The sequence below is a fragment of the Coregonus clupeaformis genome, chromosome 35 (assembly GCF_020615455.1).
Source record: "Coregonus clupeaformis isolate EN_2021a chromosome 35, ASM2061545v1, whole genome shotgun sequence".
In the NCBI taxonomy this organism is placed as follows: Eukaryota; Metazoa; Chordata; class Actinopteri; order Salmoniformes; family Salmonidae; genus Coregonus; species Coregonus clupeaformis.
The window spans coordinates 23663918-23785813 of record NC_059226.1 but is presented as its reverse complement, the minus strand read 5'-3'; the positions used below and the strand labels follow the sequence as shown (position 1 = coordinate 23785813).

General features: G+C 46.1%; 2 protein-coding genes across 4 annotated transcripts; one reads left to right on the top strand and one right to left on the bottom strand.

The window, feature by feature from the left end:
• Window positions 1–3161: 3161 nt before the first annotated feature.
• On the top strand, window positions 3162–15100 carry LOC121551182 (transmembrane ascorbate-dependent reductase CYB561). Its single transcript, XM_041863730.2, has 6 exons — window positions 3162–3730; window positions 4761–4974; window positions 11112–11210; window positions 12192–12295; window positions 12495–12652; window positions 13133–15100. The coding sequence occupies exons 2-6, from the start codon at window positions 4764–4766 to the stop codon at window positions 13326–13328; spliced, it is 768 nt and encodes a 255-aa protein (XP_041719664.1). The 5' UTR covers window positions 3162–3730; window positions 4761–4763; the 3' UTR covers window positions 13329–15100.
• A 146-nt stretch (window positions 15101–15246) lies between these two features.
• Window positions 15247–101906, bottom strand: LOC121550885 (protein TANC2-like). 3 transcript variants are annotated; one of them, XM_045210949.1, is made up of 27 exons: window positions 101815–101906; window positions 77740–77922; window positions 49241–49389; window positions 47223–47418; window positions 46611–46859; window positions 37047–37172; window positions 35615–35650; window positions 34874–35155; window positions 34433–34554; window positions 30815–31046; window positions 30366–30616; window positions 29976–30173; window positions 29482–29813; window positions 29162–29270; window positions 28922–29044; window positions 28582–28818; window positions 28175–28360; window positions 28001–28094; window positions 25422–25555; window positions 23634–23757; window positions 23217–23392; window positions 22888–23020; window positions 22230–22259; window positions 21279–21370; window positions 21013–21159; window positions 19917–20017; window positions 15247–19387 (listed from the first exon to the last, which is right to left on the bottom strand). In XM_045210949.1, exons 1-27 carry the CDS (start codon window positions 101876–101878, stop codon window positions 17416–17418), a joined length of 6078 nt encoding a protein of 2025 aa, XP_045066884.1. In that variant the 5' UTR covers window positions 101879–101906; the 3' UTR covers window positions 15247–17415. The 3 variants fall into 3 exon arrangements, with proteins under 3 accessions (XP_045066884.1, XP_045066885.1, XP_045066886.1); XM_045210950.1 differs by lacking the exon at window positions 22230–22259; XM_045210951.1 differs by lacking the exons at window positions 22230–22259; window positions 35615–35650.
• Window positions 101907–121896: the final 19990 nt, after the last annotated feature.

Genomic DNA, 121896 nt, shown 5'->3' with positions numbered 1-121896 from the left:
AGAGAGAGAGCCATCTTCAATTGAAATATGAAATGTGCCCCACTTACAACATAATGTAAAATGATGTCATAAGTCAAACATTGGCCTATACATGTCAACTGAGTTTCAGTAAAGCAAAAGTAGGCTATTTTTGTACCTTCCCATTTATGACTATCTATGCTACCTGATATGGTCAGCAAATATAGTTTTTTAGAACAATCAACAGTGGTGTGTGGGAATGATCAGTCTGTCTGTCTGCACACTAGCCTACTAAAGAGGGAGTTCAACCATAGAGTGCAACCTGGTTAGTCCCCTGCAACTGAATATCACTTTTCTGATACCTGGCCCAATAGGTCTAATGAACCCAACGTGCTACTCAAATTTTGGGGACTTGAACCGTGGCTCCTGCGGTAGCATACAGAGGCAAGTTTCTAACAGACGATGCCACAATAACCAGGACCTCTGGACAGGGGCAGCAGGGCCGGCTCCGGGAATAAGCGACATAAGCAGTTGCTTACCAGAAAAAACCCTTACTACGTAGGGGTCTCAACTTACAGTTGGAATAGTAGAATACACAAGGTGCAATTTCGAAATTTGGTTGTGCATCAGCTGTTTTTCTTGTTATGTCAGTCACTCAATTAGCCATGTCAGCTAACAATTTTTAAATATATAAAATAGTCTAGCCAGCTATCTAAACTTGTAGTAACCATGACTGAATACTGATCGGGCAGGCAGGGCATGTGCCTAGGGGCCCTGACCTCTAGGGGCCCCCAATGATTTTGTTATTTACTCTCTCTCAGATATCATTAACTTGGCATATGTCTTGGCAAAATGTGTAGAATTGCAGGAAATTAGCTTTAAAACTGCCATCAATTCTCTTCACCCCATGGCAAAATGTGTAAAACTGCAAAAAAAGATATCTCTGCCCCATGGCAAAATGAGTACACATTTAATTCCCAGTGTTAAATCAACAGTAACAGTGCCTGTATGGGTCCACATTTTTCAGTGTTAAATTAGTTACAGTGTTAAGCCTTATTTGCATATTTCCCGGAGTGCCTTGCCTTTCGAGTGACTTGTAGAGTTACCACCCATGACTGTATTTGTTAGTGACAGAAACATGTTTGTTGCATTTATCCATTTTCAGTCCTGTGGCCTTCACCAAGTGAGATCCTAAGTGAATATGCAATCATTAAAATTAAAATGATTTAACACAATACAACAATTATTTAATAAGACCTTATTTTGAGGGCATAGTTTTACCCTAATACAATGGACGGAAACTCATGGTTTTCAGGCCTGCAAATCACATTATGATGATTTGCAAAGTGATGTGTTACTCCTATCGTAATCCAGCCAGAGTGGGGATAGCCAACGTTGGGAATTTTTATTCACCCGCAACCAGCACTCAGAATGACTGCTGGGTTAGGAAGACTGAGATAGACTACCTAAACCATCTAAACTGGAACAACCATTTCATTAACGGTTGCAATAAGTCCATGTAACAAATTGGATTAGTTTAAAAAATGTATGTTATTTATATTTCAGTAACATAAAATTAATTAATCAACGTACTACAAAACTTTGAAAGTGTTTGCGTATATATTAGCCTATTCGGGCATCATCTTGTGCACGACAAGCCGAAATCACATTAGGGCTACGGCAAATTGCCTTACGTGAACTATCAAGCGTGTAGCGCAGCCTTTGGTCACGAAGTCCTGAAGTCTTTGTCTCCCTCTTATGGATAATAAAGCGGAGCTTCCAAATTCTGCCATCAAGAGTTTTGGTGTGGTGGTTTGCTGAGATGTGAGATTTAAAGGTAGACTCAGCTATATGACGTAGATGTAGAATGTAAACAGTGTAGTGGGTCAATTTCCGCAGAGAGTAAACCGCATAGTGGGTCAATAGCCACAACAACTAAGAGCGTGAGGCTCAACTTCTCCACTGTTTTGGTACCCTGGCTATCACGCTGTGAAGTGCTTGAAGCAAACGCGTGCACATGAAGTCTTGCATCTCGCTCATCTCAATATCTGCTGTGCTGCTCGTGGCAACGTCATTTCGCTGAGCCTACCTTAATTAACAAAATGTCAAAATTCATATTATGCATTTGTGGGCTAAACATATATTTTCAACATTAAGCCTAGCAGATTAAGTTGCCTATCTATTCAGATAAAGTAATGTCCATAATTATTGGCACCCTTGATAAAGATGAGCAAAAAATACTGAGCTAGGCTGTATTGTATGCTCAAAAAAATAGGGAAATCATATTAATTTATAATATAATAAAATTGCTCAGAGAAAGACATTTTGTTTAACAAGTAGCCTAATCTAAAAAAGATAAGGGTCATAATTATTGGCACCTCTGTTTTCAATACTCTAGCACCCTCCCCTTTGGAGGATAATGACACTGAGCCTTTTTCTCAAATGTTTTATGAGATTGGAGAACATGTTGGGAGGGATCTTAGACCATTCATCCATACAGAATCTTTCCAGATCATTGATATCCTTCATCTGCTCTTATGGACAGCCCTCTTCAATTCAAACCACAGGTTGTGGTCAATTAACAATTTCTTTGTGGATTTTGATTAGTGCTTGAGGTTATTGTCTTGCTGGAAGGTCCACTTGGCCTCTACCTAGCAGAGGCAACCTGGGTTTTGGCTAAAATGTCCTGGTACTTGGTAAAGTTCATGATGCCGTTGACCTTAACAAGGGCCCCAGGACCAGTGGACATAGCTCCATAACATCAAAGATCCACCACCATATTTTACCATAGGTACATAGCCGAGGGAAGTAGGGATGCTGAGGGTGCTGCAGCACCCCCTTAAAAATATAGAATAAAAAAAAATATATATATATATATTGGAGAAGAAAAACAATTCTCACAAAAGTAGGCCTTTAATAGTCCTGTATTAGCGGACTGATATAGCCACCTGCAGCATGGGCAAAAACGTACTTAAATATTAGTAATTACTTTGAAATATTAGCCTACTTGAATTATTTCCTGCATCTTTATTGTTCAACAACGTAAACATCTCAGGCAGCCCAATTCTGATATTTTCTTCCACTAATTGATCTTTTGACCAATCACATCCAATCTTTACACGTGAGCTCTTTTTCGAAGCTGATCTGATTCGTCAAAAGACCAATTCGTATAAAAAGTTCAGAATTGGGCTGTCTGTCTAAATGAGCAGACAAGATCGCACAGCCCATCTTTATCCAATATTCATCGCATCGGTATCAATTAAACCAGTCAAGTAATTGGTCATTATGCCTTTTTAATGAATTGCTTTGATTCAATGCCGGGTCTGCATCTGCAAGAATGCCCTGGGTAGCCAAGGTAACAGACCTTATAGACATTTTTGGCAGTGCGGTGCCAGACGTCATCCTCTCTGAAGGCTGTTTGTGCTCCTCCCTCCTCTGCATTTGACGCTAATTGAAGGGAGAAGAGGAGTGTATTACGTATTTCTCTGTCAACTCAACTTTTAGCTGCGCCACTGTTTCTGTCACGACCAGTCAACAGATCCACCCACCGGCGACGTTTTTGTGGAGCGCGCGTCGTGTGAGGAGTATACAGCTTATTGTGAAATATTTAGTGGCAGGCTAGAGATACTTATTGCGTTTCTTTAGTAATGTGGCTACTACGAAAATTGTAGGCGTATCTAGGAACCACTCCAAAACAAACAGAAGGAGCCGAACAAGGATCTCCACTCCCTCTCAGACTTGCTGGAAAAGCAGGTTATTTGAAGACTAAACGGTAAGTGGAACATGTCTTGCCATACGGATGTTTGCGCTTGAAGTTGCTATTTACCTGTCATGAAGTATGCAGGTGTTTGAGGATAGCATAGAGCTCCTAAACGTGTGGTATCCACCATTATAGTCTAGGATAGCCTATAAAGTGTTTTGTTTGTCCATATAGTTTGCGTTCATTTAATCACATTTCTCCCAACATGCGCGAGATGTGGTTCTTGTTTCCGACATACATCCATATCCAATCAGTAGCCTAAAATAACGGTTGTGACGTTTCGTAGCAGGTTAGGAGAGCATTTTAGGTAACACTAACTCTTTTCCTAACCTTAACCTAATTCTCCTAACCTACTACGTTAATTCTCCTAACCTGCTGCATAAGTTCAACTTACCTATGAAATTAACTTCCGTCCGTAGCTGTATGCCATCTTGTAAAACAAACAAGTGGTGTAGGCTAAACTACACAACTTTAACAACTGAATACACACTTTGAATAAAAACGCTGTCATACTCATCTAACAAATATTCAACTGAATACACAATCGCATTGAAACTTTGCATAAACCGTCATACTCATAGCCTATAACAAACTGTTATTCAACTGAAGGGCAAACACCTAGTCATGGACGTGTTTTTCACATGGATGTGATAAAAGTTTCTCCAGTGTAGCGCGCTGCGCTCTCTCACACGCACATCATCACATGAGCCCAGAAGCAGCGCAGGAAAGGACGCTTCTGTTTATCTCAATCCCGCAGACATGAATGGACCGATACACTATTTGGTTATTTCTCTGACTCCTTTAGGGTGGTGGCTGGTAAGAGACTAGGGCAAGATTCAGATCACAGGTTTGTTCATTCATAGGTCAAAGGTAATTTCAGAAAGCTATAGGTGGGTCCTAACATGGGCCTGGAGGTTTTCCTGGTTTGTTCACATAGTCAGAAACATTCAGGAAACTAGTCATAACACATACACTTGTGAACCACTGGACTAAACCATCATTCTCCCTCTGTCTCTCTTTCTATCCCTCCTCTCCCTCCAAGACCATGGAAGATAGCCCTCAGCGGGCCGTGCAAGGCCTGGGCTCCTTCCCGTGGTACGTGGGGGGGACTCAGGTTCTGGGCCTGGCCTGTGTGGTGATCACGGGCGTGTGGATGGGCAGCTATCACGGAGGCTACGCCTGGGACGGTTCGGGACAGGAGTTCAACGTACATCCCCTCTGCATGGTCCTGGGCCTGGTCTTTCTCTATGGAGACGGTAGGGCAGAATTAGAATTAAACCAACTAAAATTAGAATTAAAACCATTCCTCCAGGAATTTAGTTAAACACCTTTTTATAAATCGCCTCAATTAATGGCTCATTGTCCCAGTGATCGAATTGGTAATGTAGAGCAATAAAGTAGCTCTCCATTACTGCTGCCCTATGTACATAGACATGGAACACTGGTCACTTTAATAATGGAACACTGGTCGCTTTAATAATGTTTACGTACTGTTTTACTCATTTCATATGTATATACTGTATTCTAGTCAAGGTCTATCCTATTTAACTATTGCTGTACATATACTATTCTATCAACGTATTCTTCAGATATACTACATATTCTATCCACATACTGTCCATGTCACCTATACACCCCATCACATACATACATGCATATACATGTACACACACACTCCGACATTGCTTGTCCTAATATTTCTATATTTCTTAATTATATTATTTTACTTTTAGATGTGTGTATTGTTGGATGTTATTGCACTGTTGGGGCTAGGAACACAAGCATTTCGCTACACCTGCTATAACATCTGCTAAATATGCGTATGAGACCAATACAATTTGATTTGATTTACTGGTAAGATGGAGGAGGTAGATGAACAACACTGTCGAGAACAGAGGGAAGCTGAGGCCAGTGTCTTCTTGGAGCCACAATGGCAGTTGTCTTCTCTGTCTGCTCTGTTAGCCTAGGGGTCTTCTGACCTATTGCATTAGTGTGATACTAAGCTAACGCTACACAGGGCTCAGGAACAGGCCTAAGGGCACGCTCTGCAACAGGCATAAATCCCTAATGCTATTAGGGTGGGAGGAGCAGAGATTTTATTATTTTTTGTTTGTTTCCAGGCCATTGTGTTTCTCCCCCTCTCTGTGTGAGAGAGAAATTAGTAATGCAGGGATTTGTTCCCACAAATAATAAATGATAAACACTTACTGGAAAGCAAAGGGGAAAGGTCAGATTCAGTGTACAAAGGCTTTTCCATTGGTCCCTGAACCGTGATTGTAATGAGAGAAAAATAAGTTATTCAGCCATTGACAATGTAAATAAAATCTCCTTTGTGGTGTCAAATAAAACTGCCAACAAAACAGATGCTTGTTATTAAGTTAAGTCAGCTGTAGCCTTTTGATTCCTAACCTTGCTACAGCAATTGAATTAGGATATTAAACCTTAAAGGTCACTTAGCCATTAGTGTGAGCGGTCAGTCCAAATGGAGCTGGGATGAAAACACCCTCCAGGGAAACCAGCTGTCCTTAGTGGGATCGGTAGACACACAGCATAGACAATTGCCTGGAATGTTGTTTCAGTGTTTCTGCAATTTTAATAATACAAGAACACAGTTGCCATCGGTACTATTGGCCAATGTACAATCACTAGATAATAGTGAACGAACTACAAGCACGAATATCCTACCAACGGGACATTAAACTGTAATATCTTATGTTTCACAGAGTCGTGGCTGAACGACGACATGAATAACATACAGCTGGCAGGTTAAACACTGTATCGTTAGGATAGAATGGTACTTCCGAGTGGCGCAGTGGTCTAAGGCACTGCATCGCAGTGCTAGCTGTGCCACTAGAGATCCTGGTTCGTATCCAGGCTCTGTCGTAGCCGGCCGTGACCGGGAGACCCATGGGGTGGCGCGCAATTGGCCCAGCGTCGTCCAGGGTAGGGGAGGGAATGGCCGGCAGGGATGTTGGTAGAGCATGGCGTTTGCAACGCCAGGGTTTGTGGGTTCGTTTCCCACGGGGGGCCAGTATGAAAATAATTATGTATGCACTCACTAACTGTAAGTCGCTCTGGATAAGAGCGTCTGCTAAATGACTAAAATGTAATAGAACAGCAGCCTCTGGGAAGACAAGGGGTGGCGGTCTATATATACACTACCGGTCAAAAGTTTTAGAATACCTACTCATTCAAGGGGTTTTCTTTATTTTTACTTTTTTATACATTGTAGAATAATAGTGAAGACATCAAGTATGGAATAACACATGGAGTAACCAAAAAAGTGTTAAACAAATCAAAATATATTTTATATTTGAGATTCTTCAAATAGCCACCCTTTGCCTTGATGACAGCTTTGCACACTCTTGGCATTCTCTCAACCAGCTTCACCTGGAATGCTTTTCCAACAGTCTTGAAGGAGTTCCCACATATGCTGAGCACTTGTTGGCTACTTTTCCTTCACTCTGCGGTCCGACTCATCCCAAACCATCTCAATTTAGTTGAGGTCGGGATTGTGGAGGCCAGGTCATCTGATGCAGCACTCATCACTCTCCTTCTTGGTAAAATAGCCCTTACACAGCCTGGAGGTGTGTTGGGTCATTGTCCTGTTGAAAAACAAATGATAGTCCCACTAAGCCCAAACCAGATGGGATGGTTGCAGAATGCTGTGGTAGCCATGCTGGTTAAGTGTGCCTTGAATTCTTCTAAGTAAATCACAGACAGTGTCACCAGCAAAGCACCCCCACACCATAACACCACCTCCTCCATGCATTACAGTGGGAACTACACATGCAGAGAGAATCCGTTCACCCATACCGCGTCTCACAAAGACACAGCGGTTGGAACCAAAAATCTCAAATTTGGACTCCAGACCAAAGGACACATTTCCAACGGTCTAATGTCCATTGCTCGTGTTTTTTTGGCCAAAGCAAGTCTCTTCTTCTTATTGGTGTCCTTTTAGTAGTGGTTTCTTTGCAGCAATTAGATCATGAAGGCCTGATTCACACAGTCTCCTCTGAACATGTCTGTTACTTGAACTCTGAAGCATTTATTTGGGCTGCAATTTCTGAGGCTGGTAACTCTAATGAACTTATCCTCTGCAGCAAAGGTAACTCTAGGTCTTCCATTCCTGTGGCGGTCCTCATGAGAGCCAGTTTCATCATAGCGCTTGATGGTTTTTGCGACTGCACTTGAAGAAACGTTCAAAGTTCTTAATGTTCCGTATTGACTGACCTTAATGTCTTAAAGTAATGATGGACTGTCGTTTCTCTTTGCTTATTTGAGCTGTTCTTGCCATAATATGGACTTGGTCATTTACCAAATAGGGCTATCTTCTGTATACCCCCCTACTTTGTCACAACACAACTGATTTGCTCAAATGCATTAAGAAGGAAAGATATTCCACAAATTAACTTTTAAGAAGGCACACCTGTTAATTCAAATGCATTCCAGGTGATTACCTCATTAAGCTGGTTGAGAGAATACCAAGCGTGTGCAAATCTGTCATCTAGGCAAAGGGTGGCTATTTGAAGAATCTCAAACAAATCCAAATATATTTAATATTAAACTTTTTTGGGGGGTTACTACATGATTCCATGTGTTATTTCATAGTTTTGATGTCATCACTATTATTCTACAATGTAGAGAATTGTAAAAATAAAGAAAAACCCTTGAATGTGTAGGTGTTTTAACTTTTGACCGGTAGTGTATTTGGAAACAATAGCTGGTACATGATATCTAAGGAAGTCTCAAGGTTTTGCTCGCCTGAGGTAGAGTATCTCATGATAAGCTGTAGACCACACTACCAAGAGTTTATCTATATTCTTCGTAGCTGTCTATTTACCACCACAAACCGATGCTGGCACTAAGATCGCACTCAATGAGCTGTATTCGGCCATAAGAAAACAGGAAAACGCTCATCCAGAGGCGGCCGGGGACTTAGGAAAAAACGGATTTAAGTTCTACCAGCATGTTAAATGTGCAACCAGAGGGGGGGAAAAACTCTAGACCACCTTTACTCCACACACAGAGACGTGTACAAAGCTCTCCCTCGCCCTCCATTTGGCAAATCTGACCATAATTCTATCCTCCTAATTCCTGCTTACAAGCAAAAACTAAAGCAGGAAGTACCAGTGACTCGGTTAATAAAAAAGTGGTCAGATGAAGCAGGACTGTTTTGCTAGCACAGACTGGAATATGTTCCGGGATTCTTCCGATGGCATTGAGGAGTACACCACATCAGTCACTGGCTTCAATAAGTGCATTGATGACGTCGTCCCCACAGTGACTGTACGTACATACCCCAACCAGAAGCCATGGATTACAGGCAACATCCGCACTGAACTAAAGGGTAGAGCTGCCGCTTTCAAGGAGCGGGACTCTAACCCGGACGCTTATAAGAAATCCCGCTATGCCCTCCGACGAACCATCAAACAGGCAAAGCATCAATATAGGACTAAGATCGAATCTTACTACACCGGCTCCGACGCTCGTCGGATGTGGCAGGCCTTGCAAACTATTACAGACTACAAAGGGAAGCAGAGCCGCGAGCTGCCCAGTGACAAACCTACCAGACGAGCTAAATTACTTCTATGCTCGCTTCGAGGCAACTAACACTGAAACATGCATATGAGAGCATCAGCTGTTTCGGAAGACTGTGCGATCAGGCTCTCCGTAGCCGATGTGAGTAAGACTTTTAAACAGGTCAACATTCACAAGGCCGCAGGGTCAGACGGATTACCAGGACGTGTACTCCGAGCATGCGCTGACCAACTGGCAAGTGTCTTCACTGACATTTTCAACCTCTCCTTGTCTGAGTCTGTAATACCAACATGTTTCAAGCAGACCACCATAGTCCCTGTGCCCAAGAACACTAAGATAACCTGCCTAAATGACTACCGACCCGTAACACTCACGTCTGTAGCCATGAAGTGCTTAGAAAGGCTGGTAATGGCTCACATAAACACCATTATCCCAGAAACCCTAGACCCACTCCAATTTGCATACCGCCCCAACAGATCCACAGATGATGCAATCTCTATTGCACTCCACACTGCCCTTTCACACCTGGACAAAAGGAACACCTATGTGAGAATGCTATTCATTGACTACAGCTCAGTGTTCAACACCATAGTGCCCTCAAAGCTCATCACTAAGCTAAGGACCCTGGGACTAAGCACCTCCCTCTGCAACTGGATCCTGGACTTCCTGATGGACCGCCCCCAGGTGGTAAGGGTAGGTAACAACACATCCGCCACGCTGATCCTTAACACGGGGGCTGCTCGGGTGCGTGCTCAGTCCCCTCCTGTACTCTCTGTTCACTCATGACTGCATGGCCAGGCACGACTCCAACACCACCATTTAAGTTTGCCGATGACACAACAGTGGTAGGCCTGATCACCGACAACGACGAGACAGCCTATAGGGAGGAGGTCAGAGACCTGGCCGTGTGGTGCCAGGACAACAACCTCTCCCTCAACGTGATCAAGACAAAGGAGATGATTGTGGACTACAGGAAAAGGAGGACTGAGCACGCCCCCATTCTCATCGACGGGACTGTAGTGGAGCAGGTTGAGAGCTTCAAGTTCCTTCGTGTCCACATCACCAACAAACTAACATGGTCCAAGCACACCAAGACATGTGAAGAGGGCACGACAAAGCCTATTCCCCCTCAGGAGACTGAAAAGATTTGGCATGGGTCCTCAGATCCTCAAAAGGTTCTACAGCTGCACCATCGAGAGCATCCTGACTGGTTGCATCACTGCCTGGTATGACAACTGCTCGGCCTCCGACCGCAAGACACTACAGAGGGTAGTGCGTACGGCACAGTACATCACTGGGGCCAAGCTTCCTGCCATCCAGGACCTCTATACCAAGTGGTGTCAGGGGAAGGCCCTAAAAATTGTCAGACTCCAGCCACCCTAGTCATAGACTGTTCTCTCTGCTACCGCACGGGAAGCGGTACTGGAGTGCCAAGTCTATAGGTCCAAGAGGCTTCTACCCCCCCAAGCCATAAGACTCCTGAACATCAATCAAATGGATACCCTGACTATTTGCATTGTAGTATCCTACCTGTTATTGCCCTTGGTGCCATGTAGGGTTTATTATGGTACTATGACAAAAGTAATGACTAACCTTTTAAATGGTTACAGCAGATTAAGGTGTAAAAGCAATGTTTGAAGTTAAACTATTTGTTTTATTTCAAATTAGTGTATAAGCACGTTATTACAACAATTAATTTACACATGCCATGTACTACGTGTGAACGTTATGTAAAGTCTGACCACTGTATATTTAGCCAGGATTGACTTTACTATTATCTTCTTGTGGAAATGATTATATTTGAATAGAGACTTATGTAAATGCTAACCAGACATGTTTGTCTCTCTCACAGCGATCCTGGTGTACAGAGTATTTAGGAATGAAAGCAAACGCAATGTCAAGATTCTCCATGCAGTGCTCCACCTTCTCGCCCTCATTATCAGCATAGTGGGTAAGGCCTGTGTGTGTGTGGGGGGGGGGGTGTCTGTGTCTAAGGGCAAGACTTGTTGTTTTGGCCCTTTCCCCTTGAACCCAAACGTTCTAAACTAATCTAAATTCGTAGCTATTGTATATAAAAGGAAAATGCCTAACCTAGCTAGTTAGTTGAATATATAAATGTCTTACGTGGTAGGACAAACAAGTGGACTTATCTATCGCAGGGTCATAAATTGGTTCTCTAGGGCCAGATCAGTCATTCAGGTCCACAGCTAGGGCAGACACAAATCATCATTCTTTTGAGGAGAAAAATTAATAAAAACACTGATGGCATGGCTCCTCAAAATAAGGGAACTGGCAAGGTTCAAAAACGTACAAACGTAGTAGGCTACGAACATGGGTAACATGAGATGAGACTGCGCATACTAACCACGAATCAGTGGTGCGCCATGGGAGTGTAAATCTGTGAATCACCGTAGCCTACATCATGTACTGAGGTCTGGAGTAGTCATGGAAACAGGCAGGTGTATCCAAACTGGTCATCAGTCTAAACCAGGGCTGCCCAACCCTCTTCCTGGAGATCTACGGTCCTGTAGGTTTTCAGTCCAACCCTAATTTAGCATATCTGATTCAGCTAGTTAAGGTCTTGTTGAGCAGCTAATAAGTAGAATCAGGTGTGTTTAAATTAGGGTTGGACTGAAAACCCACAGGACGGTAGATCTCCAGGAAGAGGGTTGGGCAGCCCTGGTCTAAACGCTGCAATCTGGCTTCAGGCAATCCTTATTGACTCAAACATTTGGTTTGCAAGGAGGGTGATCATATAAATAATACCCACAAATCCATACATGGAGGCAGGTAAAAAACATTGTACAGAGTAACATTCATTGATATGTACGAAGTCATAATTTATCAAGATTGTTCTATACAAAATTAATGGGAAAGATTGACACTTACATCATCAGCACTAGCTAGCATGAGTATCATTGTATCTCCTCAGGTATCGTGGCTGTGTTTGACTTCCATAATCATAACAAGATCCCCAACATGTACTCCCTCCACAGCTGGTGTGGCATGCTCACCTTTGTTCTCTTCTGTGTACAGGTCAGCCCTCGGCTCTCTTTCTCCTTCACGCAGTGACATGCACACACAAAAACCAAACAAATAATTTCTTCCTTGTATCAGAATTTCAATTAATGTACTGTTTGCACTGAGAACCTAGCTGTATACAGGCAGTACCTCTTATATTACATTCTAATAGGCATAATAGTTTAATAACATTAGTTCTCTACTCCCTCCTCAGTGGCTGATGGGGCTGGGTTTCTTCCTCTTCCCTGGGACGTTAATGGCGCTGCGGAGCTGGTACCTGCCGCTACATGTCTTCTTTGGCCTGGCCATGCTCGCCATGTCCCTAGCCACCTGCCTACTGGGCATTTCAGAGAAACTGTTCTTCAGTATCCAGTGAGTATTACTATGCAGGGGCTCAGTTCCAATATCCATACCACCACTTACAATGAAGACATTTATACAAATGGCATGGATTTTAAGTGGTATGCTAAAATACAGAAATGCACATAATTATTGGGTTAAAAGTGAAAAGTAAGGTAAGAGAAGTGCCAGATGTTCAAGTCAGTGCTATGTTTGTCACTTTGGATAATGAAGTGCTACTACTTTGCCCAGCTCTACCCTGCTAAATCATAGGAGAGTTAATTATTGTACAGGGTATGTTTGGTGAAAGCTGGGGTTTTGCTGTCTGGGCTATCTTTATGACAACATGGTCAGACATGGAGTCTTTGCACATTATGAATCATTCTCCTGTTGTTTGGTGCCATATGTTGTTATGCTTAAGGTCATCTTGAGTCACACAGAACATTTTATAACTAACGATTCATTACAAATGTTGCCATTATGATATAATACAGAAATCCTTTTTCTTCCCAGGCACACATATTCACAGTTTGTGCCAGAGGGGATCCTGGGTAACATGCTGGGACTGGTGTTAGTAGCTTTTGGGATTCTGGTAGGCTACGTGGTGACACGGGAGGACTTCAGAAGACCCCCGCACCCAGAGGAGGAGGCCTTATCTGTGCACTTTAAGACCCTGACTGAGGAAGGAGGGAGCCCCAACTCGCCTTAACATCCCCTTTTCGCTTAAACCAGGAAACACTCTGGTCTGAAAAGCTACTGTGTGTGCAGACTTTTAGTAAAAAAATCTGGTGTATGAGAGCTGGGTTAGAACAAAAGCCTGCACACTCGGTATCTCTCCAGGACCAGTTGGAGATCTGTCTGATATGCTGTCTCTCCATTTCATGTCACATCTCAAGAGCCATTCTACACCCCCTTGTGGCGAAACTGAGGTATGAGGACTGATTTGACCAATGTATTTAATTGCTGCCACAGATGAACCATCACAAAAGTGCCATATTAGGTCTCTCAAAACAAAATAGCCTTTGATATGTATTTAGTGAGGACAAAGCCTTGTGTCCAAGCCAGTTAGTTAGTTGTGCCTTCATCTAGGGCAGTAGGGTTATACTTTGTAATACTGCCCAAACTGGTAACACTGGAAGTTACTCCTCGTTAAACAAACTCTTAACTTCCATGACTTTCAAGCTTGTGATAAATGAAGAAGTTGCAGTTCATTCAGGGATATGTTGTTCGTTGTGACAAATATTGAATTAACCATCTGTTGGCAGTGCTGAATTTATGATAAACTGAAAGGACCAAAAGAATGCACCAAGTTATGACTGAACGATGCCTGGATGTTTTGGGTTGAATTCTAAATGACCCCTAGGCACTCCTGTAGATCTGAAAGGATTGGATATCTTAAAGCAGTTTCTTCACCATTCCTTATGTTCGGCTGGGTTGAATTTTTACTATTGATTCAGGGTTTCCCAACCCTCTCCTCAGGCCCCCCCCAGACATTTCATATTTTTGTTTTAACCCTAAACTGGCACACCTGATTCAATTAGTCAAAGGTATGTGACAAATACGATTTGATTTTGACACCGAAAATCAGGATAATCTTTTCAGACTTGAAGGGTGGATTTAGAAAGGTGAAAGGCACTACAACCAAGACATTTCAATGTAACTAACTTTTAAATGTTCTTACATCTTAAAGGTTAATTTGACTGTAGTATCGGTATGTGGTCAGTTATATTGAGAAGTGTCAAATAAATGCATGTTCTTAAGTGATATGCAGACTTTTTTCATCTTAGTTACTTTAATTAATCTGTTTCACTATGACTGTGTAGAAGTAGTGATGACCTGTCCAGTAGATGGCAAGGGGTAGGCCTACTTAAAGCACTGAAAATCCAGATTCTGTGATCATAATATTGTAGAATCTGGATCAGAATCTGAACCTTTTTGAAAGAACGGCTCAATTGATCGGATCCAGAATTGCAAAATAGGGGTTTACAGAATCAAGATAATTTTTATCCAGATTAAACGTTTTGAAAAACTGGGCTAAGGGGTCAATTTGGTATTCAGAAAATATCTTTATGCTTCTGTAGTGTTTAAGTGTAAAATGCTCAGAGAAGGGAGTTATAGTATGTGTCAAACTGTATGTAATTGTACATTAAATAAGCTGCTTATATCGGTTGTATCCATGTTTGCTGTATATGATTGTATTTAAGAGAATAGATATTATGTAACAGTCAATGCTTTTGGCAGATTAATGTGTCATGTATTCTGTAATTTGCTTTGTTTAAAGCATCTACTTGTCCTCATATTTAATCAGTTTAAAGCATAATGTAACTAAGATTACTTGAGATATAATATCACTGCTTATATATTTTCACTTGTGAACTTGTTCTGTACAGTAGACACTGCTGACTGACCAAATGATTACAACCTATATTGCCGTCATCACTGTTATTAAAGATGCATGACTCAATCATGACCTTGATACTGGATAGGTGGGTTTTTGGGTGTGCTTTGTTTGATATAGTCAAACATTATCTGTGTCAACATGTGTTTAAGTGGCGTCTGAGTTTAGGAGGCCCTTCGCCGATGATGGTGTGAACAAGCTAAAAGAAAAGTCAAGGAGCTGACACACATTGTTTTCTTTCTTTTCTTTGAAGTGGTAACTATTTTTAAATAAGTACATTTCCTCATACATACAGTTGATTGTACATTTTACAATCGCTTAACTGGGTTAAAAACGCATTCATGTTTCTTATTACCTTCTCGTTTCAAAATGCCACAACTCACATACAGACAATTTACAGAACTCTGCTCAGCAAGCCCAAAAAAAAACAGTAGAAAAAGGGGAAAATATTTGCCTTCTCCTTCCAAGATAAAAAAAAAAAAATGGCTGTTCCCCCGCTTCCCCCTCCAAATATTGATAAACTGCTATACAAACATGTTACAAATACATATTACCTGTTTATATCAGCATGGGAGTAAGCAGAGAACAAACATGCACTTCTATGCAGCTCAGCATGGACAGTTATTTACACTGGAACTATCAAAAAAAAAGTTCAAAATAAATGTTATATTATGCCTTAAGTCTTCCTTATCTTGGGAGTTAATCCGGACAGGAGAGGATATTGACTATAGGGATAAATCAGATGTAGGGTTAAACTTTGATAGACAAGAGATGCATCCAATCAACTGGTTCATTCATTTCCTTCAACGTCCTGGTTGGAGTGTTTATGAACCGATCGGAGAGGCTCCACTTATTACCAAACAAACCCCTCCAAACATAATCAAGCACACCAATACACAGTAAATAATTATACAAAAATAAATAAAAAAAAACTGTTTACCCTGGCATTAGCCCAAATGTTTGAAATTTTTAAGCAACAAATGACTGAGTAAAAAATACAAGAATGAAGACTACAGTAAATAAAAATGTAAACTTCACATAAGTGGTTCATTTGTTCTTGTAAGACAAGTATCCGTTTTCAGCTGATTGTTGTTCATACAAAGTGCCAGTAGGGGGTAAAGGGTATCACCAAACTGGTGGGTAAACTGCACTGTAATTGTGTTGCATTGACTTGCATCAAATCAAAGGTATGAAATCCATCACAATTGACAACCTTGTATAGATAGATCATAATCTAGTTCAACCATGTCATGTAGCCTAGCCTTGACACCACTTTCCTCAGTGTATTTTTTTAAACATCTAGTTTCATGAAAATGCACTGTAATAGAAAGTGTAACCAAAATGTAGACATTGGATGGTTCTGTACGTTTCTAAATATACAGGCTGACTACACAACAATTGATAATGCAGTTTACATCCTTAACCTAAATATTAGCTTTGGACCCATTTCTGTTCTATATTGAAGACACTACGTTTGACCACCTAAATTCCATTGTTTTATGGAAAGCATTTGGTGGATGGATAAAAATAGTCCTTCAATGACCACTTGGGTCATGTGTGCATGCTGCCAACATCTTTGACCCTTTAGTGGCCAAAACGGTGTATTACAGTGTTATGTTTGAATAACTGCAGCTTTGATTGGTAGAGATAATTCAACTGTAAAGGGAAACATTCAAGTTATTGGAAAATAAGAAATGCCCGTTTCCCAAAAGCTTCACAAAGCCTGCTGCATGTCACTTCTTGAGCAAAAAAACAACACAAAAGCAAAAAAAGTTAAAATACAATCCAAAATAATATATATAATGTATTTTACAAACATAACTTAAATGATAAATATTACTTTTTTTTTGCTTTTCCTATGTACAAGTATATTGACTCTTTTCAGTCATATTTACAGCAGAGGACCTGGTCATCTCGGTTAAGGGCGGCATTCTATTGAGTCGTTCTAAAGAAGGCATTGAGAGTTTGGATTCTCAACAGAGAAGTGCCCATGGCTTGGCTCTGACCATCCCAGGACAGGCATTCAGGGGCAGGGAGAAAACGGCAGGCAGCAGTCTCCCCTGCTTGAGATCTGGTCAGGGTGGGCGTGTGTGTGTGGCATTAGTCCTCCTACTGACTCTTCCAACAGACTCAAGTTCCTAAAGTTGTGGATCATCCCTGCCCCCTCCACTTTGACTATACAAACTCCAAAATATTCTGGAGTACTGGAGGTGTTGGATTCACCTGGCAAACTGCAGTTTAGTAAATGGCTGTGTAGGATAGAGGCAAAGAAGATGCATGGGAGGAGAGTTTATATGTGTGTTTGTCTGCAGTAGTGTTTCCTTCCCAGTCTCATCACATACCCTTGGGGTTGTCTCTAAGTCATTCCTTATCAGTCCTCCTCTCCCTCAGTCCCTCCCTACACGTTTGACTCCACGAAAGGTCTCTTTGGTTTGATAGGGGACGTGGGGCCCTGCCTGTCCCTGGAGTGCTGCATGTACTCGCTGTCCTGGTAGGCCTGGGCCACAGGCAGCGTCCGGGCCACCTTGACGTCTGGGTAGGTGGGTGCCTGGCTCACGCGGCCCATACCGTCCCGCGAGCCGTTAGCTGGCGGCTGGTAGTAGTCATTGTCCAGGAGGTGTCCATTGTGGGCATTGTTGGTGCGGTTGTAGTAGGCGATGTGTCCCAGGCTGGGCTGTTGGCTGTAGCCATGCTGAGGGCCCATGTTCCCTGGAGACGTGGCGGGGCTGGTCACCACCGTGTCCAGGGAAGAGATGGCCCAGGAGCGCCCTATTGTCTGCGGTTGCGGTGGCTGTGGCAGGTACTGGTGAGTTCGCGCTGTCTTGTCGACAACGCCCATGAAAGGTGTGTTTCTGGAGCGGAGTGCCTTGTCTGGGTACGTCCCTCCCACCACCCTCATGTCGCTGCCCTGCGGTGGGGAGACAGGCGAGAGGTCGTCGCAGTAAACACTACCATCCTCATATGACAGTTGTAAAGGGATTTCCATCTGCTGGGCCGAGGTGGAGCCCCGGAAGCCTGGGGCTAGATTAGCTGCGGAGACCCCACCCAGGCTGGTGTTGGAGGGGGAGAAGCGGAGGCCTACACTCTGGGAGTGCATGAGAGGCCGGGGAGTGGGTGCGTGTTGCTTTGGCTCTGCGCTGGTGGCACTGACAGGTCGGCGCAGGCCGTGGGGGTTCTCTGGTGATCCCAGTGCTGCCTGGTGCTCCATCTCTATCTCCATCTCCATCTGAGGTGAGACAGGGTAGTACGCTGCCGACTGGCTGCGGCTGATCTGGGGGGCCTGGCCGTAGCGCGGACCTCCAGGCCGGTAAGCTGAGGAAGGCCGCTGGGGAAGCTCGTCCTCCATGGGGACCATCTGGATCCCACCGATGCCACCATGTTGGTACAGTGCTCCTGCACCGAGGCTGGCCTGCACCTGCAGCGTGGGCCTCCCCTCCAGGGCACTGGGGTATATATTCACCCCGTCCCCCAGCTCGACCAGGTCGGGGGGGAGGCGGGTGCTCATGGAGTGGGCCATCTGGCTGTAGGCACTGGTGCCCAGCACAGCACTGGAGTGCACGGCGGAGCTGGGCTGGTTGGTGCGTACTATCTGGGCCTTGGCAGGCTGCAGCCACTGTCCCTGCTGGGGAGGCTGCTGCTGAGAGGGCAGCTGGAAGGAGCGCTGGCTGCTCATCTTGGATAGCGGAGACTTGGGCCGGCCAGGTATCTGCTCTGACTGGTAGCGGGCTGAGGCCGACTGCGGCCGGTACAGACCTCCTCCGCTCTCTGAGGTGGGGCTGGCGCGGTACTGGGGCCCCCGGCGGAGAGGCGAAGGTGGTGGGCTGAAGTTGTACGACGTAGAGGAAGCCTGGTGGGCTGGGGAGGTGTGCGGGGGGCTGGGCCGGTAGTGGGAGCTCTGGTGCGTCGGGGAAAGTGACGGGGAGGTGGACTGGTAGCCTTGGCGCGTGGGGGAGGACATGGAATGGGGGCTGGGGTGCAGCTCGAAAGCCTGGCCCATGGAGGGGCCTCCGGAGAGGTAGGGCGAGTTGCGGTGGCCGGGGGAGGGGGGCAGGCTCTGGATGAGGGGCAGGCCAGAGGGGCTGGAGCGGGGCTCAGGAGCCATGCCCATGGGGAGGCTCTCCAGGTCCTGCTCCAGGTAGTCCTCTTCAAACAGGTCCTGCACTGGCTCCATGTCCTCCAGGCGGGGCATCAGGGACTGGGGAGGGGGCGGGGCCTGCTCTCTAGGAGGGGACGGGAGAGGGTCCAGCTCCTGTTGCTCCTCGAACTGAAGACACTCCTCCTCCACCCTCTGCAGCAGGCGCTGGATCTCCCGGTTGTTGGGGCAAAGGAGGGTGGCCTCATTCAGGTCCTCCAGGGCTGCATGGAACTGCCTGTGAGGTGGATACACAAGGAGGTGAAGAGAGGAATATCAAGAGAGAAAAGAGGGGGATTGAGAAAGAAGAGAACGCATTATGAGGGAGGAGCAGGAGAGGTGGAGTGGGCACAGATGAGCATGACAAAGCATGAAACCAAAGACAGTGAGGGAGTAGCATGTGGTCAAAATGACAACACCACAACTGCTCAAACTACTTGCCCTCACATAGTAGTCAGACAAAGTAGTCTTACGCTAAAACATCAAAAAATGAGCCATGACTATGAGCAGGAGAATGAACAAGTCATAGGACTAAGGGGATACATGATGTGTAAGCAGACATAAAAACCAATGAACATGACATAGGGTGAAAAACATGGCCAAAATGCTCATGAACCTTGCTCTATTACGTCCCCCTGTAGTCATCGGTCTACAGCGCATTGGAAACCTGGTGATCATGTGACATGAGCGGGCCCAATTGGATCCTAAGGCTGAGCGCACTCTGTGTTAGGCCTCCGCCTCCCTGTACTCCCCGTCGCTACGGTTACCTGCTGCTGCGCTTGGCACGGGCTCTGGCGTAAAAGGCCTCGTACGATTTGGATTTCAACTCTAGCGCCTTGGTAGCAAACTCCTCAGCCATCCCAAAGTCCTGCAAGCAACAACAGCAACAGGGCCGACAGTCATTCACAGAGCCACGCGTGGATCGGTACATGAGTCAGAAATGAGTCAGAGGTGAGTCATACATGAGTCAAAAATTAGTCAAGAGATGAATGGATAAAAGCTTAAAGATGAGTTGTACAAATAACCATGTACAGAGTCAAACATGAGTCATATGAGAGTCATTCAGGAGTCTTGTCTCAGTCATACATAGAACCATACAGAGTAATACAGAAGTGAATAACTGAGTCGATGAGATCGATGGAAACTTGGGTTCAGACAGAGAAAAAAACTGAAAGACAAATGGGTGACACAATACATGAGACCATACACGACTCCATGACGAAACCATGTACATTTAGCAATTAAAAACATTGATATGAACACACAAAGGACACAGACTTTCAGAGACACACAAACACAAAAGACAAACACACATTCACACACACAGAAACCGCTGTTGCACTGCTCTGTCATTAGAACCTTGCCTGGACACTATAGCCCTGACCCAGACCAACCTCCCCTTGCACCCTCTCTAAAGTTACCAGAGGTACAAACCAAAACAAAGCAAACTATAAGCGGGAATGGAAGATGCAGGGATATGGGCCTAGGTTAGATGAGCTGAGGGAGATTTACCTTCAGCTAGAAATGAAGTCTGATCTACTGTACATTGTTGCACAATGATATTGCTGTCATCAATTTTTGAAACCAATATTTTTATACTGCTTAAATCCATGTTTTCATTTTATCATGATCAGAGGTGCTAAATATTTTTGTATGGGTCGTTGTTTGTAAGCACAATGAACAAGCATACATCCCAATGAGGGATAATAACGTGATTTTGTATTGTAATGTCTTGGTAAACCTTGCAGATGGTAATGCTGTGAGTGTAAGCAAAAAAAAGCAGCTCCAGTCACAGCCAGGTGGGGTGAGGGGATAGAGGAGGACACGGAGGTTATTTAGGTGGTGCAGTGGGGTGTCACTCACGTTCATTTTCCTCCGGCAGCGGGACAGGTTGAGGAGGAGGGACACCTTGAGCTCTCTGAAGGTCTTGAGGTCCTCGCTGAAGCCCTCGCGGGGGAACTTCTTTAAGGCGTACTGGTACCGCTGGGCAGCCTCCTTCACTTTACCTTTCTACAGGATGGGTAGAAGAAAAAACCCTCAGAAAGGAGAGAGACTTGCATGGTTTGGCACCACAACAGTGACCCTCAATGACCACTGTGCTATTTTGCTATATTCTAGGAAGGGCTGACCTTGTAGAAGCCATCTCCTTCCTCTATGAGCTTGCTGAGCAGGACGATCATGATGTCGGGTTTGGAGGTGGCCATGGCCCAGGTGGCCGGACCTGGTGGAAGACAGCAGGGGGCATGATGTGTAACGGGGAGTGGCCGGAGGAGGGTGGCGTTGACAGGAAGAGGTGGCGTGTCTCAGAGTAAAAGGGCCGACAATGAGAAGGACAGACAAAGGAGTAGGCTGAAGTTGCCTCTAGATGCTGATCTAAGGTCTGTTTTGTTTTTCCCTCCAGTAATGGTTTAAGTTAGCATTTGGAGAGAGTAAACTGATCCTAGATCTGTAGGTAGGGGCAACTTCACCTCGGAGTGGAGCGAAACCAGTTGAGAGGTCGAGATGACGATGAAGCTGTACCCGAGATAAATATGGCGTGACTTACTGAGACAGACAGGTTTGGGGTTTCTTTGCCTCTGCATGGGCCATTTAAGCACTCAGCTAACAGATGGATACATAGATATTGACCTCATACCTGGTGCAGGAAGGATCTGACTCAAGTACAGAATCAGTAATTTAATCTCTAGTAAAGAAAACTATCAACTTATTTATGTGCCAATGCCAATCTCACCCAACATGAATACACAATAATGCCTCATTATTAGCCAGAGTTATTCTGTGTTATTCTGCATGCTATGTGTAGGGGGGACAGGCAAGCACAAGCCATGCCAGAGCAGAGGGGGTTCACATATGCATTTATGGCTTCCCACCAGCAGGGGGAATGCATGGACTGTGGGCCTTGTTGTGGTGTTTGTGTCACAATCTCTTTTATCGGGCAGTGGATGACTTGGATGGTTAGCTTACTTCACAAAACCACAAAGGCCACATATAAAGAGAAAGGAGGGTTAAAAAAGAGGACGAGCGAGTGAGAGAGTGAGAGCAGAGATATATATATAGAGAGAGGGCAAACTGTGTGTTACCTCGGGGTCGACTGGGAAGAGTCTGATATCCTGATTACGGAGAGGGGGCGGAGCCAGGGTTATGAGTGACAGGTTAGAGAAGGGAGTTAGGTGTGTGAAATGAGAGGAAATGTAATGGAACCAACCCAATAAGAGGAAACAAAAGAGAGAGTGTGTGTGTGAAGGTGAGCGAGAACAAGTGAAAAGTGAGTTAGTAGGGAGGAGGGAGTGAGTGAGATGAAGAAAATAACAGAAAGAGGCAAAAGTGAGAAGCTGTGGCCAAAAAGGTGTGTCAGCAAAAGAAAAAAAGTGCAACAGCAATGCCAGCAGCAGTAGGAGCAGAGGGAGGGGCCTCACATCCACCATTATAAGCATGGTGGAAACAGAGGAGGGGGTTAGTGGGGACTGGGGAGGAAGACATGGACTAGCCTTGGGGAGCACCAAACCACTTAGGGAAGAGATTCAGGCAGTAGTTGACAACATTCTAGGAGTCAATGGCCACTATAGTCCAACCAATGGGAAACACCACTATACTTAAAATAACTATCACTGACTAAGGTTGTAGCTAAACCACTGAAGCTAATGTAGAACAATATTGCAAAATTAGAACAGACAGTCCTATATACCAGTGTTTTTAAATCTCTGTGTGTGTGACCAGTGATCTCTAGTCAATTCGTACCCATCTTGGCTCCCTTCTTCAGCAGAGCCACCACCACAGAGGTGTTCCTGCAGCCCACGGCCCGGTCCAGAGGTCGCATCCCACTGTAGTCCACATGCTCTATCATCGCCCCGTGGTCCACCAGATACTGCACCTGGAGACAGACGGGGGAATAAGAGAGGGAAGATGGGAGTTAAAGGATGAGGAAAATTTGATGGAAAAAGGAAGGAGAGAAAGGGCAGAAGAGCATTCTACCTTTTGGTACTTATTCCAATCAACAAAAGTGAAACCCATCTCTGTGCTGCACTGCCATGGGGAGGTCATCAACGTGGTGACCAGCGACCACTTACCACTTCTGAGTCTCCGTAGAAGGCGGCCAGGTCCAGGGGGGTGCGTCCACTCTTATCGGCGTGGGCGGTGGCCGCGCCCCTCTCCACCAGGCAACGCACCAATGGCAGGTGGCCCTTCAGACACGCCCAGCTCAGAGCAGTCAGGCCCTCCTTGTCCATCAGGGCCAGAGACGCACCTGCAAGAGGGGGTTAGAGGTCATGTTTTCATGGCAACCAGGGTCATAACATGGCCACTTAGCAGCTGTTTTTGTCCATTACTAAATACTAAACATACTTTATGCCTTTGCTACATGTTGCCCATGTGGAAGTCAAACCAACACTTTTGCAGTTGCCTTTGCACTTTTACACTAGGTACTCTGAACCAATGAGAGTAGTAGAGTGGGTGGTGGTGATGTTGAGGGTGAACTGAACTCTGACCTTGTGCCAGTAGGAACTCTGCTGTGCTGAGGTGGCCCTCTGAGGAGGCCATCATGAGGGGCGTGCGGCCCTGCTTGTCTGCCATGTTGACGTCAGCTCCGTGGTTCAACAGCAGGTCGACTATCTGAGGAGGAAGAAACAAAATCGTATGTAAACTCAGCTAAAAAATAAACTGCCCTTTTTCAACACCCTGTCTTTGAAAAAGATAATTCGTAAAAATCCAAATAACTTCACAGATCTTAATTGTAAAGGGTTTAAACACTGTTTCCCATGCTTGTTCAATGAACCATAAACAATTAATGAACATGCACCTGTGGAACGGTCGTTAAGACACTAACAGCTTACAGACGGTAGGCAATTAAGGTCACAGTTATGAAAACTTAGGACACTAAAGAGGCCTTTCTACTGACTCTGAAAAACACCAAAAGAAAGATGCCCATGATCCCTGCTCATCTGCGTGAACGTGCCTTAGGCATGCTGCAAGGAGGCATGAGGACTGCAGATGTGGCCAGGGCAATAAATTGCAATGTCCGTACTGTGAGACGCCTAAGACAGCGCTACAGGAAGACAGGACGGACAGCTGATCATCCTCGCAGTGGCAGACCACGTGTAACAACACCTGCACAGGATCGGCACATCCGAACATCACACCTGCGTGACAGGTACAGGATGGCAACAACAACTGCCCGAGTTACACCAGGAACGCACAATCCCTCCATCAGTGCTCAGACTGTCCGCAATAGGCTGAAAGAGGCTGGACTGAGGGCTTGTAGGCCTGTTGTAAGGCAGGTCCTCACCAGACATCACCGGCAACAACGTCGCCTATGGGCATAAACCCACCGTCGCTGGACCAGACAGGACTGGCAAAAAGTGCTCTTCACTGACGAGTCACAGTTTTGTCTCACCAGGGGTGATGGTCGGATTCGCGTTTATCGTCGAAGGAATGAGTGTTACATCGAGGCCTGTACTCTGGAGCGGGATCGATTTGGAGGTGGAGGGTCCGTCATGGTCTGGGGCGGTGTGTCACAGCATCATCAGACTGAGCTTGTTGTCATTGCAGGCAATCTCAACGCTGTGCGTTACAGGGAAGACATCCTCCTCCCTCATGTGGTACCCTTCCTGCAGGCTCATCCTGACATGACCCTCCAGCATGACAATGCCACCAGCCATACTGCTCGTTCTGTGCGTGATTTCCTGCAAGACAGGAATGTCAGTGTTCCGCCATGGCCAGTGAAGAGCCCGGATCTCAATCCCATTGAGCACGTCTGGGACCTGTTGGATCGGAGGGTGAGGGCTAAGGCCATTCCCCCCAGAAATGTCTGGGAACTTGCAGGTGCCGTGGTGGAAGAGTGGGGTAACATCTCACAGCAAGAACTGGCAAATCTGGTGCAGTCCATGAGGAGGAGATGCACTGCAGTACTTAATGCAGCTGGTGGCCACACCAGATACTGACTGTTACTTTAGATTTTGACCCCCCCCCCCCCTTTGTTAAGGGACACATTATTAAATTTATGTTAGTCACGTCTGTGGAACTTGTTCAGTTTATGTCTCAGTTGTTGAATCTTGTTATGTTCATACAAATATTTACATATGTTATGTTTGCTGAAAATAAACGCAGTTGACAGTGAGAGGACGTTTCTTTTTTTGCTGAGTTTAGCTACGTTAGTATTTTTAGTCACCATTGTTCTCTATCATTGCCAGTACTGTATTTTAATGTTTGAAATTCAAGTTGTATGGCTTTGTGACTTCAAATAATAACGTGTGAGAAATTCAAAAGTTCCCACCCACCTGCCAATGTCCCTGGCGCACAGCGCTGAAGAGAGGCACGATGCCCCGGCGGTTAGGCTGTCCCACCGCTGCCCCCTGTTCCAACAGCAGCCTGCACACATCCAGCTTCCCCCTGCTTGCTGCTGCCGTCAGAGCTACAGGGAGAGTGGGGGAAGCGAGGGTCAGTGAGGGTAAAAGCATTCGACAGACTTTGACACAGCCATACATAGGGCTGTGGCGGTCACAAAATTTCGTCAGCCGGTGATTGTCAAGCAAATAACTGTCGGTCTCACGGTAATTGACTGTTAATTAACATAAACACATTTAGCATCTCCTGGCTTCCACACATAGCCTACAAGCCACTGATGCAGACCTTTGGAACATCTAAATTTTAAAAAGTCTAATAAATCCATGTAATATAGCCTACACCTTCACAATAAATCCATTATTTATTTTAGACAGGTCTAAAGAAACATGATATGAAGAAAATGTAGTCTATTTCAGAAGAACAGAATAGCATACTCTTGTGTTGTCCTTATGTTAGGTCCTGATCTGGCTATGCCATATGGCTGTGGGCTACACTAGTTCATTTAGCAGACAAGATTTGCTTAGAATTCCGTGGCATTATTTTAGAAAATGTTATAGTTTGAAGAATACAATTGAACAAAGCTGGATAAAATATAAATTATATTTTCTCCAAACGATTTGAGGGAGTGCGCACATGCGGCTATTCTGTGTTGAGAGGTTAACAAAGAAATAGGCACTCCTATATGCTTAATTTAGAGTTACTAATGTAACTTTAGTTGTTATACAAAAGTTGGGCTATATGTTTTCATTTTTAATACATTGTAAGGCTGCATGATGCGACTCTAATGATGATTTGAAAAAAGTCGCTTGAAAGGCAAGAGCTCTGCTTAGTTTTTTGCGCAGGCTGTACACACTTCATCAGTCTCTCAGTCACAATTTGACAAGCACTTGATAATGCCTCGAATTTACCGGCGGCATCCCCTTTGTGTGGCCATAATGCACCCTACATTTTTTTTGCAGCCCTTCTCCCCGGAGTAATGCCTGCTCCGAAGCACCTATCATCTCACTCACACGGCTCTCCATCACGTGATCGGGTCTTTCTCACAGGCTACAAGTGAAGACAGACACATTGCGAGCGTCCTTATCCAATTCCCAGGAGCATATTGAAGATATTGGAAGAACTGTCCACATTTACTTTTCGTCAGCCAACAAGATGAGTAGGCCTAACGAACAGCAAAAGCACTAGCCTATGTCAATCTACTATCCCCCATAGTACAAAAGTCAACCTATTCTATTCTGTGCAAGAAATAAATATTCCAAACATAGTCTGGGACAGTTGTGGGATGCGATAGATCTCAAATTAATACAACCACTAGCATCAAAAAAACTTTTTTACGCAATGAGGCTGACGCAACAGATCAGAACGTTTAGCTTAAAATGTTGATAAACTATTAGGCTATTTCTTCACATTATAAGCGCAGCAATGCGCACACGGCAGTAGGCTCTAAGCGCAAATTTTCCATTAGCGGGAAAACACCATTATCAAAAGTGACCGATTATGCATGTAATGCGATTATGCATGTCATGTTTTATTATAAAGGTGCATTTTTATGGTGGAAATTATCTTCCCCAAACTTGAAACTCACATGCCAGTTAGGCTCTACACCTGTTGTAAAGCGGATTTATGTGCTTCATTTTAAGAAGTTATTTGGCCAATTTAGTTGTGACACAAACCTTATCAAAACACATAGGCCTATGGGCTAGGCTACATGAGGTATGCGACTATGATTCAGAAAAGCCACAAAAAAAGGCATTGTTTCTTGCCTTAAGCTGGGCATCATTCACAAGTGATAATATATCATTCACAAGTGATAGGGTAATATTGTCACCCATCAGATTATTCTTGATTTAATATTGTCTTTACATATACTAAATAATGTATATGTATGAAATTTGTTTTGATTTAGAATGGACCATTATCATGCACCTGTCTCGAAACAGGGGCAGGGGAAAAAATACATGTCATCTCTGCACTTAAATAGCGAATGGAGGACGCTTTTCCTGTGGTTCATTTTCATGCCAGCCAGGTAGACTATACTCCTGTTGTAAAGATAAGCAATGTGCTTTATATTTGCTTAATATTAAGGAAGTTGAGAAATAAATATAGTAGGCCTGGCCTATAGAAAGCTGATGGGTTCCTCCTCTTTTTAATAGAGGCCATCACTCTGTTTTCTCACGCAATTGCATAGCCTATAGAAATGTTGCGCAACATGAGCTCATGGGCTCTCATGAAGTGTTTGATTAGATTTTCGATTAGATTTTAATTGATGTCAGAGTGATTAGAGGGACAATCGAGTGCTGAGTACCAGGCAGTTAGCATGTTTGGTAGACTACTAATGACCATCAGCTACTACTGACCATCAGCAGCATCAGAGCTTGGAGAAGCCTAATTACCGTGACTAAACGGTCACGTGGAATTTGACTGCTTTCATGACTTGTGACCGCTAGTGTCGCGGTAATACGGTCACCGCAACAGCCCTAGCCATACACAAACACACCAAAATAACACGTACCAGTCTCTCCCCAGAGTGTGTCAAAGTTGTTGATCTGTGCTCGCTCCTCCTCCTCCTCGTCCTTCTCTGGCAGGTCCAATAGGTAAGAGGCGATCTGTACAGGAGGCAACATTCAGACTTAGTGTGTGTACGGTATGTGTGTTTGTGTGTGTGTGTGTGTGCACGTGCGTGTACCTCTGTGTATCCCATGCTGGCCCCTGCTATAAGGGCCTGCTGGACAGCGTGACTCTTGGTGAAGGCTCCTTGGGGCTGTCCATCAGGATTCCAGTCACTCTGCACCAGGAACTTGACCACCTGCAGGTGTCCTCGCAGTGCAGCGTGCACCAGCGCACACTGACCCTTCTTGTCGAGGTGGTCCACCTACACACAGGAAGAGAGAGAGGGTCACTATACACATGCATACACACAGACATCACACGCAGACACTGTTCAAAAATACCTATTGGTAAGTTTTGCCCAGTAGGTGACACCATGGCTGGCAGAGAGTTCTATTGTGTTGTGTAAATGCATCATAATGCTGTTGTAATAAACCTCAATGGCCAAAGTGACAGTATGCACAGTTGTGGTGGTTGGTTCCTGACCTTGGCCTTGCAGGCGCAGAGCGCGGTGACAATGGGCAGGTGTCCAGCGGCGGCGGCGTAGCCCAGCGGGGTGAGGCCGCTGTCCGACTCCCCGTCTACGTGCGCTCCGTTCTCCAGCAGCAGGCCGGCTGTCTCAGCGTAACCCAGGTGGGCGTGGACACACAGCACTGGGGCGTTGTGCAGAACCTCCGAACGGTAGTTAACATTGGCTCCGCCCAGGACCAACAAACGGCTCACCTAGAGGGAGGAGACTAGTGTCAAACATATCACCAATACACCAAACATCTAATGCAATAGTGCTTTGGTTAGGCCACTGCTGGTGTGAGTGTGTGTCCAGTACCTTGATGTTGGGTGTGTAGAGGTTCCTCAGTGAGGCCAGAGCAGTGGAGAGCCCCTCTGTGCTGTAAGAGACCCACAGCCCCTGCAGGACAGACGAGGAGACCCCAACCTTCTTACTCAGGCCCTGTGGAGAAGATAACAGTAATATCAACAACAATGTTACTGCACAGTGGGTAGAAGCTGTAGACCCAGATGTTGGAGGTGTGCTTGTGTGCTGAGTTGTGTGGTGGTGTGTCGTTACCTTGAAGATGTGTGCTTTGAGGATGTGGTGGCCCAGCTCGATGGTCTGCTGCCGGTTCAGTTTGCCCTCCTGACGTGAGAACCAGAAGGCCAGGAGCGTGTGGCCACTCCTACAGTCACAGAGAGATAGAGGAGGAGAAGAAGGGATGAAGAAAAGAGTGAGAGTGGAGAAAGACAGATGTAGAGAGAGGGAGAGAAATTTAATGAGAAAGAAGAACAGAAAGCTCCACAAATTCAAGCTGTAAACATTGATGTTCCAGGTACACACTGGCTTTGCAGAGGGTCTCGTTTGTTCCTCTCAGTGGATCAGTGTTTCCCTACCTTGGGTCACAGAGGAACTTGGTCTTCTCCCCATCCTCCCTCCAGATGAGCCACTCCCTGAAGGAGGGGTGTGTGAACATACGCGTTCCGTCCCTCCTCCGCACCAGGAAGGGTGACAGCAGCTCCAGTCTCCCCTGGAAGTCCTCCCAGTCCAGGGCGGGGCCTCGCACGGCACCAGCGTTCACCGCCCCGTACGCCTGCTCGTCCGTGAGGGGGTGGAGGGAGGCCACGGCCACGTTGAGCAGGGGGAGGGCACGCTCAAAGGACGACTGGGTGGGGAAACGCATGTTGAGCTGCAGAAGGTACACCTCAGCCAGGCTCACCGGCACCACCTGTGGGGGAGACATGGAGAAACACCTCGGGTCAGTTTTGTAACGAAACATCATATGAACGTTCAAAGAGAGAGATAAACACACAAACAGGCAGAGTATGGAACACAAGCAGAAACCTTGAGACATACAGTATACAGCTCCATGACCTGGACACCGACTCACCTTGAAGCTGGAGCTCTTGAGCACCAGGTAGCCCTTCTCGATGAGGTCCAGCGTGAGCTTCAGGTAGAGGTAGGAGCCGCGGCTCAGGGCCTTGAGGTGGGTGCTCAGCTTGGCGAAGGCTGCGTTGTCCAAACGCCCGTTGAGAGACACGTTGCTCTGGATCTCAGCACTACCCTGGATCCGCTGCAGCAGGTAGCCCTGCAGGCCAGGTCGGGAAGAGAATGGAGTTCAGCATCATGATAACTTGTGGGGGGCTTTTATCACAATAGTTGATGATAATCGTTTTAAATCGTGATTGCCTACTTTTACTACAATGATTGAGGTTGAAGTGAGAGATGATCTGACAGTAAAGATGTCAGACAGATCGTTTGGTGTGAACCTGAACCCTACCTGCAGGTCCTGGTCTATGGCATCATTCTCCTCAAGGCGGTCAAGAGAGATACGGTGGAACGGGAGGGGATGTGTGATCTCCTGTAGGGAGGTCCTGACGGTGACCACCAGTTTGAGCCAGGGAGGGAAGCGTTCCATGGTCTTACACAGGAAGGAGGTGATGGTGTCGCCGTAGTCCGGCTTGTGGAACTCTGCCTCATTCAGCCCGTCTACCAGGATGATCAGGTCCTCCTCACATGCTATCTTCCTCTCTGATGAACACAAAGACAACAAGGTTGTTTATCAGGACAAGGAGTGGAGAGAATAAACTATTAGCTACTGAGATGGGACATTTTATGTAGTTTTTTTAGGAATACATGAATGGAGTTGGCCCAAACCCTGAGAGAAAATAACAAGTTATCAAATGTACAGCTCCTATGCAGTTCCATAAAACCTTGAACCCCCCTGACCTCTGTGCAGGATGTCGAGGGGCTCCAGCACGCCCCTCCTGAAGGCATTGAGGGGATCCTGGACACAGGAGCGCAGACTGAGGGTGGTCTGCAGGTGGGGCTCCCGCAGCAGCTGCTCCCTGTAGGCCATGAGCTGGGGCGCCCGGCACAGCAGAGCCGCCACGTTGTGGACAAACTCTGGCACCAGGCACGTGTAGGCGTTGTCCGCCTGGCAGTAGTGGTACGCCACCACCTGGGGGCGATAGAGAGTGGAGGTGAATGGGGTAGGGGGAGAAAAAAAAAATCATTTTATATAGGTGATCCCATTGAAATTGAAAATATATTTTAGATTTTATCTACAGTGAGAGAAAAAAGTATTTGATCCCCTGCTGATTTTGTACGTTTGCCCACTGACAAAGACATGATCAGTCTATAATTTTAATGGTAGGTTTATTTGAACAGTGAGAGACAGAATAACAACAAAAAAATCCAGAAAAACGCATGTCAAAAATGTTATAAATTGATTTGCATTTTAATGAGGGAAATAAGTATTTGACCCCTCTGCAAAACATGACTTAGTACTTGGTGGCAAAACCCTTGTTGGCAATCACAGAGGTCAGACGTTTCTTGTAGTTGGCCACCACGTTTGCACACATCTCAGGAGGGATTTTGTCCCACTCCTCTTTGCAGATCTTCTCCAAGTCATTAAGGTTTCGAGGCTGACGTTTGGCAACTCGAACCTTCAGCTCCCTCCACAGATTTTCTATGGAATTAAGTTCTGGAGACTGGCTAGGCCACTCCAGGACCTTAATGTGCTTCTTCTTGAGCCACTCCTTTGTTGCCTTGGCCGTGTGTTTTGGGTCATTGTCATGCTGGAATACCTATCCACGACCCATTTTCAATGCCCTGGCTGAGGGAAGGAGGTTCTCACCCAAGATTTGACGGTACATGGCCCCGTCCATCGTTCCTTTGATGCAGTGAAGTTGTCCTGTCCCTTTAGCAAAAAAACACCCCCAAAGCATAATGTTTCCACCTCCATGTTTGATGGTGGGGATGGTGTTCTTGGGGTCATAGGCAGCATTCCTCCTCCTCCAAACACGGCGAGTTGAGTTGATGCCAAAGAGCTTGATTTTGGTCTCATCTGACCACAACACTTTCACCCAGTTCTCCTCTGAATCATTCAGATGTTCATTGGCAAACTTCAGATGGGCCTGTATATGTGCTTTCTTGAGCAGGGGGACCTTGCGGGCACTGCAGGATTTCAGTCCTTCATGGCGTAGTGTGTTACCAATTGTTTTCTTGGTGACTATGGTCCCAGCTGCCTTGAGATCATTGACAAGATCCTCCCGTGTAGTTCTGGGCTGATTCCTCACCGTTCTCATGATCATTGCAACTCCACGAGGTGAGATCTTGCATGGAGCCCCAGGCCGAGGGTGATTGACAGTTATTTTGTGTTTCTTCCATTTGCGAATAATCGCACCAACTCTTGTCACCTTCTCACCAAGCTGCTTGGCGATGGTCTCGTAGCCCATTCCAGCCTTGTGTAGGTCTACAATCTTGTCCCTGACATCCTTGGAGAGCTCTTTGGTCTTGGCCATGGTGGAGAGTTTGGAATCTGATTGATTGATTGATTGCTTCTGTGGACAGGTGTCTTTTATACAGGTAACAAACTGAGATTAGGAGCACTCCCTTTAAGAGTGTGCTCCTAATCTCAGCTCGTTACCTGTATAAAAAGACACCTGGGAGCCAGAAATCTTTCTGATTGAGAGGAGGTCAAATACTTATGTCCCTCATTAAAATGCAAATCAATTTATAACATTTTTGACATGCGTTTTTCTGGAATTTTTGTTGTTGTTATTCTGTCTCTCACTGTTCAAATAAACCTACCATTAAAATTATAGACTGATCATGTCTTTGTCAGTGGGCAAACGTACAAAATCAGCAGGGGATCAAATACTTTTTTCCCCTCACTGTAGATATCTCTGATTATCACACATTCTTTTTCCAAAGAGAGTGGTCAATTTAACTGAATCCACAAGAGGGCGCAAATCAACCCACAAAAATATATTTTGTCTTGAATCTTCAGCACGTAACAATCAAATAAAACACAAACCAAACAGGCCTAGGTGACAGTCTGTGCCAACTAACCACTATCATCTTTATGACACAAGAGTTAGAGCGGACTGAAGCCCAGCGACAGATTGAGGCTTCATTAAAAAAAACACTGTTGAAAAACAATACCATGTTACATTATTCATTGAAGAGTGATGCCTGCTGTGTAGCTTGTTGTGACTGTCGGGTCTTTGTTTGTCTGTAGTGTGTCAGATGAGCTGACTGGCACTGAGACCCTGGGGGTGGTGATATGGCAGACAGATAAGGTAGAAGTTGCCTCTTACCGCTGGTACATTTTTAACCCCCCTGTTGGATAAGGTTAGGCAGTCTGATCCTAGATCTGTAGTTTAATGTATGGTTTAATACAGCACCGCCTTGGATAGAGTGGACTTGGGAGTGCTGAGAAAAGCTAGTAGGCTTCACAGACTGGCTCCAACGTAAAGCTTCCCTCAGGAATATTTCAGACTAGATTAGAGAGCTTCACTCCAAAAGTCATACACAGATTCATAGCCGTATGCTTCTGGCCACTGACATCCACAGGGATCTGAAGCTAAAAGTGGTCTGTGTGTAGTATTTGTGATGCTTGTGTGTGCTTGTGTAGTGTGTAGAAAGTGTGTGTGTGTGGGTCAACCACTGGAGCAGGCTGTCATTAAGAATGCATGTGGACGCTAAGGGGATCTAATGGCTCGGCTGGAACACTGCTCCCTGGGCCTATGCATATTTCATTAGGTCATAGCACAGAGAGACGGAGGGAACGAGAGAGAGAGAGACGGAGGGAACGAGAGAGAGAGAGAGAGAGAGAGAGAGAGAGAGAGAGAGAGAGAGAGAGAGAGAGAGACAAGGAAGAGAGTGACAGCTTCCCTTTGTTTTTCTGCTGCCTCTGCACAACACCGGCAGTCATGAAAATGGAATGGAGAGAGAGATAGAGAGAGAGAAAGAGAGATGGAGTGAAGAGCCAGATTAGATAGCAGGAGTTGACAGTGGACGGAGGAAGAGGGAGAGTGCTAAGTGAATTAAGGAAGACATTAGCATCAGTGTTGCTAGAGCGGATGGGTTAAGGACATAGAGAGAGAGCATGGAGAGAGAAAAGGAGAGATAAAAGGATGTAGATAGAACAGAATGCCGATAATGGAGAGAATGAGAGAAGAGCGGCAGCGGAGAGAGAGAATGAATAATAGAGTGAGCAGGGAGAGGACAAGGCCACAAGGAGGTGAGAGGGCAGAGACAGCTAGCAAACCAGGAAATAGGAAAGAGCTGCTGACACTGAAGAACAAAGGAGCAGGTGTGCAGGCATTGATTTCAGACCAGCATCAACACACCTTCCCCCTTAGCAATGTCTCAATGATCAGTTTATTTGTTGAATCCGGGCCATGTTCAGTAGGGCACACCGTTGTAGAACGTTCAAATAGAAATAGAATACAGTGTAAACCAGACATGTACCTCTGAGCAACGATTCACCCATCTGGTCAGGGTGGTTTTGAATGGTACTTAAGACTACTGAGATGCAGTCGTGATGTAGTGTTGTACCTGTGAGGCGAGCCTCCGTAAAGCCTCCTCCTGGCGTCGCCTCATCTCGGGGGTGCCAGGGCAGCTGCCACCCAGGGTGCCATGGGAGTGCTGGGGCTGGGTGAGGGGCAGGGTCTCCCCATCTGAGAGAGAGAGAGAGAGAGAGAGAGAGAGAGAGAGAGAGAGAGAGAGAGAGAGAGAGAGAGAGAGAGAGAGAGAGAGAGAGAGAGAGAGAGAGAGAGAGAGAGAGAGAGAGAGAGAGAGAGAAGGGAGGGAGCGAGTGAGGGGGCAGAAAGAGTGCATCTACTGTGTGCATTATTTACACACACACACACACACACAAGGATGCTTTTTATACGCATCTTAAGACACATACCCAGTACAACAGGCCCTTCTAGCAGCAGCCAGCATGGATCATAGTTACAAACACACACACACTCCTGTAGGACAGTATAAGCATACGTTTGGGCGAGGCGTGGGGGCTGTCCGAGGCAATCTGTCTCATGCGGTTGCCGTGGCAGCTGAGTGCCACCAGGCGGGAGATGATAGCGGTCTTGCCGAAGCCCACGTTGCCCACGACAACCACACCTCGATTGGCTGCCGAGTCATCGCCGCGAAGACGGGCGTCCACTTCCTGGAAGAGCCACTCTCTCCCGGTGAAGAGCGAGTCAGCTGTCAGGCTGGGCACCTCGAAGAGGAGGGGCTTGAGGGCGATATCGGGGGGGCGGTAGGGGGCAAAGTGTACTGGAGAGAGAGAGGAAGGGTACAGATTATAGGTGAGGGAAAAGACACAGGACTTGATGTGTAGAGTCCACTGCACTGTCATTCTGATTTCCTCAGTGCAACGTCAGCTCGTCACCCATAGAGGGGGATGTTCATCAAAATAAGACACACCATGGGTGAACTCCACCATTGGGCTTCATATTAAGAACTACATAATGAAACAGAATTACTAAGTGTATGGTAGATACTGTCTGTATATAACAAGTACATATGGTTAGCAGAGTGGGGGATATGGGATTAGATAACATATTGTAGTAGAGGGATACTGTACTGTACTCCTACTAATACAGTAACACTACTGTGAATGCACCACTAGTTTAACAAGCACATCATTATAATGTGGCATTAACTGACGTAGAACAGTATAATGCCTTATAATGGGAGGGAGGGGGAGAAGAGAAAGAGAGGTGTATCACTTACGTGAGTTAGATTGCCAGGCATGGCTGTAAGCGGAAGCTGAGGCAGAGGACAGAGGAGAGAGACCGCATGAGAGAGAGCGCAAGAGAGAGCAAGAGAGAGAGAAAGCAAGAGAGAGAGAGAGCGAGGGAGAGAGAGAGCAAGAGAGAGAGAGCAAGAGAGAGAGAGAGAGAGCGAGAGAGAGAGAGAGAGAGAGAGAGCTGGAAGGGGAGGGGGAGGAGAAAGGGGAAGATGGATGGGAGGGTTGGTGCAGCTGGCTAGCAGGAGAGGGGATGGTGAGAGGGAGGGAGGTGGGGAGCAGAACCACACCCAAAGTTTCATCCCTGATCCTAGGATGAAGCCTCAGACACATACAAATATCGTGTGAGCATATTTGAATGTATCTGAGCTCGTTCTTGGACCCATTTTTTCTGTCCATGCCTCAGAGCCGTGGTTGTGAGTGTGTGCGTGTCCAGTAGTTCTGTACTCTTGAGTAAGAAAGGCAAAGGTAACGCGATATCTCTGTATGAGTTTTCATTCCCGGTGTGGTCTGATCTTAGGGAGAAAGTGCTGTGGTAAGCATTGTAGTGTGGCAGGCAGGGGGCTAAAAATACAGTCAGAGAGAGGGGAAATAGAGAGAGAGGAATACAGAGAGGGAGAAGTATGGAGAATTGGAGGTAGAAAGATAGGGTGTGTGCGTTTGTGTTTATACATCTGCGTATCTGTGTGTGTGTGCATGTGCAAGTCTGTTTGTGTGTGTTTGTGCGTGTTCAATGTGTGTGTTCAGTGTGTGTGTGTGTGTCTTCGCTAGTGTGTGTGTGATTTAAGCCTTTTAAAGCCTTGGCCATGAGTGATGGGGCCTCAGACAGGACCCCTGCAGTGACAGATGAGCCAGGGAGTGGTGAGGAGGAAAGTCAATAACATTGATCTGGGAGGGGAGACGGATTAAGGTGTACCAGGGGTGTGTGTGTGTGTGTGTGTGTGTGTGTGTGTGTGTGTGTGTGTGTGTGTGTGTGTGTGGTGTACCAGGCCCAAAGGGAGGGTTGCATCACCCAATACCAGGCAGGGAGAGGGGTTTAGAGGGACAGACTGCACCAAGTATGTCTACACAGATATACACTCACCTCACAAATCATACTTACTAACACACTGACTTACATGTATACTCAAACACACACACACACCTAGACAGATTTTGGGCGTGGTCAATGTAGAATGGGAGTAAATGGGAAGATGAAGCAGATTTAGCACACCCAACAAAATTACCCCTGACAACCCCAGTCCCTAAATCACCCCACCTCCACTCCCTGACCCACACCCAAAAATGCCCCCACACCCATTTCCTCATCCATCTACTCCCCCCACCAGTATCCCACACTACTCAGACCCTCACCAGCCCACTTATCCAACCCCACCAATCCACCCACACCCCCACCCAGAGTGATATGAGGCCTACCTCTGAGGTCGTGTCCGGAGCGCCCGGCCCCAGAGTTCTGCCGGGGCATCCTGAGGGAGGTCCTCAGGGGAGTGTGTCTCTGCTCATCCAGGTAGGCCAGGTCCTCTAGGTGGGCCGAACTCGTGGCTAATGTGTGTGCGTGCGTGTGTGTGTGTGTGTGAAGTAAATGGGTGCAACAGATGAGAGAGAAGAAAAACAGAGTTAGTCAAACAAAGCAAGGAATCACTGAACCGCCTAAACCTGAATGCTAAATTGCTAATGCTAACAACAGACACCCTTGGAAATAGATAAACATATCAGTTCCATACCTCACCATTGAGATCCACTACAAACCAGCACCATTTAAAATCCAACTCCAAGCAAACAGAAGTGTTTTAAACGGTCAGAGTCCAAGACTAATGTGAACTAATGTGTGTAACTATAGCGTGGTAGAGTGTATGTGTGTGTGAGCCTGTGTGAAAGTGTGTGACCTCATACACACCAAACACACTTCCTTCCTCGGACGACCCATTTTCCAGATATTTTGTTTAGTTTTTCCCTCTCTGTTAACAATATTCCCAAGTCCGGAGCTCTTCCAGTTGTCCCAAAAAACACTGTCTCTCAAAAAAAGAGTAGGAAGATAAATGCAGTAAAGAGTTTTTAGCATTAGGATAAGAGCTTTATGGAGAATGACAGAGATAACCTCGTGCTACAGGGAGGGACACAATGCACCTCCTTCCTTCCTGTCAGGAAAAGAGTGTAATCCTGTTTTTTAATGGGCTTCAATAAAACCCTGCATACCCACATACCACAAAGTTCTGAACCACTGGGCTAGCTGGCGCTAACAACAATTATATCAAAGAAAATAAGTTCTATCCACCACTCACCTAAACTGCAACCCCTGATCTGTTTTACCTATGGCAGGGATCCCTCCCAGACTAGTACCTTTCCACTGCAATACAGCTAAAACTGTAGCAGGCGTGTGGCTTGTGGGATCTCAGATTTACGGTGGTTTGCGGGGACCTTGGTGTGGGCGAGCAGCTGTATTAGACTTAGATTTTAGATGTGTTTATTAGTCACATGCACAGGGTCGCAGATCTAATTGCAGGGTACATTGAAATTCTTAAGCTCAGAGCTCCAACAGTACAGGTCAAAAAGAGAAGTGAATGAAACAATAATAAAAATAATAATATATACATATTTAAAACATAATCAATGATAAATGTCCATGGGGGGTAGCCACTGCCATAGCTCATAGGGCTTGACGTGGCGCTATGGGGACATTTTGCTTAGGTGGAGTTGGGTTTGTGTTTTATGTGTTTTTAATAGTCATTGCTATGTGAGAAAAGTGCTGGTGTGAGAGAGAGAGAGAGAGAGAAGGAAAGTGGGAGGGAGGTGTGCGTTTCTGCAGAACAGAATGTCAAGGCTCATAAGGTAGCCTCTCTGTCAGTTGGAGTAATCTAGTGCATTTGAACCAGGAGATCAGAGCCATTTTGAAAGTGAGCTTGACTACATAGGATGAAAGCGAGCAGACGGAGACGCAAGAGGCAGGAGGAAGAGATGGAGGAGGAGGTAGTTGGAAGAGGAAGGCAAGAGAGAGGAGAGGTGAGGAGAGAAATAGATGAGCTAGAGGGAAAGGGGGGGGAGCGAGGTAGAGGTAAAGAAAGAGATAAAGAGAAAGAGAGGATATATGGAGTGAGAGCAGAGAGCCTCTCGTTCAGAGCCCAGTGTGGGTGGCTGCCCCTGCTCTGCTCCTGAGGCGTGTAGCAGGACAGCAGACCAGAACATCTCTACCTAGTGCTCCCCTGCTCCCTCTGAGCAATGACCCTCACTGAATCACTCTTCTCCTCTCCTGTCAGTAGCTTGTGTGTGATGATCAAAGCTCTCTATACAGTCTTTCAATCCACCATTTCACAATGTCCCCAGTTTACAGGATGCCACAGGCTAGGGCTGTGTTTATAAGCTGACATATTGTCATATTTGACATGACAGTTGTCCCATTATCACTTCCAGGCTTGCAATTCGACTGAGACCGAGTTATGTTGGGCAGAACATATAATCACAACAATCATCTATCCCTACATGAATTTTGGTGACGTCCAACAGAACACTGTCTCCAATTGGATGAGGAACTGTGGTGGCCTATTCCCCAGCTACCACCACAAAGTCCCCAAGGCCAAAGGATTGTGGGTCATATTATTTCCTATACTCCCACAGTAAACAGAGAGAATGCTGCAGTGGGGGGCTTGGGGCGCTGCACTCGTTCTCTCCAACATTCACCCTTTTTTATCTTGCTCCGCTGACAAGTTTCTCATTACCAGGCATTACCAGGGTGCCTCCCTCTTTCTATCTCTCTTTCTCTCTCTGTGTGATTCACTCCCTCCCCCAGTCACCAGAGGGACTATGCCCATGGCTTTGATGTTTCAGTGCTGCCTGGGCCAAGCCTCTCCATGCCCTGTTCATCCTCCCTCCTTTTCTTCTCTCTCCCCTTCTCTCTATCCATCTTGCTTACTCAGACTCCCCTCTCCCTCTCTCTCTACTAAACTTGCTCATTCCTTCCATCTTACCGTCCTGATGACTGGAATCTATGCCACACATTCTCCTATATCCGTTTCTCTTTTTTCTCTTTCTCCTTTTATCAGTGTCCCCACTATATCCGTCTGTTGGTAGCCCTTTCTCTCTTTATTCCTCTATCAGTTTGTCTCTCTCTCTTTATTCCTCTATCAGTTTGTCTATCTCTCTGTCTATCTCTCTTTATTCCTCTATCAGTTTGTCTATCTCTCTTTATGCCTATCAGTTTGTCTATCTCTCTGTCTATCTCTCTTTATTCCTCTATCAGTTTGTCTATCTCTCTTTATTCCTCTATCAGTTTGTCTATCTCTTGTGATGTCACGAGAGGCTGTGTCCTGGAGGGACGTTACATCCCCCTGAGGTGGCTGCAAACCCAGACAGCTATGGCTCCATCTGCTGGTATGGTCGGGAACTCCACCCCTCTATGGCCAATCTTCCCACGCAGCTGAAACAAATGAGGAGCTGATGAGCTGAAGGTTTGGGAAGGGAAGAGACACAGTCTCCAAGCTGGGCTCTCTGGAGGACAAGAGTGCTGCACGTCCACTTCCATGAGGAATATAAGGATTTGGAGATACTTACCTTTGGGAAATACTCACCTTTGGATATATGCACCTGTGGAAATACGTGAGAGACATTTGGAAGGACTTTTTGCTGGGTTGGCCACTAGCTGCAACGTGGACTACAGTAAGGCTGGGGAAAAGTTATCTGAGCGAGTGAGAATTATGACTTTGGATGTGGAAGAGACATCCCTGAACTGTTAACCCTTAAAGAGCCACAAGAGAACAGAATTTTGTTATATTTTCGTTAATTTCCCAAGACCTATAATAAAATCCTTGTTTTGTTTGAACCTTGTCTCCTTGCACTACTTGAGCAATCCCGCTGAAAGCTGTGTAGCCTCTCGTGACGTCACAGATGGTGGAGAATACGGGCACGCTCAAGCGTTAATAGTGCATGTCAGAGGAGGATACCGAAGGTTTGATCACCCAGTTTTCCAAGTTGGCCGTAGGCTCCCCGCCGACTGAAATGGAGGACATATTGAAAGCCCTTGTTGCTGGCCAGCAAGCCCAGATGCAAGCAAACGTGGCTCTCTTGGAGGAGCAAAGAAAGCCAACCTTCTGAAGGCAGAGGAATTGCAGTTGCAGAGACAGAGGGTGGTCCAAAATACCCGCCCAATAAAGGCAAGTGACTTTATATCTAAGATGGGAGCTACCGATGACATTGAGGCATACCTGCATGCATTTGAGGCCACGGCCACTAGGGAAGCCTGGCCCAAGCAACAGTGGGTTGGTCTGTTAGCCCCCTTTCTAACCGGGGAATCGCTGAATGCTGTCCGGGACCTGGGCCCTGACCAGGTTACTGACTATGATGCCCTGAAGTCTGAGATCCTCAGCAGATATGGACTCACAAAGTTTGGTTGGCCCAGCGCTTTCACAGCTGGACCTTCCAACCAGACCAACCTCCTCGGGCGCAGATGCATGAACTTGTCCGAATCGCAAGGAAATGGCTGGATCCGCAGAGGAATACAGCAGCGGCGGTGGTGGAGGCCGTTGTGGTGGATCGTTACCTACGCGCCCTGCCTTATGAGGCAAAACGGTTCATCAGTCAACAGGCCTTGACCACAGCTGATCTGACCGTGGAAGCTGTGGAAAAGTACCAGGCCACAGCGGAGATGCTGAATGCTTCCCGAAAAGACCCCCAGGAGTGCGGCCCCACCACAAATGGGAAGAACCCGTCCAAAGGACCCCAAGGTCTCGAACCCAGCCACGTCAGGACTTATCCCGGCTCCAGGGGGAGCCAGAAACCAGGCGGGTCCAAGAAGAGTACACCAGGAGGGGGGAAACTCGACAGTGTTACCGGTGTGGGGAGATGGGACATATCTCCTGGCAGTGTGGGAAACCAGCCGATGAACCTATGCCCACTGCGAGTCCTCCAGCTCAGCACCCACACACCGTTTTGCCTCGCTCTTGGGAGTCGTAGATGGCGGCCCAGATCGACCCCACCTGCCCGGTAACTGTGAATCACCATGATGTGGAGGCCTTACTGGATTCTGGTAGCCGGGCCACCCTGGTGCGTAAGGGATTTGGTGGGCCCAACGTGTCTGACCCCGGGGAAAGTCCTCCCAGTTTCCTGTGTCCATGGGGACACCAGAGAATACCCCATTACTGAACTTACAATGACCAGCACACGGGGAACCATACACACGACGGCGGGGGTGGTTGATTCCCTCCCCGTCCCTGTCCTAATTGGACGAGACTGCCCAGCCTTTTACCCACTCTGAGAGAGTCTCAGGAGAGGATAACCCGAGTACCTCGGAAACGGAGAGGCAAGACTCATCCTGGGAAGGCTCCGGTGCAATCCTCCGAGTTACTCACTCCCGCCCGGGCTCTGATAGGGATGGCAGGTGCCCAGACCGACACAGAGACGGAGCTACAGAATCTGGACAAAGAACTGTCTGGTCTGAAAGGGGACCGCTGAGAGGTATCGTTTGTTAAAGCAACAGTTAGACATGAAGACAGAAGAGTTAGATATCCTCCAGGCTAAACTCCAACAGAGCTCCTTCCCTAAGCAACAGGAGGAGCTGGAGAGGCTGCGCAGGACCATCGAGGAGTGTGAGGAGACCCTGCGCAGTAGTAAGGAGGTCCAGAAGAAGGCAGAGGAGAAGTACAAGGTGTTGGAGAACAAGATGAAGAATGCGGAGGCAGAGAGAGAGAAGGAACTGAAAGCTGCTCAACAGAAGCTAAACTCTGCTAAAACCAAGGCTGATGCGTTCAGTAAGAAACTCAAGGAGAGACAACAGGAGGCTGAGTCCCTGGTCCTAGAGTTGGAGGAGTTGAAGAGAGAGCAGTCTGGCAAGCACCACGGCAATGTGGACGCCCTCTCCCGGCGTGATGCCTTCTTCGCTGCCTTTACCCCGCGAGGACGTCGGTCCCGAGGAGGGGGGATGTGTGATGTCACGAGAGGCTGTGTCCTGGAGGGACGTTACATCCCCTGAGGTGGCTGCAAACCCAGACAGCTATGGCTCCATCTGCTGGTATGGTCGGGAACTCCACCCCTCTATGGCCAATCTTCCCACGCAGCTGAAACAAATGAGGAGCTGATGAGCTGAAGGTTTGGGAAGGGAAGAGACACAGTCTCCAAGCTGGGCTCTCTGGAGGACAAGAGTGCTGCACGTCCACTTCCATGAGGAATATAAGGATTTGGAGATACTTACCTTTGGGAAATACTCACCTTTGGATATATGCACCTGTGGAAATACGTGAGAGACATTTGGAAGGACTTTTTTGCTGGGTTGGCCACTAGCTGCAACGTGGACTACAGTAAGGCTGGGGAAAAGTTATCTGAGCGAGTGAGAATTATGACTTTGGATGTGGAAGAGACATCCCTGAACTGTTAACCCTTAAAGAGCCACAAGAGAACAGAATTTTGTTATATTTTCGTTAATTTCCCAAGACCTATAATAAAATCCTTGTTTTGTTTGAACCTTGTCTCCTTGCACTACTTGAGCAATCCCGCTGAAAGCTGTGTAGCCTCTCGTGACGTCACACTCTCTTTATTCCTCTATCAGTTTGTCTATCTCTCTTTATTCCTCTATCAGTTTGTCTCTCTCTTTATTCCTCTATCAGTTTGTCTCTCTCTTTATTCCTCTATCAGTTTGTCTATCTCTCTGTCTATCTCTCTTTATTCCTCTATCAGTTTGTCTATCTCTTTATTCCTCTATCAGTTTGTCTATCTCTCTTTATTTCTCTATCAGTGTGTCTATCTCTCTGTCTATCTCTCTTTATTCCTCTATCAGTTTGTCTATCTCTCTTTATTCCTCTATCTCTCTGTCTATCTCTCTTTATTCCTCTATCAGTTTGTCTATCTCTCTTTATTCCTCTATCAGTTTGTCTATCTCTCTTTATTCCTCTATCAGTTTGTCTCTCTCTTTATTCCTCTATCAGTTTGTCTCTCTCTTTATTCCTCTATCAGTTTGTCTATCTCTCTTTATTTCTCTATCAGTTTGTCTCTCTGTCTATCTCTCTTTATTCCTCTATCAGTTTGTCTATCTCTCTGTCTCTCTCTTTATTCCTCTATCAGTTTGTCTATCTCTCTTTATTCCTCTATCAGTTTGTCTATCTCTTTATTCCTCTATCAGTTTGTCTATCTCTCTGTCTATCTCTCTTTATTCCTCTATCAGTTTGTCTATCTCTTTATTCCTCTATCAGTTTGTCTATCTCTCTTTATTCCTCTATCAGTTTGTCTCTCTCTTTATTCCTCTATCAGTTTGTCTATCTCTCTTTATTCCTCTATCAGTTTGCCTATCTCTCTTTATTCCTCTATCAGTTTGTCTCTCTCTTTATTCCTCTATCAGTTTGTCTATCTCTCTTTATTCCTCTATCAGTTTGTCTATCTCTCTTTATTCTTCTATCAGTTTGTCTATCTCTCTGTCTATCTCTCTTTATTCCTCTATCAGTTTGTCTATCTCTCTTTATTCCTCTATCAGTTTGTCTATCTCTTTATTCCTCTATCAGTTTGTCTATCTCTCTGTCTATCTCTCTTTATTCCTCTATCAGTTTGTCTCTCTCTTTATTCCTCTATCAGTTTGTCTATCTCTCTTTATTCCTCTATCAGTTTGTCTATCTCTCTGTCTATCTCTCTTTATTCCTCTATCAGTTTGTCTCTCTCTCTTTATTCCTCTATCAGTTTGTCTATCTCTCTGTCTATCTCTCTTTATTCCTCTATCAGTTTGTCTATCTCTCTTTATTCCTCTATCAGTTTGTCTCTCTCTTTATTCCTCTATCAGTTTGTCTCTCTCTTTATTCCTCTATCAGTTTGTCTATCTCTCTGTCTATCTCTCTTTATTCCTCTATCAGTTTGTCTATCTCTTTATTCCTCTATCAGTTTGTCTATCTCTCTTTATTTCTCTATCAGTGTGTCTATCTCTCTGTCTATCTCTCTTTATTCCTCTATCAGTTTGTCTATCTCTCTTTATTCCTCTATCTCTCTGTCTATCTCTCTTTATTCCTCTATCAGTTTGTCTATCTCTCTTTATTCCTCTATCAGTTTGTCTATCTCTCTTTATTCCTCTATCAGTTTGTCTATCTCTCTTTATTCCTCTATCAGTTTGTCTCTCTCTTTATTCCTCTATCAGTTTGTCTATCTCTCTTTATTTCTCTATCAGTTTGTCTCTCTGTCTATCTCTCTTTATTCCTCTATCAGTTTGTCTATCTCTCTGTCTCTCTCTTTATTCCTCTATCAGTTTGTCTATCTCTCTTTATTCCTCTATCAGTTTGTCTATCTCTCTTTATTCCTCTATCAGTTTGTCTATCTCTCTGTCTATCTCTCTTTATTCCTCTATCAGTTTGTCTATCTCTTTATTCCTCTATCAGTTTGTCTATCTCTCTTTATTCCTCTATCAGTTTGTCTATCTCTCTTTATTCCTCTATCAGTTTGTCTATCTCTCTTTATTCCTCTATCAGTTTGTCTATCTCTCTTTATTCCTCTATCAGTTTGTCTCTCTCTTTATTCCTCTATCAGTTTGTCTATCTCTCTTTATTCCTCTATCAGTTTGTCTATCTCTCTTTATTCTTCTATCAGTTTGTCTATCTCTCTTTATTCTTCTATCAGTTTGTCTATCTCTCTGTCTATCTCTCTTTATTCCTCTATCAGTTTGTCTATCTCTCTTTATTCCTCTATCAGTTTGTCTCTCTCTCTTTATTCCTCTATCAGTTTGTCTATCTCTCTGTCTATCTCTCTTTATTCCTCTATCAGTTTGTCTATCTCTCTTTATTCCTCTATCAGTTTGTCTATCTCTCTTTATTTCTCTATCAGTTTGTCTATCTCTCTTTATTCCTCTATCAGTTTGTCTATCTCTCTTTATTCCTCTATCAGTTTGTCTATCTCTCTTTATTCCTCTATCCGTTTGTCTATCTCTCTGTCTATCTCTCTTTATTCCTCTATCAGTTTGTCAATCTCTTTATTCCTCTATCAGTTTATCTATCTCTCTTTATTCCTCTTTCCATGTGTCTATATCTCTGTCTCTCTCTTTATTCCTCTATCAGTTTGTCAATCTCTTTATTCCTCTATCAGTTTGTCTATCTCTCTTTATTCCTCTATCTCTCTTTATTCCTCTATCAGTTTGTCTATCTCTCTTTATTCCTCTATCAGTTGTATATCTCTCTGTCTCTCTCTTTATTCCTCTATCAGTTTGTCTATCTCTCTATCAGTTTGTCTCTCTCTTTATTCCTCTATCAGTTTGTCTTTCTCTCTTTATTCCTCTATCAGTTTGTCTAGCTTTCTTTGCATCTCTATTCCTTTCCCTTTCTCTCTCCTATATCAATCTCCTCCCCCATTCTCCCACCATGCCTTAGCTTTCTTCCCTGACTCTTCAATAAGCTTTGTTTGCACTTCACTCCTCTCAGTGGCCTCTTAGAGGGCAGGTGTCAGAAGTCAAAAGAAAAGACCAAACAACGTAAACCCCGTTACGAGCACCGCAATCCCTTAAACACTGCTAGCCCAGCTCCATTCATCCCACTGGATAGGCCAAGTCAGAGGTGAGGAGCTACAGGCTTTTTTATAACTGGCTTGCTATGCTGCTTTTATATGCCCTGACATAGAGAGGACATTGGAAACACATGTTTGAACACTGTGGGGCTTTCCTCACCCTGAAGGAATGTTTTACCCTATTCCCATTAAAGTTAATGTCTGAGGGGCACAGGGGGTAAATAAGAGCACCAAAATGAGGTGGGAACATTCAGTCAGTGTCGGATGCTGAGTTGGGGGTCAATTCCAACTTGATAACTAGATATCACACATGGAAGTAATATAGCCAAACCCTATAAGGATTTTCTATTAATTATGAGTTTCAGGTCATTGTCTGAATGGAAATTGATATAGAACGGACCCGAACCTCCAAAGGGTAATGAATCTCCTACCTTTAGCGGCGCATTCATTTGAATGCCACTTTGGGCTAAAAGTGTGAAATGAAATGTGGTAAACAAATAAACAAGAGGCATGGCTGGCACAGTGACTCACCTGCCACAGAGTTGGGCCGGGGCATGAGGTAGAGGGGAATGGAGTGGGCAGAGTGGGCCGTCTCCATGCTCCTCTCTGGGATCTTGTTCAGGCTGTAGGTGGAGGCAGCCATGTTCTCATCCACGCGGTACAGGAACGAGTCTGTGCCCGAACACTTCTGGGTCTGCCACAGCTTCAGGCTACCCCGCGAGCCCTCCCCGTGCTTCCCCCCACCCCGGTCAGCATTCTCAGAGTAGCTGGTCAGCGTGGCTGTCAGATAAAAAGGTAGTTTAGACAAATATATGCAGTGTTACAGTTCTTTAGAGACTCTGCTTAGTTTAAAACTGATTAAGGCCCATGGAGCGAGTTTACTCTTCATTCAATTACAGACCTCAAAGTAAATGTTATAACAATAAGGACATCTCCCAACAGTAGAGCCAATAAGGATATAAAACAGACATATTTAAAGGCAGCTAACCCCATCACCTGGCTTTTCCAAAAATGTAAAGAATTAAAACATCAGAGTACATCAAATTGCTACAGAAAACATGGCTTTAAGTGTAAACATTTGGCATGCCAGGAAATACATTGGAAACATAACTTCCACAAAATAAGTAAGCGTCTGTCCCTCACCGATGATACCGCTGTCCCTGCTCTCCAGGGTGGAGGTGGGGCTGGTGATGGAGCCATAGGCACAGTCTCTGGAGGCGTGGTTCCCGGGGGCCCCTCCGGGGGGCAGCGTGGAGCAGGGGCTGCCTGCAGGGGGGGAGGCTGTGCTGCTGGCCAGGCTGGAGCAGGGGCTGATCCGCTGCGTCACTGACATCATGCCCTGGTAGATAGGGAGGAAGGAAGGAAGGGTCAGGTCTATACTGAAGTACAGTGATACACCAGACTGCATCAGCCAATGAGAAATTATCAGGTAAATTAGCCATGATTAAATTATGATCAGGCACAGCCAGTTGACACATGTACAAAGTAGCCTACACACACCCTAGACCGACAAGATGATTGCTGATCCTAGCATTCTTTCTCATTGATACAGTCCTTGCCTGTCACATTATTCCAGTGCATGTGTAACCGTAGAGTCATCTGTTTTTTATGTATTTTGATGACTCCTGAATTTTTTTTCATGAGTGAACAATTTTTTGCAACATAATGAATTATAATTCAGTAGAATATCAATAAATGAATGTGAGCCACGGAAGTAGATTAGATCCAGTTGTGCTTTGATCTACTGAGCAGGGGCAGGGAGAGAGAGAGGCAAGCCCACCTCCGGGCATGCTGGATTCTTATTCCAGCCAATCTGTTCATCAATTATGCATGGCCCTTGCTCTAATTGAAAAATGAATTGACTTGGACATTAGTCATTTGCAAATAAATCGGGAGATTAGTCAGAATAGCATAGAAATACACAGAAGTGGCCGGAAGACCAGGATATGAGCAGAGGTGTGAGTGACTTCTTAGGGAAGGTTTGGTGCAAGACAGATGGCATCCAAGTGTGGAATGCTCCTTGGCCATGATAACAACTCTGTTGTGATTCTAGGCTGGATGTCTTTAGGGAGGCTCCATAGACATGATTATAGAACGGGAGGTTCCCTCCCACCTAACCTACCCAGACTGCATCTGCGTGCGTGGGAGTGGCAGGCCTCTAAATTGGGACTTGAGAAAACCAGGGCTGGGTTTTTGTTACCACTGCAGTTTGGCACGAAGGGCCGAACCAAAAGCATACTGCAATTCTGAGCTGTGTAGAACAAGGGGTGCATCTCAATAGTCTAAACAATCTCTCCTTTCCTCTACTCTCCTCGTCTCCTTCCACTCATCTCAACAGATCAGAAAGTCAGATAAAAGCTAAATGAGCCAGAGCAGATGAAGGACAGGACACCAGAGGAAGGCACTAGTTAAGATGCACCCAAAGTGTGAAGTTTGGAGAAGTGGGTCAGGCTTTAAGGGGGAGTCGCTCCAGCACCGTTGGCGCTGCCATTGGATAGGCCTCTGTGGAGGCACACTGCTTAGACAAGAGGATGTGGCATGCGGCGGGCAGTTTTCATGACCGAGGTAGTGGGTCACCTTCCCCTGGCCCTCACCTGCCCTGTGTCACGGTCCGTTGGTTCTGCTCTGCAGGAGTGAAGGAGAGCCTAGTGTCACTGACTTCAAGCTAGGTTATCCATAACTCACAGGATTGATGTTCACAAACAGACCACATCTTCACAAACATCTTCTGAGCCAGCTCATTGTGGTGTCAGTGGCCATTGAGTTTGCCATAAACAAATTTAAAAAATCTACGAAATGGTCCCCTTGGTTCCGATGCTTAAGAGGCCTTGGGAAGTGATCCGCAAACCCCACTGTTTGGGGGTGTGCTTCTATGGATGTGGGGCCCCTATAAGCTGGACCACAGACATTGTGTGTTGGCCACCTGGCGACTATTGGAGTACCACTGATCTAGGAGAAACCCTTTACTTTTTATCCTGATGTCATGCTGGGTCTTTAAAGACTCAAAAGTATTGACAAACTAATACTATCATATTGTAACAGTGCATGACAGAAGGGTGCGTAACCTACCTGACCGTCGTCGTGTTCGTGCATGCTCTTACTGTACTGTGGTGTGTGTAGTGTGTGTGTGTATGTAGTGTGCATGCGTGTGTGTAACCTACCTGGTTGTCGTCGTGGTCGTCCATGTCGTACTGTGAGCCCGGCTGTCCCTCGTTCATCTTGTCTCCCAGTAGGAAGCCCAGGCGCGTCATCAGGGTGTTGGCTGCCTCGTCCACAGAGGGAGGGGGGCCCAGCTCCTGACTCTCCTCACCTGGAGGGAGGGAGGGAGGGAGGGAGGGAAAGGAGTCAGGTCAACACCGCAGTACAGCGATACAGATACCAGGAGAAATATGTATTGATCTGCAGCAGATTAAGCCTGAGGGGATCAATTCTCAATTCTGAAGCATAATGGGGCAACTCCTTAATCTAGTCAAAGAGCCGTTGGCTTGCTCTCAGTTTAGTTGAATTGAAAGAACCATGTGCACTGTTCATCCACCAAAGACAACCACCAAATCTCTCACCACAACACACAAATAACTTAGAGACTAATCTACTGTGCTCGTAACAATTCCCCCAAACACAACAATACTACAGTTCCTACAACAAATCCCCTTAGAGGAAGTTCCTGTCCCTTACACACCCTGGCTATCAATCTGTCCTTCACAAAAAATGTAAGCTATCCCACAATCCCCTGCGGCAGGACGTCGGGTGGACTGTACATCAATCCTGTGTGAGAAGCAGATGGATGGAGCGAGTGCGGCACACCGTTGGGGAGAGCAAACGGGCTCTAGGACACTGAGGAATACCGGAGGGCTTGGAAGGATTTAGAACCCATTTCTCTCATTCAGACCAGGACCCCTCCACAAAAATAAGTCTGGGAGAGGAGACTGATGAAAAATGACTTATTTTCGCCTCACTGTTGTCTGTGATGAGCTTTTCCAAGCACAACTTCTGCCACGTATTAGTAGCTTGTGTTCAAGTAGGAGCTGTCCCTGCTTAGATATCCCCCTCTTTCACAAGGACGTCTCTTAATACTAAGGACAATCTGGCTGATCTTCTTGATTAAACAGCATGTTCATATTACATTCAGGCAATCAAGTTAATCAAGCTACTGGAATGCTCCGAGCATGTGCTTAATCCTCTGTGATGTTATTTAACCAGCTGACCGTTTTATTAGCATAAACAAGCGTCAGTGTAGTCTGCGCTCCGAGCCAATAGAAGACCCTTGAACGGCTCTCATCATCACTACGTGTTTAGCATCCAAATGAGGTGGCAGTCAGTCCAACGCAAAGACGGCAGATGGGAGAGGACCAACGCCCCGTCTCGATGAAAGTGTGGAGCGGAGAGAAAGAAGGAAGAGAAGACAGGAGTAGGCTAGGTGACACTTTTCTGCTCCTCTGAGAGACAGGTTGATGGGCAGGTCAAAGGAAGTTACAGGCACCAATAAAAACAAGAGACGGCCATCTGGAAGCCTGGTCTGTTTGGCCACCAGCCACCACACCACCACAGACCATAAATCTGTTCAAAGGAGACAACCCTGTGTGTCGACTACTCCGCTGTGTCAAAGCGACAAAATAAGACACACATTGCAATTGACTACACACACACACACACACACACACACACACAGCTAGAAACAAATGCAGGCACTTGTTTATGCTAATGGAAAAAAAAGAAATACACCACCAGTGCACATTCAGGAGTGGTGGTGGTAGCGTTATTGGCGTAACACATCATTGTCCTGTCACTGTTAGAACACCTACACACACACTGGTTATAAAATGGCTGATTAGTCACCTATGCCTAAGAGAGAGGGAGATGGCACCACAGCTGAGGAAAGAGACTGCATAGAATCATTGATCTTCATTTTAATGTATTCTCTCGACCTAAATATGCCAACTATATAACTACAAGCACATCAAAAAATAGAACAGCTCTTTAGAGATCATCTTTTATTTCAGATCGTGTGAGCCAAAAAATGGCACAGAATTTAAATAATAAACCCATACAAATCCTGACACTACTGTATGATCACAGGTATCGTTCACCAGGATGAAGCATATGGACCTGACAAAGAAGCAGGTACATTACAGTGCTCTGGTGGTTCTCCTTTCTCTCCCTATCTCCACAGAATCTCACCCTGCTGAAGGAGTACAATAATGCAGATGGTCGTCATGGCAACTATCAGGGCACTACGGAATGTGCTCCTGGTTGCGTCTCTCTCTTTCTTTCCATCTCTCTCACCAGCTCTAGCCCTTTCGCACAGGCTCTCAAGACCTCTTTCTTTGTCTTTCTTCCACTGGTGGACTTAATGTCACGTTTCGAAAGCCTATAATTACTGCTGGATCCCACTGCTGACACCATTATGAGAGTCAATCTCTACAAGGCACATGGCTGGAAAATGTTGCTCATCAAACATGTCTGTTCAGAGGTTTCTCAAGCAGTATCAGCCGCTAACGATGACATTCTTTATTACTGAATAGCGTTGGATCCTTACTAGGACGGAAAAGAGCACAACCATAACAGTTGACACTTATTATCCCCCCCAGAAGAGACACACACGAACACACATCTATACTAGAGTGAGCTGTTAACCCCTCCTGGAGAGAGATGTAGACAGTGGCCATTAAATAGGTCAGACTGACTGCAGGGGGCTGGAGACTGACGGGGGTAATTTCAGCAACAGGAATTTTAACAGGAGAGCAGGGGAGGTGGACGGATTTATGACCAACAGGTTATCCCTGTTTGAATGACCCCTGTTGTAGTCATCTGCCAAGGAAAACACTGTTACAGTGGTTCATGTGCCGAGAACACACTGCAGACTGGAACTAGCTTGTTCTGGGCAGTTCAGGCCAAGCTTGGGTCACTGCAAGAAACCTCAGAAATGGCAATATAGTGCATAGTCAGACAGAACCCATCCTCGTGAGCTGCCCAACATTGTGCTAACTAGTGACTGGCCATGTCTGTAGTAGGTGGAGTTGGACAGCGTAGGGTCACAACAGCAACATTAACTATGTTCTGTTGGTCTGCCATGATGCCCCCCTTTTCCTCACTAGTTAATCCAAACAATAACAGCAGTAGCGTCTCCTCAGCTCAGATGTTAAAGTCATTCCACTCTGGGATACAAGACCCATGGGGAACCTCGTAAACATCCTAAAGTACCTTGGTCCCAGCCCCCTCCATCTCCCAGCAAGCTCTACTCTAACTGAGCGTGGTTCCCGTAAGAGGCACCGTTCATTATTTGTTTGTATTTACGGCAGGGAAAAGAAAACATCAGTTTGGTTGATGAAACCTCATGTCTTCTCTCTCAGCAGCTGTAATGCGCAAGGGTCTCAAAACAGGAGAGGAGATAGCAATTGGCTAAGTGGTTTTTGAGTGACGGCATATTAACCAATGACTGATATGATAGCATGGCTGGCAGAGGTGGTCAGGCTTCAACCCCAACATTTGAATTGCAAAGCCCTTGGAAAGCAGACTCCTCCTTCCAAGGCCAGTAGTGACAAAGCCTTTTGAAACAGCATGTGAAAATGCTTACGTTGCACTGAAATACAACACCCCACCACACAGTTGTGCATTTAATAGCTACAGAACGCTGACTGACGCTAGGAACCCGTAATCTAATAATTTTATTATCATTCCAATGGCACTGACACATTGTTTCCAACTCCTCTGGAGTGGGTTCATTACTGTACTTCTACAAATCACAACTATCTTGTAATGCAACTGAAGAAATGTTCTTTTTGTATTGAAAATGAAATGCCATCATAACAAAAACGACACATATTGAACTTGTTGGCAGGTCACCCATTGTTTTGATGACAATTTTGGTGGAGAGTCGGAGTTGATATTTTATTTTTAAGACAGACACAGACAGAGAGAGAGAGACCGAGATAGACCTTTAGGGGAGGTAAGATCACAAATGCCGTAAGTGCTATGCTCCGAAAGTACATGTCCGAAAATAAGTCAGCAAGCTGGTTTGAGTTAGTGGAGCTGCACAGAACAGAGTGGCTTCGGAGGTTCTGGGGGGTGGGTGGTGGTGGTGGAAGAGAGGCGAGGCTGGAAGATATATGAGATGGGCCTGTCTGTATGGAGATCCAGCAATAAATACCCTCAACATATGTTGGAGACAGTATTAAAAGCAGTTGTGGAGACAGTAACTTGAGCACATAGGCTAAACAATTAAATTCTGCACTTCCTGTGCCAGCAAGAGTTAACAAACCACCTATAATTTGTTTACAATCATCTGTGTTACAGTTGAACTGTGTCCTTATTATCTCACAAATTAACCGAAATTACATATACCTCAGTTCAATACAATATTGACACTATCTGAGTCTCTCTCTCTCTCTCTCTCTCTCTCTCTCTCTCTCTCTCTCTCTCTCTCTCTCTCTCTCTCTCTCTCTCTCTCTCTCTCTCTCTCTCTCTCTCTCTCTCTCTCTCTCTCTCTCTCTCTCTCTCTCTCTCTCTCTCTCTCTCTCTCTCTCTCTCTCTCTCTCTCTCTCTACACACACACACACACACACACACAAGCTCAATACAATCGAACACCATTTAAGCTGTGATCTCCTTCCATTTGCGTCTCCACATCTCCAACTAAATCTCCCTTAATCGAGACAGATGACACCTAGGCCATGCCTCCGGTCCATCTCCATCTCTCTTCGTGACAAACACTCCACACGGAGGCATTCCAATGAATTACATTTGATGAGCTGACAGAGGCGTAAAATGACGGAGGTAAAAAATACATGTCATTATCACAGGCTTTATTAGACAGATGCCATGCCTCCTCATCATCCAGACCCTCCTGTCTCTCACCGATACCTTGCTCTGGTGAGGGGACGAATGAGGCCTATGAACTACAGTACACACTGAGCTGTTATTAGTCTACGTGCTGTCAATCATTGACTACTACTATGGATCGTCTAATGGAGTCAGGTGGGGAGAGAGAGAAAGAAGAGCTTTGAATGAGCTGCGATGGACAATGAGACAGCCATTGTCTGCATTTAATAGCTCTCCACCCCTACTTTCACTCTTTCTCCTCCTCTTCCATACATTTCCATCTTTGACCATTAACACTCTCTCCATTCTCCACTTCTTCCCTCTATTCTCACCTCCTCCTTCTCCGCCCATTTCTTGTCCATCACTTTCTCCAGTGTGGCCTGTCTCAATGTGAGGCAGCTCTGAGGTGTGCTCATGGGACAAACAGCAGATATCCAACAACAATCTCCGGACTAATGAGGAGGCATGACCGACTCCTGTTGCTATAGCGTCGCCTCCACAACCCTGTTCCCGTCGCCGCCGCAAACACCTTTGTCGCGAACACCTCACTCTCGTGCGGGCACACGCCTTCCTCATCGACGCGACGCAATCCATGATTAGGTAAGAGCGTTGTACCCCCACGATGAGTGCAAAAGCAGCCCTTGCAAAAATGGGTCTGTATAGTTCCAGTAGTGTGATGTAAAATGAGCTGCTTTGTCCTGGTTCCTTTTTCCTACGTTGGACGGGACGGTGGAGGGGGAGGCGAGGCCTGCGCTGGCGGTTTGGTTGTTCTGTAAGGCTTCAGAGAATACAGCTGGCTGAGACTTCAACAGAAACCATAAGGAGTCCAAACACCACAGAGCGAGGGAGGAAAGGAGGGAGAGAGAGAGAGGGAGGGGGGCCAGCGAGAAACCACCAAGCTCATTCAGCGACCTCAGCATTGCTCTCTGCCTTTCTTTATGAAAAAGTGCTGTTAAAGTTGGGAGAAACGTCACACACACACACATTTACACAAACGCTCTCTCACTCAGACAGATCAGGTCCTGACAGACCGAGGGGTCAGGCTTACCATACCAGTGCATATCCAGGTCAGTATTCTTGGCACAGGGAGAGGTTGATGTAGGGAGAGAAAGCTCCTATTCTGGAATGGGAGGACCCCCCCTCCAAAAATGCACAAGCATACACCTACATTCACAGAGAAAGACAGACAGAAAAAGGGCAGGGAGCCACAGAGGAGCAGAGAGGGAACCACTAACCAGACAGAGAAAGAGAGATAGGGCTGGCTTGTGAAGAGGAGGACCAGAGCACAGATGGTAATGCTTATGGGAAGTGTGTCAACCCAGGCTGTGCAGGGGGAGGGTAGAGTTACTCTGTTGTTGGGTCACAGACACGGGGACGGTCAAACGAGGGGCCCAGGGTCATCGCCCCTTTGACCTTGCCACCCCGAGAGCCGTCTGCAGCGGACAAGGGGGTGTCGGAGTCAGGGTGGGTCATGTGTCACTGCTTTTAAGAGATGGCCAATCTGTCATCCCTGCATGTCCGGTAGCGTCAGCGGACGGCCTTGTCTTGTTTATGCAACAAGATACCATACCTACTGTTTGTTAGCTTTACCAAGACATCTACATCTAGCCACAACAGCTGCACTTAAGCACTGGTGTCATCTGATGGAGTTAACTTATACAAAAACACACAACGCATAAGTACTGTAACTATAAATGTTGTTGCAACAAGCCTAGAGACAACTCTTGAAAACAAGTATAAAATTAGTAGCAACACACAGAATTCAAACAAAAATATGTTGTTTCTCCACCTAAGGGTGGGGAATACAAAGGGAGTAATTAGGAAACATGAAACTCATAAAGTCAAAAGTTTATGACATATTTTAGTGGCAATTCCTGCATGCATTCCATTAATTTTGGTTTGAAAAACAAAAGGAAAAAAATGTATGTCTGGCTCTTTGACGTGAAAAGAAAGGGGAATGCCCAGAGTTTTAATGTAGCAGTATTTTGACCACAGCAGGTTTTTGTCAGGCTTTCACAATGTGAGAACAGTGGGAATATTTATAGACGGGACAAGTGATTACAAAGTGAGTCCTTCCACGGTTTGTTTCTTGACAAGCAGATGTGAAGACTATGTGAGTTTACCAGGCAGCTTTTGGAGATGCCAGCCAGTGCACCAAATCTTGGCCTACTATGTGGAGCTGGAGTGAGTTGAGAGACTTATAAGAGAATCACAGTCTGGGCTGTGGGGAAGCGGTTTCAGACGAGAGTGTCATTCGGAGCGAGAGCCATGTCTCTAAGACAAACACGGCATCCTAAGAAAATAATGTTTAAATGGATGAGGGAATAAAACAGACAGGAATATCAGCTAATGGTCAAAGCCCACTCTCCTTTAAGTTTCCAGTTGGCAAGAGTTAGGAGGAGACCTCTCCAGAATGATACTACAAGATGAAAGCATTCCAGTTGTGCTATTGCAGTCTTTCTTCTCTCTTTTTTTAAAGTAACTGTCCAGTGTTTCCAGATTTCTATGAAATATGACCTATAATTAATTACAATGAGTGAAATAGTTTTCCTTCCAAAATGTTTTAATTAAGTTTGTTAAAAATCAGCTTTTCTTTGTTGGAAGGGTGTGGGCGTAGCCCAACAGAATGGTGTGGGCGTTTACTGCTCATAAAAAATATTCATGCGAGTAGACCGCCGATTGGCCCGCTAATCCTCCTCTAAGAGGAAATAGTAAGCATTTTTTAAACGGTCTGTTTGAGATACAAAAGTTTGAGGTGGGATTTTTCAAGTGTTTTTATATTTTCGCTTTGACCACAAATATGAGTATATAGGATGAGTCAACAACATTATTTGGGTATACAGTGCATTCGGAAAATATTCAGACCCCTTGACTTTTCCCCAAAAAAATTACATTTCAGCCTTATTCTAAAATAGTTAAATTAAAAGTTTTCCTCATCAATCTACACACAATACCCCATAAGGACAAAGCAAAAACAGGTTTTTAGAAATTTTAGCAAATGTATTAAAAATACAAAACAGAAATACCTTATTTACATAATAATTATTCAGACCCTTTGCTATGAGACTCGAAATTGAGCTCAGGTGCATCCTGTTTCCATTGATCATCCTTGAGATGTTTCTATAACTTGATTGGAGTCCAATTATATTGATTAGACATGATTTGGAAAGGCCCTGCCAAGCCGCTCTGCTTCTTGACACACTGCTCGCTTAACCCGGAAGCCAGCCGTACCAATGTGTCGGAGGAAACACCGTACAACTGGCGACCGAAGTCAGCGCGCATGTGCCCAGCCTGCCACAGGAGTCGCTAGAGCGCGATGGGACAAGGACATCCCGGCTGGCCAAACCCTCCCCTAACCCGGACGACGCTGAGCCAAATTGTGCGCCGCCTCATGGGTCTCCCAGTTGCGGCCGGCCTGTAGTGATGCCTCTAGCACTGCGATGTAGTGCCTTAGACCGCTGCGCCACTCGGGAGGCCCCGAATGCACTGTAAGTTAACATAATATTCACATTTAAAAGTGAGATTTTCACTGGACAATTACTTTAAGACATGTAGACGGTATGAATCACTGAAAAGTGACAGCAGAGTTGATGAGTGAACTCTGGAGTTTGACTGGAGATCTTGGGTATACGACATTTCTCAAACCGTCTGTCTGCTGGGACGAGTTGTCATTCGTTACATGGGAGAACACTGTAATATGGTTTACCCCCCTGGGCGGGACTTCAAAGTGTTCAGAGCTTATATACTTCCATCATTCTTTGGAGAGGAAAAAAAGACAGTGAAATCTGGCATGAAAGCTAGTTGTCTGGGCAAGAGTAGCCACACTCCTCAAAAGCTATCAAAGAACTGTGTGCTGTTTCAAGGTCCCTTGCTTGAGTTTAGCTGGAGTTCAACTCCTTCCACAGGCTCAAGGAGAGGTTCTGTGAGGTAAAAGTTACCAGAAAACTAATTGCAGCTTGAAGACAGAATAGTCCAGTCGTGTAAAAAAAACTACTCTTGGAGTGGGTGAGACAATTCTCCTCAGGATCCACCAAAAAGTGATACCTTCCTCGGTTCTGAACCAACCAATGTGTTTATTAATTGAGAGGACCGTGAAAACAGGAAGAATGAATGGTGCCTTGTTTTCCAAGGAAGTGTCATTCTAGGCTTAAAATCTTTCCTCAGGTTAGAACAGTATGGAGATGTCGTCTTGGTGTATTGGCACATCCCTCCATGCTCCACTCTAACGAACAAATTTCAAGGTGACAAATCCGGTCTGTCATCTTTGCTCTCTCCTAGCTTCAAGGTCTGGCAACGACATGTGAGAAATCTGTTTAATACTCCCAAGATAACATATTTAGTGTCTATTCTCTGCAATAGCACTACCTCATTATGGCTGAAGAGCTGAACAATCACAAAAAAGGAGATCTGAATGCCATATGTTGCATTTCTATTTACATGGTGAGATATTTAGAGACAGAGAATTGGGTTAAGAACCACTTTCTGGCATGCAACAACAACTTACATAAGCCAGCTGAACAGTGAATACACTGGTGCAGAGCACAAAGAGTTGAACCAGTAAACACTGGGTCGCATCGCAGGCACTACTACAAAAACCACTAACAATGCTACGTCCTTGTTCTCTCCAGGCTATTTCTCATTGGATGGAGATACTAACTCTGCCTGCCAGCTGTCAAGCCCAGAGAGAACCTCCCCATCACCCCAGAACGCCAAAGGACACACCTTCCATTAAAGCTTATGCTTAACGTTCCCTTTGGTCTCCCCCTGGAGCGCTCAAAGGAAGCCAATGAGAGGTTGTTGGTGGAAAAGGGTGCGGAGGGCAAGAGGAAAGGAGGATAGTGTAGGTTAGCAGAGGGAATTAATAAAATGGTGTAAATGCATCATGGGCGTAGAAAATCCCTCCAGGGACAGATGTGACATTTCTCTGCGGCAGCACTTTCCAGGAAGGGAAGGGGCTTTAAAATACCCTCATCCACAGGGGGCTGGGTTGTCACTATGATGGATTCACAAATCCTGCTAACGAGATTACAGAATCAGAAAATATGTTTGTGAGCGAGCGGTCGCACAGCACGCACAGGCCGGCCGAGTAGTGTGTCACGTGTGCAGTCGTGTGTGCAGCACTCGTTTGTGTGTGAGAGTAGGATATTCCTATTTCTGACTTCTATAGTCAAACATAGTTGATGGATTAAAAAACCAATGTCTCTGAATAAATATGTGAGCATAAGTACATGTAGACCAGCACATACTTTATCATGTCGTGCATCTCTTCAATATAGCTGGAAGAGCGTGGGTTGAATCCATAATACATCCTAGGAGTAAGAGTCTTGTCTTGATCATTCATTAATAGGAGCTGGTGGGGTTGAAAAGATTGCACAATTAGAACCTGCCATCTGCACTGGGCTACATGATCAAATTAGCCAGAAGACATGCTGAATGCCAAACCCAATGTCTTGAATCCTAAGAAACAACACTATGATACAACAAAAACAAAGCACTTCATAAAAACAGACGTGACGCTACTGTACCGCAAAAGCAACTCCCATTCTTTGATCTAGCATTGCTCATTCATTCACAATGGCAGATGAAGAAGAAAATGGCGGTGGTGGCCAGCAAATCTATCACAATCCCATCTACACACACCTCCGCTGTCACACATTGACCCATCACCCCGAGTGGCCTGGGATGTGAGCCGCGGTAACACACGCCCCACACTCCATTACTGAGCCATTAGAGGGCGAGCGGTCACACGTGAGGTGGCTATGAGGTGAAACCCCCTTGTCTCATGCCCCGCATTGGGTCATCCATCAGGCTCGTTGACTGTGAGGGTCACCGCCATATTGTGTACTGGACTGTGCAACGCCATAATGGCCTCCGTAAATACAGTAGAGACACACTCACTAGCATACATGCTACAATACGAGAGCAGGGTTAACAAGCAAGTAGTCACTAGCGCCTGCTCGGTGATAGCTGTCACACCCTGGCTATGGGACTCTAGTTGTTGAGCCAGGGTGTGTTTGTTCTATGTGGTGTATTTCTATGTTGGGGGTTCTAGTTCGTCTATTTCTATGTTTTGCCTGAGTGACTCCCAATCAGAGGCAACGAGTGTCAGCTGTTGGCTGGTTGTCTCTGATTGGGAGCCATATTTAAACTGTCTGTTTTCCCTTTGTGTTTGTGGGTTTTTGTTCCGTGTTCGGTCATTGTCACCGTGGACTTCACGAGTCGTTTCTTGTTTTGTTCTTGCTTTAATTAAATAAAGTTAACATGTTCGTTCAACACGCTGCGCATTGGTCTCTCCCTGACGATCGAGACAGAAAAACCCACCATACCAGGACCAAGCAGCGTGTCCAGGAGCAGGCAGCCTGGACATGGGAGGAGATATTGGACGGGAAAGGGTCCTGGACCTGGGAGGAGATCCTGGCCGGGATGGATCGCCGGCCATGGAGTGAGACAGTTGAGAGGCGACGGAGAGAGGAGCAACGGCGTAAGCAGTGTCAGCGTCGGACGGTCGAGAGGCAACCCCAAAAATTTTTTAGGGGGGGGCACACGGCAGGGGCGACTGGGCAGCAGGAGGCTGCCACAGGGCGATTAGGTGAGGAGGCCACCAGGTTAAGGGGGCTACTGGCCCAGAGGGAGCAGGAGTTAGTGTTGCAGAGGATGGAGCTATTGGAGGCGATAAGGGAAAGGGTGAGAAATGAGGCACGGCGAGAGGAACTCGGTAGGCAGCTGAGGGAGCGGAGGGTTATGATGAAACCCAGTCCCGCTCCTCACACCAAGCAAGTGGTGTGCGTCACCAGTCCGGTCCGGCCCGTTCCTGCTTCCCGCACTAAGTGTACGGTGCACGTCGCCAGCCCAGCCCGGCCTGTTCCTGCCCCTCGCACCAAACCTACGGTGTGCGTCGCCAGCCCGGCCCGGCCTGTTCCTGCCCCTCGCACCAAACCTACGGTGTGCGTCGCCGGCCCGGCCCGTTCCTGCTTCCCGCACTAAGTGTACGGTGCGCGTCGCCAGCCCGGCCCGGCCTGTCCCTGCTCCACGCACCAAGCCTACGGTGTGCGTCGCCAGCCCAGCCCGGCCTGTCCCTGCTCCACGCACCAAGCCTACGGTGTGCGTCGCCAGCCCGGCCCGGCCTGTCCCTGCTCCACGCACCAAGCCTACGGTGTGCGTCGCCAGCCCGGCCCGGCCTGTCCCTGCTCCACGCACCAAGCCTACGGTGTGCGTCGCCAGCCCGGCCCGGCCTGTCCCTGCTCCACGCACCAAGCCTACGGTGTGCGTCGCCAGCCCGGCCCGGCCTGTCCCTGCTCCACGCACCAAGCCTACGGTGTGCGTCGTCAGCCTGGTCCAGCCCGTTCCTGCTACTCGCACCAAGCCAGGGGTGCGAGTCGTCAGCCTGGTCCAGCCCGTTCCTGCCACTCGCACCAAGCCAGGGGTGCGAGTCGTCAGTCCGGTGAGGCCCGTCCCGGCGCCACGCACCAAGCCAGGGGTGCGCATCGTCAGCCCGGTCCGGCCCGTCGCTGCTCCACGCACCAAGCCAGGGGTGCGAGTCGTCAGTCCGGTGAGGCCCGTTCCGGCTCCACGCACCAAGCCAGGGGTGCGCATCGTCAGCCCGGTCCGGCCCGTTGCTGCTCCACGCACCAAGCCAGGGGTGCGAGTCGTCAGTCCGGGTGAGGCCCGTTCGGCTCCACGCGCAAGCCAGGGGTGCGTATCGCCAGCCCGGCCCGCCTGTTCCTGCCACTCGCACCAAGCCAGGGGTGCGAGTCGTCAGCCTGGTCCAGCCCTTCCTGCTACTCGCACCAAGCCAGGTGCGAGTCGTCAGCCTGGTCCAGCCCGTTCCTGCCACTCGCACCAAGCCAGGGGTGCGAGTCGTCAGTCCGGTGAGGCCCGTTCCGGCTCCACGCACCAAGCCAGGGGTGCGCATCGTCAGCCCGGTCCGGCCCGTCGCTGCTCCACGCACCAAGCCAGGGGTGCGAGTCGTCAGTCCGGTGAGGCCCGTTCCGGCTCCACGCACTAAGTGTACGGTGCACGTCGCCAGCCCAGCCCTCACACCAAGCAAGTGGTGTGCGTCACCAGTCCGGTCCGGCCCGTTCCTGCTTCCCGCACTAAGTGTACGGTGCACGTCGCCAGCCCAGCCCGGCCTGTTCCTGTCCCTCGCACCAAGCCTACGGTGTGCGTCGCCAGCCCGGCCCGGCCTGTTCCTGCCCCTCGCACCAAACCTACGGTGTGCGTCGCCGGCCCGGCCCGTTCCTGCTTCCCGCACTAAGTGTACGGTGCGCGTCGCCAGCCCGGCCCGGCCTGTCCCTGCTCCACGCACCAAGCCTACGGTGTGCGTCGCCAGCCCAGCCCGGCCTGTCCCTGCTCCACGCACCAAGCCTACGGTGTGCGTCGCCAGCCCGGCCCGGCCTGTCCCTGCTCCACGCACCAAGCCTACGGTGTGCGTCGCCAGCCCGGCCCGGCCTGTCCCTGCTCCACGCACCAAGCCTACGGTGTGCGTCGCCAGCCCGGCCCGGCCTGTCCCTGCTCCACGCACCAAGCCTACGGTGTGCGTCGCCAGCCCGGCCCGGCCTGTCCCTGCTCCACGCACCAAGCCTACGGTGTGCGTCGTCAGCCTGGTCCAGCCCGTTCCTGCTACTCGCACCAAGCCAGGGGTGCGAGTCGTCAGCCTGGTCCAGCCCGTTCCTGCCACTCGCACCAAGCCAGGGGTGCGAGTCGTCAGTCCGGTGAGGCCCGTTCCGGCGCCACGCACCAAGCCAGGGGTGCGCATCGTCAGCCCGGTCCGGCCCGTCGCTGCTCCACGCACCAAGCCAGGGGTGCGAGTCGTCAGTCCGGTGAGGCCCGTTCCGGCTCCACGCACCAAGCCAGGGGTGCGCATCGTCAGCCCGGTCCGGCCCGTTGCTGCTCCACGCACCAAGCCAGGGGTGCGAGTCGTCAGTCCGGTGTGGCCCGTTCCGGCTCCACGCACCAAGCCAGGGGTGCGTATCGCCAGCCCGGCCCGGCCTGTTCCTGCCACTCGCACCAAGCCAGGGGTGCGAGTCGTCAGCCTGGTCCAGCCCGTTCCTGCTACTCGCACCAAGCCAGGGGTGCGAGTCGTCAGCCTGGTCCAGCCCGTTCCTGCCACTCGCACCAAGCCAGGGGTGCGAGTCGTCAGTCCGGTGAGGCCCGTTCCGGCTCCACGCACCAAGCCAGGGGTGCGCATCGTCAGCCCGGTCCGGCCCGTCGCTGCTCCACGCACCAAGCCAGGGGTGCGAGTCGTCAGTCCGGTGAGGCCCGTTCCGGCTCCACGCACCAAGCCAGGGGTGCGCATCGTCAGCCCGGTCCGGCCCGTTGCTGCTCCACGCACAAGCCAGGGGTGCGAGTCGTCAGTCGGTGAGGCCCGTTCGGCTCCACGCACCAAGCCAGGGGTGCGTATCGTCAGCCCGGTCCGGCCCGTTGCTGCTCCACGCACCAAGCCAGGGGTGCGCATCGTCAGCCAGGTCCGGTCCTTTCCTGCCTCACGCACCAAGCCAGGGGTGCGCGTTGTCTGTCCGGCACAACCCGTGCCTGGGTCACCGGTGCCTAACCAGGTACCGGTCAACGGCTCCACTACGGAGTTGAAGCTAACCGCTCCTGCTACGTCCAGTCCAGCTCCAGCCAGCGGGGCCAGACCGGACCAGGGGCGCTATGGGGGTTTGTTGGAGGGTGGTGGGCAAGCCCGGAGCCAGAACCGCCGCCGAGGAGGTATGCCCACCCAGCCCTCCCCTGTTTTGCTCTTTTTGAGGCGCGGTCGCAGTCCGCGCCTTTAGGGGTACTGTCACACCCTGGCTATGGGACTCTAGTTGTTGAGCCAGGGTGTGTTTGTTCTATGTGGTGTGTTTCTATGTTGGGGGTTCTAGTTCGTCTATTTCTATGTTTTGCCTGAGTGACTCCCAATCAGAGGCAACGAGTGTCAGCTGTTGGCTGGTTGTCTCTGATTGGGAGCCATATTTAAACTGTATGTTTTCCCTTTGTGTTTGTGGGTTTTTGTTCCGTGTCGGTCATTGATACCGTGGACTTCACGAGTCGTTTGTTGTTTTGTTCGTGCTTTATTAAATAAAGTAAACATGTTCGTTCATCACGCTGCGCATTGGTCTCTCCCTGACGATCGTGACAATAGCTGGCAAGTGCAGACGATTAGTCCAATGCTATTGTTGCGGTTATTATCTAATTAGCTGGCATGCTTAGCTGGTTTGACTTACAAGAACAATTTTTACCAGCAGAAGACATTCAGCGGGAATAGCTCTGGTAGGTCATATTACAGAAACAATAACGATGGCAGGTCATATTGAACAGCCCTGGCTGGTACAATGAAAGAGTCATCATTTATGGGGTATTGCAGGGCTATGTAAACAGAACACAACAATAACAATAAGAAAATGGATCCTGTGACAATGACATATACGCTCACTTAAATAGCAATAATGTTTACAGGAAACAAAGAGGAAGAAAAAAATAGAAAAGGGGGCAAACCAGTGGAGGCTGCTGAGGGGAGGACGGCTCATAATAGTGGCTGGAATGGAGTAAAGGGAATGGTATCAATCACATTTGATACCATTCCATTCCAGCCATTACACTCCAGTTCAGCAATTATTATGAGCCGTTTTCCCCTCAGCAGCCTCCACTGGGGCAAACCCATTGTCATTTATGATTGAACATAAATAGCACACTGTATGACTTCAATAGGACTTTAGAGGCCTGTTTCTAAGGGTTTCTATCTCCAACAGGGTCCATGGGAATGCAAGAGTAAGTAGTTTCAAGTTTAAATACCAGAATATCTACTATACTGTGCATTTTATAGATTTAGTATCACAGTGAGAAGACTAATTGAAGACTAAGAGACCCTTATTGACCAAAGCAATAATGTGAAAAATGGAAAACAGGCAATGCTCTCACACCTCACTAGATCTCTCTCCTTAAATACAGTGTAAGACTGCTGAAAAAGATAAGACAGGTGAAATTGTGATAAGACCCCAGTTGGGTATGACCTCAACAATGGTAAAATGACCAACACTAGCTAGGTTTCCATCCAATAGGCCACAGATTTTCATGTGAATATTCTAAACTCTGCATAAAAAATTGACTTGTTGTAGATAAAAGGCTGTGCGGGATGACATAGTGTACATAAAAATAACTTTTGCAGTTAAATTCCCATGCACCAAATAAAAAATAAAAGTTAAAAGGGTTTCCATCGTATTTTCAACTCTATTGATGGTTCTGTTTCTAAAAATCACATCTCGCATAATTAATTTGACAGATGAAAATATCCCATATTGTCTATCCCATTTGCCGACATTTGGAAAGCTTACCGACAAATTTGCTGTTTCCATCAGACCGTCGTAACATTTTTCTCCCCCCAACATGTACTTTACTGGCATAAAAAGTTTGGATGGAAACCTGGTTGCTGTCTGCATTTTGTTCTGTCTGAGCATTATTTGTTAATAAAGAGCACATTTCTTGCTTATTAAGCCTCCTTTGGGACATTCTACTTTACATTTGACAGTGGGCATCTGGTCGGTCCATTGCTGCCAGTAGTATGTGCCACTGTTGATAAATCAGAGACGATATGAAGTAGTGGTGGAGATGGCGTAGCGTGATTAGTCTCCCTAACGAGGACTGACTGTTCGTTTACGTGTGTGAAAGAGTGACAGCTGCCCGTGTCCCTGAGGGTGCCCTGCTTCCTTCCTCCGCGTGGGTTCTTCTTATGTAAGCGGTTTCCTTGACAACCGAGAGGTGCCTCAGAGTGTGTCCTGAGTTGCCATGACCGCCCACACCGGTTCTGATTGGCTTTGGGTTGGCTATAGGATTTCCCAGGGGAATACACCTGTGGGTTGAGGTGGTGGCTTCTCTGAATGTCTATTGGCTACAGTACATTTTCTTGCAAAGGCCCCAGACACAAGTATGTTTTCTTTAAAACACACAAGTACACGCAGTCATAGAGAAATATACATACATAACAGACATGCAACAAACTAACATGCAATTATAACATATTGAAATATAAAACCCCGGCATCTCCTCACACACTCCCCTCCAGAGTGAGAGAGAGACAGAAAGAGAAGAAGAGAAAGGCAGATTTATTGGACGGGTTCTCACCATTTAACTAAATCCTTCCCTCAGTAAAGCTTGAGAAAATAAAACCCAAATGTCTTCCGTTCTGCATGAATTGTTGACAAACAACCCCGGGAGAAGAGGATAATAAACTTTCCATTCAAACCAATCCTCAGCTCCGAGCAGCGTCTTTCCTCTGCTCGCAAACTGAAGCCTAATTCTGTGTCCCTTCACAGTTGACGTGTGACGTAGACACAGAGGGAGTGAATGAGAGAGAGGGAGAGAGAGATAGCAGAGTAGAGCATGTTTAGATGGCAGTCACCTGACAGTTAAACGACGAGGGAGGGAAAGGTGTGGGTAGAGAGGAACTCATCCTCTAAGCATTCCTTTATTTCCAGAGCCTGCTGTCATTAGTGTGGTGGTGGGTGATGGTGGTAAAATAGTATGTTTTTGTACAGGGCATGGATAAATGAGGGAGAGAGAGAATCAACAAGGCAAGTATACAGAGCCTTCTGAAAGTATTTATTCCACATTTTGTTGTGTTACAGCCTGAATTCAAATACTCCATAATGACAAAGTAAAGATTTTAGCAAATTTATTGAAAATGAAACACAGATATCTCATTTAGATAAGTATTCACACCCGAGTCAAAACACATTAGAATCACATTTGGCAGCGATTACAGCTGTGAGTCTTTCTGAGCAAGTCTCTAAGAGCTTTGCACACCTGGATTGTACAATATTTGCACATTATTCTTTTCAAAATTCAGCTCTGTCAAGTTGGTTGTTGATCATTGCTAGACAGCCATTTGCAAGTCTTGCAATAGATTTTCAAGCCGATTTAAGTCAAAACTGTAACTTGGCCACTCAGGAACATTCAATGTCTTCTTGGTAAGCATCTCCAGTGTACAGTCGTGGTCAAAAGTTTTGAGAATGACACAAGTATTGGTCTTCACAAAGTTCGCTGCTTCAGTGTTATGAGATATTTTTGTCAGATGTTACTATGGTATACTGAAGTATAATTACAAGCATTCCATAAGTGTCAAATGCTTTTATTGACAATTACATTAAGTTTATGCAAAGAGTCAATATTTGCAGTGTTGACCCTTCTTTTTCAAGACCTCTGCAATCCGCCCTGGCATGCTGTCAATTAACTTCTGGGCCACATCCTGACTGATGGCAGCCCATTCTTGCATAATCAATGCTTGGAGTTTGTCAGAATTTGTGTTTTTTTGTTTGTCCACCCGCCTCTTGAGGATCGACCACAAGTTCTCAATGGGATTAAGGTCTGGGGAGTTTCCTGGCCATGGACCCAAAATGTAGTTGTTTTGTTCCCCGAACCACTTAGTTATCACCTTTGCCTTATGGCAAGGTGCTCCATCATGCTGGAAAAGGCATTGGTCGTCACCATACTGTTCTTGGATGGTTGGGAGAGGTTGCTCTCGGAGGATGTGTTGGTACCATTCTTTATTCATGGCTGTGTTCTTAGGCAAAATTGTGAGTGAGCCCACTCCCTTGGCTGAGAAGCAACCCCACACATGAATGGTCTCAGGATGCTTTACTCTTGGCATGACACAGGAATGATGGTAGCGCTCACCTTGTCTTCTCCGGACAAGGTGTTTTCCAGATGCCCCAAACAATCGGAAAGGGGATTCATCAGAGAAAATGACTTTACCCCAGTCCTCAGCAGTCCAATCCCTGTACCTTTTACAGAATATCAGTCTGTCCCTGAAGTGGCTTCTTTGCTGCCCTTCTTGACACCAGGCCATCCTCCAAAAGTCTTCGCCTTACTGTGCGTGCAGATGCACTCACACCTGCCTGCTGCCATTCCTGAGCAAGCTCTGCACTGGTGGTGCCCCGATCCCGCAGCTGAATCAACTTTAGGAGACGGTCCTGGCGCTTGCTGGACTTTCTTGGGCGCCCTGACGCCTTCTTCACAACAATTGAACCTCTCTCCTTGAAGTTCTTGATGATCCGATAAATGGTTGATTTAGGTGCAATCTTACTAGCAGCAATATCCTTGCCTGTGAAGGCCTTTTTGTGCAAAGCAATGATGACGGCACGTGTTTCCTTACAGGTAACCATGGTTAACAGAGGAAGAACAATGATTTCAAGCACCACCCTCCTTTTAAAGCTTCCAGTCTGTTATTCTAACTCAATCAGCATGACAGAGTGATCTCCAGCCTTGTCCTCGTCAACACTCTCACCTGTGTTAACGGGAGAATCACTGACATGACGGCAGCTGGTCCTTTTGTGGCAGGGCTGAAATGCAGTGGAAATGTTTTGGGGGGATTAAGTTCATTTTCATGGCAAAGAGGGACTTTGCAATTAATTGCAATTCATCTGATCACTCTTCATGACATTCTGGAGTATATGCAAATTGCCATCATCAAAACTGAGGCAGCAGACATTGTGAAAATTAGTATTTGTGTCATTCTCAAAACTTTTGACCACGACTGTATACTTGGCCTTGTGTTTTAGGTTATTTGCCTGTGCTTAGTGCTTAGCTCTATTCGGTTTCTTTTTGTAATACAAAACTCCCTAGTCCTTGCCGATGACAAGCATGCCCATACCATGATGCAGCCACCACCATGCTTGAAAATATGAAGAGTGGTACTCAGTGATGTGTTGGATTTCCCCAAACATAACATTTTGTATTCAGGACTAAGTTAATTTCTTGGCCACATTTTTTGCAGTTTTACTTTAGTGCCTTATTGCAAACAGGACTCCTGAACTTATTTAGGCTTGCCATAACAAAGGGGTTGAATACTTATTGACTCAAGACATTTCAGTTTGACATTTTTAATTAATTTGTAAACATTTCTAAAAACATAATTCCACTTTGACATTATTGGGTATTGTGTGAAGGCTAGTGACACAAAGTCTCAATTGAATACATTTTAAATTCAGGCTGTAACACAACAAAATGTGGAAAATGGGGTGTGAATACTTTCTGAAGGCACTGTATGTCTAAGTCCAGCAAAATAAGTGTGTGTTGAACTTCTGTTGTCACGGTAACAACGTGGGAGGCAGGAGGAAAGGAGGAGGTGTAAAACGGTGGGGAAGTGTAAAGGACAACTATTAGAGAGTAAACGATGCTGAAAGCTATAGCCAATGGCAGGCAGAGGAAGGAAGGTGGGAAGAGAGAGCCGGGCAAAGAAAGTTAACTACAAAGGCTAATGTGGTTACCAGGGGAACATGACTCCCCTCTTTTCTCAGTCTCTCTCATCATTCACTTACCTCAAGCACTTCATCCATCTCATAGCAATAGGTTATCTTTAGGGATTATTCATAATAGACCACCACTGAGTAGAGAACAGTCAGAAAAATATGGACACAAAGTGCTAAACAGTGAAAATGAACGTTGGAAGCAAAGCAAAATCCCAATACAACTTTTCCTTAGGTGGATGGCAAGGAAAATGGGGAGGCTCGGCCCACCTAAATTAGACTAAGGGGAAACTGCCACGCTCTTGGCAGCCAGGCCTGTGTTGAGTGTGGTCTGGCAGCTCCCAGGGGAGTAGAATGGCTAGGCCACACGGCGACACCGTAGTGACTGACTGTCACCAACAGCGGGAGCACTTAAGCGGTCTGCGCCACACGCCTATTGACTGGCTGTCAGGCTCATAATTGAATCTCCAGCCCTTATTCCGCTCAGACGCTGTTGGATTAGCTAACCCGGCCACTCCACTAATGGTGTCCGGGTGAGTAGTTCTCCTTCTCTCCACCCACTATCTCTGAATCTCACACTCTCTACATGTCTTTCTTTGTGCTCTCATTTCGCTCTCTTGGGCTCTTTTAGATACTTTCTCTGTGCATCCATCCTTCCTCTCTAGCTTGAAGTAATCAAACATTAAGTAAAAAGGAGCTTCAGCTTTGTTTTCAACGATTCCAGTCATGTCAGGTGAGTGGTTATAAGATACCTCATGGAAGGGAGGTAAGAAGAATTATGTTTTTAAATAGTCAAATCAATCTTGCTCTATCTTGTTTCTTTCTCCTCTATCTGTGAGTGTCTCTGTGTCAAACAGAACCACAGACAAAGCCTTCAATTCATGCAATGGGGTCAACTTAATTGGCTAAGAGGTCAAAAGCCAATATTCAGTCCCTGGCAGGAGGCATCTCTCGCATTGATTGCCATCATTAGCGTGTCTGTGCACGCCATATAGCCAACCCTTTTGTTTCCAGGATGACAAATGCGGGAATAATGCCTCGAAAACCTTTCAGTGTGAGAAGGATAGGAAATCCAATTGGCTAACATGATCCATCCATCTCAGCTGCCTGCTGGTGTCCAGTGAGAGCTGCTCCACTTAAAACCTCATCAGTAATCACTGTTTCATTCCCTCCCTAAAAGGCCTGACCCAGGACAAAGACATTAAGAGATGATATTATCTTAAATCCACCAAAGCATATTGGACATGCATGAGAGAATAAAGCTAGATTTGATATGGATGCATGGGAGGTAGTTTGAGATAATACGCTTTGAGAATATGACTAGGCTATTTTATGTTTGTCAAACACAGATGGACACAGAAAGCCAGAGACAGATAGACAGACCTTGAAAACAAGGCAAACTGAATCCCCTAACAATGGCTAGGGCACAACTGCTCAATCTACAATGCACCCAATGCAAAGTGGTGCTCGGACCTAATATAGGCTAAACTGAAGGTAATAATCTTAACAAGACCATTTCAAAACATTCCAAATGTCAAACAATCCCTATAGATACAAGAATGTATATGTACAACAAAACGACTTGAACAAATAAATACCAGATGAAATGAATGATATCTGTGACTGGGCTTTTATTTTATTTTTATTTTTTTGGGGGTGGTAGATCAGCTTAATATTGCAGATAGATTGTAACTTCGATCAATGTAATTGTCTGCATCACTTCCAATCCCTCATGTTTTTGTATATATATATATACACACACATGCATATACACACACACACACACACACACACACACATATACAGTGGGGGGAAAAAGTATTTAGTCAGCCACCAATTGTGCAAGTTCTCCCACTTAAAAAGATGAGAGAGGCCTGTAATTTTCATCATAGGTACACGTCAACTATGACAGACAAATTGAGAGAAAAAAAATCCAGAAAATCACATTGTAGGATTCTTTATGAATTTATTTGCAAATTATGGTGGAAAATAAGTATTTGGTCAATAACAAAAGTTTCTCAATACTTTGTTATATACCCTTTGTTGGCAATGACACAGGTCAAACGTTTTCTGTAAGTCTTCACAAGGTTTTCACACACTGTTGCTGGTATTTTGGCCCATTCCTCCATGCAGATCTCCTCTAGAGCAGTGATGTTTTGGGGCTGTCGCTGGGCAACACAGACTTTCAACTCCCCTCCAAAGATTTTCTATGGGGTTGAGATCTGGAGACTGGCTAGGCCACTCCAGGACCTTGAAAATGCTTCTTACGAAGCCACTCCTTCGTTGCCCGGGCGGTGTGTTTGGGATCATTGTCATGCTGAAAGACCCAGCCACGTTTCATCTTCAATGCCCTTGCTGATGGAAGGAGATTTTCACTCAAAATCTCACGATACATGGCCCCATTCATTCTTTCCTTTACACGGATCAGTCGTCCTGGTCCCTTTGCAGAAAAACAGCCCCAAAGCATGATGTTTCCACCCCCATGCTTCACAGTAGGTATGGTGTTCTTTGGATGCAACTCAGCATTCTTTGTCCTCCAAACACGACGAGTTTAGTTTTTACCAAAAAGTTATATTTTGGTTTCATCTGACCATATGACATTCTCCCAATCCTCTTCTGGATCATCCAAATGCACTCTAGCAAACTTCAGACTGGCCTGGACATGTACTGGCTTAAGCAGGGGGACACGTCTGGCACTGCAGGATTTGAGTCCCTGGCGGCGTAGTGTGTTACTGATGGTAGGCTTTGTTACTTTGGTCCCAGCTCTCTGCAGGTCATTCACTAGGTCCCCCGTGTGGTTCTGGGATTTTTGCTCACCGTTCTTGTGATCATTTTGACCCCACGGGGTGAGATCTTGCGTGGAGCCCCAGATCGAGGGAGATTATCAGTGGTCTTGTATGTCTTCCATTTCCTAATAATTGCTCCCACAGTTGATTTCTTCAAACCAAGCTGCTTACCTATTGCAGATTCAGTCTTCCCAGCCTGGTGCAGGTCTACAATTTTGTTTCTGGTGTCCTTTGACAGCTCTTTGGTCTTGGCCATAGTGGAGTTTGGAGTGTGACTGTTTGAGGTTGTGGACAGGTGTCTTTTATACTGATAACAAGTTCAAACAGGTGCCATTAATACAGGTAACGAGTGGAGGACAGAGGAGCCTCTTAAAGAAGAAGTTACAGGTCTGTGAGAGCCAGAAATCTTGCTTGTTTGTAGGTGACCAAATACTTATTTTCCACCATAATTTGCAAATAAATTCATAAAAAATCCTACAATGTGATTTTCTGGAATTGTTTTCTCAATTTTTCTGTCATAGTTGACGTGTACGTATGATGAAAATTACAGGCCTCTCTCATCTTTTTAAGTGGGAGAACTTGCACAATTGGTGGCTGACTAAATACTTTTTTCCCCCACTGTATATACATATATATACACTGCTCAAAAAAATAAAGGGAACACTAAAATAACACATCCTAGATCTGAATGAATGAAATAATCTCTACATAGTTGAATGTGCTGACAACAAAATCACACAAAAATGATCAATGGAAATCAAATTTATCAACCCATGGAGGTCTGGATTTGGAGTCACCCTCAAAATTAAAGTGGAAAACCACACTACAGGCTGATCCAACTTGTAATGTCCTTAAAACAAGTCAAAATGAGGCTCAGTAGTGTGTGTGGCCTCCACGTGCCTGTATGATCTCCCAACAACGCCTGGGCATGCTCCTGATGAGGTGGCGGATGATCTCCTGAGGGATCTCCTCGCAGACCTGGACTAAAGCATCCACCAACTCCTGGACAGTCTGTGGTGCAACGTGGCGTTGGTGGATGGAGCGAGACATGATGTCCCAGATGTGCTCAATTGGATTCAGGTCTGGGGGGCAGGGCGGGCCAGTCCATAGCATCAATGCCTTCCTCTTGCAGGAACTGCTGACACACTCTAGCCACATGAGGTCTAGCATTGTCTTGCATTAGGAGGAACCCAGGGCCAACCGCACCAGCATATGGTCTCACAAGGGGTCTGAGGATCTCATCTCGGTACCTAATGGCAGTCAGGCTACCTCTGGCGAGCACATGGAGGGCTGTGCGGCCCCCCAAAGAAATGCCACCCCACACCATGACTGACCCACCGCCAAACCGGTCATGCTGGAGGATGTTGCAGGCAGCAGAACGTTCTCCACGGCGTCTCCAGACTCGTCAGTCACGTGCTCAGTGTGAACCTGCTTTCATCTGTGAAGAGCACAGGGCGCCAGTGGCGAATTTGCCAATCTTGGTGTTCTCTGGCAAATGCCAAACGTCCTGCACGGTGTTGGGCTGTAAGCACAACCCCCACCTGTGGACGTCGGGCCCTCATACCACCCTCATGGAGTCTGTTTCTGACCGTTTGAGCAGACACATGCACATTTGTGGCCTGCTGGAGGTCATTTTGCAGGGCTCTGGCAGTGCTCCTCCTGCTCCTCCTTGCACAAAGGCGGAGGTAGCAGTCCTGCTGCTGGGTTGTTGCCCTCCTACGGCCTCCTCCACGTCTCCTGATGTACTGGCCTGTCTCCTGGTAGCGCCTCCATGCTCTGGACACTACGCTGACAGACACAGCAAACCTTCTTGCCACAGCTCGCATTGATGTGCCATCCTGGATGAGCTGCACTACCTAAGCCACTTGTGTGGGTTGTAGACTCAGTCTCATGCTACCACTAGAGTGAAAGCATCGGCAGCATTCAAAAGTGACCAAAACATCAGCCAGGAAGCATAGGAACTGAGAAGTGGTCGTGGTCACCACCTGCAAAACCAGTCCTTTATTGGGGGGTGTCTTGCTAATTGCCTATAATTTCCACCTGTTGTCTATTCCATTTGCACAACAGCATGTGAAATTTATTGTCAATCAGTGTTGCTTCCTAAGTGGACAGTTTGATTTCACAGAAGTGTGATTGACTTGGAGTTACATTGTGTTGTTTAAGTGTTCCCTTAATTTTTTTGAGCAGTGTACATACACATACACATATACATACACATACATATACACACATACACACATACACACCCACATACATACATATCCTTAAAAAATATATATATATTCCCCTTTATTACTTTCCAACCCCGCCACCCTTTCCCTACTTGGAGTAAACTAGTGAACAACAACGCCTAGGCCTCTACTTCCAGCCCATACGCACTATCTACATTTTATGGACACAATAATTACATTTTGTTTGTTCTTTCTCCTGAACTTCTTCTAGTCTCAACCTCTCCGATCATTTTCATGATGTCCATCCGGTTTGCTTCTATATGCCATATCTTTCTAACTGTGCTCCTTCACAAAAGCTCCCAACCTACAACCCATACACTTATTATGGACACAGCGTGCCTACATTATTAGTTATCTTGTTATTGTTTGTTGTTAGTTGTTATTAGTCCCATCCTTCAATCCCATTCAACACCTCCCATCTATCTTTTAACACCATCCATATAGGATTTCTATTTGCCATATATATTTGAACTGTACTGTGATGTCTTACAAAAGTTCTGAACCTTTCTATTCTCATTGTTTCTACAGATTGTGAATTGAAAATAAACCTTTTTGCTAATAGTATTATTATGTTATTGATCGATTGACTATGACTTTTCAGATCACCCAGTAATGCCATCTGCAGGGTTAGCTCCAGGTAAATATTGCAATCCTTTAGCCATTCCTGGACCTGTGTCCAAAAACAAGCTACAAATGGACAGTACCAAAACAAATGATCTAATGATTCTGTCTCTTCGCAGCAAAATCTGCAGAGCTGGAAAGATTGTATCCCCCATATAAATAACATTCTATTGGTAGCAATAATTTAAATTGAAAGATTCTAAGTGTTGAATCCGGTGTCGTTTTGCGTATCAGTTCATAAACACTATGCCATGGGATCGGTACATCAAAAATCTCTTCCCAACTATTTTGCAATGTATATGGGACGGCTGTCAATCCTTTGGTCCTTAAATGAAACTGATATACTTTTTTATTTATCACAGTTTTCCTTAACCAATTATGTTCTTTAATGCAAGGCTGACAGACAAGTTCCTTACTTTCTCCTCCTTCCACTTTCCTCTTCCATTTTTGCGGTAAGGCTGCAATTATTTGGTTGTAATTTTGGGTAGAGCAGACATTTCCATATGTTTTTGTTAGCTACATGTGCGATATAACTCCACCAGTCCTACCGATGATATCATGTACAAAGATTATACCTTTTTTATTTATACCTTTTTTTGTTTATTAAATAACCAAATATACATTAAATTGGCAGAGAAAGCCTTCCATGCCATAACAATCCTAAAACAAAAACAGTTCAAATCAGTTTTGACGCAGGCAGCAACCATTTTGCATACACTCATATATAATGTGAACTAGCATATACTGTATAGCGACTAGCTCACACTAGCAGACGAGTGGGAAAAGGCTCCATGACGTTTACAAAACATAATTGAAAACAAATAATTGTGGCGCAGCGGTCTAAGGCACTGCATCTCAGTACAGACCCCCTGGTTCGATTCCAGGCTGTATCACAACCGGCCGTGATTGGGAGTCCCATAGGACGGCGCACAATTGGCCCAGCGTCGTCCGGGTTTGGCCGGTGTAGGCCGTCATTGTAAATAAGAATTTGTTCTTAACTGACTTGCCTAGTTAAATAAAGGTTAAATAAAATAAAAAATAATTTAAAAAAAGAGGGAGAGTGTTTGTGGGGGAAAGCCCAACAGAAATAACAGTTTGGAGTGGAACAATGAGTGTTGTTAAGGGGTCAGAAAGAAATGAAGATGTTGGGTGCCTGTTCAGAGGAAGTGGAACAGGGGGAGAGAAAGAGAGAGAGCGAGAGAATGTTGACATGAAAGACCTATATACTGTATATTAATATTCAAATCTGTGTCCTGGTCACACCCTTCTTTGACACACTCGCACATTTGTTTGTGACCTCTATGAGCATCGTGAAACACCCTGACCAGTCACTTCATAAGGTGGACAATTAAGAGTGCTTGCAACATTCACACCACATAATGATCCACCGGCTGTCTCGCCCTTCTCCGAGGATGGATGGAAGAGGAAAAAGGGGAGGAAAAAAAGAAATAAAGAGAAATAAAACCAGACTAGTACACCCTGGTGGCCTGAACAGAAAACTACACTGTGAGCTCCATCTTATCTTGCGTGGAGAAGCTGTATTGAAAATAACTATCCATTTAGAGCCCTTCATCTTCACAAGCCTGTTGTGGTCCTCGCCTGTTTTGATGGCCAGCTTGTGAAATGGTGGCCTGTTGCCATCTATGGGGCAGATTTCAGAGAGACGCCTTGTTATGTTATCTGGGCCAGACAGTGTCGAGGAGCGATGTCACAGTCGGCTTACCAGCCTCTTTAACAGCCACAGCTTCCCGCTGAGATGTAACATTATGCGTTTCCCACAATGCAACCTGAACTAACCGGGGGTGGGGTAAGTGACGTAGGGTTATGGGTGTTAACAAGGGAGATGGGCGAACTCCACCCTCATTACCTTATTTGTGAGGAGGATGGAGGATTTGACATGGATAACTTTTGGGCTTCTTGAAAGCCTCTAAACTATGACATTGCAGGGAGTTGAATAATACTGAGGAAAACTAGTTCAGATAAACAAGAAATCAGCTTCTCATGAAATCCTTAACTTGAAATACCTGCACATGAAAAACCAACACATTGCTATAATAATAATAATAATAATAATAAGTACTTATATAGCGCTTTTCAAGGACCCAATATCCCAGTCGTCATCTCTTTCTCACCTTTCAGTCATACTGCGATGCACCCTACCATCCATAGACAAATACTCGCACGTCAAACATTCACATGACAAGCCATCAAAACATGCCATTCCAATCACTCTCGCACACACACACACACTCACACACTTCATTTTCTCGTACACACCATCACTTACACACTCCCATCCCTATCACACACCATCTCTCCTCTCCCTCTGAATTACACACAGCCGCTCCCCTATCGCAAACACCCTGGCATTAACCATCCTGGTAAGGGGGGATGGGGGGGATGTATGAGTTTACCCCAGTGGAATGGTAAAGCAGGGGGGGGGGGGCTCAGCGAGGGGGCCAAGGGGGCGACAGGTCCACGTTCACCCAGTGGGCCTTATCTCAGTCCCATAATGAGGACTCAGCAGGGAGGCACAATCAGCCTTGTCAGGACAGGCACCATACTGTATTGTGGGGACAATTCTCAGATTATATGAAAGTGTTGGTTGTGATATAAGCAGAGCAGCCCTCTATGAATCTAATTGGTTAATCTTCAAAGGGGTCGGGAGCCACAGTGTGCTACTTGGACAGGATGAACTGGCCAGAAATGTAATTCAGTTCAATTCAGTTCAGTGTGACAGACCCTGAATACAGTTAAAATGGAGTTAGAATCAAGTGGAAGATGTCGTCAGCGTTAGCAAGCATCTTTTCACCTTCAATACCAAATCTACATGCATCATGCACAAAACAAGGCTCCTTGATACTTCTCGCTGTGTCCACGCAGTAGTACTGAACAAAGGACAGCAGTAAATTTGTTCATGCCAAACCTCACCTAGTGCATCTACAGACCAAAACTGAACTAGGACCAGTGGTTGAGTAACTACCTGGGAGCCTCTTAGTAGTCTGCAGTCTCATGTTGAGGGCCTGGTGGGAGAGTAGGGGGGAGGAGGGCAGCGAGCGTGACACGCCCTCCATGATGCGGATGTGCTGCATGCCCTCGGTCACCGGGAGAGGAGGCACCCCGTAGTCGCCCTCAAACAGGCCGTCACCCTCTGTGGAGCTGCCACCTGGGAAGGAGAGACAGAGAGGGGTCATATAGTCATGTATAATATATTCACACACAGCGGCAGAATTTGTCATTTGACATCAACTACTGTTCACAAAAGACACCTAAAACCAACACACTGAAATATTGCATTATCACCACTCACAATATAGAGCACACACACACACACACACACACATACCAAATCGCTCATTAACAGCACACTTAGTATCATCTCCACCGTGTCAACACCTCCAGTTTTAGACGCGGTTGAGGCTGCAGTTTCACCGTACAAGCTGGCAAACCTCTGCAACTGTTATCCTAGTGTTAACGGATGGGTCCATTATGTTTCTTTTCCAGACAAGCACCTGCCTGGTGCCTGGTAGTGAAACAGCGGGCTAATTAGGATAGGATAGGATAGCACAGCCACTAGGCATGCTGGAATGTCATCCTACCACATGTTAAAGTGACGGAAAATGTCAGCTGGAACATTCAATAGCTCTTACTGTGCCAGATATCCAAATATAGCAGAAACTAATGATGATCAATAAAAATTGATCCAATTGATCAACACCGAAGGCAAAGACTGAATGTGACATTACTCTATCCTCCTCCTTCTTTCTTTAGCACACTAGACGTTCCCCTGGCAACAACAGGTAGCCTAGCGGTTAAGAGTGTTGGGCCAGTAGCTGAAAGATCACTGATTCGAATCCCCGAGCCGGCAAGGTGGAAAAATCACACACACACACCACGTTTGGAATATATTTTAGCAATTTGCGTGTGTGCATGTTTTAATTGTGTGTGTTCACCCGTGTGTCTCTGTGTTCGACTGTGCTAGATGTCTTTTCAGACTGTGTGTGTATGAGTCATCCTGTGTACAGCATCAACAACCTGCCACTCCCTTCCCAGCAGCCATAATCCCTTTCACCTTCTCAATCTATGTCTGGAGCTGTGCCTATTGGCAAACCGCTTCTACATCGCTGGGAGGAGTGGGTATGGGTATGGTGAGTGCTGAGAGAAAGTGGGTAGGGGTGGTGTTAGGGGGGTGAAATTCCATTCTGGGCGTTTCGATTCACAGCCAATTAAACTGGCAATGTTATTACTGTGCTGCTGTAACGAGATATGACACTGGCAGAGATCTCTATCTGTGATGATCTAATAATGGACACCCTGATGAAGGCTGTACAGCCGAGAGAGAAACAAGGAAAGAAAGTGCGTGCGTGTGTGTGAGTGAGTGAGTGAGTGAGTGAGTGAGTGAGTGAGTGAGTGAGTGAGTGAGTGAGTGAGTGAGTGAGTGAGTGAGTGAGAGAAACAGAGAGAGAAAAATAGTGTGATATGGAGAGGGGGGGTAGAGACTACAATTTCCACCATATGCCCTTGTCCGCAATTAATATAATCACTTCTCTAACTTTACTGCGGAGGTAAAATGTCACAACCTTTGCTCCACCTGAAAATGCCTTCTGGAGCTTCTTTCTCACAATGTGGAAGAAGAGCCTTAACCAACCGAATGGATGAATGCAGAGACATGATACTTGTGAGGAAATGCACCCCATCACTAAATGACTTCAGAGTCACAGGCAGGCACCTCTAAGCCTGGGAGAGCAAGGGGGGAGCAGACTAATCACCGGTGAGAACTACCACGAGGGAAGGGGGTCAAAAGTGGTAAAAAGTGTCACCGGAGCGCAACCGCAACCGACTGTGTGAAGGAATTCATATGCTGCTTTGATCAAAAACCCACCACACAAACGGCAAAGGATGTCAGGGAAAATCGGATTTGCAGTATGACAGAGTGTTAAAACACTCTAGCTATGACCGAGGTGTTTTCTGTCCCCTCAGGGAGATCAAAGGGACTCTAGAGTGGTGTGGCAGGAGAGCTTTCTCCCTAATGAATGGTCCAGGATCAGCTATATTATAATGTCCCTAATGGTTAGGGGGAGGATTTGAGGTTGGTTTATCTGATACTAACTAGATGAGTGATTATGGGGACACGTCTACTTTGAGTCAATTTTAAAAAGGTGATATTGGAAAGGACGTTCAGTCACCCTGAGAAAATACATACTGTACTGAACATTGGTCACAGTTCGGAAGGAGGCAAAAAAAATGGGGCAAAGGAAAGCAAAGAGAGCGTGTATAAGCTTTATGTGTGAGCAGTTGATAGTGGGGGAAAGGAGGCTAGTTTGTGAGTGTTTGTTCATGCATTTGATAATTCGGTTGCCTGTTTGTGTTGTGTAGCCTATGCACTGTCACACGTTTCCTCTTTTAGTATTGGTTATGTCAGATGAATTTATGTGCATTAGAATTAGACCTAGCTGACCTCTGTAATAGCATGAGGAGGACTAGCAAGGCCCATAATGCACTGTTTTACACACACACACACACACACACACAGCAGTGTTTTTGTGAAATTCCAGGACATTTTGGAGTGTAAATTGTTTTCACCATTAAAAATCAAATGTTCCCAAAACCTAACCCTTAAGCTTAAAATAGCATTTGTACAAAAAAGTGATTGTTTTCCTACCTTTTCAGGACATTAAGGTGAAATGTTAGGACATTGGGGTCCTGATAATGTAGGAAAACAAGTGCACACACACACACACACACACACACAATGCCCTGAAAACATAACAATGACTCCACAGGGTGGGGGAGTAGTGATAGAGAGCAGCAGAGATTTATGTAAAGCGACTGCTCACCTAATAAAAAAATCACTCCACTAAATCTGAGTACCGATCTGCCTAGTGTCCTTGAGTCTGAAATGGAGTGCAGGACAGCGGTTACAGCATCATCCCACATCATTCACCCCTCTCGCTCTCTCACTTTTCCTCCCTCCCTCTCTCTGCTCTATTACCATAGCAGAGGGAGAGCAGCATTGTGAGGCAGAGGAGAACAGGGAAAGAGAGAACGAGGGCGGAGAAAGTAAAGACGGAGAAGAAGAGAACAAAATGTTGCTCCTATAAAAACATTAAACCTAAACCTATAGTAGTTTCACAAACGTTTCCCTGTTGTCTACGGACTAGTTAAATAAATTATCTAGGCTAATTACCTACAATATGGGTTGACTGGAAAGGTTCCATACACATTTCTCCTGTAGGCTTGATTATATCAGGTCCAGCACGTCAAAAAGCAATTGTTCTAGTACATTACCTCCCCCCACGCAAAACCCAGCAGCTTGGGTCCTAAGCCCAAAGCATGGCCTAAACCTGCTCTGTGTGGCACTGCCCAAAGTCCGCCATTTCATGGGAACAACCACCCCCAACACCAGCTGGGATGATGAATCCTCCAATCCAAACAATTAGCACCGATGTTCCGAGGGGGGGGCTAACATGCTAACATCGATGAAGCAGACACTTTACACTGACAGGGGTGTTCACTCACACTCTTAAATAGCATGCTAAAATCTCACACACAGCGCAAAGGGGGCGGTTACAACAGCTGCTTGTGTCATGGGAACACATGTTCCATCCTGTGTTGTCATGTAGCCTTCCCTAAAGGCCGTTGCCTATAAGCAACCGACGTGCCCTGGGAGTGCTACCCTATGGCAGCCTGTCCCACATGGTGGATCCCAACCAATTACACTGGGTTGCAGCTTAAGAATGGGTTGTGGCAGGAAGCATTGTTTGGTAACACTATTTTCAGCTGGCACCTAGTAGTATATTTACACACTTATTATGAGGTATCAATGGTTACTTTCTGGCACTTTAAATAATTCAACATGCCTGGTGCCTCTTCACATCATTTAGGCTAGCTTAATATTCAGGGACATTCTCTAGTTCTCTCCTCTTTGTCTGGTGAGACACACCACATGGATCAATATGAGAGCGGCCCTGACATCGACGAAGCAGACACTTTACACTGACAGGGGTGTTCACTCACACTCTTAATTAGGCAATAAAGGGTCTCTGGGCCCTGTGGAAGCCTTATGTATGATGTATTTACAAGACGGATGGGATTCAATAACTGTAAATGTGATACTAGTGAACTGCAGGAAGTCCCTATTTGAAATGGGTCAACCCAACATTTGAATGAATTCCTCTAAGAAATGTCCAATACTGGCAGTAACCATACCCTAAGTCTGTCTCAAAGCAGTCATTAATAAGACCTGTCAATTAAAATGACTTGGAACTTGTAATAAATGCATGTACTAGAGTTATAGCAAGAGTATGCAAGACAATCTATTCTAATTATGTGGACTGATGAAGTGTACACTGTAGTAGGGATTTACACTTACTGTATCCAATATGCACATAAGGAGTTAGCCTATACCTATTTGAACAGGGCCAGAGACCCCTGATGAAGACAAGTGTCTGCTCTGACCTTGGTCTACTCTGAGCTGAAGGTGACCAGCTGTGTTCCTCCAGTTCCAAATCAATCCAATTATTTGTCACATGCTTCGTAAACAACGGGTGTACACTAACAGTGAAATGCTTACTTCGGGGTCCTTTTCCAACAATGCAGAGTTAAAGATAATAAAAAAAAATAGGAGGAATAAATACACAGTGAATAATGAATAAAAATAACGAGTAAAAATAACATGGCTATATACAGGGAGTAGAAAATAACATGGCTATATACAGGGAGTAGAAAATAACATGGCTATATACAGGGAGTAGAAAATAACATGGCTATATATAGAGAGTACCAGTACCGAGTTGATGTGCAGGGGTATGAGATAATTGAAGTAGCTATGTACTGTACATATAGGTAGGGGTAAAGTGACTAGGCAACCGGATAGACAGACAGTAGCAGCAGCGTATGTGGTGAGCGTATGTGGTGAGCGTATGTGTGGACGTGTTTAACTATTCTTGTGGGGACCAGATGTCCCCACAAGAATAGTAAACAATCAAAAATTTGACCTTGTGGGGACATTTTGTTGGTCCCCACAAGGTCAAATGCTATTTCTAGGGGGTTTGGGGTTAAGGTTAGAATTAGTGTTAGGGTTAGCATTAGGTTTAGGGTTAGGAGCTAGGGTTAGGTTTAGGGTTAGGGTTAAGGTTAGGTTTTTGGGTTAAGGTTAGGGTTAGGGTAAGAGTACGGGTTAGGGTTAGGGAAAATAGGATTTTGAATGGGACTGAAATGTTGGGGTGTCAGTGTAAGTAAGTGTGAGTGTGTGTCCATAGAGTCAGTGCAAGAGAGTTAGTGCCAAAAAGGGTCAAAGCAGGTAGTCTGTGTAGCCATTTTATTAGCTATTTAGTAGTTCTGTTCAGCAGTCCCTCTGAATGGGAAACCGATAGAGAGGCGATAGACCAGACTTCATCAATCGGGCCTGGAGTTTTTCCTAGCCCAGGGTTAGCTACACCATCTTTAATCATTGTATTAGAGGTACCGTACCATAACCTTACTTGCCAGGCTTATTTTGTTACTACAAATACTAATTATTTTTCTCTCTAAATATAATTATACATGGGGGGAAACAAGACCTGAGGAACCATAACTAAACATACACTTCCAATCCTCTGTTGTTCTCTCTTTGCTGTGGGGAATATTGGCCTGCTTGTTTGGAACATGTGAGGAGCTAAGTGTTCCACATTGTTCCAGATGTTAAAGCCTTGTACAGCCTAGCAGCCATTACGAACACGCACTCCCAGTTGCGACGTGCGAAGTGTTAAGGGATGCTAGTTAAGGTGTGTGTGTGTTTCTGTCCTGGAGAAAGAAGCAATCCTGGGGCGAAGTCTTCCACTGTTGAATAATTCAGCTTCCTGGCTGGTCAAGGGGAGGGCTGTGTGAGCGTGTTTCTGGCCAGAGCATGAGGGAGCAGGTTAGCCAGCGAGAGGAGGAGAAAATAGAGGAGACAAGACAAGACCCCGGGCTGTGAGCCACCACTCCTGTCTTCTATCTGTTCTGTTTTGTTCCTCCTCTCCGTCCGTCGTCTGTCTCTCATCAAGCACTCCACTGGGCTCTCTCTTCCTCTCTAAACAAAGCATGCTAAAGTTCATCTGCTGGTGTCTACTACAAGCTAAGCTTCGCTAGCAGAGCACTGTTTATCCCACTTCAATGAAAACGACAACGTTAAACTAGGGCCCAGAGGTTTTCCCAATGACCTGACCTGTTCCTAAAAATACACAGATGGGGAAGTAACCAGACATTCAGTTTAATTCTAAGGGATCTGGTAGCAACAGGCTAAAGCTAATGGCAGGTGTAGACGATGGCATCATGCAGTGTCATAAGATGGTTTCCTCAATGGACACTACAACATGATGATGGGAGTATCGATGAAACCATGCCTTAATGACACAGAGAGAGCAATCCTGTGCTTCAAAGGATGACACTGGGGTGACATTTGAGCTTCATAGAGCGTCATGAGACTGTATTGCTGTAAACAGGGGTGGTAAGTAGCTGATTAATGCTGTGAGAGGCTGTGTGAATCCACAGTGTGTGCTGCCTGCTGTGCTTTGCGCCAGGCGTTGCATGATAAAGCCCATAAATCCAGCAGCGTCGGCATAATTCACTGAGCCCCATGTGGGAAGAAGAGGGGAGGAGGAGAAGAGGAGAGGAGGAGAAGAGGGGAGGAGGAGAAGAGGGGAAAGAAAAGGAGGAGAGGAGAAGTGAGTCACAGTGACCTTGTGTTACATGATGTTACATATATGGAGTTAGTGAGACCCTAGAGAAACAATGTGACAACATTAAAGCAAAGTTGTGACAACATTATTATACAGATGATAAGATGATATGGGACAGGGACACAGTATCAGAGTGTAACAGAAGAGAAACTCCTCACAAAACCCAGAAATAATATACTCTATGGGTATTTCAAAGTTTCAGAGTGGGATCTCTGCTATTTCTAAAGTTATGGCCCATTTTATACAGAGAAATTGGTATCGTAGGCAATGTTACCAATCACAGCCCTCCTTTTAATCATTGCACATCCTGCAAATCACCAGCAGAATCAATTTTCAGATTCACTCTGTTGGTAATGCCTACATATTGGATCATATGTCTAAAAGTAGCAGAGATCCCACTCTGGAACTTTGAAATGCCGGTAGAGTATATTATGTTCAACAATATATACAAATCAATATTCATGTTTATATTTTTCAATATTCATAAATTAAATTAAAAAGAAGTTGTTGAAATCAAAATACTAGTCATATTACAGAGCAAGCGGTAACACTTCATATGACACCAATGTTTGCTTTGTAGCACCTACAGATGAAACACTATGTAGTGTTAAAGGAGACCTGGGTAAGGCCAAAATGTCATAAAATGCCAACTTTGATAAATTATTTCTCAATTATGTTTTTAGATATAAATGTCAAATATATGTCTACAATCCTTCCTCCAAAGGACTATTCTAAGGCTTACATTTCGTGAAAATCCCCAAATCATGGTATTTTTTTGTCTGGGTTTCGTGAGGAATCACAGAAATGTTGTGGGAGTGCAAGCGCAAGAACGGTTTGGGAATGTAATGTTTCTGCTGAGCCACTGTACTGTGTGGTGGGCACTTATCTAACCAGCCGCCCCCAGCAAACACTCAACCATGCCCACCTTCACCAGCCACCCACTATACTCATTACCCACATACTCTACACACTCACACTGGGCTATGGATTGGCCAGAAGAGAACAATACCATCAGCTGTATTTTCTCTCTGGGTGGTTAATGATGTGAGGATATTAAAGCAAGTCATTTCCCCTCTATTCAGAAGCCATCAGTGTTTCCCTGCTGCTAAGCATTAGAGCAGAGTTAAAGCAGAATAACAGTAAGAAGAGCAGCAGAGAAACTTCACAGGCAGAGCAACCTGATCCCACTGTGCCCTGCCTCTCTCCCTCTCCCTCTCTCCCTCAGTGCCGAGAACACAGAGCGGGCGAGAGATACTGACAGTGGAGGGATGTGTGTGTAGAGGGGAGAGGCAGAAAAGGAGAGGGGGAATATGTGTGAGACTGAGTGTGTGATAGTGTGCATGGGAGGGTGAGGGGTGTGTGTGTAGAGGGGAGAGGCAGAAAAGGAGAGGGGGAATATGTGTGAGACTGAGAGTGTGTGATAGTGTGCATGGGAGGGTGAGGGGTGTGTGTGAGTGAGTGAGTGTGTTTCTGTGTGATAGAGAGAAAGATAATGCATGTTGATGGCATGAGTGTGTGTGTATGTGATTGGATGCGTACGAGACAGTAATGGTATACCTTCCTAATATTGAGTTGCACCCCCCTGCCCTTTTGCCCTCAGAATAGTCTCATGCTGGCCCATGTTGACGCCAATGCTTCCCACAGAGTCAAGTTGGCTGGATGTCCTTTGGGTGGTGGACCATTCTTGATGCACTCAGGAAACTGTTGAGTGTGAAAACCCAGCAGCGTTGCAGTTCTTGACACAAACCAGTGCGCCTGGCACTGACTACCATACCCAGTTCAAAGGCACTTAAATATTTTGTCTTGCCCATTCACCTTCTGAATGGCACATATACACAATCCATGCCTCAATTGTCTCCAGGCTTCCAAATCCTTCTTTAACCTGTCTCCTCCCCTTCATTTACACTGATTGAAGTGGACTTAACAGGTGACATCAATAAGGGATCATAGCTTTCACCTGGATTCACCTGGTCAGTCTATGCCATGGAAGGAGCAGGTGTTCTTAATGTTTTGTATACACAGTGTATGTGTGAGTGTGTAACGTGTCTGTGTGTAACGTGTGTAACGTGTCTGTGTGTAACATGTGTAATGTGTCTGTGTGTAACGTGTAATGTGTCTGTGTGTAACATGTGTAATGTGTCTGGGTGTAATGTAACATGTGTAATGTGTCTGGGTGTAACATGTGTAATGTGTCTGGGTGTAACATGTGTAATGTGTCTGTGTGTAACATGTGTAATGTGTCTGTGTGTAACATGTACTGTTAACATGTGTAATGTGTCTGGGTGTAATGTAACATGTGTAATGTGTCTGGGTGTAATGTAACATGTGTAATGTGTCTGGGTGTAACATGTGTAATGTGTCTGGGTGTAACATGTGTAATGTGTCTGGGTGTAACATGTGTAATGTGTCTGGGTGTAACATGTGTAATGTGTCTGGGTGTAACATGTGTAATGTGTCTGTGTGTAACACATTACACAGAGAGTGTGTCTGTGTGTAACATGTGTAATGTGTCTGTGTGTAACATGTGTAATGTGTCTGTGTGTAACGTGTGTAACATGTGTAATGTGTCTGTGTGTAACATGTGTAATGTGTCTGTGTGTAACATGTGTAATGTGTCTGGGTGTAATGTGTATGTGAGTAACGTGTGTGCTCTGCAGGAGCCCTGTGCTGCTAGTGAGGGGAGGAAACGGCTACTTCGCATCATTAGGCTGCCCGTGCCTGCGACTCGCCAGAGAGAGAAATCATACATGCAGCTCACATAACTCTGTGTGGTGAGAGAGAGGTTCCATGTTCTACACACCCCAGCCGCTTCCCCGCCCATAACCTGTCACACCAGAGAGAGGGGGAGCAGTGGCATAATGGGTTGGAGAGAGAAAGCCAGAGCACTAAATGAGACAGAATCAGAAACCGAGAGAGAAGCATATCATAGCATAGAACCACACCGAAAAGATCAGAACTGGCAGTCATCCTGATTGACATCCAGTCAAGTTAACAGTGGGCACAGGGTTAGACTAGCTAGCTAGTACTCAGAGATGTGTGCCTCACAGAGCAGCTAAAGGACAAACGGGATGAGATGGCTGTAGAGGGTTTTAGCATTCTCCCCATCATGCCAGCAGTCTCAGCAGTAAAGACATACTCCACCTTTCTCTGAACCCGACCCCAATTACCTGTCCCCTTCTCTATGGCCCCTAGACTCCCCCCACCCCTAGATTCCACCCTCCTATGTAAGTACCCTAGCCAGGAAAAGCTTGAGTCAGTCTCACCTTAGTTAGTAGAAAAAGTCTGCATCTCCAGCTAGTAAAATCCTGTACCATGGTAAACTACTTGAAGGATGTGGCATAGAGATATGGCAATGGAGGCACACCAATGATGAGGAAGAAAAAAGGAGAGAGGGAAGAGGAGGAGAGGAGTAAGAGAGAGAAATGGAGAGCTGTAGACAGAGAGTGAGCTCTGCAGTGTTGAAACTAAGTGCCAGGTATTGGCGCACGCGCAGGAAAACACACAAGGACCGATACACAGGAGCAGGCAGGCGGGCGGACTCGCCCTCCTCCTCTCTTTCTCTCCCACTCGATAGCGGCAAGTCGGCTCTCTCTCCCTTTTCTCTCCCTCTCCCACAGACACATAGAAAACACTCGGGAAGCTCTAAAAGGCACACTGACTGCAATGTCCTCCTTTAACACCCACATAAAACCATCACACTGACACTCCGAAAACACACAGAAATCCTACTAATTGTATAGACAATGGTACAGACACATACTTGATCCATACATGTTTACATCCTTACGTAAGCCCACTCCAATACATAGATAGACCCACCCACACAAGCATAATCAAGTAAACATGATCATTCACAAAACAACTTGTCACATCAGACGGAAAGGTGTTTGTGAACACAACCTTTCAACCCAAGTGAGGGCACATTCAGAATAGCCGTGAATAGGAATATAGTGCTACTGAACTACTGAGTGGTAGTAGGTTAAAAAAACATATTTCCGGGTATTCAGAGGTGTCGAGATGAAATGCTATTTTAAAATGTGAAGCCTTTCCTTCCTCTCCAGCCCGCTCTTCCTCTGAACTAGAGAGGTTGTTTCTGTACAGGCACACTGGTGATGAACACACACAGAGAGTATGTCTGCTATGAGCTGTGATTCTGTGTGTGTGTGTGCGCGCGATAACGTGTGTTTTAGCATGTGTATGTGCACAAAGTGAATATGGATTGCATATGTCTCCATCTGTAAATTCCATGAAGAGTTCCATCCGATGATCTGAGATGAAACTTGCCCACAGAGCTGAATTCCAAAGAGGACAGGTTCACACACAAGCTCATGGTGGAGCTGTATAGTGCTGTAAACAACCCTATAAACCTGCAATGCATCAACACCACACCAAGACTGAGACACTACTTGTGGAGTCTGGCCATGCGTAGCCTACAGGCATCCTACCAGACCACATGAGTCCAATGGTAGGTAGTCGGCATCAGAGTCAATAGTACAACAGCAAAGTAAACAGGCAAGCAAAAGGACTTAATCCTCATAATCTGATCCTAGATCTGTGGTTAAGGGCAACTTCTACCTTTACATATAGAGAAGGGGAATAACACTTTTACAACAGCAGCTGGTCTGGTCTCCACCTCTGAATCATCTACTACACAAGTGTGAATCACCTACACATAAATCATGGAGACAGATCTGAATCACAAATCTACAGGGGTACCATTCGGTCCATTTTCGCTAGGGCTTAAGAACCCTTTGCTACTGGCCGGGTGTGAGGGGGTTAGGGTTGATGACATTGATATACCAGTGAGCTAAGCGAGACTGGGGAAGATCGTCTGCAGCCTCGGAGCCACGTGACACTGCTTAAAGCCTCGGCTGGGGAAAGGAAGGAGAGCTGAGGTCTCTAATGACCGTATCAGTCACTTGGAGGGCTGGGTGTAACATCAGTCACACACTGGGCCTCCTGGTGCAGAGTTCCAGGCCAGAGTCTAGTGTCTGTTACTACTGAACTGTGTTTAGATTGGTTTAGAAGGGGAGCCTCCTGGTGCAGGCTCTTTGGTGCAAGATGGTACCAGGGTGGAGACTGCCCAGAGAGGGTATTGTTAGCAGGGGGAATGGGCTGTACTAAGTCCTCCCATTTCGTGTAGTTGGCACTTCCTCCCATGAAACCCATTATTTTACAATATAGTTTATCTCGGTTGTAGACTGACTGCAGGCGGGTGGTGAGTAGGGCTGGGGAGGTAGAGGGGGCTAGAGGGAGGTAGGAGGGATAGAGGAAGGTAGGTGGGGCATAGCCGTTCCTCCAGATGAATGGAACCCGTCTGGATGGGCATCCACCCAGGACCTGGTCAGCGGGCCAGAGCCTGTCAAGAGAGAACCATGGAGAGATACAGATCAGGGAGGTGGAGAGAGGGAGAAGGGGAAGTGGAAGGAGGAGTGTGGACTGATAAGAGTGAGAGCTGAGGTAGATAAACGCATTAGCGCCAGAGATTTGGTAGAGCAAATAAATAAAATCAACTGTCCGATAGTCTTACTACAGCCTCTGTTGGGCAAACATGAGGACACTGTATTACAAAACTCAACTCCATTAGCACAATCCTTCAGAGGAGAATACATCTTCGGATAAAATATAATGCAGACAATATTAACATGGTGCACCTCTTCAATAACAGAAACCATTAGTAGAGCTACATGCCCTGGTTGTAAATCATACCTGACAAGCTGCCGGCTTCAGCACCATCACTCCCACAAGTGCTATTTAAAGAGGTAAACTAAATTCTGAGGAAAATAACCTCTTACCACCAAACGGGAAGTAATGAATGAACATGGTGGGGATGGGGGGCAGCCTGCCTAGTAACTAAGGCCCACAGCTGCCGTGAAAATCTCTCATTTTGTCGATGTGCAAAGCTTCCTTACATAACGCGTGGCTCCGCGCCTGATTGGTCTTGGTTGCAGGAGCCTCTAAATTTGATTGGATTTAATCGACGCTGCTGGCAAAAAAGCCTGCAATTAGCAGGCGGTGCTGGGATAGGCCCAACGGTCTTGGCTGGCAATGGCAGTCACCAGAGCCATTGAGCGGCGTTAGCCAGCAAACTCCGATTGCTGCAGCTGACACATACAGTGGGGAGAACAAGTATTTGATACACTGCCGATTTTGCAGGTTTTCCTACTTACAAAGCATGTAGAGGTCTGTAATTTTTATCATAGGTAACCTTCAACTGTGAGAGACGGAATCTAAAACAAAAATCCAGAAAATCACATTGTATGATTTTTACGTAATTAATTTGCATTTTATTGCATGACATAAGTATTTGATACATCATAAAAGAAGAACTTAATATTTGGTACAGAAACCTTTGTTTGCAATTACAGAGATCATATGTTTCCTGTAGGTCTTGATCAGGTTTGCACACACTGCAGCAGGGATTTTGGCCCACTCCTCCATACAGACCTTCTCCAGATCCTTCAGGTTTCGGGGCTGTCGCTGGGCAATACGAACTTTCAACTCCCTCCAAAGATTTTCTATTGGGTTCAGGTCTGGAGACTGGCTAGGCCACTCCAGGACCTTGAGATGCTTCTTACGGAGCCACTCCTTAGTTGCCCTGGCTGTGTGTTTCGGGTCGTTGTCATGCTGGAAGACCCAGCCACGACCCATCTTCAATGCTCTTACTAAGGGAAGAAGGTTGTTGGCCAAGATCTCGCGATACATGGCCCCATCCATCCTCCCCTCAATACGGTGCATTCTTCCTGTCCCCTTTGCAGAAAAGCATCCCCAAAGAATGATGTTTCCACCTCCATGCTTCACGGTTGGGATGGTGTTCTTGGGGTTGTACTCATCCTTCTTCTTCCTCCAAACACGGCGAGTGGAGTTTAGACCAAAAAGCTCTATTTGTGTCTCATCAGACCACATGACCTTCTCCCATTCCTCCTCTGGATCATCCAGATGGTCATTGGCAAACTTCAGACGGGCCTGGACATGCGCTGGCTTGAGCAGGGGGACCTTGCGTGCGCTGCAGGATTTTAATCCATGACGGCGTAGTGTGTTACTAATGGATTTCTTTGAGACTTTGGTCCCAGCTCTATTCAGGTCATTGACCATGTCCTGCCGTGTAGTTCTGGGCTGATCCCTCACCTTCCTCATGATCATTGATGCCCCACGAGGTGAGATATTGCATGGAGCCCCAGACCGAGGGTGATTGACCGTCATCTTGAACTTCTTCCATTTTCTAATAATTGCGCCAACAGTTGTTGCCTTCTCACCAAGCTGCTTGCCTATTGTCCTGTAGCCATCCCAGCCTTGTGCAGGTCTACAATTTTATCCCTGATGTCCTTACACAGCTCTCTGGTCTTGGCATTGTGGAGAGGTTGGAGTCTGTTTGATTGAGTGTGTGGACAGGTGTCTTTTATACAGGTAACGAGTTCAAACAGGTGCAGTTAATACAGGTAATGAGTGGAGAACAGGAGGGCTTCTTAAAGAAAAACTAACAGGTCTGTGAGAGCCGGAATTCTTACTGGTTGGTAGGTGATCAAATACTTATGTCATGCAATAAAATGCAAATTAATTACTTAAAAATCATACAATGTGATTTTCTGGATTTTTGTTTTAGATTCCGTCTCTCACAGTTGAAGTGTACCTATGATAAAAATTACAGACTTCTACATGCTTTGTAAGTAGGAAAACCTGCAAAATCGGCAGTGTATCAAATACTTGTTCTCCCCACTGTACATCCTCTGGTCCCTTTCCATCATCCGCCTTCAAGGCTGCATCCATACAAGCTACTTAGCCATAGCACACCGCGTGTCCCAGTGCTGTAGTCGTAAGCTGCATTTTGGAGAGGAATCGGCATCCACCCGAATGTGTATATACAGTGGGGAAAAAAAGTATTTAGTCAGCCACCAATTGTGCAAGTTCTCCCACTTAAAAAGATGAGAGAGGCCTGTAATTTTCATCATAGGTACACGTCAACTATGACAGACAAATTGAGGAAAAAAGATCCAGAAAATCACATTGTAGGATTTTTAATGAATTTATTTGCAAATTATGGTGGAAAATAAGTATTTGGTCACCTACAAACAAGCAAGATTTCTGGCTCTCACAGACCTGTAACTTATTCTTTAAGAGGCTCCTCTGTCCTCCACTCGTTACCTGTATTAATGGCACCTGTTTGAACTTGTTATCAGTATAAAAGACACCTGTCCACAACCTCAAACAGTCACACTCCAAACTCCACTATGGCCAAGACCAAAGAGCTGTCAAAGGACACCAGAAACAAAATTGTGAGACCTGCACCAGGCTGGAAGACTGAATCTGCAATAGGTAAGCAGCTTGGTTTGAAGAAATCAACTGTGGGAGCAATTATTAGGAAATGGAAGACATACAAGACCACTGATAATCTCCCTCGATCTGGGGCTCCACGCAAGATTTCACCCCGTGGGGTCAAAATGATCACAAGAACGGTGAGCAAAAATCCCGAACCACACAGGGGGACCTAGTGAATGACCTGCTTAGAGCTGGGACCAAAGTAACAAAGCCTACCATCAGTAACACACTACGCCGCCAGGGACTCAAATCCTGCAATGCCAGACGTGTCCCCCTGCTTAAGCCAGTACATGTCCAGGCCCGTCTGAAGTTTGCTAGAGTGCATTTGGATGATCCAGAAGAGGATTGGGAGAATGTCATATGAAACCAAAATATAACTTTTTGGTAAAAACTCAACTCGTCGTGTTTGGAGGACAAAGAATGCTGAGTTGCATCCAAAGAACACCATACCTACTGTGAAGCATGGGGGTGGAAACATCATGCTTTGGGGCTGTTTTTCTGCAAATGGACCAGGACGACTGATCCGTGTAAAGGAAAGAATGAATGGGGCCATGTATCGTGAGATTTTGAGTGAAAAACTCCTTCCATCAGCAAGGGCATTGAAGATGAAACGTGTCTGGGTCTTTCAGCATGACAATGATCCCAAACACACTGCCCGGGCAACGAAGGAGTGGCCAGAAGAAGCATTTCAAGGTCCTGGAGTGGCCCTAGCCAGTCTCCAGATCTCAACCCCATAGAAAATCTTTGAGGGGAGTTGAAAGTCCGTGTTGCCCAGCGACAGCCGCAAAACATCACTGCTCTAGAGGAGATCTGCATGGAGGAATGGGCCAAAATACCAGCAACAGTGTGTGAAAACCTTGTGAAGACTTACAGAAAACGTTTGACCTGTGTCATTGCCAACAAAGGGTATATAACAAAGTATTGAGAAACTTTTGTTATTGACCAAATACTTATTTTCCACCATAATTTGCAAATAAATTCATAACAAATCCTACAATGTGATTTTCTGGAATTTTTTTTCTCATTTTGTCTGTCATAGTTGACGTGTACCTATGATGAAAATTACAGGCCTCTCTCATCTTTTTAAGTGGGAGAACTTGCACAATTGGTGGCTGACTAAATACTTTTTTTCCCCACTGTAGTTGGTGATCGAACCTCTTCTGAAGGGGTAGGTGAGGTGAGGCTGTTACTCTTGGGGAAATAATAGTCTGACTCTTAACTTGTAACAATACTGAGCTCTACAGCAGTGTAGAAATAGCCATTGAATATAGAACTGCCTTGGCTTGTTCCAGGAAACCCAGCGGATCTGCCTTACAATCTACACGTGGTAAATGTTTACTGCAGTCTGTGCCAGGTTGGGAGATTCCGTTTTTTTCCTCGCTCTGCACACGATATCGCACCATGTTGCAGTTGGCTGTCGCTCACGTCAGCTTTGATTCTTATCCAAAGTTGAGGAATCTGGAGGCTAGTAACCATCAATCCCAAGGTGACATGTGTTTTCCAGTGTGGCGAGATCGTTCATGTTTACTTAGCAAGTTGCTGGGATTTAATTTAAGGCAAACATATGCTGAGGATATCAAAAGGTTGCTGGATCGAATCCCCGAGCTGACAAAGTAAAAATCTGTCGTTCTGCCCCTGAGCAAGGCCGTTAACCCACTGTTCCCCGGGCACCGATGACGTAGATGTCGATTAAGGCAGCCCTCCACACCTCTCTGATTCAGAGGGGTTGGGTTAAATGTGGAAGACACATTTCAGTTGAACTGACTAGGTATTCCCCTTTTCCTTTCATTTGCGTACAGGTTGAGGGACAAAAAACAGAGACTGTCACGTCTTCCGCCGAGGCTGCCTCCCCTCCTTGTTCGGGCAGGTTTCGGCGTTCGTCGTCACCGGCTTACTAGCTACTGCCGATCCCATTCCCATCACTCCACTTGTCATGTCTTGTTTTGTCAATCACACACACCTGGTGCTCATTCCCCTAATTAGTATGTGTATAAGTGTTCCCTCTGTTCCCCTTGTCTTTGTGAGTGATTGTTTCATTGTGAGAGCGAGTAGCTCGGTTGAGCTACTCCTCCATTTGTTATTGCCAAGGTGGCATATTTCCCTTGTGATAGTTTCGTTTTGACGCTTGGTGCGTTTTATTTATGTAAATGAAATAAACTCTGGACTTCAGTGTTTTACCTCCTGCGCCTGACTCCTTCATTCACACCTCATCACAGAATCACTCACCTGCTGAATGGAGTCAGCAGGAGAATAACGCATGCCTGGAGTTGTGGCAAGGGTCCAGGAGCATTCCTCTATGCTGGCCAGCTTGGGGGAAGCGATGGATCGGGTTCTTCAGGTAGTACAACTCCTGGAGAAGAGAGGACCCGATCTATCGAGACCAGCTGGTCAACCGGATCCAGCCACCTACACCCCTGCCCCTGGAGGGATCCAGATATCCCGGCCACCGGCGTTTGACGGGACGGCAGTGCGATGTAATGGATTTCTGCTCCAACTAGAGTTGTATTTCTCCAGCATCAGGCCGGCGCCACTGGAGCGGGAGAAGGTATCCGTCCTCGTTTCCTGCCTTTGTGGGAGAGCCCTGGAGAAGGGCCAACGCGGTGTGGAATGAGGGAGGTGCCGCGTTGGAGGACTACGGGGAGTTTGTTCGCCTTTTTCGGGCTGTTTTCGATCACCCACCCTCAGGCGGACGAACGACTGGTCCATCTGAGGCAGGGGACGAGGACCGCACAGGACTACGCGCTGGAGTTCCGAACGCTGGCAGCGGGGTCCGGGTGGAACGAGCGGGCCCTGATCGACCATTTCCGGTGCCACCTAAGGGAGGACGTCCGACGGGAGCTAGCCTGCCGTGATGCCATGCTATCGTTCTCCCAACTGGTGAACATGGCCATCCAGCTGGACAATCTGCTAGCAGCCAGAGGACGTCCTGGTAGGGGTCTGCCCGTTCCCACTCCGGACGACTCTGACCCCGAGCAGATGGAGCTGGGGGGAGCCGCCGGTCGAGAGAGCGCAGGAGGACAGCGACAGTGCCACTCTGGTGGCACGAAGGGACAATCCACCTCACGTCGCAGTCAACGTTCCGTTAGGTCTGGAGGCGGTAGGCAGGGTACTCATGCATCACCCCAGGTAACGAACACCCAAACTTGTTCAGAGCCCTTTGCGGCGCACTGTACCTTATCTATCTCCTTTCCTGATCACCTGGTAGTTTCCCAGTGTAAGGCGCTAGTCGATTCAGGCGCAGCTGGGAACTTTATAGACAGGGCATTTGCACGCCGTCAAGGCATTTCATTGGTTCCCCTATCCATTCCACTCCCCATCAGAGCACTTGATAGTCGACCATTAGGGTCCGGGTTGGTTAAGGAGGTTACTGTACCAGTCACCATGATTACACAGGAGACGCATGTTGAGCAGATCACTTTTTTGATTATTGAGTCTCCTGCTTACCCTGTCGTCTTAGGTATTCTGTGGTTAGCCCTTCACAACCCCAATTTTTCATGGCCGCAGAGGGTTCTTACAGGGTGGTCGCGTGAGTATCCGGGTAGGTGTCTAGGTGTTTCCGTTGGTGCGACCACGGTGGAAAGTCCAGACGGTAACCCCACCGTGCGCATTCCGCCCGAATACCATGATCTGGTGCTCGCATTTTCCAAGACGCAAGCAACTAAATGACCACCTCATCGGGAGGGGGATTGCGCGATAAACCTTCAGGTAGACGCTGTACCTCCCAGGAGTCATGTGTATCCCCTGTTGCAGGCTGAAACTGAGGCTATGGAAACATACATCACCGAGTCCCTGCGCCAGGGGTATATACGTCCCTCCACTTCACCAGCTTCCTCGAGTTTCTTCTTTGTGAACAAGAAAGATGGCGGTTTACGCCCGTGCATTGATTATCGACCACTGAATAAGGTGACGGTACGATTTAGTTATCCTCTTCCCCTCATTCCTTCAGTGATTGAGTCAATGCATGGGGCCCGTTTTTTCACCAAATTAGACCTCAGGAGTGCCTACAACCTGGTGCATATTCGGGAAGGGGATGAGTGGAAAACAGCATTCAGCACAACATCGGGGCATTATGAATACCTGGTGATGTCCTACGGTTTGATGAATGCTCCATCCGTTTTCCAGTCCTTTGTGAACGAGGTGTTTCGGGACATGCTTGGTCGCGGTGTGGTGGTCTACATCGATGACATCCTGGTGTATTCCGCTACACACGCCGAGCATGTGTCCCTGGTTCGCAAGTTACTGGTCCGACTGCTGGAAAATGATCTTTATGCCAAGGCAGAGAAGTGTGAGTTTTTTCAGCAGTCAATCTCCTTCCTCGGATACCGCATTACTACCACAGGTGTGGAGATGGATGGAGATCGCATTTCAGCCGTGCGTAATTGGCCGACTCCAACCATGGTGAAGGAGGTGCAGCGCTTCCTTTGCTTTGCCAACTACTATCGGAGGTTTATTCGGGGCTTTGGCAAGGTCGCAGCTCCCATTACCTCCTTGTTGAAGGGTGGGCCGTCCCGGCTCCGCTGGTCTGCTGAGGCTGATTTGGCCTTCAGTAGATTGTGGGGTCTGTTCACCTCCGCCCCGGTACTAGCTCACCCCGATCCATCACTACCGTTCGTAGTGGAGGTGGATGCGTCCGAGGTAGGGATAGGCGCTGTCTCATCCCAACGCTCGGGCACGCCACCCAAGCTCCGCCCCTGTGCCTTCTTTTCTAAGAAGCTCAGCCCAGCAGAGCAGAACTACGGCGTTGGTGATCGGGAGCTGCTGGCTGTTGTCCGAGCTTTGACGGTGTGGAGGCTTTGGCTCGAAGGGGCGAAACACCCTTTCCTCGTCTGGACAGACCACCGTAACCTGGAGTACATTCGGGCAGCGAGGAGGCTGAATCCTCACCTGGCCAGGTGGGCCCTCTTCTTCACCAGGTTTGATTTCACACTCTCATACAGTCTGTGCACGGAATATGTGAAGGCAGACGCACTGTCTCGGCTGTATGACACAGAGGACAGGCCCAGAGACAACACCCCCATACTCCCGGCCTCATGCATTGTGGCGCCGGTAGTATGGGCGATGGACGCAGATATAGTGCAGGCATTACGCACAGATCCATCTCCACTGCAGTGTCCAGCTGGGCTGCAGTACGTGCCTGCGCTTATCCGTGATCGTCTGATCTACTGGTCACACACGTCACCCTCCTCTGGTCATCCAGGTATCGGTCGTACAATGCGCTGCTGGACGTGAGGGTATATGTTTCCTCCTGCTCAGTGTGCACCCAGAGTAAGGCACCTAGGCACCTCCCAGCGGGTAAGTTACAACCTTTACCAGCTCCACAATGACCATGGTCTCACCTTAGTATTGATTTTCTTACTGATCTTCCCCTCTCCCAAGGTAACACCACTATCCTGGTCGTTGTGGATCGCTTTTCGAAGTCTTGCCGCCTCCTTCCTCTGCCCGGTCTCCCCACGGCCCTACAAACTGCGGAGGCTCTGTTTACTGTCTTCCGGCACTATGGGGTACCAGAGGATATAGTGTCCGACCGAGGTCCCCAGTTCACATCTAGAGTCTGGAAGGCATTCATGGAACGTCTGGGGGTCTCGGTCAGCCTGACCTCTGGATTTCACCCCGAGAGTAATGGGCAGGTGGAAAGGGTGAATCAAGATGTGGGTAAGTTCCTGCGGACCTACTGTCAGGACCGGCCGGGGGAGTGGTCGGTGTTCCTGCCATGGGCAGAATACGCTCAGAACTCTCTCCGCCACTCCTCCACTAACCTAACACCCTTCCAATGTGTTTTGGGTTACCAACCGGTCCTGGCACCGTGGCACCAGAGCCAGACCGAGGCTCCTGCAGTGGATGACTGGTTTCGGCGCGCGGAGGAGACTTGGGACGCTGCCCACATTCGCCTCCAGCGCACCGTGCGTCGTTAGAAGGCGAACGCTGACCGCCACCGCAGGGAGGCCCCGGTTTTCGTACCGGGGGATGGGGTCTGGCTCTCAACCCGGAATCTACCCCTCCGCCTGCCCTGCCAGAAGCTGAGCCCGCGGTTTGTGGGGCCGTGTAAAGTCCTGAGGAGGATAAACGAGGTTACATACAGGTTGTTACTCCCCCGTTTACCGTATTAACCCCTCGTTTCATGTGTCTCTCCTCAGGCCGGTGGTAGCTGGTCCGCTCCAGGAGTCTGAGGTGCGGGAGGTTCCTCCACCTCCTCTGGACATCGAGGGGGCCCCGGCGTACTCGGTCCGTTCCATACTGGATTTGAGGCGTCGGGTGGGGGGCCTACAGTATTTCGTGGAGTGGGAGGGGTACGGTCCGGAGGAACTGTGCTGGGTCCCAAGGAGGGACATCCTCGATCCCTCCCTGTTGAGGGATTTCCACCGTCGCCATCCGACTCGCCCTGCTCCGCGTCCTCCTGGCTGTCCCCGAGGCCGGGGTCGGCACACTGCTGGAGCCGCGCGTCGGGGGGGGAGGGGGTACTGTCATGACTTCCACCGAGGCTGCCTCCCCTCCTTGTTCAGGCAGGTTTCGGCGTTCGTCGTCACCGGCTTACTAGCTACTGCCGATCCCATTCTCATCACTCCACTTGTCATGTCTTGTCAATCACACACACACCTGGTGCTCATTCCCCTAATTAGTATGTGTATAAGTGTTCCCTCTGTTCCCCTTGTCTTTGTGAGTGATTGTTTCATTGTGAGAGCGAGTAGCTCGGTTGAGCTACTCCTCCATTTGTTATTGCCAAGGTGGCATATTTCCCTTGTGATAGTTTCGTTTTGACGCTTGGTGCGTTTTATTTATGTAAACGGTATAACTCTGGACTTCTGTGTTTTACCTCCTACGCCTGACTCATTCATTCACACCTCATCACAGAGACAAGAGGCAGCATACCAACCTTATAATATATATTTGAGACCAACAAAATAACAAGTACATGGGAAGAGAGAATGCTAGTCATAAATTATTTGCCAGAACTGGTGGGGGGTATTTTATATAAATAAAACTGCATCCCAGGGAAATTTGAAACAGACCATCCTTGGAGAAAGAAAGACTGCTTTAACAAGACCAACTGTTGTGGTAGTTTGGTGTCACGTTAGATTCTGTGTCACATAATAATCTTGTATTCTAAATGCTCCTCGATGTTGGCAGCAGTACAGCATTCTGGTCAACAGCTGGCTATGATTGAGCCCCTAACATCTCAAGAGGGAAAATGAGTAGACAGGAGTGCACCTCATCCACGCCAGGCTTGGTACAGAGCCCAAACATCTCTGGCTCCCTTCCCCCCCACCTCATCGCCCCCTGCCTGCTACCCTCTGCCAGCCCACGACAAAACCAGAATGGCTCTATTTCAACAGTATTCTAAAATTACTTTCTGCCTCAAGAGTAAGGCCAATGAGTTCATTTTGGGGCCCTTCAACATGAGACTTCTGTGGTACACAGTCCATTCATAGTATCTTGTGACCCCTAATAACCTTGTATTACCCTCATTAGCCCTCTATGGCCATTCATAACTATCTGTGGTCTGACAAGACAAGAGCTGAGGAAATCCAAAATGGCTTTCTGGGAAAAGAGATACCACAGGCTTTTAGCTCTCAATTACCACAACTATCCTGGAAAAAGGGAGCGGTTATGAAAGATGAAAACCATTGCTTCAGATTTAGAGACTACACTTGCCGCTCTGAAAGGACTAGCCCGTTTGCTGAGTCACGGTTCTCACTCTGTTTGGCTGGAACTGAGGAGCTCTGAACACACTGGGGTGGCACTTTTCCGATGGTAAACACAGCGTAGAGCTGGACACTTTCCTCTCAGCGCCCGCTTTAGGAAGAAAAACATATACGCCCGACGAGTAGTGGCCAAGATCTACCACATCTCCCTGCTGGGGTGCAGAACACAGTCATGACTGAGGTTGCACGTTGCCACGAAGACAGCCTTTGCTATTAGCAACTTCAACAATTTACAGGGACATGGAATTAAACGCGAGGTACTATCGCTGACTGGCCCCCTGCCTTGAAAACCTTTCTGGCCCTTTTAAATGGTGGCTATTAGCGACCTTTCATCCTAATTGAAATGACAACGTGTCAAGAGTGGACACAGTGTGGGCTTGTGTGGAACAGAGGGTCTCTTGACACTGTGGCATGGTTTAAAACACTTTGTTACTGTGTGTTTGGTTGGCTCAGATTTTCTCCCAGAGGTCAGTTCTTTATGAGCCTACAGAACCTACTGCTACACTGTAGCAGAAATGTACACCAGTGAATCTCAAGTCTTGAGGAAAAGCAACTCAGTTGATGATAAAAGAGTTCAAGTCCAATGGTGGTACAACTTTACTTCCTCAAGCCATTGACTGTACTGTCCGACCTACAGCACAATGTAACACATTTTTACGTTGCTAACATTTTGAGCCTGTAGGAACTACTGTAATGAAACTGCAAAACTATATTCACCATGCTGCAAAACATGTCCTTGGTCAGACAAGGGCAGTAATAGAATCGTGTAACTTACATTCATATAAAGTTTCTTCAAGTTAAAAGGAACAAATGATAGGATACAACCGGTCTCCAGTTTCATGGGGACTGAAACCCTTTGTGAATGACCTCAAACCGTTTCCGGGAGATGAGTAACTTGAGTAAAAGAGTGTTTGGGGTCTACTGTATAGCTGACACTGCATACATTTTTAGGAGACGTGAACATAACCAGCTGCATCCCAAAGACAAGCTCCACACGTCTCTACTGAACGTGTGGCACGCTCCGCTCCACAGGCATCTCGTTCTGACCTCAGCAGCAGTGCACTGCTTCTTGAATCGCGAGTCACGTTTTTTTCCCCCTAAAAAAAGCTAGGCAGATGCCAATTTGTGAAAGGAGGCAAGTATAAGTGCTTAGGTTAATGAGTTGGTTCATCGTGGCAAAGAGAGACATCACTGGTAGATCTCAGTGACTTCAATAGCAGGCGATAACCACACTATGTCATATGTTGTATTATTGAAGCACATAGTTAAACTGTGAGTGGCAAGCTTTACACACATACAGACAGACACACCACATACACAACACTGGTCAGACTGACTTACCACTGTTGCGATTTTTGCGGTTGGACTTGCCGCCAAGCAGCATCTTCAAGCTGTTCCTGAACATGACTGCACTGGTCTGCAGTGGCTATAGAGAAATCTGCAGAAGAAAAAGAGAGTGTTTTTAATGTAATGTAGGCTATATTTACTGATGTTGGTTATTATTTATTGTCAGCAGTAAATTGCAAGTGGTTGGATAGTGCAAGGGGCAGATGAGGTAAAGATATTGCAAATTCCAGAAAGATCACCACAGAACACCACAACGGTACAGAAGGTAATTGCACTATTCTGTCACCTAGTAAATGGTTTTGCAGAATTAAGGTACTTAAATTATTCATCCTCTTATACATACTAATGACATATTCGTAGTCTCCGTGAAGAAGAGGTGAATATCAGGCGGTAGGTAGCTTAGTGGGTAAGAGCGTTGTGCCAGTAACCGAAAGGTCGCTGGTTCTAATCCCCGAGCCGACTAGGTGAAAAATCTGTCGATGTGCCCTTAAGCAAGGCACTTAACCCTAATTGCTCCTGTAAGTCGCTCTTGATAAGAGCGTCTGCTAAATGACTAAAATGTAAAAATGTAAAATGTATCACGTTAGCAGCCTGGTGGGGGGGATATTGTTCCTTCCTGTGTGTTATAATAACTCTTTATTCATGAGATTTGTCATGCTTCACTGAATGACTTAAGGAATATTTTAGTACCTACGTCAAACATTCACACCCATACCACTGACAATTACTGGTATGTGTGTGTGTGAACGCATAGCTGTAAGTTTGTTCAACAGGCTTTGAAATCATGTTCATTTGTGTCTTTGTAATGTGCAAAGTAGTATCAGTGCATATGTATGTTTCTGAGCTTCTTTTTAGCTTGCATCCATGTGCTTTTGTGTGAGTATATGAGAGAAAGAGAGAGAAAGAGATTGTGTCCGCCTGAGTTTGCTTTTCTCTTGCCGCCACCGCTGCAACACTGCATGATAATTAAGCAGGAGAAAGAGACACAGTGGTGGAATGAGTGGAAACATTGGCTCTCCTCAAAGCAAATAGAGGAGGCCTAAAATGCCGCCTGAGCTTCGAACAGCAATCCCTTTACTAAGTATCGAGTAGACCCACGCGTTTAGTGTCTTGGGAATCTTTGGTACCATGCTGTTAAAATCCTCCTCTGCTTTCTTCGGTCACATTACAGCTTTTAGAAAGAGCCGACTGGGATTCCGTCTCATACTTATCCTCTTCAACTTAATCTTTAGAAAGTTTGGATTAGCACTTTTGGCTTTTCAGGTATTCTCTCGTGTTTGACTAATGTCATACATTTTTCACACAAGGTGTCAAACATGGAGAACTACAGTACGACCACGCCTACTCCAGGTCGAGGCTCCTCGCAGAAGACAAGGCGGTTTTTGAGCCGACACTAGGCTTGGGCGGTATACAGATTGTCATACCTTCATACCGACCTTGTGCAATACCTGGATATTCGGTAATACCGGCACTGAACAAGGGGCACTGTTTTAAAACCCCACTGAGGCTCTGTACACCAAAGGTTAGCAATGCTAACAAGTACATGTAACATCCCATAAAGAATGCTAACTAAATGCTAACAAGCGCATTGCTAACATTTTATACAGTCTCTGACCTAAATTATACAAGTATACAAGTAACTCAAAAATGCTACTCATAGTTTGCTGCACGCACAAAACAAACTATTAGACCACAAGTCTCTGTTACCAAGCAAAGCTTGATTTTGGAAGAAGCTAACCACTTAGCGAGATACTGTAGCTAACTAGCTATTAAATTAGCAAACCAAATGCACAAAGGCAGCACATTTAGCAAATTCTAGACAGTTAACTTAATAGTTATAAAATATCTAGCTGGCAAACATTTAGTTGTGAATTCCATACTGTAACTAGATCAACTGGCGCAATGCTGCACAACAGTGAGTGACTCACAAGGCTCCGGTCTCTCGTCGTTGTGTGCTTGTAAACAAACACCATGTGACTGGGGACTACCGGTAAGCTTTATAATGAAAAGTTATGTGACAGGTGAAATGAAGAACGCAATCTTCTTTATTTCCTAAAGTATTGTACAAGTTGACTGCAGGTATTTACTTAAAAAGTAGCTACAAATATTGAAATGTATTAAAAAACATAAAAATAAATAGTTTCAACGGTATTGAAAAAGGTATTGAAAAATACCCCGGTATATACAGTGTACCGACCAAGCCCATCCGACACACAACCAGTCCTGAGCTGAGCGCACACCAAATAGAGGCAATTAGCAGCAGGAGTGTTCCTGATATGTGAGTAAAACCAGAGACCTTTAAAAGCTCTTTCAACTCGTGTCAGCGCCATAGAGGCAAAGGGAGAGGACTCTATTCCAGGGAGACTGTAGGTTCAGTTTGGCTTGGTGCTTTTGTGTTGTACACTGGGGGGAAGGTAACTGTCCAGTAACAGATGTTCCATGTTAAAGCTGGGGAATGACTCAGCGAGACACTGGGCCCTGTGGCTTCTTCTGGCTGCCCACGATGCCAAACAACATCAACAAAGACGAGCCAGCGTGAAGCTTCCCCTCCCTCGTCTCTCTTCTACCCTATCCTGTTCTTTTCTCCCTCCACCCCCACCTGTAGCCTCTCTTTTCCAATGTTTTCTTCAAATCCTCATCTCCCTGGTGCCATTTCCTGGAAGCCTCCGCTTCGCCCCTCTACTTTACCACCCCCCCCCCATGACTGTAGCAGCGTGACATGGCAGAATAAATAAAAACCAACAGCCTCCTTTCACTTTGACTCCTTTAATCTGTTCGATTCAATCCAGAGCTCCTCTGGCTCACTCTCTCTCGGTGTCGAAAAAAACAACCCGCAAAAGCACAGCGAGGGTGGCTGGCTTAAACAAAGGCAGCCATTCTGAGCCGAACAGACTTCCTTTAACGTTTTTATCTCGACGGGCAGAGCTACATCTTTTTCTTTCGTCACTTGGAAGTGTCAGTTCTAGCAGGTGCCAGGTATAGGAGGGAACTCACAATGAGAGAAAAAAATTATACATTTCTACACATGTTCAATTGAATGAGCTGAGCTAATAGGAAGTTAATAGCAGTACATGATGTAGTATACATGTGTGATTATATTACTTTAAATGTAATTTGTATTGTGCATTTACTGACTCATTTGTCACAGTCTACTTAACTGTAGGCCCATGTCTGAACCCCTGAAGCAAGTCAAGCCTATATAGCCTGTATATTATGTACATTACGATAGCCTATTGCCTTCAGCGGCATGCTGGTCAAGGTATTAGTCAGGCCTGATTCTGGCAGAAGCCGCACAAATGCAAAACAGATGGGTTGGTGGGTGGTAGGTGGAGAGAGGGAATATCTACACATTTCTGTAGTAAATCAAACCCTTTTTCTCATACAACAATCCAATGACCCAGCCCTCCTTCCCTATCTCAAAGGGGAAGAGGAGGGAGAAAGGAGGCAAATTACTTGGCACCCTCCAAAAGAAGCACACTGCTTGAAGTCATTGAGAAGCAGTTTCACACAGTCCTCCAGCTACAAGAACACTACCTGCTGCCCTTCAGGACAAGCACACCTCAACACCTCCAAGCGCCTTCCAGGCTTTAAGTCAACTGCCATGTGATGTCATGGTCCTCCTTATATGGTATAACCTAGTCTATGCTGTATGTGCTCAGTAGCATGTTGCCTTGTCTCTCCTCTTGTCGTTGTGCTCTTCACGTCGGAAAGGAAAAGGGGGCGTGGGTGCCCACTGGAGCGCAGTACTGTGTAATTAATAAGCTGGCAGGGTGGCGGCGCAGCCCTCCACTGTGACCTTACACAGCAGCTTCGTGGCTTACGCTAACAGCGGCAGCAGAAAAACAGGCACGGGGATCAGGGCCTGTCAGAGACGGGCACTGTCGTCGACAAGGCTACAGGGAGAAGAAATGAGAGCTGACGCTGAATACAGATTAGGACGTGGGGTGACCTTATCCCAAGTCATAGCATCCGAGAAGAGAAGAAAAGAGGCTGGTAAATCTGGGCTAAAATCTGTCCTGGTTGGCTGGTAGACTTATGTACTTGTGACACCTAGTTTGACAATCTGTCCCAACAAGTGAAAAGTTAACAGTGATACATTTGGGTGAGTGAAAATTAGTGGCTGGTAATTTACATGCAAGGAGAGTAGCAATCTAAGACCATAACCAGCCTGCTTGGTAGCCTGAACACACAGGTGTGTTTATGTGTGTGTTTGCAGTACAGGAGGAAGCATCTTCCCTGAACGCTCAGCAACAGGCTATCAGCAGCCCCTCCTTCCCTCCCCTTGGAGGCCTGATCACAGATGCTAGGCATATGTTCTAGAAAATGGCGATGGGAGGCTGAACCTTCATCAACGCTATTGTGTGTTCACTCAGACAACAACCCATCCACACAACCCATGCTGAGGGGCACAGAGCATCCTTGGAGCTGAAACAATTGTCAAAGACTGCCCTACACTACTCTGAATGGAGCAGGATTAACCTTTTCAGTGCTGCATGGCCTGGCCTGCTCAAAGAGGCTTACTCGTGTGCCGCAGTAGCATCAATGGCATTAGACTGGGCTGATTGTGGTCTCACTGCTACTCCATAGTGCAATCAATACTGTTATTCTATAGGATTTGCTGCTGTCACAAACAGGGCTGATCTGGGCGTGAAAAGTGAAGGGAGGGGGAGGAGTACTGTACTACAACGTTGGTTGAAGGGGTACATATTTCAAAATCAAATCAAATCAATTGTATTGGTCACATACACATGGTTAGCAGATGTTATTGCGAGTGTAGCGAAATGCTTGTGCTTCCAGTTCCGACAGTGCAGCAATATCTAGCAAGTAATATCTAACAGTTCCACAACAAAAACCTAATACACACAAACCTAAGTAAAGGAATGGAATAAGAATATATAAATATATGGATGAGCAATGTCATTATTAAAGTGGCATAGGCTAAGATGCAATAGATAGTATAGAATACAGTATTTAAACTCAGCAAAAAAAGAAACGTGTAAATATTTGTATGAACATAACAAGATTCAACAACTGAGACATAAACTGAACAAGTTCCACAGACATGTGACGAACAGAAATTGAATAATGTGTCCCTGAAAAAAGGGGGGTCAAAACCAAAAGTAACAGTCAGTATCTGGTGTGGCCAACAGCTGCATTAAGTACTGCAGTGCATCTCCTCCTCATGGACTACACCAGATTTGTGAGATGTTACCCCACTCTTCCACCAAGGCAGCTGCAAGTTCCCAGACATTTCTGGGGGGAATGACCCTAGCCCTCACCCTCCGATCCAACAGGTCCCAGACATGCTCAATGGGATTGAGATCCGGGCTCTTCACTGACATCCGGGCGGAACACTGACATTCCTGTCTTGCAGGAAATCACACACAGAACGAGCAGTATGGCTGGTGGCATTGTCATGCTGGAGGGTCATGTCAGGATGAGCCTGCAGGAAGGGTACCACATGAGGGAGGAGGATGTCTTCCCTGTAACGCACAGCATTGAGATAGCCTACAATGACAACAAGCTCAGTCCAATGATGCTGTGACACACCGCCCCAGACCATGACGGACCCTCCACCTCCAAATCGATCCCGCTCCAGAGTACAGGCCTCGGTGTACTGCTCATTCCTTCGATGATAAACGTGAATCCGACCATCACCCCCGGTGAGACAAAACCGCGACTCGTCAGTGAAGAGCACTTTTTGCCAGTCCTGTCTGGTCCAGCGACAGTAGGTTTGTGCCCATAGGCAACGTTGTTGCCGGTGATGTCTGGTGAGGACCTGCCTTACAACAGGCCTACAAGCCCTCAGTCCAGCCTCTCTCAGCCGATTGCGGACAGTCTGAGCACTGATGGAGGGATTGTGCGTTCCTGGTGTAACTCAGGCAGTTGTTGTTGCCATCCTGTACCTGTCCCACAGGTGTGATGTTCGGATGTGCCGATCCTGTGCAGGTGTTGTTACACGTGGTCTGCCACTGCGAGGACGATCAGCTGTCCGTCCTGTCTCCCTGTAGCGCTGTCTTAGGAGTCTCACAGTACGGACATTGCAATTTATTGCCCTGGCCACATCTGCAGTCCTCATGCCTCCTTGCAGCATGCCTAAGGCACGTTCACGCAGATGAGCAGGGTCCCTGGGCATCTTTCTTTTGGTGTTTTTCAGTCAGTAGAAAGGCCTCTTTAGTGTCCTAAGTTTTCATAACTGTGACCTTAATTGCCTACCGTCTGTAAGCTGTTAGTGTCTTAACGACCGTTCCACAGGTGCATGTTCATTAATTGTTTATGGTTCATTGAACAAGCATGGGAAACAGTGTTTAAACCCTTTACAATGAAGATCTGTGAAGTTATTTGGATTTTTACTAATTATCTTTGAAAGACAAGGTCCTGAAAAAGGGACGTTTCTTTTTTTGCTGAGTTTACATATGAGATGGGTAATGCAAGGTTTGTAAACATTATTAAGATAGTATAGAATACAGTATATACATATGAGATGGGTATTTTAACGTTTTAACAGGCCTCTGTAGAAAACTAAGGGGGTAGGTTTTAGAAGGGCTCACAATTATCCCTCTGATCCCAACAAATACACGCTACAACATAAACATCCACTAATCACGCTCAGAGGCCCATCGGAACCGTCCGTTTAGGCAGTCATTAACGTTAGTCATTGTTGGTTTTTCAACATATCTGCTCCTTTATGACATCAAAGGCCACGGCAAAACCATCAGATAACCTGCATGATTGAAGATAGTTGTAGGGCATTGTGTCCACCTGCAACCAGTTCCTAATGATAATCAAGGGACATCACATATGCTCAATATACACTATTAGCATGTTTACCTAAAAGATACTCAGATATTTAAAGAAGAGGTGCAGCAGCAAAATCACCCCTAGTTCCAGACTAGACCCCAAAAAAATAAAGAAACAAAAAAACAACCCATCCAACTCTGTGGTAAAATCCCCCACTTTGACGGACAAGCAGAAGGAGGGTGGGGGGAGGGATGGGGGCTAAACCTACATAGGGTCCGTCCCTAAGCTGCCACACACTGGAAACCACCCAGATGTCCATTTCAGTGGCGCCGCTGCACCTCTTTAGCCTTCTGGAGACCCTGCCCAGAGGGACTGCTTCTTGGAGGGGGGAAATAGTTTTCCCCCTCACACGGCCTCTTAGATTAGGCTTAATTCGCGTCCCATCTTCCCCACTCTATACCTGATTATGGAATTCTCTGTTCCTCTCACACTAATAGGAAAGTGCTTTAGAAGAGGCTAGCTGAGGGCCAGACAATGCTTCGCCTGACACCACCTATCTCTCCCACCGTGGAGAGCTAGTGGTCGATACCGCTGCCTGGCTTGAACAGTTGGCTTACTGGCTCGCCGATCATTACCTGCCTGCCAGCCAAGCATAGCGAGATCCACTGCACTCGACAGGTGAGGGAAGAGAAAACAAGCTTTAAACTTGACAGAGTGAGGGCAGGGACTCCTGCAGAACCGCAGGGATTTTGAAGTAAACTAAAGTAATGGAATGGATGGTATTGCACAACGAGTTCACACCAGACTCACTACACACTGCAGTGCGTTTTTCAGTAAGGTTTTGGAGAATAGTCATCATTTTTGCACGGGGTATAAAACATGTCATACAAATCGAGAAGGTTTACAACCCTGAGACAGGATCTCTCTTCCAACTCTTATCTCAGAGTTGGGAGGCACTGAATAAGACCTTTTATACTCCAAACTCAAATCTGACTTCTACAACAGACTGTGGGGCATTGTTGTGTTTATCGGCCTACAAGAGCTGAGAAGCATTTATGATAATCCGCTATCATGGATCAGGGGCTAATGTGAACATATATGATATTATCAAAATGAATGGGTCCTCCCTGGTTGAAGAGGAAGTTTTAAGCCATGTGATTTTCCTTGTGGAGATTAGCCATGTAAGCCTATTTTTGTGGTTGAGTGCTACATACTGTTGCCACAATTAAAAAGATAGGCTAATTTAGCTTAGTTTGTGACTAGCTGGATCCCAGGGACTCTGAAAATAAAACAAGAAATGATCATGCCAGTATGCTGCCTGCAATCACAACCTTGCATATTGCTTTGACTATCTATGCTCTGGTAGTGGTCAGTGCAGTACTCCCTTTTAATCATATTTCTTAAACAGATAGCTAGCTAGTTAGGCTATAGAGTTAGATAGCTTACCTGTCCTAAAACTGTGTACCACTCAAGCATAGCCAAGTGATTCAGAGAGACTGTGACAGCAGTGGGGGAGAGAGTCAGTGTGTGTTCCAGTACCCAGCTGCCACCTCAGCATGACCGTATCACACTGCCAATCCACTTCCCACGGCACAACATAGGGAGTACAACAGGAGTGTTACTGGAATCTCAAGTTGTTTGTTTTCAACAGGCCGGGAGAGAAGCACTGACTCATAACATTAAAGAGGGGGAGGGAGAAGGTAGTGCAGCTAGAGTATGAAGCTTTACAGGAGGCTTGGTAGAAAGCCAAGAAAGAGAACCAGCATTAAATCAACTTAATACCCATATCCCCTAAAACAACAATATCTATAAGCACGGTCCGTTAACACACTTACTCCCCTTGTCCCTCCACTATAAGGACATGTTCATACAAATACAAGTTATGAAAATAAATGACCTCCACCATTTTGATGGTGTTAAATTAGTTCATTGTGAAGGCAATTCAAACAGTAAATGGTTTAGTGTTACAACTGAGAGAGGAGTAGTTCAGGATAAAGGAAGTAACAAAAGGACAGCCTCCACTGTGTTCTGTAAATATAGGCAGAGAGGGTCAAAGCCGTGTGTCGGGTTGTGATATCTGAGATCCCCATGACACAACAGCCTGGCACTGACACCGTTCATTTCTCTCTCCAGAGAGGGAGCCTTTCTGAGCTCGTTTCTCAGCTCTGAAAACAAGATGTCACTGTTGACCTCTTGCCCCTATGAAACGGCGGGTCATTGTTACGCCGAGGAGGCACTGTGGTGTATCGTATGATCTGTTCCCTTTGGAGGGTCTCGCATGTCGCGGTTTGCTTTTTGAGCTCAAGGGTTACTCTGTTTCTATGCACTGTAGGGGTGGGTGTCATCGTGTGTGTGAGGGGTGGGTGTCATCGTGTGTGTGTAAAGACACTTTAGTGTAAAGGTTCAGGTATTGTTCAAATGGGGTCCTGCTGCCTCTTCTCCTTTATCTGGCGTCTTTGACTTGTGCACACAACCAAACACGGATGATGAAGTCATCTTATCATTATCCCAAAATAAATACCATTGAATACATAATCAATGTGCTGACGTTTACACTAGAATATAATTTAAATCTCATCTTAACCTCACTGTAGCAGTTACAATACACATCTCTGCGAGGAGATATTATTTCAGAGAGGCCTCAACTTGCATCACTGTAAGGGTTGGGGTGAAGTGTAAGGGGTGAGGTGTAAGGGGTGAGGTGTAAGGGGTGAGGTGTAAGGGGTGAGGTGTAAGGGGTGAGGTGAGGTGACTAAGTCGCTTTGGATAAAAGCGTCTGCTAAATGGCATATTATTATTATATTATTAGGTGTGACCCAGGTGCAGTGCAGGATATACAGTAGGCAGAGATGGTGACACAAGGATCTTTACTGGTGGTCCCGAAGCCAAAATACAAAATAACGGACTTATCACGACCAAAGAAAGGCGGAGCAAATAAGTCTCCAAAAACCGACTGACAGCCAAAATACGAAATACTACCTAAGACTGAAACAAATAACGAAACAGGGAGAACACTTCTCAAGTACCTGTACATAGATCTCCAATCAGACACTGAGTAGTACTGCTGGACATAGAGAAACTTGCAGAGAAAACTGAGCAAGGGAACACAGGGAAGTGAGGGCATAAATGCACAGGTGAACAGATAGACACAGGTGACACCAATAGGATGATGATTAGTCCCGACTGTGAGTGAGGAGGTGATTATGGTTGTCGGAGGATGACACCTAGTGGGTCGCTCCGGAACTGCAACCCCCTCCTGTAACACATCACCTAATCTACAGTTCAGTGCTCCCCAACTAGACTAGAGCACACTGGGTTGTGCAGGCTTAATGGAGAGCATGCGATCAAAGGGTCCACTTCTTCAAAAAGAACTGAGTGTGTTTGTTCTGTTAGGTTTCAAAGAGTTCCACATCTCACTTCTCTACCCTTTAGATTTTTGTGCATTTCACATAATTGCATTCCTGCGTCCTGCCCAGCTACAGCTGCTGTATAACATGGGCTGCAAAGTTTCAGTTTGATCTGCATTGCTGAGAATCTTCATAAAAACAAGGTTGTCAATTAACCAAAGTAATGCTGGCACAAAGGGATGGCAACAATAGCAGTAAGGAAGTGTCTAAATATAACTTGCATCATCTAATTAGAGGACGCTCTACTGCATCTTTTCGGACATTTACAGTCTTTTTGATGACGGCTCTGAAGAACGCAGACATTTTCCATTGTACTAACAATAGCAGAAGCGAAACACATTACTGTACAACACTGGATTTTAATGCTCAATTTTTTTTTGTTGAGGAGATGAAGGGAGAGAAGATTCTGAACAAATTGAGCTTCTGCCTTTTCCTCATCGTGTCATCATTTGGGGTTTCACACTTCCACCTTAGAAGCTACTAGGTGGTTGGGGGAATGAGAGCCCACAGGCTTGAGGATCACACTGGAACAACACATGGCCCTCTACTGTTATTCAGCGGGAACCTCAAACAATACATCAGCTGTGGGTGCAGTGTCCAGGGAAATGGGAGGGGAAACGAAGAGCGGTAGAATTTACAGTACTGGTCGTATTTGGTTTTTGAATGAGCTCTGGGGAGGATCACGGTGTGCAGGGATTTGGTGGAGGCCCTGATCCAGTGAGCTACAGTAAAGCTGATAAGAGAATGTCATTTTAGAGGGAAGTAAGGTTGCTAACGGCAACTCCAGTTTCTGCATTTTCATGTTGATTTTCTGGTAAGTAGCCATGTGTAGTCTGAAATAGGAATGTGACAAATTGACATGTATTCTTAATTTTATCGGTTTTCCGTTAAAACGATACGACATTTTCATAAAATTCCATGCGAATTCACAATGCAGCTGTGCTGCTGCCAGCAACGGTTTAGGTTTCACAGTGCATCCCCTACAGATGGTTAAGCATTGCAACTGTACTACCATTACTGTACTTCAATTTCCTTCTCATTTAACTTCTCAAAGTGTTGCCATACAGGACTTCGCTTCTGTTGCTTGCCTTTCTCCGCCATGTTTCCAACTGTTAACGACGATGACGTAGTGGTGGAGTCTCAACTCCAAAATAACTGATTCCTCGACTCCTTGCACGTCGACTCCTGTTGTCGACTCCCATTTCTAAGTGTCAAGATTTGATTCCAATAGGAATGGAGGAGACTGATTAGTTGCCACACTTCCACAAACACAAACATCTATAATAGCGAGCTAGCGAGGGACGGAGAGAGAGGGGAGGGGCACAGTATAGGCAGGTCGGCCACCAGGCAGACAGTCAGAACCATGTACTAGGCCTCTCTATCGGCAATCAAAAGCTGTATGTCGCAATGGGATGCTGTATCTCACATTTTCTTGGCTTGCAATGTCTCGCAACTTCAGTAAAGCAGGGCTGATCATCAATGAATAGGCTAGGATATTGAGATGGGCGAGATGCAACACTTCGCTCTCACACAGTCACACACAGCATCTGAGCATTTGCACGGGTTCACTTCACACTGTTCACAGCGTGGTAGCCAGGGCACCATAACCGTTGAGAAGTTGACCTCGCGCTTCAACGCTTTTAGTTGTTTGCGGAAATTGACCCACTATGCTGTTTACCTTCTGCATCGACTTCATATCGCTGAGTGAGTCTACCTTTAAATTACACAACTTTCCCAAGGCCTTTATAGCCGATCATCTACTTAGGCTATGACACAAAAAACATGTTTTGCACTGTGATTTTAATTTAAAACATAGTTTTTCGGTTAGGGATTTTTCTTAACATTAACAATCCCAACTTCGTTTTAACGTTTAAACGTTCACACCCCTAGTCTGAATGCCCTCTAATGATGTCAGTACAAGACCAAGGACTTAGTATAGGCAGTTCATCTTCCTGCCTCAGTATCACATCCTTCCCCAAAGCAAAAGGAATCACTGGAAGGGTATAGGCGAGAATTGTCTAGACTACAGAAAACAAGGGCTGGGGAAAATGTCAGCAATATCGGACATTCCAGCTCATGAGGCTCCAACAGGAAGGACTCTCGTAATCCTCCTGCTGTTGTGATTAAGTCATACTCTGGTAGATAACAACATCTGACAGTTGTAATGACATTACCTTCCTGCCGAAGCGTTTCATGTAACATGTCAAACCCATGATTTACTCACAGGGACACGTCATGTCAGCATGCGGCTTTCTGACACCGTCGTTCTCTCAGTGACTGCATTGTGCCCCCACATGTGCCCCGAGTCCTGACACGGTAGCAGCTGACTACTGTAGCAGGCTGACGGGTGCTGCTTTTTGCTCCCCGACCTTGAGGTCTCAGAGTGATCAGTTACAATGACATGCCTCTGTGCCAAACAAAATGGCAGGGGGTGGAAACTGAGAATGTCTTGGTTTTGTTCTGCGCTGCTGTTTTCACCACGGGAAGGTTCCTGTTGGGACGATGCCCCGCCGTGAATACAGTTCCAACTGTGGAGACATTTCATGACAACCGAAAAAAAGCCTCTGCGCACCTGTTTGTCATCTTTACACCATCCTTGTGATAGGTTTCTCTCTCCACAATATTTGTATTGTCCTCTCTTTTCCTTGCAATGTGAAAGCAACGCATGTCTGAGTGCATGAGCTGGTGCATTTCTACAAAGCAGTGGATGCCAGTAGATGTAGATGGGCAGAAGGGGGGCAGGGTGTGTTCATAACATGCTTACCGTGGAAAGCAACCGTGGCAAACCTTTCGGCGGAATACAAATACGCCAGCCAAGGCAATTCCAGGAGTCGATAACGATTGTATTCAAATTCAAACTTTAATTAATGCATCAGTTAGCAACAGTGGATGGTTGCATAGCAACAGTGGTACCAGACTGCTGTAAAATGGAGGGGTATACAGTCTACACTGTATATAAATGTGTATGAATGTCTGTGACAGGTTTGTTTAGCAAGAGTAAACACACCAGATGAGAACCAGAGCCATATAGAGTTAGGCCAACTTTTAGAATGTTTAATATTGTTCTATTTCTAGACATTCAGTGACATAGCATTGTTTAAATATTCCCCATATAATGTTAATGGGGAGCTAACATGGCTGCCATAGAATGCTGAAGTGTAATTTAAATGCATCATAATGACGAAACCACATTAGCCCAACTTTCTATATGGCTCTGATAAAAACTATATTTTCCATTACTAGGATGAGGACTTACATTAATTCATGCATATATATATATATATATGTGTTCACCCATCTATCCATGTATGTATGTATGTATGTATGTATGTATGAGACACCCTAATGACATATTTTCCTTTCAGGCTCTGAACTTGTGACCGACAAACACTTAAAGCCATTCGGAGTAGCTAATGAAGTGTAGGCACTTTTTCAAGAAGTCTCATTCCTTCCCTTTATGTGTGGTGTGCTCATTCACTTGTACTCTTTTGTCTCTCTCTGTCTCCGTTTATTTCAAATCCACACAAGTTAGTTCCATTACCCCTGGGCGTCCATCTGAATCCTGAGCGCTGCTCCAGGTCTTTAGAGTGGAGTAATTCCTCTGACCCGCACCTGTCCTCCGCTTTGCATGACAAAGGACTGCAAAATCAACCTTGGGATTTTGAAAGGGAGAGGACAGTGTTTTATATAGGTGTGTCTGGCTGAGCCGAGGGGCTGGGAATGTATTGAAACGGACTGATGAGAGATTCTGCAGCGCAAGCGTTTTTAGGATGGCGAGGATCTCTTTAATACTCACACACAGCTTTGTGTGCACTGCACACTCACACACATTGGCACATTCAAGTGCACAATGATCCACACACAGAATGCACTATAATTCCTACAGTATCAGGTTCAAAACACCATCCTCAAAAACCCACTGTGACTTGCTACCTTGCAACATCGATTTAACCTTCGATTTCCAGGATGGGGGAACCCATTTAAAGCTTAGTCCGTATCACCCAGACAAGATTGTTGCTTTGTATCATTACCTTCTAAGCCAAGCACACAGCTAAAGAGAGTTAGAGGAATAAGTTACCATTAAACATATTATCAGGATAATGCAGCGATACGCTTAACCCTACCACCGCCACAACACAAGGGTGAAAATTAGAGATCTATCAATCGTACAGGAAGAAATTCATATACTTTTTATGATTGCAATTAACAGATACTCACAACACGGCACCCACAACATACGTCGTTGGCAGAGGAGGTTGAGGGTTTTAGACACTGTAATCCTGACATAATGCATTCAGAATTGAGACTAAGTGGGTGAAGGTCTGGCGCTGAATCAAACTGCTGTGTGTGTTTTCTTTACCTTTCACACTGCTAAGCCCCGGCACAGCTGCCTCTTTGATGAGGCCATTTCTCTAACACACAAGGACAGGATTTCCTTCAGAAGAGTGGGTGTATGGCGTTAGTATGTGAATGTATGGGGGTCTGAGGGTCTTTTGCAATCCCTTATACTACAGTCGTTCAAGCGGATGTAGATCATGGAAGTAAAGACCACGTCCTAAAACCAAATCAGGAAACACTTGACGGTTGAAGGTTCCCCATACTCTGATCTCACAAATACAATAGTGATGTCATGAACCCCTGGACTAGACATCATATAACAGTAATGAGACAGAAATCAGTAATGGCTTGCAGTAATCTACCAGTACTAGATTATGTAATGTAGCTCTAAGAAAACAAAGAAAATAAGACGTATTTGTTTAGTCAACGAGGATGTTAGTCTTGTGAGGTTTATAGGCCGTCAGTGGCCTCAAGGTGATGTGTGTAATAGCTAACCTGGAGTAACAACCCCACCCCCGCCCCCTGTGGCTAATGGCTGTAAATGGACAGTCACTAGAATCAATGCATCATTTTCTGAAGCCTGACCTACTTTATTTTCTTCAGGGAAACCAGCAGATGAAGGGCTATCGATAATCCTGTCCTGATTCATTACACCAGAACAAAAAATATATATTTTCCCCAAGACACAGCCAGGGGTTTGGAATAAAATGTGGTATAGGCCTTTTATCATCTGGGATGATGTATAATGTGATTTGGGCGGATAAATGGGCAGCAGTGTGCTGCAGTGACTAGGGAGAGGTAAACAAAAAGCAGCATTTTACGTTATGCTGGGTCAGCACATTCCCTGAGGGCAAAACTGGTTTGAAATAACGTCACTCCAACCAGATTCCAACCAGTATCCACAGGGATACTAGTCAGTAGGGATGGTGATGTTGGGAGGCAGTGGAAACAGGTCCTTTTAGCCAGGCTGGCTGGATTGACACGAGCCCCTGATAGAAAGGATAGGAGACAGGTAGACAACCTCACTGACCATAGTGGCAGTAGATGTCTGCTCCCTTTCCCTTTCAGAACCCCCAAGTGTCACTTGCTTTATCCTCCAGCTGTGAGGGCTCAATGTGAAGGTGCAGCAGAGTGGCTCAGCTGTGATCTATGTAGCAGATTGACTTGTTGAGCCAACACCCTGTTGCAGCTAAGCTAGACCCTGCCAAGCAAGGCAAGGCCAGCAGCACTGGCCAGAACAAGATAATAATACCATAAGCTGTTATCAAAGAATGGCTCGACTTACCACACACTTTGGGCAATATAACTCCATCTAGCGTTTTATGGTTTTTAGTATTCCTCAGTTTAAATCTTCACCTGTAAGGCGAGATGGAGCAAGGCAGGGGAAATTCTGTGCGATATGTTCAGAAATCTAAGCAGTCTGGTGGTAACACAAAGCATCTTGAACCACTAAAGTCTCTTCATGCCATCAACACAAAACCACTACCACAGAATGTGCTATAAAACGCCTCATTCCAGCATATGACAAGAGGTTGGTAAAGCACCCTGGAGTCTGGCACCATACGGTCTAGCACCCTTTAGCAGAGCAGAGCACAGCACTATCAGATACAGTAGTAGAGTAAAAACAAACTTCACTGCACACATTACAGTGCTATGGTGCGTATTGCATTGACAGCTTGTAAAGCCATTTGGCAACAGCAACATCTTTACACCTGTCAGAGTGGCCCTATCAGATCGAGGTGAATGGCAAGGAGTACGGGCGTAACTCAACAGATCTGCAGTAGCCTAGGCCTGTACTGTAAAAAGAGAGTGACGTTGATTGCTGCACTGTAAGTGTCTAATTAAACAAGATCAAGGATAATACATTGCGTGTCACTATGTCACTCACAACCACACCATAACTCCTGCAGGGCTTCTAGAATCCTATCATGGAATGCTATAATGTCACCAACAATGAGGTGCAGATTAAATGTGTCATCGCCATGGAGATGTCTCAGAACTGTGCAGATGAGAGAACATTTCATTTTCAGCCAGAAAATGGCTGTCAAGCGCAACATTAAAGACAGGAGGTGTAGGCCTGTTTTTACAGGCTTAGCAGTCTACACTCGAAGTACAAAGAACCGTAGTGGATTTGAAACAAACAGAGAGAGACAGAGAGCGAGAGAGCGAGAGCGAGAGCGAGAGCGAGAGCGAGAGCGAGAGCGAGAGCGAGAGCGAGAGAGAGAGAGCTGCTGTGTGTATAACCCATAAGAGTCTAAGCCCTTTCTAAGCCAGGGGTACTACTAAGCTATATGGAATTGTTGCTATTTGATTTGGAATTTTAAGACCACTTGAAGTATCCCCAAAAATATATTTAAAAAATACTTGATGAAAAAAATGTTTTGGCCTTACTGCTATTAGCCCATACAAACGCATTGAATAACAGATTCACTACATGGAACAACTATTAATCTAAATGAAGTTTGTTCTGAAGGGTCTGTCCTATATCTGAGAGATATAAGCAAGATCAGGAAACATTCGTTTTTTTGACATGTATTTAACCCCTTATTATTGGCACTAAACAGACTCTATATATACTTCCATAAATAATTTCAAATCAAATCAAATTGTATTTGTCACATGCGCTGAATACAACAGTGAAATGCTTACTTACAAGCCCTTAACCAACAATGCGGTTTTAAGAAAGAATACCCTAAAAAAAATAAGAAATAAAAGTAACAAATAATTAAAGAACAGCAGTAAAATAACAATAGTAAAATAACAATAGCAGGCTATATACAGGGGGCACCGGCAGAGAGTCAATTGAGGCAATATGTACATGTAGGTAGAATTAAAGTGACTATGCATAGATAATAACAGAAAGTAGCAGCAGTGGGGAGGCAATGCAAATAGTATGGGTAGCCATTTGATTAGATGTTCAGGAGTCTTATGGCTTGGGGGTTGAATCTGTTTAGAAGCCTCTTAGTGCTCCGGTACCGCTTGCCATGCGGTAGCAGAGAGAACAGTCTATGACTAGGATGGCTGGAGTCTTTGACAATTTTTAGGGCCTTCCTCTGACACCGCCTGGTATAGAGGTCCTGGATGGCAGGAAGCTTGGCCCCAGTGATGTACTGGGCCGTACGCACTACCCTCTGTAGTGCCTTGCGGTTGGAGGCCGAGCAGTTGCCATACCAGGCAGTGATGCAACTAGTCAGGATGCTCTCGATAGTACCTGTTGAGGATCTGAGGCCCCATGCCAAATATTTTCAGTCTCCTGAGGGGGAATAGGTTTTGTCGTGCCCTCTTCACGACTGTCTTGGTGTGCTTGGACCATGTTAGTTTGTTGGTGATGTGGACACCAAGGAACTTGAAGCTCTCAACCTGCTCCACTACAGCCCAGTCGATGAGAATGGGGGCGTGCTCGGTCCTCTTCTTTTTCCTGTAGTCCACAATCATCTCCTTGTCTTGATCACGGTAAGGGAGAGGTTGTTGTCCTGGCACGACACGGCCAGGTCTCTGACCTCCCTATAGGCTGTCTCGTCGTTGTCGGTGATCAGGCCTACCACTTGTGTCATCTGCAAACTTCATGATGGTGTTGGAGTCGTGCCTGGCCATGCAGTCATGCGTGAACAGGGTGTACAGGAGGGGACTGAGCATGCATCCCTGAGGGGCCCCCGTGTTGAGGATCAGCGTGGCGGATGTGTTGTTACCTACCCTTACCACCTGGGGGCGGCCCGTCAGGAAGTCCAGGATCCAGTTGCAGAGGGAGGTGTTTAGTCCCAGGGTCCTTAGCTTGGTGATGAGCTTTGAGGGCACTAAGGTGTTGAACGCTGAGCTGTAGTCAATGAATAGCATTCTCACATAGGTGTTCCTTTTGTCCAGGTGTGAAAGGGCAGTGTGGAGTGCAATAGAGATTGCATCATCTGTGGATCTGTTGGGGCGGTATGCAAATAGGAGTGGGTCTAGGGGTTCTGGGATAATGGTGTTCATGTGAGCCATGACCAGCCTTTCAAAGCACTTCATGGCTACAGACGTGAGTGCTACGGGTCGGTAGTCATTTAGGCAGGTTACCTTAGTGTTCTTGGGCACAGGGACTATGGTGGTCTGCTCAAAACATGTTTGTATTACAGACTCAGACAGGGAGATGTTGAAAATGTCAGTGAAGACACTTGCCAGTTGGTCAGCGCATGCTCGTAGTACACGTCCTGGTAATCCGTCCGTCTTGTGAATGTTGACCAGTTTAAAGGTCTTACTCACATCGGCTACGGAGAGCGTGATCACACAGTCGTCCGGAACAGCTGATGCTCTCATGCATGTTTCAGTGTTACTTGCCTCGAAGCGAGCATAGAAGTAATTTAGCTTGTCTGGTAGGCTCGTGTCACTGGGCAGCTCGCGGCTGTGCTTCCCTTTGTAGTCTGTAATAGTTTGCAAGCCCTGCCACATCCGACGAGCGTCGGAGCCTGTGTAGTATGATTCGATCTTAGTCCTGTATTGACGCTTTGCCTTTTTGATGGTTCGTCGGAGGGCATAGCAGGATTTCTTATAAGCTTCCGGGTTAGAGTCCTGCTCCTTGAAAGCGGCAGCTCTACCCTTTTGCTCAGTGCAGATGTTGCCTGTAATCCATGGCATGTACGTACAGTCACTGTGGGGACGACGTCATCGATGCACTTATTGATGAAGCCAGTGACTGATGTGGTGTATTCCTCAATGCAATCGGAAGAATCACGGAACATATTCCAGTCTGTGCTAGCAAAACAGTCCTGTAGCTAAGCATCTGCTTCATCTGACCACTTTTTTATTGACCGAGTCATTGGTGCTTCCTGCTTTAGTTTTTTCTTGTAAGCAGGAAATTCGGAGGTGTCACAAGAATTTCTCTCTCTCTCTAATCAAACGTAATGCTCTGAATAATTCCCAGAGGGTGTAAGGCTCTGGTTTAATCATGAATTAAACAAAGGTCCACAACCAGCAAGAATGATCTGTATTATTTAATCATGGAGAGCTCTCCCGCCAAAACACATATCCAGCCTTTTTATATGCTTCACACAAAGGAACTTTGCTCCGCCCACCTTTAGGCGGCCTGTAACCAGTTTCTCAGTCCCCTTCATCCTGGAATGTTTGTCTCAGCAGTTTCTAATTCACCCCCTCTGTTAGTGGGTTTATAATGATAACCCTAACACAGTTCACACAGTCATCATCAGTATTGGGGTGAACAATTTTAGTCATAATCATAATTTCTCTATCAGGAGGATAGAATTATGGTCAGATTTGCCAAATGGAAGGCGAGGGAGAGCTTTGTATGCGTCTCTGTGTGTGGAGTAAAGGTGGTCTAGAGTTTTTTTCCCCTCTAGTTGCACATTAACATGCTGGTAGAAATTAGGTAAAACTGATTTAAGTTTCCCTGCGTTAAAGTCCACGGCCACTAGGAGCGCCGCCTGAGCGTTGTCCTGTTTGCTTATGGCCGAATACAGCTCATTGAGTGCGATCTTAGTGCCAGCATCGATTTGTGGTGGTAAATAGACAGCTACGAAGAATAAAGATGAAAACTTTCTTGGTAGATAGTGTGATCTACAGCTTATCATGATATACTCTACCACAGGCGAGCAAAACCTTG

Bases quoted from the DNA above. Each gene is read 5' to 3' on its own strand.
- LOC121550885 (XM_045210949.1), bottom strand. From the start codon at position 101,878: ATGTTCAGGAACAGCTTGAAGATGCTGCTTGGCGGCAAGTCCAACCGC. The intron at 35,156-35,614 runs GTAAGTGATACA...CTCTCTCTCCAG, and splicing joins TGCCTGGCAATCTAACTCAC to TACACTTTGCCCCCTACCGC. The intron at 30,174-30,365 runs GTAGGGTTCAGG...CCTGGCCTGCAG, and splicing joins CCATAGACCAGGACCTGCAG to GGCTACCTGCTGCAGCGGAT.
- LOC121551182 (XM_041863730.2), top strand. From the start codon at position 4,764: ATGGAAGATAGCCCTCAGCGGGCCGTGCAAGGCCTGGGCTCCTTCCCG. The intron at 11,211-12,191 runs GTAAGGCCTGTG...GTATCTCCTCAG, and splicing joins CCTCATTATCAGCATAGTGG to GTATCGTGGCTGTGTTTGAC. The intron at 12,296-12,494 runs GTCAGCCCTCGG...CTCCCTCCTCAG, and splicing joins TTGTTCTCTTCTGTGTACAG to TGGCTGATGGGGCTGGGTTT.